Genomic DNA, 108,014 nt, shown 5'->3' on the forward strand with positions numbered 1-108,014 from the left:
CGTACCACCCACGATTGAGTTTAGTATGTGCTATTCTGGGTGGGCGTTCTCCCCATAACTGATCTGTCATTACCGCTGTCACTTTCCGGAAATAGGAAGGCGGTATTAAGACTGGGGTATTTTCCAGTACATATAAGAGGCGTGGTAGTGCCATCATTTTAAATAATGCCGCACGTCCCAGCAGTGTAAGAGGTAGGGCTTTCCAGTGTCTCACATCCGCCCTCAGGCGAGTGAGTGGGGGCATCAAGTTCTGATCATAGAACACATCCGCATCACAAGCGACGTGTATACCTAAGTATTTAAATTAGGTGTCGGCTATCATCAATGGGCAGTTATCAGGAAGAATTGGTGCAGGACCTTTCAGTACATAAATGACTGATTTTGTCCAGTTGATTGTGTATCCGGAGTTCAGACCATGTGCGTCACATATTGCCAACAACTTTGGAATGCCCGCCTCCGGGTCGGATAGGTAGATTAGCATGTCGTCAGCATACAGGGAAACTCTATCCTCCCAGTCATCTCCCCATTGCAGTCCCTTTAATAATGGAGTGGTCCTAATGATAGTAGCCAGCAGTTCCAGTACCAGTGCGAACAGTAGGGGGGATAGTGGGCACCCCTGACGTGTCCCCCTAGCCAGGGGGATCGCTCGGGAGATGTGGCCATTGGCTGCTACATGCGCTACAGGGTCCGTGTACAGCAGTTTAATCCAGGAAATAAACTTGGGGCCAAAGCCCATACGGGCCAATACTGCAAACAGGCACTGCCACTCCACCATGTCAAACGCCATTCTGGCATCTAATGATAGTATGGCCGCCGGTTCCGACAGCAAGGGGGCTCGCGCCAGTGCTCCGTGCACACGCCGGCGGTTCAGTGCCGTGCTTCTATGTGGCATGAAGCCTGACTGATCCAGGTGAATTAAGTGTGTTAAGTGCGGGGTCAGTCTGTTTGCTATCAGTTTTGCCAGAATCTTTGCCTCGGCGTTAAGCAGTGAGATCGGGCGGTACGACGTACAGTCTATGGGTGATTTACCTGGTTTTGGGATGGCTACTATGGTCGCCACCCGCTGATCCAGGGGCAGAGTCCCCACCTCCCGACACTCCGTGAACATGGCCAACAGGGGTGAGCTCAGGGTGTCTGCCATAGTCTGGAACCACTCAATCGGGATCCCGTTGGGGCCCAGCGCTTTGCCCGTGCGCAACGCACTAATCGCTGTCTGAATCTCATCCTCCGTCAGGTCTGCCTCCAGTTCAGTCACCGCCTCCGGTGGTAGAGTCTCGACCTGCGCATCCTGAAGCGCCGATATCGCCGTTTCTGCCGTAACTACATCTCTTGGGGTATAGACATCCTGGAAGTGGTCAGCTAAGATTTCTATAATCTCAGAGGGACGGGAATGAGATATCCCTTCCGAGTCGTTCAGTTGTAAAATGTGTCTGCTGCCCTCTCTTTTTTTATCTAGCCATGCCAATAATTTACTGGCTTTGTCCCCTATATCATAGACCCTTTGCGCGGTCGCCTCAATATTTTATACTGTCCGTCGCCTGAGGAGGTCGTCATGTAGCTGCTGGCAAAGGTGGAGTGAGTGAAGTGTATCTTCTGACGGGTGTGCCATATGGGCCGCGTTTGCTTGTTCCAGCTTTAGTTCCAGATTTAACAGTTCCTGTCTTTGCTTACGCTTGTGTCCTGCTATTGTCGCAATCGCCTGCCCCCTTAACACTGTTTTGTATGCTTCCCATAAGGTCGTCGGGGATGACACTGAGTCAGAATTCTCTGCAAAATAGTATCTAGTTGCTTTCTTTAAGTCTTTACGGATGTGAGGTACCTTGAGATACCCCAGGTAAAGTGGGTAGATTCTTTTACGGGCTATTGCCGAGCATGATAGGCTCATTGTCAAGGGGGAGTGATCCGAGATACCTCGGGGTCTTATCTTTACATCGTTTATCGTGAGTCGGCCGTCCCCCAGTGTAAGGAAATAGTCAATACGGGACAGGCAGTTGTGAGTAGCTGAGTAGTAAGAGTATTGCTGATCCTCGGGGTGTAGGCACCGCCATATGTCTACAAGTCCCTGTGCCTCTATGAACTCACTGAATCGGGACGGGCCAGGTGTCTGCGCCCAAACCGGGAACCTATCCCGTGTAGTATAGGCTACCGCATTAAAGTCTCCTCCCACCACTAGATCTCCTTCTGGGAGCTCTAACAGGAACCTTCCTAGGTCTGGAAGTGCAGTCGCATGCAGTGCCGGTGGGATATATACAGACACTACGTTGAGGGACGTTCCTTCCCACTGCCCACATGCTGCTGCAAAGCGGCCATGACTATCAGTCTTAGTAGTCTGTAGAATGAATCGGGATGCTTTCTTCATTAAAATACCCGTCCCCCGGAATCCTGAAGTGAAGTCTGAGTGTGTTATCATGTGGTATCCTCGTCTATCCAGAGCCTTACTGGCCGTACCCACTAGATGCGTTTCCTGAAGGAGGATCAGATCGTGATTCATCCTTCTAATACTCTGGAGCACCAACCCTCTCTTTACCTTGTCTCCTAGACCCCTGACATTCCATGATACTAATTGCAATGGCGGCACCGGCCCCGTGTCGGGACTGTCTACTACGTTACCCAACTGTAACATTTGTGCCATTATGTGCCTGTAAATATGGACATGGGTCCTGTAGGGTGTAATGTCAGTGTATCTGATCTGCACCCACCCCCATGGACGCACTCATTCGTATGCAGTGATGGACCGATTGTCCCCGGGTTATCACCGGCTTGCCCGGCGTGTAGTCTCCGGCTTACTGTGACTATTGCGGTTCTTCGTGTAATCTTTAGAGTCAAACATTTCAAACAATTAAACATTGCTATCCCCCCTATCCCCTGAACTCCCCCCTCCTTGCTCCCCTGCTACACAGACTTAGTTCTGCCCGCCACCCCAATTTAGCAGAGTGTCTGACCCCACCCAAATAGAAACACAGAGTTACTTGCTCGTTGGGGGTGAAGAGTACTCCAGAGCCAGCGACACCTCTTACCCTCTGCGGAGGTCCTTAGCCCAGTGTCCATGGCAGCCCACGCGGCAGTCCCACTATCAAGAAATGTCTCGTACCTGCCGGGTTGCTAATCCTCCACCTCCAAATCTCCACTAACATTGTCTCTCATTGGTGAGGTTCTCTCTGCCTCTGGTCCTTCCGCTCGGATGTCTTCACGGTCTCCTACACGCTGTTCCTTTTTAGTCCATCCCATGCGGCGGGCTTGAGAGGTTGGTCGACAGCCATCCAACCAGTCCCGGGCTATTTCTGGATTGTCAAAAAACCACGCCTCCTTTGGAGCCCTTTCCAGCCATGACGTCTACCAATGTTCCGCTGGTTGTCAACACAGCCCCTGTAGCACTTTAGGCAGTCAGCCAGTTCAATGTAGATAATGGTCTGCACCCGACTTATTCCGGACCTCAATGGAGCTGCAGCCTCCGTGTTCATGTCCAGCACGGTGATCTGTCCCTTCTGGCTGCACCCCTAGCACATTCCCCTTATCTCAGGGTCGCAGCTGCATTATTGTGTGGAGCCGTACTGCGCCCCCGAACTGCAACAGACGGCGCCCCGCCTTAGTTGGGGACACTGGTGCCCCTCGTCGCCTTTATTGTCTTATGTGTGTGCCGATGTCGTGTGGCGCAGCGCTGCACCAAAGTTCCACAGTCATGGGGTCAGACAACGATTGGTCGGCCTCTCGGTTGACCCCTGCAGTGCCCGTGTTGTGTACCACTGCCCCCTTGGCCCGTTTCGTACTGCCGCCTCCAGGCGCCACTCAGGTGCGGTGCTCAGCCAGCTCTGGTGAGGGGGAGGGGGGGAGAACTCTCCAGGCCGCCCGCTACCCCTGTGGATCTTTCCCGCACCGCCGATTTCTAGTCTCAGCACCTCACCTCCCCGCCGCATTCAGCTCCGGGCGGTGCTTCGGCAGTGGTTACCTCCTCTGTCACTCCAGCAGCGTTTTGGCCTTCGGATCGATTAACCGCCGCATCCAGGGATAATATTTTATGCTGGCTTGTCGCTTCCGACCCTGCTCCTCGATCCCCGGTCACTTCCGTTCCACCTCTGCCAGCTTGGTCGCACTTCCGGTCGGCACCTCCAGCTACTGGGCTCCCTGGATTCCGGCCCGTGCTCAGGTCTCGCAGATACTCGGCCGTACCTCAGCCGGCCGGTGTTCAATTTACGCCCGGGTACTTGCCGCTCGTGCCGCCCGGTCCAGGGCCTTCGGTCCCTCCGTCCGAGGTCTGATTCAGCCACGGATTGTGGTACGGATTGTCGGAGAGGCCGCTTCTCTTCCGGAGCTAGTCCTCTAGGCTGCCGCCATGCTCGGCTGCTAGCCACGCCCCCTATAAATCTTTCTTACTATCCCCACAGCACATGGACAGTGGGACATTAAAAGTTCAGAAATGGACTGGGATTTTACAATGATGCTATGCCATCTTTAAAGTTAACCTGAAACAGAATACAACCTGTGAATAAAGATGCCTGTGCTTCTGTGTACATACATGAGAATGGCGAATGTGCTTGAGGAAAAATTCACACAGTTGTATCTTGACAAAATACAAAATGAGCCAGTACGACATACTGTGTGGGAATCCAAGGTTCCTCTGGGTGTGCTAAAAGTATTAAAAAAATGCAGGACACAAAATATTCAGACAAAAAACTTTATTACACGTCGAAAAGGGTCAGAATTGAAATATTATCATGTAACACCATGGGTTTGAGCGCCTTTGTGCCTATCTCCAAGCCCAGCTGCTGAAGGGGGTATGATTAGTGTAGGTAGTGACTAGGCCTGGGCGGTAAATTCTGTTCCGCTTGCGGAATTTGTGGAAAAATTTGCAGCTTTGCGGAATTTTAGCTTGTTCGCGTTCTCAAAATGCGCGCTTGCGAGATGTTTCTCCCCGAGCACACAAACAGCCATCGCGAACAGGGAAAAAGCATCGCGAACAAGCAATTCCGCGTGTTCCCTGAATTTCTGCGTGTTCGCTGAGATTTTTTACAGTTTCGCAGAATTTTACGTAGCGCGACTATGCAAATTCCGCCCACCCCTAGTAGTGACGTCCCTTTCCCATATAAGCAAAACCTATGACTTTAGAAACAGTCCTAACTGTTTGGGATTCACTAATTAAGACAGGTACGGTTGTACTCCTACATTTTTTCTTTTTTGAGTACACGTAAGTGATACTTGTTTAGACCTCCTTTCTCCTCTCACTTTATTTTTTTTTTCAACCATGACCTTTCTTCCTCTAACTCCTTCCTGTAATTATTTATGCGGCTGGTACTCCTCTCCATGTTTTCTGAAATTGTTATGGCTGAACCTTCCGTTGTTATGTAGAAATGGAGATACCTGTGCTAAATGCATTTAAACTATGCAAGCCCAATTTACAAAGACAATTTACTGACTTATTACTAATTATTGAAATACGCACTAATTATTGAAATACTGGGGTCCGTTGCCGACCCCCAGCTCCGAAGACCACCACCTCCCAGGGGCTACCTACATGTTAGGAGGGGGGCCTCCTTGGGGCTAAATACATGTTGGGAGGGGGGCCATGAAGCAAAGCAGAATTGCTTTTGGTCAAGGGGTGCTGCATGTCAGCAGCTCCCCTTGTCCAAAAGCAATGCCGGCTCCCGCAGAATGCAGGGAGCTGGTTGGGACCACAGGGATATTTGGGCTCCCCCCACAGTCCCAAACAAGTGGCCAGGCCCCAGGGGATTGGGTCCCATGCCAAAAGGGGCCCAGGGAAGGGGGACACGAGGCCCCCCTCCCATAATTAAATTATATTTTTCTTTTTAAATCAAGAGGCAAAACCCCGGGGGTGGTTTCCCGGGGCCAAAAATGGCCTCAGGAGGGTGACTGCATGAAAACCCTCCTTTAAAATGAATAAATAAATAAATAAATGGCCCCTTTTATGTTTTTTTAATTGATGGTGTTCCCAGGGCCCAGAAAATATTACGAGCCCCCTTCTAACAATAATTTAGAAATAGGTAAAAGCCGGCATTTCGCCGTAGTCCCCGTCCCCTCCCTGCACCACTGTGCACTGCAAACGCACCTCCTGGTGAGTTCTGAATTGGGGGATTATGTCCCCTTGAATCCTAAAAGTCCTTAGGGGCCAACTAATGTAAATGTAAATGTAAATGTACAGGAATTTAGATAGCGCAAATCACCGAGCGGTTTCTAAGCGCTTGCTTAGGGAACCCGTCCTGGTATTCCCCTGTGAGATAACCCCGGCAGGGTATCCGCAAGGTGAAAGCCAGGCATCCCACCGCGAGGGGCCGTTGTGGAGATTAAGCAAGCTATTGCCCAGAGTCGCAGAGTGTGAACCCATGAAAGGAGTAGGCACCGGAGCGAGAATTGTCGAGTCCATGAACATTTTAGGACTCAAGACCCCGCCGAGCCGGGAATTGAACCCTGGTCCCGGGCTGACCTCTGCTTCCAGGTCTGCCTCCTCTAACCAGTGAGCCACACTTCTCCTCCACAACTAGCCCACCAGGTACCTCCAGAAAGCCCCACACAATGAGATGGCTGAGAGGTGGTCTGAGGCCACACCCCTTTTTACACAACTCTGCAAAAGCACCTCTTGGCTCATTGCTGGTTGGGTGATGAGGTCCTCTTGTTTCCTGAGGTCCTCAGGACTAAAGTGGACTTCATCCCCTAAGAAGCAGTGCGCCAGGAGGTGTATTTGCAAAGTGGTGCAAAGGGGGCGTGGCCTGTGTCCATATCTCAGCAATCCTACTAGCTGGAGCTTACAGGAGGTTTCAGGTAGTCTAGTTGGCCCCTAATGACCTCCACACGCGAAGGGGTTTTCAATACCCATACAAGAGTGTGCCAGGACCTGCGTTTCCATATTGGTGGGCAAAGTGGGCTTGGCCTGCTAGGAGAACTTAGCAATCCTGCTCTGTGGGACTTACTGGAGGTAAAAGGAGGGGTATTTGGCCTCCAAAGATGTCCTTGGGGGCTGATTACCCCTGCTGTTACCTCCAAGAATTCCCACACAGTGGGATTGCTAAGAGGTCTTCGGGGCCCAATCACCCCTTTCTTCACCACTCTGCAAATGCGCCTCCTGGCACACTACAGGTTGGGGGATGAAGTCCACTCCTGGTACCGCCTGTAAGTCCTACAAAGCAGAATTCCTGACAGCTGATCGGAAGCCCTGCACCCTTTCTCCACCACTCAGCAAATGCGTCTATAAGCATTTGCAATGTAATAGATTTAGCATTTGCAAGAGTTAGAGATATTGGCATTGTAAATGTAAAAGTATTTTACTAATGTTTTTGGAGTGGAATAGATGTACGTTGTGTGTATTGGAAATATGTGGTATGTAGTGCAGTGAAATTAGTGGATAGAAAGTATGTGATATTTAGTGTATAGGAATTATGTAGCGTGGGATTAAGTATTATGGAGAGTAATTATGTGGTATGGTAGTCTGTGTTATGGAGTGGTAACCTTAGGTTGTCCTCCTCGTCTCTAAAGAAGCTGAACATGAAATCAATGAGACAAAAAAAGAAGAAATCACCTAGGAGCACTTCTGGACCCAGTCAGAGGTATGAGCAGGGCCACTGGAATTATGCAACTATTTTGCTGCACCAGTTTTGCACAATTGTATATTTTCCGAATTAGCCACATAATCCATCATCAATGGTCACCTGTTACTTATTGCTAAATGTGGGTGTTAAATTGGTACAAATGGTGTCCAAGTCACTCTTGCTTCTCCCTGCATTTCTATTGCTTCTTTCTGCACATTTCTTTCTTTTTCTGCACTTCTCTTGCCGCTTTCTGCACATCTGTTCTAATTTCTGCATCTCTTTCGCCTCTTGCTGCACCTCTGTTGTACCCTTCTGCACCTGACTTGCTTCTTTGTGCACCCCTCTTGCCTCTTTATGCACCCCTCTTGCCTCTTTATACACCCCTCTTCCCTTTTTCTGCACTTCTGTTGCTTCTTTCCGCACTTCCCTTACTTTTTTCAGCATATCTGTCCCTTCTTTCTGCATCCATTGTGCCTCTTCCTACACCCCTCTTCCCTCTTTCTGCACCCCCTTGCCTCTTTCTGCACCTCTATCTCTTCTTTCTGCTCATCTTTAGTTTCTTTCTTCAACTCTCTTGCTTCTTCTGCACCCCTCGCGCCTCTTTCACACGCCCCTTCCCTCTTTCTGCAACCCTCTTGCCTCTTTCTGCACCTCTGTTACTTCTTTCTATGCTTTTTTGTTTCTTTCTGCACCTCCCTTGTTTCTTTCAGTATCCCTCTTGCCTCTTTCTCCACCCAACTTCCCCTTTCTGCATCGTTGTTTCTTATTTCTGCACTTTTCTTGCTTCTTTCTGCATCACTTTTGCTTCTTTCTGCACCCCTTGTGCCTCTTTCTGCAACCCTCTTCCCTCTTTCTGCACTCCCCTTGCCTCTTTTTGCACCTCTGCTGCTTCTTTCTGCACTTCTTTTGTTTCTTTCTACACCCTTCTTGCCTCTTTCTGCACCTCTGTTCCTTCTTTCTGAACTTCATGTCTTTCTTTCTGTACCTCTCGTTTCTTTCTGCATCCCTTTTGCCTCTTTCTGTACCCCTCTTGCCTCTTTCTGCACCTCTGTTCCTTTTTTTGTACTTTGTTTGTTTCTTTCTTCACCTCTCTTGCTTCTTACTTCACCCCTTTTACCTCTTTCTGCAGGAGCGGGATCTACACAATGGCTGCAACTTCTTCTTGTGTTCAGCTACATACGGTTTCTTCTCCTTGTCTTGAATTGCCTTGCGGTTCAGGAGGGTGCACTTAACATATGTATTAAGGTTGTGTCATGGAGTCGTGTTCCACTAACGGCACCAAAGACAGTCCTCATGCAGATCTGTGAAGGACATATGCTTTCTGCAGTTGTGGCACAGCTCAAATCTTTTTCTGTTGGGACACCATTCCATAGCACATTGTGAAAAGTTTGGATGTCATCTGAAAGACCCACAATTTGAAAGCGAAGATGCTGATCTGCATCAGTAGGCACAGACAGAAAGGAAACAAGCCGATGAAGTGTGGTGTCACTTATATGCAGCTCCACTCCCTCACTTCTAAGGCAGTATAGAGCCAGTGTGGAGCTTCACCACACCACTTAGCAGCATCCAGGAGCCCTGCAACTAAAGTCTTTGGATTCAGTCTGGGGAATATTCTCAAATGAGGAATTCACAGTTAGATGTATCCATCAAAATGAGGATATCTACAACACAAACAATCGCAAAAGTCACAATTTTGACACCAATGTCTTAAAGTGAATAGTTTCACTACATTCATGAAGCTGCAAAGTTTTAATAGAATTTCGTAACAATATAAAACAAATTGCCATCGCTACCTGTTAGAAATGGGGTCTCTACTTGGCAAGGGTTTGCACCTTTGTCCAAGAAGGGACCCTTCGTCCTTGTCAGCGTAAGGGGAAAAACTCCTAAAATAACCCCTGATCACCCCCTTGGTAGCTTGGCACGAGCAGACAGGCTTATCTCAGAGGAAGTGTGTAAAGCATTTGTGAACACATACAGGAACACAGTGAAAACCCTACAAATGGACACCACAACAGTTTCGAAAAATAAGTAATCGTTATCTAAACCAAACAAGACCAAAATGACAAAAATCCACAATACAGTAATAAAAATATGACTCTCAAATGGTAGAAATAGTTCGGTTCAAAGCAAATTTCAGATGCAACGCTTTTCACACAAAGTACCTAGGAAGCATTGCGCACACAACCAAAAAGGGCCGCAGGGTAGATGATGCGTTGGTTCCTTACACTCAAAGAAGCTGATGCGTTGGTTCCTTGCTCTAGAGGAAGTGATGCATCGGTTCCTTACTGCTGCGCTGGGGAGGTGATACGTTGGTTCCTTACTGGAGAGGAGGTGATGCGTTGGTTTCTTACTGCGTGGGGAGGTGATGCGTCGATTTCTTACTGCGTCCGCCAATGATGCGACAGACTTGATGCCTCGATGCGATGTGACAATCCAAGACAATGTGTGGGTTCTTGCAGCTGCACAGCAGGTCTTGCATCGGAATCAGTGCGGTAAACTCGGACTTCGGAGACCTGTGCACTCAATGCGGCATGCAGCGATTTCTTGAGGCGCAGCAGGTACTGTATCGGTTTCTTTGGCGGTACATCAGAAACAGTCAGGGATGCGTCACGCTTCTCGTTGTGTTGCTTTACCAGCTCCCAATAGCCAGAACAACCTGCAGAGGCCCAGAAAAGCAACTGGAACTCTTAGCAGGTCAGAACTCCCAGCAAGGAAGTTCAGGGGAGTATTTGTGTCCCTGAGACTTCAAAACAGGAGTCAAGCTCTTTTTCAAGCCCTTGGAGATCTTTTTTAAGCAGGGGACACAGCAATTAGCAAAGTACTTTTCCCGTTCCTGGCAGAAAGTAGCCACTTCAGGTCAACACTAGATAGCATAAGCACAAGGGCAGTACTCCTCTCCAGTTTCTCCAACTCTTCTCCTTGGCAAATGTTCCTCTTGATTTCCCAGAAGTGATCTAAAAGTCTGAGGTCTGGGCCCCTCTTTTTATACAGCAAAAACATTTGTTCTCTGGTGGCAGAGAAGTCCAGTGCTCAAAACCAGTTCTGTCCTCTGTGGTGCAGCTTCCTAGCAAGAGGTGGAGACAGCATTGTGTAAGGCAGACCAGACCCATTCAGGTGAAAAAGATCTCCTCCCCCTTCTCTAAATGCAGCCCAGGTCCATTCAGCCAAGCGCTGACTCATCCAGACTCTCTGGAGCCACTGCACCTCCGGAGCCCCTGTCATCCCAAAGCCAGACAGTTAATACACATCCTAGCAGGGGCACACTGGATGGCTAAGCAAGAAAATACCTACTTTCTAAAAGTGGTATTTTCAAACACAGAATGCAAAAATCACCCTCACTAAAAGATGCATTTTAACATTCTTATTTCAGGCATACTAAACTTTATTTTCCCACCTTGTTCCCAGGGAAAGGTATGTTTATAAGATGTTATAAGCAAACTCCCCATGTTATCCTATGAGAACAGGTAGCCTTGCAATAGTGATAAACGAAATTGCCAGTATTTCACTATCAGGACATGCCACACATACCAAGGCCTATCCTACCTTTCACATACACTGCATCCTGCCCATAGGGGTACCTTGGGCCTACCTTAAGGGGTGACTAACATGTAAGAAAAGGGAAGGTTAGGACCTGACAAGTGGGTGCACTTGCCAATTCGACATGGCAGTACCAGACTGCACACAGACTCTGACATTGGAGGCCTGAGACCTGCTTGTATACGTGGCACAACTAGTGCTATAAGCATACTAGCAGCATTTGATTTACAGGCCATGGACACACACAGTGCAATGTACTAGGGACTGACTAGTAAGTCAAATATGGCAATCATGGAACCACCAATCCATAACATTAATTTAAAAAAGGAGCACTTGAGCTTTGGTACTGAACGCCAGTGGCAAAGTGCCCAAAGCATCTAGAACGGCAAAACAAAGTCCAACACACAGCAACAACACTGGAGGCAAGCGCAAAAATACAGGGGAAACCCACACCAATAATGCCAGGTCTAACCCTACCCTAGGACCCCTGAAAGTATCATGCCATACAATCACCCAGTGCTACATGCAGCTGATACATTATACGCAGCCCCAGGATACCTTTTGGTTTCCAGGCAAACCCTAAATATGAGTGAGTGGACTTTCTTCGACTGTGCTAGTGTTCAAAGGTGAGCACGTTTATCAGTCACAGAAAAGGAACAACCACTAGATAGTGAGTGGATAATTTGTGTGAAGGTCACTGATATTATTTCTCCAGATAGACTTAATAGTAATAGATGATAAAATAAATCAATACTTCACAACTTGGCGGACTGTACAAATAATGCCGACTCTTATGTTTGTTGGACAAGCTTCCATCACATGTTTATTCTAAGGCTCTATATATAGAAGGCTGCTGGGACACAGCTTTGTCTTCCTGCTGTCTCACGTTGCCGTACAAGAAAATCCCTTGAAGATGAAGACTCTGGTAAGTACAGCAGGCTCCCTTACCCTGCCTCATCCCATAGTATCTAGCTAGGTGATTGCATTATCCGTTGATCAGTATGTGCTCACTTGCCACATGACTGGCTCAGCCCTGCTGACCTTACTGTCATGCATCAGTTTGTATGAAGTTTTTCCAGTTGATACGTGTTCACTCTGTGTTACAAGTATTTAACAGTCAAGCCTTACCTGGCAGCACTGGGATTTCAGACATAAGCCAACAGCATGACTGACTCTATCAAGGGGGACACAAAACCGAAATTAGCTCTAGCAACAATGTTCAAAGCAGTCCCACACTGCTGGTGGCAGCAGCTAGAATGGGCCTCTCACCCCAGTGGCATAAAGGAACTTGAAACCCCCCCTGCAAAGTATACAGAGAAGGTCCCTGTACTGCAGAGCCAGTCAGAGCTCTCTGCCCCCGCCTATGCGCAGTGCCGGAGGGGACCCCTGGAGCTCAGGCCTGCCCCTGCCCCTGCACTGCAGGGGCTGCGGGGGCTATTGTTGCCCTACTATCTAACCCATGTGGGCTTTAATGAGACCTGGCTACCATCGAGCCCTAAAAGCAGCTGTCTGGCCTGCAGTCGACTTTGAAAATAGCAGGGCGGAAGGATGGTCTGTGCGGTACTGACGTGCCCTTTCTCTCTGGCCTCTCAAAGATGAGCCTACAATGTGACTGACTGCCACGGGCCTGTTGAGAAATGATGTGACCTTCTGGTAAACTATCCTGGGTCTGAAAGATCTGGCTATTTCCTGAGTAACAAAAAGTGTGTGATTCAAAGCTTTGCCTTAATTTGCATCAAAGGGGGCCTTCTATCAGTGGTGCCTGAGTGTTTCGTGTTGATGCGAATCCCTGTCTCAAAACATTAGTAAAGAGAGATTTGCGCCAAAAACCTCTGCTTCCTCGATGCAGGTCTAAAGAGAATAAATGTTTTTTATTTCTCCTAGTTTTTCCAGCTTTGCACATACACTGCATTGTATAGCACACATAAGAAGGGGGCAACGCCTTAGAACACAATTTTTGTACTGGAAGACACCCCTTCAAGTACGAAACCTATGGTTCAGAGAATGCACACACCCTTGCACTATAGTGCTAGGGTGTCTGCATTAGTGCATGGCTGCTAAAAACTTGTTAGCCTGAGAGAGAGAAAAAATTTGCCATATCTTTTTTTTATGACTCCTCCATCCTGCGGTATGACCACCATGGGGACCAGAACTTCTCCTATTTCCGTGGGCACCCTCTAACCAGGAAAATAGTTTTTCCGCCAACATGCACCAGTCTATGTCATTTTCCCACTTCTCCTTGGTCGGCGAGCCTCGTGCAAACCCACTTACATGCTATGTTTCTCTTGGCCACTGATAAACCTAGTGATAGCCAGAGTCTGTTATACCTGGACGGCGGGTCATCCCCTCATATGTGTTTGAGACAGGTTTGGGTCGAATCCGGTATTATGATCCCCTTTCTGTAGTGCTAACCAGAAGGGCCGTATCACAGGGCAGGGCCATAGGATGTGATAGAATGTGCCCCTCTTCCCACATCTCCATAGACAGAGGTTGTTTGGGCTGTGGCCCATGGCGTGTATGCCGGTGTGGGAATAATATGAGCAATGTAAAATACATAAGTGAACAAGATGAAAGCCCGACTTGATAGCCACCTCCTTAAAGGTCCTCACGGCTTCCTCCCACTCGCCATCCCCAACGTCTCCCATATCAGCTTCCCATTTAGAACTCAGAGGGATAAGGGTGTCCAGAGAATTGTTCATACGTTTTTTATAGATGAGCGAGATGGTCTTTTTCGCCAAAGGTTCTGTGAGGGCATGGTCCTCCAGGAGTGAGACATCTGCAATGAAGGTATGTTTAGGTATATGTGCTGACAATGTGTGTCGGAGCTCAAAGTATTTGAAAGGCTGAACATAGACCCCCTTCCATACGTCCCCAAGCGTGGATGTGCCAATAAGGTTCCATTTTGAGAACCCACTCAGTTTCACCACTACTGGACCATAGGTGGGTCATCTCCATTGGTTTTACACCCACACCACAGTTAGAGTTTGAGGCAAAAATGAGCCATATCTTAGTAGATGTGATGCTGTTTTTTTCTCTCCATTTGATACAATGCATTGCAGCAACTTTGGTACGGTATTGCCTTTCACCCAAAAATACTTAATCTTGGCCTTTGTGTTTATTCCATGCCCAGTATCACTCAGGACCATTCCAGCTTGATTACACTTCAGGAAACTGAGGCCCAAAATACACATTGGTGTGCTCAAGATACAGAGAATCATTGACAGAGTTATTTCCACAATTGCCCGAACATTGATCTTGAGTAGCTAACCACCAGAGTGCACGGGTTACTACAATAGCTCACATGTATAACTTTTTTATTTTAGGTCCTGGTCATTGCTCTTTTGGGAGTATTCCAGACAGAGGCAGCCCCAAATAAGGTAAGTCATATCATAAATAAGTCGTTTGTGGGCAGTGCCGATCTCACGTTAGACACATTCGGTGATCGTAGAATGGGCAACACCAAATCCAGTGTAAAGGATTTCAGAGGCCCAGGTAAATTCACATTTTGCCATTTGGGTGCTCCCTTCCCTCTTCTAACAAAGACTTTTTGAGGCATTTTTGGGAATCTAGCTTCCTTTTCTGGTTATCTGTGTAGCTTCAATGAGGCAGTTGCCAGCAGTGGCCTTAAATAGCGGAGCCCACAGCACCATGACCTGACTCTGTCCCTCTTTTCTGTAATACTACACTTCTCTCTCTCTCACTCTCTCTCTGCATCCCTCTCTCTCTATTGTTCTCTCAGGCTTGGCTCAGTGACATAGCAAAAGGGCCCTGCCAGGGTCAGGCTGAAAGAGAAATGTCATCTGTTGTGTAAAATCCAATTTAAGATTTTTGTGGGTCTCATTAGGAGTGACACATAGACTCATCTGTTGGCGGAGGAGCGTCGCCTCACTGTTCAGAGCCAGCAGATGATAAATAAAAGGATAGTAAAACATTGTTATTATAATTTTATTTATCACTGTCTGACTGATCACTGAAGCCAATGGAGTAGTTGAGGCCGAGGCTATTCATGGTTGTGCATGGGTGAATATATAAATACATAAGGGGCCTATTCACAAAAGTAAATCTACACGTACATATTTACTCATATATGTAATTATTACTAGACCTATGACTAACTCCACACTTTCTTGCTGTTCACCATTTCTGAATTCAACGCAATTCCTAGGTGTAGACTTACATGTCCTCACCCCTTCAAATCCCGGGGTGGAGCCTCCTAAAACAGGATCTGTGAGTGTAAAGTCACTATTAGCCTTGGAGATTGACCTACAGGAAAGTATAGGTGAAATTATTATTATTTATTATTTAAAAAATGTTTTTAATATTTTAAGATACAGTCTAAATGTCAGATAATGTTAAATATTTATTACCCTAGAACTAAGAAAATAAAATATAGCATCACATTATCTTATCAGATTAAATGAGAACTAAAACTTAATTAATTTAATATAATATATATGTTAAACTATGTATGGCAATTTTGTTTTCTTTTTTGCAAACACTTGCTCTCCCGAAACACGTAGATGTATCTTGTCATAAGAATAAAAAGGACTTTTGAAATCTACCCTGGAGTGCCGGATGATTTATTATTTTTTAAATAAGTCTTATATCTAATATATATATATATAGATATATATATGCCACAAATCTTCCTTCATTCAGAGAGAAGCGAGGGACTCAGCGGGGCTCATGAAGACCATTATTTGGAAAAGCAAACGGCATGACCGGTTTCGGCATGGAGCCTTTTTCAAATGCCACTATATATATATTGCAACACGCTCCAACTTTGTGTCGTCAGAAAAACGGCAAGCACACAGGTAATCCGATGTGTAGAAATGCTTTATTGAAAACCCCCTCACCCAAGACAGAAGTGTTTCGCTATCAAATCTTCGTCAGTGTCAGTTTGTGTTTGTGATCAGTTGCCATTTTAAAGCCCACCTGACCTGAATTAATTCATCAACATAAAAGAAAGTTCATACATTAAAAAGGCGGTGGCCATCTTTGAATGCAGATATATACATACATTTGCAGTTACTTTGAATGGCAAATCAATAAAGTGCTTAAAGTGCGCAATTTAAAACCCATTAACAACAACAAACATTTATAATTTATGTACATACTTTCATTTCATTAGTCAGGTACTGATTTGTATAGCCACTTATTAATCAGATGTTCTGTTCTTGCCTATGTTATACTAGTTTATCACGGGGTGAATCCCCAAGTATAATCTTTTTGTAAGTGACATCAACAATTCTTGTCCTGACTTTTTTGTTCTTTGTGTAGCCCTGTATGGGCAAATTAAATCTTTTCTTAGAAATGCTATAGTGCTGCAGCGTAACCTCGGACATAGGGGGTTAGAGACTTTATTGCCTGTTTCTGTTCACTCAATGTGTTCTCAATATCTACATCTAAGACAGATCCGTGGTACACATGATCCCATGTGTGCATTTACAGATGCACCCACATCTCCTCATCATTAATCAGACCCCAAGGTATCATGGTCTTCAAGTCAATGATGTATCTTGACTCTAAAATTCGGAGTGCCTTCTCTCTATCCCCCCCTCGTTCTGACCTGGATACTTGGTCAATACAATAAAAACTGAGGAGAACCCTATTGCTCTGGTGGTGTTCAACAAAATGGCGAGCAACTGGGTAGCTTTTATCCTTATTTGCGATCGCTCACATGTGCTCTAGGATCCTGAGTTTTGTGGCATTGATGGTGGTCCCAATGTATCTTTTCTTACATGGGCACTCAAGGCAATAAAAAGTATATTCTGAGATACAATTGAGGAGATGTTTTATTTTTCTGTTCGGTCTGTCTTCACCTGTTCTTCCTAGGAACTCTGAAACTTTTTTGCTAGTTTTGCAGGCCTTGCACCTTAGGCAGGGAAAAAACCCCTTGGTATTGGTTAGAGTCCTAGGTTGGGGTTTGGAAGTGAAGTGACTGCGGACTAAATAGTCTGATAACGATTGACAGCGCCAATAGGTTATTAAGGGCTTGTTAGTAAGATGCTTTCTCAAAACGTTATCAGTGGTCAGAATATGCCCCTAAAAAAAATAAAAATAATATATATATATATATATATATATATACATACACACACACACACACATACATATATGTATATATATATATATATATGCACACACACACACACACATATATAAATATATATATATATATATATGTGTGTGTGTGTGTGTGTGTATATATATATATATATTTTTTTTTTTTTGGGGGGGCATATTTATATATATATACACATATATATATATATATATATATATATATATATATATATATATATATATATATATATATATATATATATATATATATATATATATACATACAGATAAGATTCACCACACCTAGCAACTCGAGGTGGTTTGGCTAAGCCAATGGTTCTGGCTTATAACTGGAAATGTCAGCCATACCTATTGGTTTTGCAAAGCCTTGCTTTCAATTGAGTGCTACATGTAGTGAGGACTGAACACTGTTAAAAAAGCTTCAAAAATGTATCACAATCCAAATTAATCATTCCCGTAGGAACAACCATGAAAGAGAAACTAAAAGGTGCCCGATTTGATAAAAGAACATGGGGTGTGTTAGGTATGGTCTTTAAAGAAGACCATGCACTAAGAGAAGGTAAGATATTTTCAGTAAATGACACATTGCATAAAGGCCAAGTCAGCGCCAGAGAAAACTTCAATCACTAACACAGAAGAGGCAAAGCACAGGGGTATCCCATGAAGCCTCAGACACAAAAGTAACAATCACATCAAAGACAGCAGCTGACGCTTTTATTAGGGGGACCTCCCAACACTGGCTAGCAAGGATACAATTATTACCCCCGCTACCTGTTGCACCATATGACACATTCACAAAGATCTGTGTGAACTGCTGTAACTATCACATGTACCGACCTGAAGGTATCACTTTGGCATGGAGAGGTCGCGTCTGTGTATTTTTCTCCTGATGCAATGCAAGGGTATTTCCCCTGCGGACATTGACAAAAAATATTCTGTCCACAGGCTATTAGAATCACCAACCCTTCATGGACTGTTGACAAAGAGAACAATGTCGTTAGCGTCAGCCACAACCTCGGATGGCAGTCGTGGGACGCTGTCCTGGACTACAAGACGGTACGTGTGTCAGATTGTGCTGCATGGGGATCTGCCAGAGGATGATTGACCATAACATACATGATAATATCCCCGACTTGGAGGGCGATGCATGCTTTTTTAAGCCAGCTACAACTCAAGCATTCCTCCTGTTCACTGCAAGTAGTGTGGGAACTTAAACTCCCCCACTTTTTCTGAATTTGCCCGTTATCTGTTCCTAAATGTGGGAGTATAGGCTATACAGGAATGTGTATATTCCCTAAAGGCCACTTTCTCTCAGAAAGGCTAGTGTGATGTAATTTGTGTGTTTTTGCTTTCCAGGGCTTTATCGCCACCAGAATCTTCTCCAGGAAGGCCTGCGTTGTGACCCCGCTGAACAAAGAAGAATTCCCAAGTGCAGAGCTGTTCCCCGAGCAGGTAAGGAAAGGTCGAACTTGGGTGGTTGTACGAGCAGCTTCTACAGGTGGCTTTTAGGATTGGCCGTACGCATCATCAGAGTTGTCCTTAGCCACAGTGGTGGCTGGTACTATAAATAATTGGTAGGGCAAGCACATCAGTTATTGGAGCCATAAACATAATATGTATATTTATAAAACACACATTCACCCAGAAGGGCCTCTTGGTGCTAAATACCAGATGTTTATTGACCCACTGTCCAGCAATGCCTTTAAGGTCAACACTAAAGCTCACAATCGTGGCTAATTATAAACAGTGCTCATAATTAACCACGACTGAAAGCTCTGGCATTGAGGGTGAAGGCAGTGCGAGTTACTTACATTGGTTGCCAGTGGGTAATAAATATAAAAATAAAATATGTACTTACCCACTGCAATGCACTGGCTCCCCTCCTCCGGTCCTCGTGCGTCCAGTCCGTCAGCACTGGTTGAACCAATTTCACTAACCAATCCAGACGTTGCTCTCATGCTGCTGATGTAAAGCAGCATGAGAAACACCAGGATTGGTCGAAGCGGGCTGGCCAAATGCTCCCTCAGGCACTGAGGGCCTGTGCCTGCTCTCCACTCAGCTGTCTAACACAGCTCAGATTGGAGAAGTTTAAAGTGTTTATGTCAGAGTGGCCGTCTTAAGACAGACAGCCAAAGTGACGTGCCCACTCTAAACTGGAGTGAGCACGACTTCCCGGCTGCCAGTTAGCAGTTGTGGCCCCACCCTGCCCTTAAACATGGGTCAGGCTGGGAGCAGTGAAAAATAAAATGGTAGTACATTCATTGTATTACCATTTTATTTTTAACCTTTTCTGCACTTTCAGCAGGGGGAGTGACACTCCTCCGCCCTAATGGAAGGGCCACTGCTGCTTAGTTATAACATTCTGGCACGGTCAGGTCAAAATATGGTTTTCTTTTATTCTTTCACTCTAGCCAAGAAGTTGTCAGTCTTAACCAGGACTCCAATTTAGTTCAAAATAAAAGTAAATGTCGAGAAATAAATACATGTGTGGCTTTTATTTCGGTCAAATAACCCATTGGTCTGTGGGTAGATGGCATTGTCATGTTGGTCACCTCAGTACGAGGAGACTGGCACATTGACTTTTATTTTGAGCTTTCTTGAAGCCCTGATTAAGCTCAGTGCCTTATTGACTGCTGCAAAGAAACTCGAGCCAATAGAGTATTTAAAATAATAAAAAGATCGTAAGAACTGCATATCATGTCAATTGACATCCCTGGGGAATGGGGTCCACGGGGCCAGGCCCTATGGCCAACTGTCTGCCATGCACAGCCAAAGGCCCTGTGCAGTGTGGGGTTGGATGCCTTTGTGGGTGTTCGCCAAAGACCATGCCTTGTAACCAGCCCAGCACCACGCACAGCCTACAGGCCCTGTGGACTACACCTCCCAACATGCAAGACTGAAGGCCCAGCGTAGCGTAGGGTTGGCTGCATGAGGGGGTTTGGCTGGGTGGGGAGTTGGATTGATGTATGGTAATTAAATATTACATTAAGTTAAAAAAAACTCGAAATTCACTGGGAAAAAAACAAAGGTAAAAGTATTGGTATAGTTAGGTGAATTTGTAAGAGGATTTAACGTGTTGAACTAAAAAAAACAGACGTTCACCAGTTATAGCCAGTGAGCTAACTATAACTTGCGCCCCACCCTGCACTGCTTATGACTTCACATATTACATCATTGATGACATGTTCTATGACATCATTGGTGACATCTCAAATAACATTATTGATGACAAAGATTTGTGAAACGATGCCAAAGTTATTAGCGAAACAAAAAGCACTTGATCTATGGAAAGACTGTCCTAACTATAAATATACTTTGGTGACTGCCTCTGTGTAATAAATATAAATATATGTATATATATATATTCACTGAAAAAAACCATAGGTTTCACACCAGTTATAGTTAGGTGGAAATGTTACTCGCATAAAACCATTGAAATTCCCACGTTATAGTTAGTTGGACTCACTATAACTTGCGCGTGCAATGCACTGCTGATGACGTCACATATTACATCACTCATGACATGGTCAGTGACATCACTCATGACATCACTGATATGCTATAACTCCATTTTAAAATCACAAGCTCCTGATCACATGGTCCGATACTTCCATAACAATGGAAGACAGACTCTGCAACACTCCGTGATTAAGCCGACCATAACAGACATACCGTGTTGGTGGTTGTACAATCATCCTAAATTACTTTTTTTGCACTGGTGAATCATTGCAGAACTTTTCCAATAAGTATCAGTAATTTGGAGTCTTACATTTCCTGTATATTCAATGTACAGTCAATGATCAAAATTGTCTCACTCCTCGATTTCCATTCGGGCTGAGAATTTTGGCAAGTGCCAAATTCATCCTTCCGCTTGCAATCAAGCCAACTATTTTAAGTATAGTGGGTCTAGAATCCTACATTCTACATACACATCGTATAAATAATTAAAATGTGCATACTAAATGTAAACTATCATTAAATGTTCCAATATTAAAAACATCAAAATTCATATTAAAATCATACATATTTAACCGCTTAACCGCGGCGGAATTTCCGCCTCAGTGCAGCGGTTTTATTAGGTAGGCGGGGCCACGTCGGCCAACGGACGTGCGCAGCACTACATAGGTAGTGCTCGCGACGGCCGTTGGCCGGCGGCCGCATGGAAAGGGCTAAAATCAAATCATACAATGCTAAAAACAACTAAAAAGGTTCCAAAAACTTTCTCCAGGTGGGTCAACTCGGATAAAGTGCAAGTGCATTGTAAACCAACATCATGATTCTCATATTGTCCATATGATTATAAATAAATAAATAATGTCAACTTCGCGGCCAATCTATCAGAAGTAGTATATGGCAAAGTGCAAGGGCTTTTTTCAATGTGTACTATAAGGTGCAAGTGCAGACATATAGTCAGTACAGTACATGAAATTATAAAGTGCAAGTGCTTTGCCAACAATTGATCCATTATTTGCCACCTACTAGACCATATTTCACCATGGAACAATATGTAAAGTGCTAATGCATTTTAAAATATACCTTCACTATGACCTCCTTTTATAATCTCCAATGACCCCCACCTTGGAGTTAAAAAATATATGTATATATAAATCAATACATTTGATTACAATATTATTCCAACATATTACCATCCTGACTCCAAATGCTAAAATCATTTAATTTCATCAAACTATTGTGCAACTTTCTCTCAACACGTCTAACGCATTTGTCAATCTTGTTATGGATTAAGGAGCTTGTTGTTAAAATGAGCCATCTGACCTGGATACTACTAGTGGCCTAAGTATTCGTGTAGATCCCCGTCTGTATTCAATCCTGACGGGATTCTGGTTTTAAACAACATTATCTATTTTGATTCCAACTGTCGCAATTTTCCCTCTCTCTTTTGCCTCCTCTTCTCATTTTGGCCACCTGGTCAACTGCAAAATAAGTTAGATCTTCTAGTTTGCCCTTACGCATCTCATTTATGTTGCATACCACAGAATAAGTTTTATCATTGTTTCTGACTGCCCGCATATGTTGGAGTATAAGAACATGGACCATGTGGATTGTGCTTTCTACATATAACTTTGGGCAGGAGCACTGTAGTATGTAAACTACATGGCCACTCTAGCAGTTTAAAAAGCATCTAATTTTCCATGGGGTCGCCATTAATGGGGACATGACTGATTTGGCATTTTTGGCCAATATTACAGGCTCTACACTTTTGGCATTCATAAAAACGTGGATTTCCCAACAGTCAACTCTCCGGCTTTGTTAGTTCTGGACTGCTGTAGACCAGCTCTTGCCTCATAAATTTAGCTCTTTTGAATTTCACCTGTGGCCTGTGTTTTACCACTGTACTGAGCATTGGGTCACTTCTTATCAGGTGCCAGTGCCTACTCACACAGTCTCTCACCCTTGTGTGGTAGGCACTGTAGCCAAGTGATCAACATCATTTCCTCATTGTCCTGCCTTTTTGTTCCCTCCTTTCTTTCTTTTGGTCTAAGTAGGACATCTCTTTTGATACCACTGACCCTCTGTAGTGCTTGATTAAGAACATGATCTTAGTAACCCTTTTCCAAGAATCTCTTGGTCAAACTGTTCTGAGCATCCTCTGGTGCCTGCCTCTCACTACAATTTTGTTTCATCCTAAAGTGCTCAGCATAAGGGATGCTCATTCTTAATCTAGTCTGATGAAAACTATTCGCATGTAAAATTGAATTACCTGCCGATGATTTTTATGAATGTGCGTGTATGTAGTATGTTGTCTCTTACATATACTTCTAGATCTAGAAATGTTATTTAAGACCTGCTAATGGTATCTGTAAATTTCAAATTTAATGTGTTGTTGTTAAGTTGACTAACAAAACATTTTGCAGATTCCACCGATCCTTCCCAGACCACAAAAAGGTCATCAATAAACCTTTTCCACAAAATCACATTCTCATTACACTCCTTGGCGTACTCAACACTGAGCACCTGCTCCTCCCACCAGTCCATACGCAAATTAGCATAGCTGGGGGCGAAGCAGGTGCCCATGGCCGTTCCGCAAACTTGTTCGTAAGTTTCATTCCCAAACATGAAACAGTTATTCTCTAGACACAATCTGCCCATTTCAATCAGCATTCTTGAATGCTGGTGAAAGGAGATATGCCATGTGTCTAAGAAATGGCGCGCGGCATTCAATGCTGCCTCATGCTCAATGCTCATATATAACGATGTAACTTCGAGCGTAGTTAATAGAAAAGTGTCTTTCCAGGCTAGACTTTCAATTTTACTTAAAAATCTTGTGTATCTTGAATATGCGCAGGAAGTTTTGTAACAAACTCCTGCAGGAAATGATTCAAATATCTAGAGGTTGTTTTGAAAAGGCTCCCAATGGTGGAAATGATGGGCCTACCAGGTGGTGTTTCCTTATTTTTGTGGATTTTGGGGATCAAGTATAAAATCAGTGTCACAGGATTGTCAACCTTTAAATATAAATATTCACCTTGGGATAACATCCCAAGCTCAGTTCAGCGTGCGAGGTCTTTGTGGAAATTATTTTTCACCTCTAAGAGGTTACTGTGTGGGACCTTCACATAAGAACTGTTGTCTTTAAGTGGTAGTTTTGCTTCCAAATTGTACATTTCTAGTGGCCCCCTTTATATGATTCCTGTACCACTATATCCTTGTTCTTTTTGATTTTTTCCATGACCTGATTATATTTTCTGTCATGGAAACTATTTCCTTTTTCAAAATCCTTACTAGATGTCAGAGCTAGATCTTTTAAATCTTTAATCACAGCCCTGGAGAAGAAATCAATCAAATCTTTTGGCACGTTAGGTACAAAAGTAGATAATGATCTGAAGTTTGTCTTAACGCCTTTATGAATATCAAGTCCTAAGACTCCTGCTGTTTCTCTTGGTGTCCCTTGAGGCTGCAGTCCCTCACACTCTCTTTCAAGTTCATGAAGTTCATGCAGGATATTGAAATCTCCCACCTCCAAATGAGATGTTTCTCCTGGGGTGTTTTGTATGTTTTCCAGATTTGTTTCTTAGGTAAAAGAATTTTCTCAATGTTAGTTTCCTTATGAACTTGAAAAAGTCATTGCGGGTCTGGCTGTGGTCAAAGTTAGTTCTCTTGCAGAATGACAAACACAAGGCTAATATGTTATTTTCTTCTTCTGAGAGCACCATATTTGTCAAATTAATTACTGTGGCTGGATTACATCTTACTTCCATTTGTATATTTCCTTGGTCTTTGTTCCAGATGCGCCTTCTTGCAGATGTTTTCCTTTTTGATATTACGGCCTCTTTCTGTTGTTTTGGGTCCAATCTATAACTAAAAAAAGTAACTCATCAACTACAGTCTGAGTTGCCTCAGCGCTCTGGGAGGTGCCTGCGCCATCTTCTTCAGAGCCCGTTTCCACATCAGAGCTCATTTGTGAACTTCTTTTGTAGGCCCTTTCGTTCCATTGTTTCGGACCCCTTGTCTTCTACCTATCGTTACACGCCCGGAAACTTTCTGCCTCCTAATTCTATCAAATCGACGGGCAAAGGTGTATATATTCCCTCTTTGGTAGTCCAGCCTGTCTCTCAGGAATTTAGTAGCTTTTCTATCCCTTATGGTCTGTTCATGTTTCTTCAATCTTGCTTGTAATTCCGTTAGAAATTTGGACAGATTTTCTGCTTTCATTATTTGTGACAATTCAGCTTCCACAATCTTAATTTCTTCCAATATTATTCCTCTATCCTTACGTGCATATTTGATTAGTATCTTCATCATATTGCAATAGGAGTCCGCATTGCTAGCGGTCCACTCCTTCAACATCTCGGGGTCTGGATCCTCGAATGTAGGGGCCACAAGAATTCTTAGTCCCTGCGGGACCCTCCCGCCTTCCATGTATCTTTCAAGGGACTTGACCTCTCACCATTTGGAAACCGTTCCACATTTTGATGTTTCTAGTTTTCACATGAGGTTCTGCTCATTGGCTTCATGGGTAGCGGCCTGTGACCCTTCTTTGCGACTTTCAAATATCACTTTATTTTCATCAAACACAGAGTTTGCTGCCTCCTCACGTTCTTGTAGCCACGTATCCATGATGGCTATTACACTTTTCTACAAATGCTTATTTCTTCACCATTAATGACTTTGCGAGATTTTATACTTGTTTGAAATCCGAGTCCCACCGGGTAACCTCCCCGGCTTCTCTCCCCATTACTGCTATTGAGAGATAACCGTACTCTGAGGCACGGGACTCACCCGACCACAAGCGTCCTCTGATCCACTGTTAACGGCTCGTTCCTTCCTCGCTGTGGTTCCCCCGATTGCACTCCAGTAATACTGGAGGCTTCCAGTTATGCACCATATTTCACTTCCATTGCCAGACTCCAGGAAGCACCCAATCAAGGGCATGTCAGTTACTGCCGCTTTCCAGCAACGCGGCTCCTACACGAACACCAACTCCAGTTTCCCTCCTGAACCTGGATACCGACACAGGGACTCCGATTTCGAGTTAAAAACTCTTGTTTATTTCTTGGCAACGCGTTTTGCCTGTCTCAGTAGGCTTGCTCACACAATAAACGCCATTCCCATAACTCCATTTTAAAATCACAAGCTCCCGATCACGTGGTCCGCTACTTCTATTACAATGGAAGACAGACTCTGCAACACTCCGTGGTTAAACCAACCATAACAGACATACCGTGTTGGTGGTTGTACAGTAATCCTGAATTAATTTTTTGCACTTGTGAATCATTGCAGAACTTTTCCAATAATTATCAGTAATTTGGAGTCTTACATTTCCTGTATATTCAATGTACAGTCAATGATCAAAATTGTCTCACTCCTCGATTTCCATTTGGGCCGAGAACTTTGGCAAGTGCCTAATTCATCCTTCCGCTTTCATCAAGCCAATTATTTTATGTATAGTGGGTCTAGAATCCTACATTCTACATACACATCGTATAAAGAATTAAAATGTGAATACTAAATGTAAAATATAATTCAATGTTCCAATACTAAAAACATCAAAATACATATTAAAATCATACATATTTCAAATGTTTCAAACACTAAAAACATCCAAAAAGGTTCCAAAAAGGTTCTCCAGGCGGAACAACTCGGATAAAGTGCAAGTGCATTGTAAACAAACATCACCATTCTCATATTGTCCATATGGATAATAAATAAATAAATAATGGCAGTTTCCGACCCAATCTATCAGAAGTAGTATATGGCAAAGTGCAAGTGCTTCTTTCAATGTCTACTATAAGGTGCAAGTGCAGACATATAGTCAGTACAGTACATGAAATTATGTATATATATATATATATATATATATATATATATCGCTACACGCTCACTCGTATCCAAGAAAGCAGACAGCACTCAGAGCTGGATGTTTTCTTCAGTTTAATGACAGACCCCCGTCACCCCATCGAAAGACAAACGCGTTTCGCCGTGAAACGGCTTCCTCAGTGTCAATTGTGAATTGTAAAAAATCGCCATTTAAACTCCAACTCTAACACCAATAGAAAGAGGACTAAGCCAAACATTACGTGAAAAATAGCGTCAGACATATTGTAAAGTGCAATTGCTTACTGCTTCTCTGTGCAACATAGGAGAAATGGCGATCAATAAAGTGCTCGTGCGTTTTAAAAAAAACAAGAGGGCAAAAACTTCCCTCGTAATGTGTTTAAACATTCTTAGGCTCACAAACAACTTAAAGAGATAACGTTTTCGACCAGTTTAAATCATAATATGTACAGTAATACATGAAATCATTACAAATGTATATGTATTGTGATACTTTTGAATTTGATAATGAATATCATTGGGTGTCCCCCGCGAGATGATCAAATAAGGGCAGACATTTAATTCATTGAAGGGAAATATAAGTGTAATTCAGCCTTCTTTTGCACAATCATATATCAAAGTGCATCGTGTACATATGGTCTTTCTCTTTTGTGTTACTTAATACATGTAAGTGAGTCCTAAAGTTGCTATAACGCCCTGAATGGGCATGTTTGTTTTTTGTTTTTGTACATCTAGCCCTGTATGGGCAAGTGACTCCCTGATAAAAGTATATTATTGACATATATACTATGTGCAGGGATGAAAGCGGCAGAAGATGTTATCATATATTGTTTACAGAGGTTGCCGATATTACTTGAACAAAATTACCCCATTTACTCAATCCAAGTGAACCCAAAGTTCCTCATCATTGTTAAGACCTGTCGGTTTCATTGTTTGGAGGTCTATGATGTATTTGGATTCCATAGCCCTGAGGGTTCTGATCTTGTCACCACCTCTCTCTTGTCTCCCAAGTTGATCTATTAAATAGAATGACAAGAGATCCCTGTTGCTGTTATGGTGGGTCTCGAAGTGGTGTGCCACCGGATAGTTCTTATCCCTGTTTGCGATGGCACGCATGTGCTCCAAGATACGCTTCTTCGCTGGATTGATGGTACTACCAACGTATCTCTTGGAGCACGGACAAACCAGTATATATACAACGAATTCCGAATTACAATTCAGGAATTTCGTGATATTCCTTGTTGGTCGTGGATCTTTCGGTCTGCCCTCGTACTTGGTCTTCTTTTGGCTATACTTGCACGCTTTGCAGTGCATGCAAGGATAAAAACCTTGTATGGGTTTAGATCTTGGCGCTACAGGGGGCTCAGTGTAGTGACTCCTAGTCAAATGATCACCGAGTGACTGACAACGTCTGTATGTGATCAGTGGTCTGGGCGATATTCTGTTCTTCAAGATGTTGTCTGTAGTCAGAATATGCCAGTTGTTATTAAAGATTTGGACCAATTCATTCGATCTCATATTGTAAGTTGTTATCATCCTCGTTGTAGATTCTGTCTCTACCTGTTTGCTCTTGGTTACCAGGAGGTCTTTTCTGTCTTTTTGTTCCACTTTCTTTGAGGCTGCTACTAAAGATGATTTGGAGTAGCCCCGTTATTGAAATCTAGATATCGCTGCCTTTTGTGCATCTAGGAAATCGCTGGTTTCAGAGCAATTCCGTTTGATGCGCAATAGTTCGCCATATGGGATGTTTTTCACCATTGATTTAGGGTGGTGACTGGCAGCGTGAAGTACAGCATTTCCTGCCGTGGGTTTGCGGTAGAGTTTATTTTGTATACTACCCCCTGCCGCAAATACCTCTAGATCTAGATAGTGGACTGACCTCTCACTTATTTCGCTGGTAAACCTCAGGTTTAGACTGTTGTTGTTGAGTGTTGCCACAAACCTCTCAGCCGAGGGTCTGTCGCCCCGCCACACAACAAACAGGTCATCTATGTACCTTGTCCAGACCATAATATGGTCAAGGCAGTACTCGTTGGTCCCCCCCCAGGCCACGTGCTTCTCCCACCAGCCCACGAATAGGTTCGCGTAGCTGGGAGCGAAGCACGTGCCCATGGCGGTCCCCCTGATTTGGCGGTATAATGTACCTGCAAACAGAAAGATATTGTTAAAGAGACAGAATTCAGTCATTCTCAGTAACATGCGATTATGTTGGTGAAATTGCATGTTCTTCTTTTTTAGAAACCATTCGGAAAAAAAAAATATATATATATATATATATATACACACACATACATATATATATGAGATAAAGGCAACAGCAGTAGTTTAAATGCAACAGATTGCCAGTATCTGAATAAATGACGGTGATACACCATATGGTGTTGATGCATTTCTTGAAGTTTCTCTTCAGTGAAGAGAATGTTGATGTAATTTATGGGGTGTCAGTGGACCTCAACGAGCTTTCACCACCTTCGATCAGGCTCGCCGTGACAACTCACTTTATATATATATATAAACTACTGGTGGGTGCCACTGGGAAGTTATAGTTAGGAAATAGATTTTTGGATATACTAATCATTTTGGTGCTGTTTGATGAATATTCCTGAAAACGTTTTTTTTAAAAGTCTCATCCACCTTAGCTGATTTCTGGAAAGTTTCTCTGTCATCCATCAAGCAGGGGTCGAATAAAAAAGGTGGGGGCACAAAACACATTTTCCCCAAGCAATTTTCTACGGAAAATTGAATAGCGATACTGCAACAACAGCTGAACAAAACTCCACTTTTGAATCAGAAAACTTGTTTTTTGCGATTTGGTGTACATATGTTCAGTACTTTTTGAGACATAAAGGTTCAAATGGTATGTACATATAGGATCCACAGACTTGACAGATCAAAAGACAAGATCTGATTGGCTGCCACAACATCAACAAAGCTGTTGCAGTAGCCTTTTTAGGACTCAGGACTCAGTCCTCTATCATAGCGAACAGTTAAAAAAGGGATACGAGTTATTATTACTTTAGGGCACAAGTTATACTTACTTATAGTTACTAATCATTACGGATGAATTTCAGCGGTTTTGTTAGTTTAAAATGTTATGTTTTAACTGACAATTTCACCCAACAGTAACTCAACATTGGTATATAAATATATATATATATATATATATATATATATATATATATATATATATATATATATATATATATATATATATATATATATATATATATATATATATATATATATATATATATATATATATATATATATATATATATATATATATGTGACAGGAGAGATTCAGGTGCAGACCTCTTGCGAACTTCTTGGAATTACGGACCAACGCACAAATTTAAAGTGCAAGCAGAATGGTAAATTTATTTGCCATAAAAAGACAAGTGCCTATCCATGACTCGTTTCACTCCACGAAGGAGCTTGGTCACATATATATATATATTAATTAAAAATGTAACAAAAACAGATAAATTTGAAATGAACAATATCAGTCTATGTTTTGAATACAGGCATATGAGATAAATCAACCGATTCTGACTAAACTGTAGATACAATGTGTCACTATAAGCTTAGGTCATTTCAGTGATGGTATTTTTGTTCTTTTTATCACTTTTTACATTTTAGTGATATGATGCCATTTTTAAGTATTTATTTATATATTTCTAAATACTTATCCATTCTGTTCCGTACTTGATGAATTTAAATGAAATGATTGTGTATTTATTCAGTGATTTTAGGCACAGGATGTGAAGACAGACTATGATCAAAATGTTTGTTTATGTCTATGATTGCCTGGCAACTCAGTCATGTGATCGGCACTTCCACTTTAAAATGGTGAAAGCACTCCACATGCGCGTCATGTGATCAAGGCCTCCTGTAGGCCGTAACGCGTAATGGCGGTGGTGCAGGGCGTTTTCAAATAAATATAATTGCACCAAATTCCGGTTTTGTTGCATTTGTCTATTTCAAGCATCCTGAATGGTGGCGAAGTAAGGAGAACATATATATATATATATATATATATATATATATATATATATATATATATATATATATATATATATATATATATATATATTACCTACTGGCGGTCGCCAGTAGGTAGTTATAGTTAGGATTTTTTTCAATGTTAAATCTGAAAATTCTATTTGGAATAACTTTGGCGCCGGTTGACGAATCTGCCTGAAAATTTCCTCAAAATGGCCTCGCGGCGTTCCGGTCCTTCCCTGAAAGTTTGGGGGGGATTCGTCAAGCGGGGGCCGAGATAAAAGGGGGGTCCCAAAACGCGTTTTCCCCATGTTAATTTCCATAGGGCGGTCGATTTCACTTTTAGCCCGAACGGCTGAATGGATTTCCACCAAACTTGGCAAAATTGTAGGGACTGGTAGCCCGATGTGCCTTTGCTATGTCTCAAGATATGTGCTCCAGTGGATTTTGAGTAATTAAGGTTCAAAAAAATATATATATCTATAGCCGCGCTCCGGTACGCGCACCGGTACGCGCACCGGGCGCTTACCGCGACTTGCGCGCAGAAAGCTGATTGGCTCTGGGGTGTCTGTAAACATTCTAAACAGTCCGGAGCGGCCGCCATCTTGTGTCTCGGTAGGATCGAGACACGAGAGGTGGCCAAAACAAAGAGGGAAATGACCATAAGGGGGCAGAGTAGACCCCCCTTGACCCCCTAGGTTTGATGTGGGGGCCATAAAAGGGCCCCGCGGAGCAAAAAAAAAATAAAACATTTTTTTGATTTTCGCGGGGTGAGCGCACGGTACGCGCACCGGTACGCGCACCGGTAAGCGTACCGGGGAGAGTACCATGGGGAAAAAGAATGACAGTTTTAAAAGTAGCTGTTTAAAAAAAAAATGTTTTGTTGTTTTTTTTTATACATACACATACATATATATATAAATGCATATGCATATATATATATGCATATATGTGTATATGTGTGCGTGTAGAGAGAGGTAGAGAGGTAGAGGTGTAGAGGTAGAGAGGTAGAGAGGTAGCGGTAGAGAGGTAGAGATTAGTAGAGAGAGAAGAAGAGAGAGGTAGAGAGGTAGAGAGTAGAGAGTGAGTAATAGAGAGTAGAGAGTGAGTAGTAGAGAGTAGTAGAGAGCAGTAGAGAGAGTAGCAGAGAGTGAGTAGTAGTGAGTAGTAGAGTGAATAGTAGAGTGAGTAGTAGAGAGTAGTAGAGAGTGAGTAGTAGAGAGTGAGTAGTAGACAGTAGTAGAGAGTAATTAGTAGAGGGAGTAGTACAGAGCAGTAGAAAGTGAGTAGTAGAGAGTAGTAAAGAGTGAGTAGTAGAGAGTGAATAGTAGAGAGTGAGTAGTAGAGAGTAGTAGAGAATGAGTAGCAGAGAGAATAGTAGTGAGTAGTAGAGAGTGAGTAGTAGAGTGAGTAGTAGAGACTAGTAGAGAGAGAGTAGTAGAGAGTGAGTAGTAGACAGTAGTAGAGAGTGAGAAGTAGAGAGTGAGTAGTAGAGAGTAGTAGTGAGTAGTAAAGAGTGAGTAGTAGAGAGAGAGTAGTAGAGAGTGAGTAGTAGAGAGTAGTAGATAGTGAGTAGTAGGGAGTAGTGAGTAGCGAGTAGTAGGGAGTGAGTAGTAGAGAGAGAGTAGTAGAGAGTAGTAGAGTAGTAGAGAATGAGTAGTAGACAGTGAGTATTTGAGAGTAGTGGAGTAGGAGAGAGTAAGTAGTAGAGAGTAGTGGAGAATATTCCAAAGTTTGGCACAGCACCACTTTCACAATGAGTCCAATCAAATCATATCACTTAGAGTCCTTATTGAAGCGCTGAATCTTGGTGTATATTCAAATGCTTTTATTTTCCTTAAGTTTATGTACCACAGCCAGCCGAAAGGTTTCGTTCTGTACAACAGAACTTCTTCAGGGCGTTCTTATTTCCTTCAAGTTATGTCGGTATCCAGTTGTCATATAACTAGATATTTCTTCCAAATGTTAGACGAGACATAAGTATATTCTTATTCAAAGTGACTAGGTATCAATTTTACCCACACAATTCGGGCAGACTTGAGTAATTTATAGCATCCTCAAAGTCAGTCCTTCAAAAATTCCAAAGTATAGGACATGATAATCCAAATCCAAATGTTTCTCAAGAAAAGTAATTTACAATCGTTCGGAATATCGGTGTTTGGGCAGATATGATCCAGGGACCCCCAGTATGCAAGGGGAATTAGTCCCCCCTCTACAAACGCGCCAGTGGCGTGCATTGCAGAGAGGTGTAACAAGGGTGTGGCCTCATTACACTTCTCTGCAATGCAGCTCCCTCGCGCATACTGGAGGCTCCTGGTGGACCAGTTGACCCCAGGGACCCCCAGTATGCAAGGGGAATTAGTTCCCCCTCTGCAAACGCGGCAGTGGGCTGCGTTGCAGAGAGGTGTAACAAGGGGCATAGTCTCATTACACCTCTGCAATGCAGCCCCTGGCGCATACTGGAGGTTCCAGGTGGGCTAATTGGCCCCCAGGGGCCCCCAGTATGCAAGGGGAATTAGTTCCCCCTCTTCAAACATGCACGGGGGCTGCGTTGCAGAGAGGTGTAAAAAGGGTTGTGGCTTCATTACACCTCTCTGCAATGCAGTCCCCTGGCGCATACTGGAGATTCCTGGTGGGCTTTCAGGTGTTATATAGTTAGGAATTAGCATTAAAAAAACCTTTGAAATTCACTGAAAAAACCATAGGTTTCACACCAGTTATAGTTAGGAATTAGCATTTAAAAAACCTTTGAAATTCACTGAAAAAACCATAGGTTTCACACCAGTTATAGTTAGGAATTAGCATTTAAAAAACCTATTAAATTCACTGACAAAACCATAGATTTCACACCATTTATAGTTAGCTGGAAATTTTACTGACATAAAACCATTGAAATTCCCACGTTATAGTTAGTTGGACTCACTATAACTTGCGCGCCTGTAATGCACTGCTGATGACGTCACATATTACATCACTCATGACATGGTCAGTGACATCACTCATGACATCACTGATGACACCATCCTTGTGACAGAGTGACAGACCTAATTTCAGTGTAATGTAACGCTTGAAACACATATTCAAAAATAGAAACAAACATTTTGAAAAAAATGGAGATACCCAAACCAGTAACAACAACCAATTCAGTAATTCCACCATCTATATACACATCCACTCATTCACCAACAGTTCTATATAGTCACTCATATATATACTCACTCATCATATGTAGTGATACACCTATACATCCTGTTACACATCAGCAGTCATCCAAAAGTTACTCACACACATACTCACACATGCAAATAAACTATTGAACATCCATTTATTTGCATATACATTTATACACACACTACCACCTTACTTCTAAGGAAACTTACCCATACTTACTCTCTTAAACAATCACTTATAGAAACACATACTTATTTAAACAGGAACTCCTACAATCTCTCACTATATATACTATACTCACTTATATACATCAATACTCACATATACTAGATTAAAACATATGTCGTTACTAATGAAGACACTAGTGAGACAGTCATTCACTCACTAACACACACATATACACACTCATCCACCCATACAGTCCTGCACATATGCTGTCTTCAAAACACATACAAACAGTGAGTCAGTCACCAACCCCTGCAGCCACTTATACACAAAGAGAAACACTGATACAAACATTTAAATATTTAAACAATACTCGCTAATATATGTATTCACTAAGATACACGTAATAAGCCAGTTACCCAACCAATTTTTTTTTTAAAAAACATCCATTTACACACTTATTTAAACATTTATTCTTCCATCGACCTTTACAAATACATATATAAAACAAATTTATTTTTCAGAAAGACACACATTCACTGGATGGTGTCATCAGTGATGTCATGAGTGATGTCACTGACCATGTCATGAGTGATGTAATATGTGACGTCATCAGCAGTGCATTACAGGCGCGCAAGTTATAGTGAGTCCAACTAACTATAACGTGGGAATTTCAATGGTTTTATGTCAGTAAAATTTCCAGCTAACTATAAATGGTGTGAAATCTATGGTTTTGTCAGTGAATTTAATAGGTTTTTTAAATGCTAATTCCTAACCATAACTGGTGTGAAACCTATGGTTTTTTCAGTGAATATATATATATATATATATATATATATATATATATATATATATATATATATATATATACATATACATATACAAATACAAATATATGAGGTGCACTTCAGGCTGCATGCGGCCGGAGCATCGGAAGGTGCTTGTGACTGCAGGCGCAAGTCTGTCATGGTAATTGGAGCGATCGGTAGACGGGCTTACAGCATACAGCTGAGTAGAAAGGATTGCCAGTACCACTGAAAGCTTTTCCCGTACATTGTCAGACAATTTTAAAGAACGGATGAATATGTAATAAGAGATTGAGGACATTGAATCTGTGACGTGAGGGGAGGCATGATTGTCACATGCTGCCCGACAATGATCTGGGCACCCCCCACCCCCAGACAAAGATATGTCACATCAACATTACGAAATCATGAACAAAACAATTCGCCTGATGTCGCACAAATACAACACCTAACATACATGTGTGGTCAGAAAAAGGAGAACCATACATCCATCTTAGAATCCCCAAATAAGTTGTTCTATCCAGAATAAACACAAAATAACTATTTTGAAGAGTTATGGCGGGTCTTCTAAGGACAAACTGTTAGTCACAGCCTGCAAGACAAAATTCTAGATACAAAGGTGTGTCATGGTCTCATCAAAGTACAGAGATAGAGAGAAAAAGAGAGAGAGAAAGTGAGAGAGCGAGGGAGAGAAAGAGAGAGAGAGCGAGAGAAAGAGAGGGAGGGAGAGAGATATAGAAAGGAAAGAGAGAGAAAGAGAGAGATTGTACAAGGAGCGCAAGGCCAATCGGGCTCTTGGCTCATACATGCCAACTATTGTGTGTACCGCTATTGGTGTACACTAAGTCTAAGGCCTGGCATCAATTGCAAAACGAAGGCCACATCACATTTCTAAAATGCAAGCAGTAGTCATACTAACATTAGGTATGAAAGCTCCAAGGCGGAAGTACATCTGAACTTCCGACCTTGGTCTTGAATGCAGCTGGCACCCCCTGCGAGAGATACCATACCAGATCTTGACGACTCCCACACCACGAACTGCGCTAATGAAATTCCAATGTGTCCACATCCCACACACAGTTGTCCCTGCTTGAGGTACACCTGCATGGGATGCCCATGACAAATAAGTAAAAAACAACCAATAGGTCCAAATGTTGTACACAAATACGACTCATTGCTCCGAGCTGTGGCATATCATCCACATAACTGCCGCCGGTCAGAAGAGTGCCGGTGCTACGAGAACAACAAACGCAATGGCCGGCAATCCCGGGCACATGCACAACCCCTGTCACGTGGAATTGTACCGTGCATGAATGCTGTATCTGTTGAGATCACTGCCACTGGCAATGATGCGCATCAGTTACCGTCTGAGTTTCCGTCTTGTGTACGTCACCTGCGTCTAGCCCCGGTTCCCCTGTCAATAATGCACATTCGAGTGGCCCATGGAGGTCTGCCTATCCAAAACAACTGTAGCTGAACTGGATTATGACTTGTGTGTAAGCCCCCTGTTGGCCCACGAACAGGAGTGCAACTGGGATACCCGTGCATGGGATGCCTTGATCTTTAGCATGTGCTGGCAGTTATGCATGGAAGATTGCACAACTCCTCGTGTGCAGTGACCACATAGAGGCGCTCCCCTATTAGGCTATGTTGCGAATTGGTGAAATGGCGTAGATGGAGCACAGCTGCCAGGACCAGTTAATGGATTGGCTCTCCCTCGTGTGCCTTGAACTCGACAACGACGTACTCTTGGAACAGATTGTCCATGAAGCTGCGCTCTCATTCATGGATGAGTAACTACATTCCTGCAGCCACAACTGATTGTCACCCACATCTTACTCCTCAGATATGTCTTCTGTGTCCGGTGTGTCAGGTGAGTGTGGTGGTGTTATGGCTGCATCTCTGTGTGTCACTGACACATCAGGGGGAGAAGGTGGTAGGGCTGCATCACTGTGTGCCAATAACACATGAGGGGGCGGAGATGTGTGTGTCGAGGTTCCTGCAGCAGTTATCTGGTACAGGCTCTGTGGCAGCAACAGCAAGATGAGGATCTGCAAGGCATGGAAGATCCCAGCTACAGCTCACTGGTGTTCAGCCGTGGCTGCCATACTTCCAGCCTGCATTGGCTCCATGGTCTCCATTGTCCTCCGCATCTGTGCCAACTCTGTGCTGTCATCGCTGGAGCCCGTCTAACTAGACCATTCTTGTTCCCGAGTAATGGCCCCAGCAATGTCAGCCAAGGATTGTTGGGGAGCATGGTGCGGACAGTGGGTGTCTGATAGGGGCTGTAAGGGGTCTCTGATGGGACTCAGACACCCACGTATGGCATTGCGTTTGGCTGCCATGAGGTCGAACCCCACCCGCAGCTGATCAGCAATCTTCTCCTGGCACCCTAACACACGGCGTTGGAATTCCATGTGTTGGTCATGGGGGGCCTGGGAGACAGCTGTGGTGGTGTATGCTTCCTGCTGTGTGGTCTGTGCAGGGGATGGGGTCACCTCAATGCAGCTGGGCTGCCCTACTCCTGGGGTTGGGGTGCAGAGGCTGTCCATTAGCCATTGGAAGGTGTCTGAGCAAATGTGCAGGGTGTCCTCTTCATCATCACTGAATAAATGTGTGGTCTGCTCTGCAGGAGGTGTTGATTGTCCCTCCGCAATGTAAAGGGGAGATGCAGGTTAACAGTGTGTCCCATGTATGTTGTTGCATTGTAGATGTTTACAAACAGACCGCATGACAATGTACTTTGTGACTGTTATGGTGAAGCTGGCTATTTGATGGGAGACAGTTGGCATTTCGACCACATGACGGATGTGAGGTTGTACGCGTACAATATCATCTCACAGTGTCATGCAATGCCAGATGTGATTGGCCAGTTTCTACGCACATGCAGCACAAGTTGTATCCTCTGTCCTGTGGTGTACGTGTTGCACTTTGTACCACATTGTCGTCAATGTTGATGTGTTGTGATTGCTGTGTGTGTGCAGCATTGTTGGTGAGTCACCCCTGCAGCTCTGATTTAGCGGTCCCTTACCCCTTAGAGGCGGTGTGCCTCTGACTTGTGTGCTTTTCGGGTGCTGGGATGCTTGCAACTTGGGTCATTTATGCTCTTGGACAGATTTTTTACTTTTTTGCATTGTTTGTCTGCAGATGTGTTTTTAACGTCATGGGTTGTAGGTGCACGTGGATGTGTCAGAGTGTGACCTGCTCCTTTACAGATGTGGTCCACACTCAGCCACCTCAATGTCGTGTCATGCACCATGTCATGTATGTTGACTGCAGCCATTCTATCCGTCGTGCAGTGTCACTTGCATTGTCAGTGTGGCTCATGGAGCCGCTGTTTTTCTGGATTCGGCACATGTGCATGGGTAGGTTGTGGGATTAGTGATAGGGAGGGGGGACCCTTTGTGCTCATTGTGGATGGGGGCCCACTTGGTGTTCTATGTGTGCTACAGTGTGCCAAGGGTATCAGGGACATCTTCAACAATCATTGTGCGAGTGCAGTGTGCTACACATGATTTTGCATGTGTGCCATTGTGCCCATCTTCCTCTGTACCCCAGTCCTTGGTCGTTACTCACACTGTTGATGTTGGGTCAGGTCATTTGGAGCTGTGTCCTGGGCCTCAACTCCTTGCACCGTCTCCACACTGATGAATGTGGCCACCATTTCCTCCAGCTCATCCAGCTCCTCCTGTTGCCCAGGACTCCCACCTCCAGTCGCCTTTGCTGCCTTCCTGTTGGAAGTGAGTTTCTGTTAGGTTTCGCTTTGCACATCATGCTAGCGCCTCTTGACCTCCTCGACACTCTGACTGCATTCACGTTGTTCACGATGGATTGCCATATTTCCGTTTGTATTGCCAATGACGCAGTGGAGGTGAAGAACAGTTGTTGGTAGTGTCCTATCACCTCCGTGGCAATGATCCGGTCTTCCTGCAGACTGAACCCCGTCTTCCTCATCCTCTTCTTGCCTCTCCCCAACCATGGGGTTCCTGGCTGGTCCTCCGTGGGGCCTGTGGGGTTCAGGTTGTCCTCTGCACTCGGTCCTTGTGCATCCATGGTACTACAATGTTTGATTTGGTATTGGTGTGCTTTTTTGTTGCTTTTATAATGCATTTTCCAGCATGACGTGTGGGAATTGCAGGCCTTTCGCTGGTTGTTGCAGATTTTTGTTTCACGATTTGGGACATCGCAACTTTTTTCATGTTCATGTTTTGCATTTTTTCTGCATCACGTTGATTTTTATGCGGTCATTTGGCGCGCTATCTGCTACAATCGCATGGTGCCGCCGGGTTGGGAATACAACGTTAACAGAGTGTTTTTTTGTCGCAATAGACTGCGATGCGAAGAGTTGCGTTAAGCCAATTTTGCGATGGTTATCACACGTTCTTGAGAATATCCCCAAAAGTGTTCAGTCATTAGTAGTACTGCATATATTCGATGCAGTAAGTGTGGTATTAAAATCTCTGCAGGGTCGGCATGGACAATGGTAATGAAATGATACAGACGCATTTTAAAGGACAGCTGCATTCGCAGCGTTCTTTCATTTCCATGCATTACGTTCTATGTTCTGACATCATGTAAGGGGAGCTCTATATGGCACCCAGTTTGTATGAAAAGGGTGGTGCCTCTGCCAAAACGCGTCACATTGGCTTAAGTATTGGAATAAACTGTGATTTAAAGAAATTATATCCTGTGCTGTGTCAGAGCCTGTTTTACCCATAAACAGGTCGTGGTAGATAGATAGATAAATAGATACTAGTCATACCCCCACAGTATATGTACCTTGACACTATAAATATGTTCAATATCTTCAAGGTACATCGAAAGTGGAGTTATGAATAGTAAATTTATACTAACCTATATACATATGGCTTCATGACAGTTTGGTAGTCAATATTCTGGCTGAAATATTTTTTTAGTATAATATTTGGCACACAACAGTGTCTGACTATTTCAATAGTGAAAGAGTTTTGAACTTCAATAGGTTGATTCAATGTGCCTGGTGGTCCTTTACAGCAGCAATATCTGTTCATCTGTTTCCCTCTGGCCAGCCTATTTCCCAGAACCTGAAATACTCTGTCTGGCAAACCCCTGTCAAGAATCTGGCCATTTTTGGGAAGAATATTGAAGCTTTGTGCAACGGAATCCAGACATTCCTGGCAGTGGAGACCGGAGGTGAGTTTGGTTTCAGTTTTTTACCGCTTGTGGGCTTAAGGACTTTGTTTATTCCTTTACGATTTTTTGAGGCTTTGTCTAGGAATGGTTGGGGATATATAGAGGCAGTGTTGTCAGGCTGTATTACCTTTGTGCACAAGATATAGTAGAATCCATGTTCCTTTCCGCCTCTCATCACCCCCACCAGTAGCCACATACACCTGGATACAAAAGCCAGTGGCACAAGTGGGAAAGGGGAATGGGATAAGAGGCAAAACAAAGACACATGACTCCACCACTCTGCCTCATCATTTGTGATGGTCAAGGAGGACTGCAGAATGTAATTGATCTGCAAGACAAGAAATATCTAAAATAACTTGTTAAGAATGCTAAGTTAAACTGTAATTGTGAATGAATATATTTTATCAATATCTTGGTGTAAACAATTCATTGTACTTTAATATGAAACTGGTCATTATTGAAAACTAAACACATGAAAATTAGGTATCTCAAATATATGTGACTTAGAGTACTTCTTCTTATATTTTGAATAGGTACCTCAAGATTCTTCACTGTACGCTCTATTGCGATAGATGAGTTATATTTTATACGTGACATCTTTTGCTATGGCATTCCTATATAATTTCTACATGACATTCATATATAGATATGTATATAGTCAATTTTAAGAACACTTCTTTCTTCTTCACAGGCACCCCGTAGCAAAATATGCAACCCTTAGTCGTAAGAGTTCAGTTAAATGTTCAAGAAAATAGCTTAAGTACATTTTCAATGTTATACTATAAAAGCCAAGATGGCTTCCCTCTCCATAGCACATGTAAGAGTTTGTGGCTTGCTGGGAATCAGTCCATTGCTACCCTATTGCCATAGAGCAGTTCCACCTTGCGCGCTGTCTCAGCCCAGAAAAAGGAACCTAGCGTGAGCGGGCTTCCAGGCCCGTTAGTACCTCTAGTCCTGCTTCCTGACAATTACTTGAGTCAGTCATGCAGCTGGAGGTGGTTCAGTGCAGCGTGAAAATCGATTAAGTTCTAGCAAAGTCCAGCTCACTCTGCCATAGTTTCGAGCACATGATTGCAAGTGTGACAGAAATCAGGGACAGGTGATTCTTTTGAGAAATTTGGAATCGTTTTCTTTGCAGTGCAATACTGACTGGTAGTCACCATGTGTAAAAAATGCCCTATTATTTTATTTGCCTGCTAAACCTAAAACAAGGGATGTCATTGTCTTTTTGACTTTAATATTTATAGTCATTGGTTTTAATGTAGAGCTTACACCTTTCAGCACTTTTTAATTGTTGTATAAGGCCCTTTCCAATGCAACATACATTTTTTAAATTAATTTTCAGGAAATTCTGAAAGGATCTTTAAGTGCTAGGCAATTACATTTTGGGCAAGTAAAGTCTGAGCAATTTATGTCCTGGCATGATACTTTTAACTTTTACGAGACAGGTTAAGGTTTATTTTGGCTAGTTATGCCCAACACATATTGCTGGTCCATTGGTGACCCTGGTATCATTCCAATGTTGTAAATGATGAAGATGCATTAATTATATTTATTAACTCCACTCCTTTGATAATCACAAACCGATGCAACATTCTCAGAGCACTTGCATGCAAATGATAAAATTAAAGCCATTAACATAAGCAAAAATAGACCTCCTTGTCTACTTTGCATCATTTATAACGTTGAACATCTATAATATGCTCACATAAAATGTAAATAAGGTAGGCTAGATAAACTTGAGCCCCTAAAAAGTAAAAAAACGCTACTTACGAAGGTGTTTTTGCAGCTCTATGGTTCGCTAAATAATGTGGTAGCCTGTAATAAAGAGGCTAAAGACCTTGATATCAAGACTATAGTGCTCTATATCAAGACTACAGTGCTCGATATCAAGAAGCATCCGTTTAGAGATCTGAGACTCAGGTTAAGTCACAGCCTTCCTTATCCCGCTCAGCAGTCATTGAGACCATGGCTCATGGGCTGCTCATTGTCTGTCTCAAACATGTGTAAGGAGTGAGTGGTAAGGCTCCAGAGAAGATCATATTATTTTTAACATATCACCAGCAACAGATCCATCTAGGTCAAGACATGTAAACAGTGCAAAGGATACCCCTGGCATCAGTCTTGACACCAGTCCTATTTAATACGTGTATGGTCCACCTGGTGGGAGTTCTTGTGGCTCATGGTCTGAGGTACATCTACATGGAACACCTTCAGGCTCCACCCAGTGGCACAGCATATTTCAAATGCCAATTTTTCACTTCTTCAATCTTTTCATTATTTCATTTTCATTTCTATTCATTGTTTTTCCACATTCATCACTCTTTACATCCACATGCCAGGAAACGCAATTTTCCAAGTTTCTTATGTTAATGCAGGGCCATATGAACCTCTTAGCAAAAACACGCGCTGAAGCCAAAATCCGTAAAAAGCAGTTTTATTGTAACCCAATGCATTTCAGGCCTCTCGGGGCCTTTCTTAAGTGGTGACTGCAAGTACAAAATACATAAATTAGCCCACTATCCGTCACTCATCAGGCGCAGTGGCATATACATCAATATTATTCCCAATGTTGACATTGTTAATAAAGTTTTCAGAAGGCTATAAGCATATTATGCACAAAAGTTACCCTTCGCATGCCAGTAATTTATAAGTTATATCGCCGTCAGTTACATCCCAATAGCTTTTAAAACTGTATTGTGGATTCTTGTATAACCAGCCCTCCCACCGGAATTTTAAACTGCACATTGTTGCCCACTTCTTAAACATTCGAGCCCTTTTGCCAGCTTACCTGCTCTCTATACAAACAAACTCCCTCCCACCATGAGCGATACATACTGATAACACTCAGATCCTCTTTGCTGTTTAGGAATACCAATTTGGTCTATATCCCTGTTAAAACCCCGCTCCCTGGCCTCCCCCCACCAGCTCCCTGGGAACTTAAAGCCCTGGCTGCTGCTTCAAAGCGGGAAAGCAGGATTCCTCTTACCGACAGAACGGCCGATGTGGGCGTCCTGAGTCCATTCCCGACACAGATCGGACCCCATTGCTGCTCATCTCTTCTGTGGTCCTCGGAGCAGTCTACTAGTCTGAGCTCGGCCTTCCCAGAACGAGCCCCCAGCGTAACATCAGGAGTGATAACCCGGCGTATGTGGCAGTGGTTTTCTCGCATTTTTGGCGAGCCAATCAACGATTACCGCCTGACTCTAAAATAACGGCTGGCCACGGCAGTTCGGGCCGAGAATCTTCACCCTAACATTGGATACCCCAACACTTGCGGTGCAGATCGGCATGGAGAGGTGAGCTAAAGGGAGGCTCTGCCCGGGCGATCCACAATCTGCGCAAATTGGGGCCTGAGGGAATTCTTGTAATCATTTGAACCCGACTGGCCAGGCACAAAATGGCGGCCGCGCCGGACAAGCAGACCAATCGATGCTGAGGCGGACGAGCTATAAGTTGATCGCCTCGGGAGCTCTAGACGGCCAGCTCTGCCCACTCTGCTGCAAGCTTTGAACACAGAGCCTTTCTGTTTTTGTTTTCACCACCCCCACTCATTAGCCACCACGTAGCCCACCTACTGCTGACCTTATGAAGACGCCCCCAGCCCCTTGGCTCTACTCTCTGCTGGGCAGTTAAGGGGGCATTCTACATCCTACTCCTATATCGGCCATTTTGGAGTGGCTGTTACTTGGACCTGAACACCTACCCGCAGCTGCTGACATTTTACACCGCCTCCTGACTTGAGCTCCCCTGTGCCTGCCCTTCCACCGGAGGTGAGCCGGCCACTAGCGCAAATAACAACGGGCGCTCTCTGCTTTTCCACGCGGCAATGCACCCGACGGCGCTGCCTCACGGACGCCGTGCCTGACCTCAAGAAGGCGGCGGACCCCGAACTTTGGCCCAATTTAACTCCTGCTGGCTGCCCGGCAACCTTGAGCGGCATTGTATTCACCCGCGGGGATTGCTTGTGCCCGAGTCCTGCCTGAGCCCTGCCGTTGCACTGCCTGCCCCCCGTCCATCCTGCTTCCTCTCACCGGTCAAGATGTGGAGGACCTCCTGCAATGGACAGACCACACTTGCGCGAGGAGCGCCGCAGCGCGACACCGGTAATTCAGGACGGCCCCCTCCCACTCGGCTCTGGATCGCTGGATGTGACATCCCCAGAGGAGGCTGAGCAGGGGACATGGTGATCTCCAGAGTCCACTGAGGATCGCGGAACGAGCTCCGGAGCTTCTTTCTGTTGTATCCTGACCCTAAGATGGCGGCCATAATAAACACACTCGTTATAGAGACATTTGTGCATATTCACCCAGCGTTTTAACTATCTGCAGACAGTTATGATCGCTTCACTCTCAATCCGCTGTGCCCCCCACCTCCCATGTGATTGGGAGCTCATCCTGCATTGCCGGTCCTTGGGCAAATCCTCCTGCGTCTTTCCTGACTTTTTCTCCCTCCCCCTTCACCTTACCCCCTACCGCTCTACTCTTCTCTTCCTTCCAGCTAATGGCCCCTGCCCTCACCTGTCCCTGCTTATAGTTACCACCATATGTATCCACTGGACTTCCTTATGTGGACGCTCCCTCCTCAGCTGAGACCTAGCTATTTTGACTGATGACGGATGGAGCTACTTTGTTTAGCTATAGAGGTGACGGGCTGGGGACTCCCTCCTCGGACGTCACCTACCAAGTCGGTCTTTTGGGCAGACTTCCCTTTGTCTCTCCCGCCTTCCTTTCCCTCCCTCCCCCTGTCACACTCCTAATTCCTATATTTTTTTCGCTCTTGGAACAAATGTAACTTATAACCTGTAACTCTGATCCTCATGTAAATACTGCTGGTACCTGCCTAAAATGACGTCCGCAACAAACCCTCCTGAGTCTCTTCTGACCTTATCTCCCTCTACCCCCTACCCGCTCTTCTCTTCTCCACTTTCCTGCTTCTGACCTTTGCCCTCACCTGTCCTGGCCCTTTAGTCCCCCCCGTTCTATCTGTGAATTTTTCCCTCGTCATTTGAGATCTAGCTATTTTGTCCGACGCCCGATGGAGCTACCTGGTTTAGCTATAGGGGAGACAGGCCGGGGATTCACTCCCTGGACGTCACCTACCCAGTCAGTCTTTTGACAGACTTCATTTCATCTCTCTTGTCGTCTCCTCTCGCTCCCTCCCTCTTTTTATTTCTCTCCTTCTCTCCTCTCTCAATGTATTGAGACTTACCTATTCTGTCTGATGCCCAATGGAGCTACCTGGTTTAGCTATCGGGGAGATGGGCCGTGGATTACCTCCTTTGGTCGTCACCTACTCAGTTGATCTTTAGACAGACTTCCTTTCGTCTCTACTGTTGTCTCTTTCCTTATCCTCACTTTCTCACCTCCCCTACCCCCCACTACTTCTCTCTCTCCTTTCTCTCCTCTCCTATTGTTTTGCTGATTGTTTGATATAATGTGTAATGGTTGATCTTTTTCTGTTATATTGTTGAACCAGATTGTTGCACTTCCTTTCATCTCACCTGTCTTCTCTTCCTGCATCCTCCCTATATTAATGTCTCTCCTTCTCTTTTCTCTCAATGTATTGAGACTGAACTATTCTGTCTGATGCCCGATGGAGCTACCTGTTTTAGCTGTAGGGGAGATGGGCCATGGATTCTCTCCTTGGCTGTCACCTACCCAGTCAGGCTTTAGACAGACTTCCTTTCGTCTCTCCGTGTTGTCTCTGACCTTATCCTCCCTCTCTCACCTCCCCTGCTCCCTCCACCACTTTTATCTCTCCTTTCCCACCTCTCCTAATTGTATTGCCTATTTTTTGATGTATTGTGTAATTGCTGATCTTTTTCTGTTACATTGTTGATTCTCTTGTAAAGCGCTCTGACACCTTCGGGTCTAGCCAGCGCTATATAAAACTCTTTAAATAAATAAATAAATAAAATAAAATCATATCTTGCCTTGATTACCATCCATAAAAATCAGAATGTAAAGAAATATATATATATATATATATATATATATATATATATATATATATATATATATATATTTATATATATATATATATATATATATATGGAAGAAAAGGTTGCCACCTAGGTGGGAATGCACTTACAGGTAGGAATTAATGCCAGCGCTAGGGCGCGAGCTGCGAACAGAGTCCCTTTCCTGCCAGACGCGTTTCGGGCCAACGCCCTCTTCAGTGGCAGCACATGTGACATGACGGCAGCTGCAGGCACCAGTAAATACCCTCAGTGATTATGCACAGGTGTGAAACCTGAAGCAATGCTTTCTGGGACTGGTGGTTCGATAAAACCCAAGTGGGTCGCCGCCGCCATTCGCATGCAAAAAAAGTTTTAAAGGGATTGCCAATGTCCCCGCAAGCACCCCGCAAGTAAAAGCACCTCCTGTACCACAAAAAGCTGCCCAAATGAGGCAGCCGTGGACCCGCAGTTTGTCCGCGGATGTGCAAACCCGCGACCGTGGCCGGCCGCTAACAAATGGAAGAAAAGGTTGCCACCTAGGTGGGAATGCACTTACAGGTAGGAATTAATGCCAGCGCTAGGGCGTGACCTGCGAACAGAGTCCCTTTCCTGCCAGACGCGTTTCGGGCCAACGCCCTCTTCAGTGGCAGCACATGTGACATGACAGCAGCTGCAGGCACCAGTAAATACCCTCAGTGATTATGCACAGGTGTGAAACCTGAAGCAATGCTTTCTGGGACTGGTGGTTTGATAAAACCCAAGTGGGTCGCCGCCGCCATTCGCATGCAAAAAAAGTTTTAAAGGGATTGCCAATGTCCCCGCAAGCACCCCGCAAGTAAAGGCAACTCCTGTACCACAAAAACCTGCCCAAATGAGGCAGCCGTGGACCCGCAGTTTGTCCGCGGATGTGCAAACCCGCGACCGTGGCCGGCCGCTAACAAATGGAAGAAAAGGTTGCCACCTAGGTGGGAATGCACTTACAGGTAGGAATTAATGCCAGCGCTAGGGCGCGAGCTGCGAACAGAGTCCCTTTCCTGCCAGACGCGTTTCGGGCCAACGCCCTCTTCAGTGGCAGCACATGTGACATGACGGCAGCTGCAGGCACCAGTAAATACCCTCAGTGATTATGCACAGGTGTGAAACGTGAAGCAATGCTTTCTGGGACTGGTGGTTCGATAAAACCCAAGTGGGTCGCCGCCGCCATTCGCATGCAAAAAAAGTTTTAAAGGGATTGCCAATGTCCCCGCAAGCACCCCGCAAGTAAAGGCACCTCCTGTACCACAAAAAGCTGCCCAAATGAGGCAGCCGTGGACCCGCAGTTTGTCCGCGGATGTGCAAACCCGCGACCGTGGCCGGCCGCTAACAAATGGAAGAAAAGGTTGCCACCTAGGTGGGAATGCACTTACAGGTAGGAATTAATGCCAGCGCTAGGGCGCAAGCTGCGAACAGAGTCCCTTTCCTGCCAGACGCGTTTCGGGCCAACGCCCTCTTCAGTGGCAGCACATGTGACACGACGGCAGCTGCAGGCACCAGTAAATACCCTCAGTGATTATGCACAGGTGTGAAACCTGAAGCAATGCTTTCTGGGACTGGTGGTTCGATAAAACCCAAGTGGGTCGCCGCCGCCATTCGCATGCAAAAAAAGTTTTAAAGGGATTGCCAATGTCCCCGCAAGCACCCCGCAAGTAAAGGCACCTCCTGTACCACAAAAAGCTGCCCAAATGAGGCAGCCGTGGACCCGCAGTTTGTCCGCGGATGTGCAAACCCGCGACCGTGGCCGGCCGCTAACAAATGGAAGAAAAGGTTGCCACCTAGGTGGGAATGCACTTACAGGTAGGAATTAATGCCAGCGCTAGGGCGCGAGCTGCGAACAGAGTCCCTTTCCTGCCAGACGCGTTTCGGGCCAACGCCCTCTTCAGTGGCAGCACATGTGACATGACGGCAGCTGCAGGCACCAGTAAATACCCTCAGTGATTATGCACAGGTGTGAAACCTGAAGCAATGCTTTCTGGGACTGGTGGTTCGATAAAACCCAAGTGGGTCGCCGCCGCCATTCGCATGCAAAAAAAGTTTTAAAGGGATTGCCAATGTCCCCGCAAGCACCCCGCAAGTAAAGGCACCTCCTGTACCACAAAAAGCTGCCCAAATGAGGCAGCCGTGGACCCGCAGTTTGTCCGCGGATGTGCAAACCCGCGACCGTGGCCGGCCGCTAACAAATGGAAGAAAAGGTTGCCACCTAGGTGGGAATGCACTTACAGGTAGGAATTAATGCCAGCGCTAGGGCGCGAGCTGCGAACAGAGTCCCTTTCCTGCCAGACGCGTTTCGGGCCAACGCCCTCTTCAGTGGCAGCACATGTGACATGACGGCAGCTGCAGGCACCAGTAAATACCCTCAGTGATTATGCACAGGTGTGAAACCTGAAGCAATGCTTTCTGGGACTGGTGGTTCGATAAAACCCAAGTAGGTCGCCGCCGCCATTCGCATGCAAAAAAAGTTTTAAAGGGATTGCCAATGTCCCCGCAAGCACCCCGCAAGTAAAAGCACCTCCTGTACCACAAAAAGCTGCCCAAATGAGGCAGCCGTGGACCCGCAGTTTGTCCGCGGATGTGCAAACCCGCGACCGTGGCCGGCCGCTAACAAATGGAAGAAAAGGTTGCCACCTAGGTGGGAATGCACTTACAGGTAGGAATTAATGCCAGCGCTAGGGCGTGACCTGCGAACAGAGTCCCTTTCCTGCCAGACGCGTTTCGGGCCAACGCCCTCTTCAGTGGCAGCACATGTGACATGACAGCAGCTGCAGGCACCAGTAAATACCCTCAGTGATTATGCACAGGTGTGAAACCTGAAGCAATGCTTTCTGGGACTGGTGGTTTGATAAAACCCAAGTGGGTCGCCGCCGCCATTCGCATGCAAAAAAAGTTTTAAAGGGATTGCCAATGTCCCCGCAAGCACCCCGCAAGTAAAGGCAACTCCTGTACCACAAAAACCTGCCCAAATGAGGCAGCCGTGGACCCGCAGTTTGTCCGCGGATGTGCAAACCCGCGACCGTGGCCGGCCACTAACAAATGGAAGAAAAGGTTGCCACCTAGGTGGGAATGCACTTACAGGTAGGAATTAATGCCAGCGCTAGGGCGCGAGCTGCGAACAGAGTCCCTTTCCTGCCAGACGCGTTTCGGGCCAACGCCCTCTTCAGTGGCAGCACATGTGACATGACGGCAGCTGCAGGCACCAGTAAATACCCTCAGTGATTATGCACAGGTGTGAAACGTGAAGCAATGCTTTCTGGGACTGGTGGTTCGATAAAACCCAAGTGGGTCGCCGCCGCCATTCGCATGCAAAAAAAGTTTTAAAGGGATTGCCAATGTCCCCGCAAGCACCCCGCAAGTAAAGGCACCTCCTGTACCACAAAAAGCTGCCCAAATGAGGCAGCCGTGGACCCGCAGTTTGTCCGCGGATGTGCAAACCCGCGACCGTGGCCGGCCGCTAACAAATGGAAGAAAAGGTTGCCACCTAGGTGGGAATGCACTTACAGGTAGGAATTAATGCCAGCGCTAGGGCGCAAGCTGCGAACAGAGTCCCTTTCCTGCCAGACGCGTTTCGGGCCAACGCCCTCTTCAGTGGCAGCACATGTGACACGACGGCAGCTGCAGGCACCAGTAAATACCCTCAGTGATTATGCACAGGTGTGAAACCTGAAGCAATGCTTTCTGGGACTGGTGGTTCGATAAAACCCAAGTGGGTCGCCGCCGCCATTCGCATGCAAAAAAAGTTTTAAAGGGATTGCCAATGTCCCCGCAAGCACCCCGCAAGTAAAGGCACCTCCTGTACCACAAAAAGCTGCCCAAATGAGGCAGCCGTGGACCCGCAGTTTGTCCGCGGATGTGCAAACCCGCGACCGTGGCCGGCCGCTAACAAATGGAAGAAAAGGTTGCCACCTAGGTGGGAATGCACTTACAGGTAGGAATTAATGCCAGCGCTAGGGCGCGAGCTGCGAACAGAGTCCCTTTCCTGCCAGACGCGTTTCGGGCCAACGCCCTCTTCAGTGGCAGCACATGTGACATGACGGCAGCTGCAGGCACCAGTAAATACCCTCAGTGATTATGCACAGGTGTGAAACCTGAAGCAATGCTTTCTGGGACTGGTGGTTCGATAAAACCCAAGTGGGTCGCCGCCGCCATTCGCATGCAAAAAAAGTTTTAAAGGGATTGCCAATGTCCCCGCAAGCACCCCGCAAGTAAAGGCACCTCCTGTACCACAAAAAGCTGCCCAAATGAGGCAGCCGTGGACCCGCAGTTTGTCCGCGGATGTGCAAACCCGCGACCGTGGCCGGCCGCTAACAAATGGAAGAAAAGGTTGCCACCTAGGTGGGAATGCACTTACAGGTAGGAATTAATGCCAGCGCTAGGGCGCGAGCTGCGAACAGAGTCCCTTTCCTGCCAGACGCGTTTCGGGCCAACGCCCTCTTCAGTGGCAGCACATGTGACACGACGGCAGCTGCAGGCACCAGTAAATACCCTCAGTGATTATGCACAGGTGTGAAACCTGAAGCAATGCTTTCTGGGACTGGTGGTTCGATAAAACCCAAGTGGGTCGCCGCCGCCATTCGCATGCAAAAAAAGTTTTAAAGGGATTGCCAATGTCCCCGCAAGCACCCCGCAAGTAAAAGCACCTCCTGTACCACAAAAAGCTGCCCAAATGAGGCAGCCGTGGACCCGCAGTTTGTCCGCGGATGTGCAAACCCGCGACCGTGGCCGGCCGCTAACAAATGGAAGAAAAGGTTGCCACCTAGGTGGGAATGCACTTACAGGTAGGAATTAATGCCAGCGCTAGGGCGTGACCTGCGAACAGAGTCCCTTTCCTGCCAGACGCGTTTCGGGCCAACGCCCTCTTCAGTGGCAGCACATGTGACATGACAGCAGCTGCAGGCACCAGTAAATACCCTCAGTGATTATGCACAGGTGTGAAACCTGAAGCAATGCTTTCTGGGACTGGTGGTTTGATAAAACCCAAGTGGGTCGCCGCCGCCATTCGCATGCAAAAAAAGTTTTAAAGGGATTGCCAATGTCCCCGCAAGCACCCCGCAAGTAAAAGCACCTCCTGTACCACAAAAAGCTGCCCAAATGAGGCAGCCGTGGACCCGCAGTTTGTCCGCGGATGTGCAAACCCGCGACCGTGGCCGGCCGCTAACAAATGGAAGAAAAGGTTGCCACCTAGGTGGGAATGCACTTACAGGTAGGAATTAATGCCAGCGCTAGGGCGTGACCTGCGAACAGAGTCCCTTTCCTGCCAGACGCGTTTCGGGCCAACGCCCTCTTCAGTGGCAGCACATGTGACATGACAGCAGCTGCAGGCACCAGTAAATACCCTCAGTGATTATGCACAGGTGTGAAACCTGAAGCAATGCTTTCTGGGACTGGTGGTTTGATAAAACCCAAGTGGGTCGCCGCCGCCATTCGCATGCAAAAAAAGTTTTAAAGGGATTGCCAATGTCCCCGCAAGCACCCCGCAAGTAAAGGCAACTCCTGTACCACAAAAACCTGCCCAAATGAGGCAGCCGTGGACCCGCAGTTTGTCCGCGGATGTGCAAACCCGCGACCGTGGCCGGCCGCTAACAAATGGAAGAAAAGGTTGCCACCTAGGTGGGAATGCACTTACAGGTAGGAATTAATGCCAGCGCTAGGGCGCGAGCTGCGAACAGAGTCCCTTTCCTGCCAGACGCGTTTCGGGCCAACGCCCTCTTCAGTGGCAGCACATGTGACATGACGGCAGCTGCAGGCACCAGTAAATACCCTCAGTGATTATGCACAGGTGTGAAACGTGAAGCAATGCTTTCTGGGACTGGTGGTTCGATAACACCCAAGTGGGTCGCCGCCGCCATTCGCATGCAAAAAAAGTTTTAAAGGGATTGCCAATGTCCCCGCAAGCACCCCGCAAGTAAAGGCACCTCCTGTACCACAAAAAGCTGCCCAAATGAGGCAGCCGTGGACCCGCAGTTTGTCCGCGGATGTGCAAACCCGCGACCGTGGCCGGCCGCTAACAAATGGAAGAAAAGGTTGCCACCTAGGTGGGAATGCACTTACAGGTAGGAATTAATGCCAGCGCTAGGGCGCAAGCTGCGAACAGAGTCCCTTTCCTGCCAGACGCGTTTCGGGCCAACGCCCTCTTCAGTGGCAGCACATGTGACACGACGGCAGCTGCAGGCACCAGTAAATACCCTCAGTGATTATGCACAGGTGTGAAACCTGAAGCAATGCTTTCTGGGACTGGTGGTTCGATAAAACCCAAGTGGGTCGCCGCCGCCATTCGCATGCAAAAAAAGTTTTAAAGGGATTGCCAATGTCCCCGCAAGCACCCCGCAAGTAAAGGCACCTCCTGTACCACAAAAAGCTGCCCAAATGAGGCAGCCGTGGACCCGCAGTTTGTCCGCGGATGTGCAAACCCGCGACCGTGGCCGGCCGCTAACAAATGGAAGAAAAGGTTGCCACCTAGGTGGGAATGCACTTACAGGTAGGAATTAATGCCAGCGCTAGGGCGCGAGCTGCGAACAGAGTCCCTTTCCTGCCAGACGCGTTTCGGGCCAACGCCCTCTTCAGTGGCAGCACATGTGACATGACGGCAGCTGCAGGCACCAGTAAATACCCTCAGTGATTATGCACAGGTGTGAAACCTGAAGCAATGCTTTCTGGGACTGGTGGTTCGATAAAACCCAAGTGGGTCGCCGCCGCCATTCGCATGCAAAAAAAGTTTTAAAGGGATTGCCAATGTCCCCGCAAGCACCCCGCAAGTAAAGGCACCTCCTGTACCACAAAAAGCTGCCCAAATGAGGCAGCCGTGGACCCGCAGTTTGTCCGCGGATGTGCAAACCCGCGACCGTGGCCGGCCGCTAACAAATGGAAGAAAAGGTTGCCACCTAGGTGGGAATGCACTTACAGGTAGGAATTAATGCCAGCGCTAGGGCGCGAGCTGCGAACAGAGTCCCTTTCCTGCCAGACGCGTTTCGGGCCAACGCCCTCTTCAGTGGCAGCACATGTGACACGACGGCAGCTGCAGGCACCAGTAAATACCCTCAGTGATTATGCACAGGTGTGAAACCTGAAGCAATGCTTTCTGGGACTGGTGGTTCGATAAAACCCAAGTGGGTCGCCGCCGCCATTCGCATGCAAAAAAAGTTTTAAAGGGATTGCCAATGTCCCCGCAAGCACCCCGCAAGTAAAGGCACCTCCTGTACCACAAAAAGCTGCCCAAATGAGGCAGCCGTGGACCCGCAGTTTGTCCGCGGATGTGCAAACCCGCGACCGTGGCCGGCCGCTAACAAATGGAAGAAAAGGTTGCCACCTAGGTGGGAATGCACTTACAGGTAGGAATTAATGCCAGCGCTAGGGCGCGAGCTGCGAACAGAGTCCCTTTCCTGCCAGACGCGTTTCGGGCCAACGCCCTCTTCAGTGGCAGCACATGTGACATGACGGCAGCTGCAGGCACCAGTAAATACCCTCAGTGATTATGCACAGGTGTGAAACCTGAAGCAATGCTTTCTGGGACTGGTGGTTCGATAAAACCCAAGTGGGTCGCCGCCGCCATTCGCATGCAAAAAAAGTTTTAAAGGGATTGCCAATGTCCCCGCAAGCACCCCGCAAGTAAAGGCACCTCCTGTACCACAAAAAGCTGCCCAAATGAGGCAGCCGTGGACCCACAGTTTGTCCGCGGATGTGCAAACCCGCGACCGTGGCCGGCCGCTAACAAATGGAAGAAAATGTTGCCACCTAGGAGGGAATGCACTTACAGGTAGGAATTAATGCCAGCGCTAGGGCGCGAGCTGCGAACAGAGTCCCTTTCCTGCCAGACGCGTTTCGGGCCAACGCCCTCTTCAGTGGCAGCACATGTGACATGACGGCAGCTGCAGGCACCAGTAAATACCCTCAGTGATTATGCACAGGTGTGAAACCTGAAGCAATGCTTTCTGGGACTGGTGGTTCGATAAAACCCAAGTGGGTCGCCGCCGCCATTCGCATGCAAAAAAAGTTTTAAAGGGATTGCCAATGTCCCCGCAAGCACCCCGCAAGTAAAGGCACCTCCTGTACCACAAAAAGCTGCCCAAATGAGGCAGCCGTGGACCCGCAGTTTGTCCGCGGATGTGCAAACCCGCGACCGTGGCCGGCCGCTAACAAATGGAAGAAAAGGTTGCCACCTAGGTGGGAATGCACTTACAGGTAGGAATTAATGCCAGCGCTAGGGCGCGAGCTGCGAACAGAGTCCCTTTCCTGCCAGACGCGTTTCGGGCCAACGCCCTCTTCAGTGGCAGCACATGTGACATGACGGCAGCTGCAGGCACCAGTAAATACCCTCAGTGATTATGCACAGGTGTGAAACCTGAAGCAATGCTTTCTGGGACTGGTGGTTCGATAAAACCCAAGTGGGTCGCCGCCGCCATTCGCATGCAAAAAAAGTTTTAAAGGGATTGCCAATGTCCCCGCAAGCACCCCGCAAGTAAAGGCACCTCCTGTACCACAAAAAGCTGCCCAAATGAGGCAGCTGTGGACCAGCAGTTTGTCCGCGGATGTGCAAACCCGCGACCGTGGCCGGCCGCTAACAAATGGAAGAAAAGGTTGCCACCTAGGTGGGAATGCACTTACAGGTAGGAATTAATGCCAGCAATAGGGCGCGAGCTGTTGTGGTACAGGAGGTGCCTTTACTTGCGGGGTGCTTGCGGGGACATTGGCAATCCCTTTAAAACTTTTTTTGCATGCGAATGGCGGCGGCGACCCACTTGGGTTTTATCGAACCACCAGTCCCAGAAAGCATTGCTTCAGGTTTTACACCTGTGCATAATCACTGAGGGTATTTACTGGTGCCTGCAGCTGCCGTCATGTCACATGTGCTGCCACTGAAGAGGGCGTTGGCCCGAAACGCGTCTGGCAGGAAAGGGACTCTGTTCGCAGCTCGCGCCCTTGCGCTGGCATTAATTCCTACCTGTAAGTGCATTCCCACCTAGGTGGCAACCTTTTCTTCCATATATATATATATATATATGTTGAGAATAATACCCTTGCGATCAAGTTGTACAGGAAGTATACTGCCGGCAACCCGGTCTTACACGCTGCCAGCCATCATCCGGCTCATGTGATCCGGAGATGCTTCGGATCAGAAGGATTTGTAGCACAGATTCCGAATGTGCGGCAGCTCAGGAGGACAGTAGGAAACGCTTCCTAGTTAGAGGGTATTCCAACCAAATTCTTGCCAATGCCATTAAACGCACTCAGACCATCACTAGGCAGGAGGCCATGAGTCTAAAGACAAGGGTAGATCAAGCTAGAGGTCAGGATTCCAATATTCCATCACGTATTATATTAACATATAATCGTCAACATGGGGAGCTTAGAAAGATCCTCTATAAGAATTGGAACCTAGTAAAAAGTGACCCAGTCATCGGACATAAAGTAGTCAATAAACCGCTACTCACCCTGAGGAGATCACCTTCTATGGCTAAGGCTTTAGTCAGGAATTTGTTGGAACCTCAATTATCCACCACATGGCTGTCTCTAAGCAAGGGATTTAAAACATGTCCCCAATGCAAAGCCTGCCGTTACGGCAGCAATAGGATACATTACATCAGTCCTTTCAGGCAGGAACCAATCGCCATCACTAAGAGGTTAACATGCAGGACTGACTATGCAGTGTATGTGTTGGAGTGTCCGTGTGGGTTGAGGTATGTTGGTAGTACCAGGTTACCCGCCCACAAACGGATACTCCAACACATCCGTGCTATTGTAGGGCATTACCAGACTTACCCGGTTGCCAGGCATTTCGAACTGAAACATACAGGTAATCCAGGTCAACTCCAATATTATGTCATTGACACAGTAGTGGCATCTAGGAGAGGAGGAGATCGAGAGGCCAAGCTCCGTCTCCTCGAGACGAGATATATATTGGAGTTAGACAGCAAAAATCCAAATGGATTAAACGATAGGGAGGACCTGCACACATGTATTTAAAGACTAACCAGTAAGATTTTGCCTGTCCGGGGGATTTGACTCTATGAAATTATTTATTGTGATTTAAGTTAATTACAGGTTGATGCTGAGCGATGCATAGTTACTTGAGATATAAATGTTTTTACGATCTGTTTGTCTTTTGCACTATTAGCGTATTTTGCACAATTTCATTCGCACTTTGCACTTTAAATCATTGGGCAGACGTGTACCATAGCCATTGCCCACTAGGGCTGTATGAAACCGGATGGTATTTTGGACAGTTGTTATCCTTAATTTTGGAATTGGGCAATATTTGAAACAGAGGTACATAATCTTTAGCGGCATTATGTAATTGGGCCCGGAGGTATTGGGGTTATTCTGTTTTTTTGGGCCCCAAAAAAAACAATGTGTACGACGGAATGAGAGTTTCTATCTCACTGTTGCCCCCATGTTTATCATGGAAAATATGAATTTTTTACACATGTTTTTAACCATGGATATTTCCAAATGTGCCCCATAATGCTGCTACCTCGACGCTTTTGATATATGGAACAATATTTATTTATTTATTCCATTGCGTTCTTTTGCACAGTATTTTGTCTATGTTTATAACTTGACTATTAGCGTGATTGCACTGTCACTTTAAAAGTCTGTCTTTCCAGCATGCAGTATGTCATGTGATCAAGCTTCTTCCCGAGGCGAAACGCGTCACGGCGGACGCGCTGGCACAAATAAACGAATCACTTTGCACCAGGAACTTAAGGGTCAGCTCTTCGTCATTTTGGATTTGAAGCAAGAGCTCTGTTTTTGACGACTGTCTGGATATATATATATATCTCCTTGCTCCAAACACTCCTTTTTCGGCAGCGCACTTCCTGGACGGGTGCTCTTAAACGCTGCGGTGCATGTCGCGTTAATATCTTCGCTCCCTTCCACACCAATACAGGTATTAGAAAAGCACTCACGGGGCCAACGGCAAATCTTCTGTGTTAATTTCATATGCGGAAAAGCATGAAAAACAGACTCGTTTCGGTGATGCCTTAGTCTTGTGTTTCTCAAATGCATCACCAAAACGCGTCTGTTTTTCATGCTTTTCTGCATATATATATATATATATATATATTAGCTTGAATTTCACAAAAACTTAAACTGGGTTTAATTCCAGTACTGAAAGCATTTGATCCAGAATCTGTTTTATTGATACTTTATTGGCTCAGATTGGGTTTGGCCTGTGAGAATAAGCCCACGTGTCTACCTCACACTAGCAACTAGGCTGTCTAATAGGGGAAACCCAGGCCATGCTAAACGATATATGTGTAATGTGGAAGTCTTTTAAGTCTTCTTATGGGTGGGTACTTTGTTATTTGACCACCTGCTCCATTTTCAATAAACCACAGAGAATCTTGATATTAACAGATGATCGTAACCTTCAACGTGTTATTCTTCTAAGGTTGTAGGAAATACATTGAGGAGCAGACGCTGTGATATGGATTAAGCTACCTACCTTGCCACATGTTATACCTTTATTCAGCGATTTCAAGTGGGATTTGAAGAAACGCTCTTTAACGGTATTGGAAAATGATTCAGTTGTGTGATCTATTAAATCATCCCATTCTACTAATTAGCTTTATTACTATTACAGTGGTGCCTTAGTCCATTAAGATTGCAATAGTGGCCACTCTTTGCAGGATTACAAACATTGACCATGTAACACTTTCAAAGGTGCACCAATGCCATAACTTGTGTTTTCATTATATAATACCTCTACATGATTAATGAAATAATATGTATCGGAGTAAGTGCCCTCTGGCACAAATGACTTATTATCAGCAATATGTATCCCCAACTAAGCAGGAACTATCATTTAAATATCAGCTTTAAATATGTCTGGCAAATAAGATCATTGTGACTTAAAATATCAGCATATTCATTAGTGAAACTGCATTTTTTTCTATCACATACACATTTTCATTTTGCGTGGCAAACCAAAATCCCTCCACCCCTTTCAAAAGACAATCATGTCAATTAAAAAAAAAAACATTTTTTCTCCCCCAAAAACATTCAGACACATCTTTGATAGAGTGAGAGGAAAGACATGGTCATCTTGCAGGCCCCATAGGAAATCTCCATACACATTCAATAGAGTGAAAGATGGTTATATTGCTGGCCCCACTGGCCACCAAAGTGAGTGTTAGTGTGAGAGTATGTGACCCAACCTTTGGCTTAGCTGATTGCCTTTCCATGGTTTTGGAAATAAGCACCACTATTAAGATAATTTTTTGCACCTCAAAAAATTGAAATGTTAAGAGGCGATTGTGGCATGTTTAGCAGGATCTGACACTCAAATAACAGGTCGTGTTTTCAAATTCAAGTTGCTATTTTTTTAGGAAAAAATAATCACATGAAGTTTGTTCTTTTATATCTAGATGCCCTGTATGTTGCTACAGAATTTCTGGTCATATCTGACAATGGAGAAGTGTGGCTCACTGGTTAGAGCAGGCTGACCCTGAAGCAGAGGTCAGACCTGGGACCAGGGTTCGATTCCCGACGCGGCAGGGTGTTGAGCTCAAATGTCCACGGACTTGATAATTCTCGCTTCGGTGCCTGACCTAATCATGGGTTCACACTCTGCACTCTGGGCATTAAGCTTGCTTAATCTCCACAACAGCCCCCCCCCCCCCCCCGCGGCGGGATGCCTGGCTTTCACCTTGGGGATGCCCTGTAGGGGCTATCTCACAGGGAAAAACCAGGACGGGTTCCCAAGGCAAGCACGGAGATGCCCCTTCGGGGGTCGATTCTGGCGCTATATAAGAAATACAATAATAATAATTTCAAAAAATCTTTCAACAACCTAGACTGGTCTTATCCTCATTCATTAATGATGGAGAGGATGGGACTGGGACCTATATTTGTTTTGTGGCCCGACTTCTCTATACTCATCCCACAGCGAGAATTAAAACAGGTGGGGTGTTTCTGGGCGCCTATCGAGTAGAGCGAGAAACCCAGCAGGGCTGCCCGTTACCCCTACTACTATTTGCCATACTGGTGGTACCTTTGGCATGTAGGGCATGAATGAGAACCCACTACAAGGGGGAGTAGTTGCGAAGTTTATCATCATATTGCATTATATGCATATGATATGCTGCTCTTCATAACAATAAACAATAGCATCAGAAATGCAGGGTGGGCACCAGTCGTGTATCCGAGCCGGACGCTAAAACCGACCAAGCAAAGATACTCCCAATAGAGCGAGAGGACATTGCGATTCATTGGGGATGCCATTACTTCTACATATACTTATACGGACAACCTTTAATTATGTTCTTGGATCACAAATCATTGATCCTGAAGTAATTACGCTGAGACAAGTAGGTAATGAGACTTCATGTTTAATGACCGTTTGCCTCTACAGCTCCCAGGAACTAACAGGCTCCTGGCATTCAAACATGTACATTCTATTGTTATGACAGTGACATCACAGATGCCACTAAAGATAGAAGAGATCACTACAACATCTCCTCTCTTTCCAATAACAACATAGCTAAGTGCAAAAGGAAGTAAAAAACAGGCAAAGAAGAAGACAAAAAGAAAAGATCAGCTAGGAAGAAAACTTGAGAGAAATAGATAACGCGATAAAGAGGAATGTAAATAGAGATAATATGATACCAACAATTTGAAGTAAAATACTTGGAAAGAGCATACAGTTTACAAATCCATGTGATTAGGCAGAAGACTAATCCTACCACTTCCACGTGGCGGAATATATTTCATAGACAATTCAGCCAAATCAGAATTCGCTTTCTGAGTTTGTTTGAACGGCATTGTTACAGTATCTGCGACATCTCCTGGCTCAAGGTCTTGTTGCAAGACTAACTTTTACCTTGCAAGTGCTCATCGCCAAATTGAAGTAAATACGCTGAGACAAGTAGGTAAGAATACTTCGTGTTTAATGACTGTTTGCCTCCACAGCTCCCAGGAACTAACAGGCTCCTGGCATTCAGACATGTACATTCTATTGTCATCACAGTGGCATCACAGATGCCACTAAAGATAGAAGAGATTACTACAGATCCCTTTGTTTCTGGGGTCCCTTTCCTAGCCACCCCCAGTGATTGAAAAATGGATTCTATAGTTGCAGGAATTCAGCTTCACAGTTGAGTACCGGCCAGGCACATGCAACCTTGTGGACTTCTTGTCACGCCATGCCCGCTCAGTGAACCCCTTCTGAAGCAAGGGAAGCACAAGAAGACATTGAGGAGTATGTCCGCCTTGTAGTTGACAGTCCAAGTCCATCCCCATGTCCATCTCAGAAGTAATGGAAGCCATTGGGCATGATGACTGCCTACAAATTGCCATCCAGGCATTACTGACAGGAAACTGGCAGCCCCACTGATGCCCTTCTGCACATCACACTGAAGAGATCAAGTCAACACTCCAATGATTGCTCCACATACGAAAAGAACTATCCATCACGGTGAAAGGCTGCCTCATGCGAGGACCATGAATAGTCCTCCCCAGCAGTCTGAGACAGCAGACTGACCTCCTAGCTCATGGAGCTCCTCAAGGGGTAGTCAAATCCAAAAACAGGCTGCAGAGCAAGGTCTGGTTTCCTGTCCTTGATCAGTGAGTGAAAGAAGTAGTTTGAGACTGTCCTGCCTATCAAGGGACAGGACAGGCTGAGCCTCCGGCACCCTTCATCACTGAAGAAGGACCTACTGCTCTATCACAATGAGTCAGTGTCGATTTTGGGAGTCCTGTCGATTGACTTTTCCTGATATACTGAAGTTGAAATACTGCTGACAACCTCTGTGTCGGAAGTCATCCCTAAAGTCACAAAAATGATGGCCACTCATGACTTTTTTTGGAGAAAGTCACACTGACAATAGCCTACATTTCAGCAGTTATGGGTGGGCAGGATATCTATGCTACAGAAACATCATACACTGCCGCATAAGGAAATGATAGCCCCAGGCCAACAAGGAAGTGTAATGTTTTGTGAACACATTGGCAAAAGTAATCTGAATTATTGTGACTGAAGGCAAGAATATAGAAAAAGGCAACTACGATTTCCTATGTGAATATTGGCTTATGGCTCAGCTTATCCATGTTATTGCCCCAAGCAAGTTGTGTTTTGGGCAGACTTTACCAGACACCATTACCTATCATACCCATGTGGGCCGAGCTTTCAAATCCTCCGAACCTGAAGGGCCAGCAACAACCAGTATGCTTCAAACTGACGGCACACCAAATACCACATTCTCTGGATTGGAGCTATATTCTTGGTCCAAGCTCAACACCCAGGTGAAAAGTTCTGCCTACCTTTTGAAGCTGCCCCATGGACAATCATAGACATAAAAGGCACAATAGTTACTGGCAGGAGAGGGGCTGAGACTGTCACCTGGAACGTATCTCAATTCAAAAGAGCACCTTGGCTACATGATAGAGTAGCATCAGAAGGTGACACTCTGGACTACACACCCGTGAGAAGTCAGTCCAGTTCAGGTGAGGCTGCTGATAGTGACACCAATTGCCCCCCCAATTCTGACAGGTCACCTCTGACCCTGCCAACATTGGCACCTCCAACCGGAGTACCGTCTCCAAGAGAGCAGAGCCTGGAGGTGATCAGACTCACAGAGACCAATGAGGCCACCCAAGAATTTTACCCAAAGGTGCGGCAGAGATCGGTATCTCCTGAATTCCAACCCCGATCCCTCACAATGTTATGCAGACTTTTTGGTTGACTGAAAAGTATGAGTCAGTGCTGCAAATCCAGGATCTGTATGCATGCCTATGACTGTCTTGCATTTCTAGATCTTCAAGCCTACTGACTGTGTTATGTATATTCTATTTTGTTTCATTTAATTGGTTTCAATCCTTTGGTGAAGGAGGGATGTAGTGTTGTGTCAGTAGGCAAGCAACACCATGATGGATGCCGAGGAAGGGGATTGGAAGCATTCCATTGCGATTGCGCTATTGATGGTTAGTCCTAATGTCAGCATAAGGAAGGTAATAAAAGATACCTGCAAATGCAGGTGTGGTCAGTTCGGCGGCCATGAGTTTCCAGTCATTCTGTGTCCATGTCTGATTATTTAGTACACCATCCAAAACACCACAGTTTTATCCTAGCATTTCCCATGGATTACAAAAAAAGTAGACACAAATAATGAAACACACATATTTTCAAGCACTTCTATGTTGGGGGCCTAGTTAACAGAGTGAAATGTGGAATAATATTTTAGAATTCTGGGCGACAGATCAGTCAGATTATTATACTATTTTGCCCCTTAGGTGGATAATTGCTTTTGCATCACATTTTCTCCCCAAAGGGGCATTACCTTATGTATTACAATGTCACAAGAACAAGATGAAAATGCAAGAATGTAATTATATAGCTTTTTTTATTAACCCTGTGAATTCATTTGACGTTTGGTGAAAAATTTGTAAGTAATACTCTCTAGTGGTAATAACTACCAATTGGTCCAATTAAATCTATGCTGTCATTGTATAATCCTGTGAACTGAAGTGTGAACTGCACAAACCAAATCACCATTGTGTCTTACAGTCTTGCACTAGCTGTCGTATTCTATAACAACTTCTTCTTTCCTTTCTCTCCGTGTGGTAAACCAGATATCGCGCTGTTCGGAGAGTGTGCCAACTCTATCATTATCACCATCCTGGGAATTCATATCTGCTTCTAGAGAAGAGAGTGTGTGGCACCTGCAGAGTCTTGTCCACCTTCGTATTGCAGTGATATCCATCACATGACTGTATTTGTTTCCTCAACCCTTAGAATTCTTCTTTGATTTGCCTACATTCTTAATGCATTTGCAATAAAAGATTTTAAAGAATGTTGAAAAATATCTTGGTTTCTTTTGAATTGCTGTTGACAGGCACAATCAGTAGCGGTCCGTGCAGATAAGCACCCTGGGGCGGTGAGGCAGTGCAAGGGTGGGAGTGTGAAAGGGGCAATCAATCAATCAATCAATCATTGGATTTGTAAAGCGTACTACTTACCCGTGAGGGTCTCAAGGCGCTGAGGGGAGGGGGTGCTGCTACTGCTCGAAGAGCCAGGTCTTGAGGAGCTTCCTGAAGGTGAGCAGGTCCTGGGTCTGCCGCAGATGGGTGGGGAGGGTGTTCCAGGTCTTGGCGGCGAGGAAGGAGAAGGATCTGCCACCAGAGGTTGTTCGTTGGATGCGTGGGACAGCGGCGAGGGCGAGGCTAGGGGAGCGGAGTTGGCGTGCGGGGTGTGGAAGTTGAGTCTGTTGTTCAGGTAGGCTGGTCCGGTGTTGTGGAGTGTTTTGTGTGCGTGGGTGAGGAACTTGAAGGTGATCCTCTTGTTGACGGGGAGCCAGTGCAGGTCTCTTAGGTGGGAGGTGATGCGGCTGCGTCGAGGGATGTTGAGGATCAGGCGGGCGGAGGCGTTCTGGATGCCGACGAGATAGGGAATGTAAAAAAATTAAAGCCACTTACCTTTGCGTTCGTTGCATAAATGAAGAAAGAAAGAAAGTGGTTTTATTTATTTATTTATTTTACATTCTCTATCCCGTCATTGATCACTTTGACCCCTCCGCATCCCCGCCCCAACCTCGCCCCCACCGCGATTGCCTGCATGGGCCACAATATTCTACCAGAAAATTCCAGAAACAATACAAGCACTAGATCGATGCTCTTCTAAATTAGAGGTTTAGAATCGCAGCCCAGCTCACCAGCAGTTGGTGGTAAGGCTGCATTCTTCCAACTCCAATACATAGAAGCATGGCCATCAAATAAAACAAAGCTTATAATTCTTGAGGAACTCACACAGCACCTAAATCACTTTGAGCTGATGATTGGCGATTGAATGTATGACAAGAACAAAATAAAATGTGGAAGGATTAAGAAATTATGATTCGTGGATGGGATTAGATTTGGGGATGACTCCTGTGAAGCGTCCCTGGGTAACTTATATGTAACATACATGTTATAATAAGTGTAGACAACGTAGAGGGTTAAAGAAATGAGAGAAGGAAAGGGAGAGGAGGGAAGAGGGTGTGGGAGAGTCCTGTGAGCCAATGAAGAATTTATTTTGTCATAGCAATAAACAGGGTTATGGTCAAATGATAGGGATTGGTAGATCACCCATTATGAGGATAAGCTGCAAGTAAATACATAGAGCATTTCCCATTTGCATTGCGGTATTATAAGATAGCCTTTATTGAGGGATTGAGTTATATATGTGCTCCTCAATTGGTTAACCCAAGCTCACCAAATATGATAAAATACATTGTTGAGGGATTTCCAATCAATTGAAATTACTTTCATGGCACTAGTGAGTAGAAGTTCAAGTACGGTGAGGTCTGAGTCTGGGAGATCAATTGGAGGATCTGCTAATTATGGGCCCAGGATTATAAGTGGAAAGGAAAGTGGGATGGTGGTCTTGAAAAGTTTGTGTAGCTGGGTAGAGATGTCGCACCAAAAAGAAGACGGGTATGGACAGTAGAAGAACATCTGTTCTTCATCCCCAAAGGATGAATTGCAGGCCCAACATGTGTCTGAGTCTTTGAGTTTTGGTCTGAATAGTTTAGCGGGATTCCAGTAGAGAAAGGGTGCAGTATAGAATTTGTTTTGGGTTTATGAAAGGATTGCTTTGGAGTACCTGACCATGCCCCCTCGTTAGGAACTGTGGACTTTTTGGAAGAGCAAAATGAAGACCAGTTGTATGGAAGTGGGAGATGACGTGGAATCCTTACATTGGTAAATAGCTTGTAAAATCTAGATGCTGCAAGACCGCCCAATAATATAAGTTGCAATTTTTTCAGGAGAGATGAGTTGTGGAGGGGCCCAGCTTGGACAATTTCACTTTGATCTGTAGGAATTCATAGAAATCCATGTTTGAAATGTGAATGAGAGTGGTTCAGTATTCGTGTGAAGGTCAAGCAGCAAAATGTTCTAGTGGAGGCATGGGCTGTTAAATTAAATTGCTGATGAACATGGATCACATTATAAAAGATTATAAAGCATTGTAAAGGATAGCATAGGTTGCATTCTAAAGTTCGAGACATACATTTTGAGACATTTTATAAAATTCAAGACATGTGGCTGAAGAATAGGAAGTAACCAGGTAAGTTTAGCAGTATTTGACAATGGAACATGATACAGTTTAACAAAGCAAAAGTAACCTGACTCGTTGGGCTACAGGGTATCAGTCATGGCTACTCCACAGTGTTGTCCAAGAAAGCTCTTAATTCAGTGGGTTCTATGAATACATGAGTCTTGCCTTGATAGTTGATCTTGAATTTGTCTGGGCCTATAAAAGAATGTTTGATCACTTCGTCAATCAGTGATTTCTTAAGAGCTAAATAGCCCTTCCTTTAGCAACAGTGTTTCTGATGTAGTCTTGGTAGATGGAGATCCTTGTGCCCTGCCAGGAATTTTATTTGTCCTTCTTCATGTGCGATAGAATGAGTTCTGCATGCTGATAGCATAGGGTTCTGAATATGATTGCACGTGGAATAGATGTGTTCTTTAGTCTACAGGAAGGCACTCTGTGGGCTCACTCAGGTTCAAAAGCTTTAGTAAATGTGATTCCAAGTGTCGACAGGATCCAAGCTCCAGGAAAGGTGATTATAGAAGGGGCTTTGTCTTCTGTTCCTTCTGCTAACCCAAATATTCTGAGATTGCCCCTCCTGTTGCGGTCTTCTAATTCAGTAATTTCGCATTCGAGCGATGGGAGTGCATTGTTATTTTTGAGTAGATATTTAGATTGTGCCATGAGAGGATCCTCCATTTACTTATTCAGCTTTCAGCGTTCCAGTCTCTTAAATTTTGTTCTTTAAGGTCCCTTCTGATTTCAACTAATACCACTTGTAATATATCAGTATTTGTTTTAGTACTCTGAGAAATGTCATGAACATTTAAGGATCGCTTTCAGAGAGGAATGGTTCTTGTGTTTGTCTATGATAGCTGATCAGGAATTGAGGATTCATGTTTAGAACTCTGCAGGGCACTTTTGCTTTCCTTATCTTTGAAGGTTTTATGTTTGTTTTGGCCTGCCCTGATCACAGCATGTCAAAATGAGTATAGAAAGAGCAATTGGATAAAGCTTCAGGGCAGGAATTATACACCAGCAGGGAATTCGAGGAGACATGAACCAAGAGCTCAACTGATTTACACTTAAACACTGGAGTACTTACACAAAATGAAAGTGCCCATGCACTGTGGGAGCATTGTGGGTCCTCTGTAATGGACATTGATACCCAATTGGATAGTTATACAAGATGTAGAGCGATGAGGTGCATACCTATTTATCCACAAGTGGAGATGTCATGTAGGTGACTGTGGTTAGTTGCTGCCCTGGGTCAGATGAGGAGTCAAAGTGGTGAAATCAAGCAGATTAGAGTCATGAGACTGGATAGGTGCTTTACCAGACCGTCAGGCGGTAGAGCTGTCTGGCCCAACAGGCTTTGATGACTATGTGAGATGCCGCTGTAAAAGCACAGTGCAGTTACCCCACATTAGAACTGCAGTTCAGATGCAGTTTAAGTGCAGATTGCACAGTTTTAAATTTGGCTGATATTCCTTCTGCTGGTGGTAGTATTTGAATTAAGTCACGTATCCATTAGTAAAAGCTTGAATATTGCAGCAAAGGAGCAGTTGATTTCCAGATTGAGCTCACCATGTACCATGTGTAGATTGATCTCAATGATCATGGGCCCAGTAGGCACAATTTTGAAATTGAGATCTAGGAGGCTGTAAGGACCAAATTAATTAGTGGATGGGGATGTGCAGGGAGCACTGGTGGAGCCCGTTGTGACAAACATTTTTGGCACCTCTACACACCATGACCCCTTCCACAGATTCTCTGTCACCGGTCGAAACTACCCCTCCTCTCTCCAATCATAAGTTATTGCTAAACAAAGTGACCTCCCTGAGGTCAGCGCCCCGCCACAGGTCAGCAGCTAGTGCAGTCACACCAGCGCACTGTCTAAAAGCCAGCCATGGGGATGAGTATTGCAGAATGAGCACTGTGTAAATAAAGTCTCACCGGATACCATTACACACTTTGTGGGCACAGAGGGCCATAAGCAGATGCACGCTGCTGTAAGGAGCCGATATGTCGGTCCAGGAGCAGGAGCAATTTCTGTGTACTTTCTCCAAGTAGAGCGATGAGTACTGCCCTCTTGTTCTGATGCAAATCACAGCACAGGTAAGTCAGGCTGTCTCCTGGAGTCCCTAAGGGCTGGAGAAGCCCTAGAAGTGGGGCATTGGTTTGTTGGGGTGAAGATCCTCGCGAGAGAGCGGTGATATGACGTGCAGGCCAAGAAGCGATGTTGGCAATGCGGCAAGCTCGGTGGAGCTTAACAGGGAACGACCATCTTGTGCAGACACTAGCCACAACACTCTCATTATTCTCTGGCAGTACCTTTGCTGTCATAAGCTGTTTCTGACCTTTATTAGAAAACCTCTAGATGCTAAAGTAACAGTATTACATTCACAGGGCATTACTGTACTATTGACCACAAATGGGAGCATTAGGATTTATATTAGACAATTTCACCATCAGAGTTAATGGCCTGTTATTGTGATGATAATTTTGGTTCAGTTAAAATATCCACCAGAAGTACTCTGGCAGACAATGTGGCAATAGAATAAGAGTGCCAGTGAATGCAGGCAGGAAAATATTTGGACCAATATCATATCTGTTCAGCAAAAGTACAATTGTTCACAAGGAACTCATTTGAACAAAGCAAAAGTGAAAATTGCGGAAGGTTTACAAGTTCCTTGCATCCAAATTAGAGTTATAGTGAGAGCGGCAAATTATATCCTTCTAACATTACTATTTCATTGGTTCGGATAATGAATCAATCAAGATTAAATTAAGCCCACATACAACAGAATTTCTGTCATGCCCACTTCAGCAGAACATGGGCATATATTTTATTTGCAAAGGATAATCAAACGAAAAGGAAGTAAAATAATTACAGTGTATTCACACTATATACAAGATAAAAAGTGACTCAAATGACTTATGTGCCCCAGTGTAGTAACCATAACCAACAGTCAAGTATTATACAGTGACCAGTAAAAAGAAGCAATTGGTTATTAGAGTGTTCAGGGAGGTCCTTTGTGGAATAAAGTTCAATTCACTCAGTAGACATTATTTTTAATGCTCTAGGACTCTCCCTCTTTTTTCTAGCTGACGACGTTTCGACCCTCTTGTGTTATGGGGTCTCTTCAGAACAGGGGTTTCTGGGGACCTAGGCACTCAATAGTGGCCGAAGGTGTCTTCCTAAAGTAGCTAGTCAAGGAGACCAATCCTATTATGGTCCTCGTGGGCTCTGTCAAGGAAGCTGTTATGAATAGAAGTGTTGTCTGGGCCTATAAAAGAATGTTTGATCACTTTGTCAATCAGTGATTTCTGAAGAGCTAGATAGCCATTCCTTTAGCGACAGTGTTTCTGACATAGTCATGGTAGATGGAGATCCTTGCACCCTGCCAGGAAATTGATTCGGCCTTCTTCATGTGCGAAAGAATGAGTTCTGCATGCTGATAGCAGAAGGTTCTGAATATGATTGCACATGGAATAGATGTGTTCTTTAGTCTACAGGAACGCACTCTGTGGCCTCACTCATGCTCAAAAGCTTTGGTATATGTGATTCCATGTGTCCACAGGATCCAAGCTCCAAGAAAGGTGATCATAGAAGGGGCTTTGTCTTCTGTTACTTCTGGTAACCTAAATATTCTGAGATTGACCCTACTGTTGCGATCTTCTAATTCAGTAATTCCACATTCGAGAGATGGGATTGCATTGTTATTTTTGAGTAGATATTTAGATTGTGCCATGAGATGATCCTCCATCTTACTTATTCAGCTTTCGGCGTTCCATTCTCTTAAATTTAATTCTTTAAGGTCCCTTCTGATTGCAGATAATTCCACATGTAATATATCAGTATTTGTTTTAGTACTCTGAGAAATGTCATGAACATCATTTATTTTTTTAAGGATCGCTTTCAGAGAGGAATGGTTCTCGTGTTTGTCTATGATAGCTGATTCAGGAATTGAGGATTCATGTTTAGAACTCTGCAGGGCACTTTTGCTTTCCTTATCTTTGAAGGTTTTATGTTCTTTTAGGTCTGCCATGATCACAGCATGTCAAAATGAGTATGGAAAGAGCAATTGGATAAAGCTTCAGGTCAGGAAATATACACTAGCAGGTATTTGAGGAGACACAAACCAAAAGCTCGACTGATTTACACTTAAGCACTGGAGTACTTACACAAAATGAAAGTACCCATGCACTGTGGGAGCATTGTGGGTCCACTGTAATGGACATAGATACCCAATTGGATAGTTATACAAGTTGTAGAGCAATAGGGTGCATACCTATTTATCCACAAGTGGAGATGTCATGTAGTTGACTGTGGTTAGTTTCTGCCCTGGGTCAGATGAGGAGTCGAAGTGGTGAAATCAAGCAGATTAGAGTGGTGAGACTGGATAGGTCGCTTTACCAGACAGACAGGCGGTAGAGCTGTCTGGCCCAACAGGCTTTGATGACTATGTGAGATGCCGCTATAAAAGCACAGCACAGTTACCCCACATCAGAACTGCAGTTCAGATGCAGATTCAGTGCAGATTGCACAGTTTTAAATTTGGCTGATAGTACTGCTGCTAGTGGTAGTATTTGAATTAAGTCACATATCTATTAGTCAAAATTTGAATACTGCAGCAAAGGAGCCGTTGATTTCCAGATTGAGCGCACTGTGTACCATGTGTAGATTGATCTCAATGATCATAGGCCCAGTAGGTAGAATCTTGAAATTGAGATAATGGAGGCTGAAAGGGCCAAATTAATGGGTGGATGGGGATGAGCATGGAGCACTGGTGGAGCCCGTTGTAAAAACATTTTTGGCACCTCTACACACCATGACCCCTTCCACAGATTCTCTATCACCGGTCGAAACTACCCCTCCTCTCTCGAATCATAAGTTATTGCTAAACATAGTGACCTCCCTGAGGTCAGCGCCCCCTCCACAGGTCAGCACCTAGTACTGTCACACCAGCGCACTGTCTAAAAGCCAGCCATGGGGATGAGTATTGCAGAAAGAGCACTGTGTAAATAAAGTCTCACCGGATACCATTACACACTTTGTGGGACAGCGGGCCATAAGCTGATGCACGATGCTGCAAGGAGCCGATATGCCGGTCCAGGAGCAGGAGCACTTACAATTTCTTTGCACTTTCTCCAAGTAGCGCGATGAATGCCGCCCTTTTGTTCCGATGCAAATCCCAACACAGGTAAGTCAGGCTGTCTACTGGAGTCCCTAAGGGCTGGAGAAGTCCTAGAAGTGGTGCACTGGTATGTTGGGGTGACGATCCTCGTGAGAGAGCTGTGATCAGACCTGCAGGCCCAGAAGCGATGTTGGCGATGTGGCAAACTCGGCAGAGCTTAACAGGGAACCACCATCTTGTGCAGACACTAGCCACACCCCTCTCATTATTCTCTGGCCGTATCTTTGCTGTCACAAGCTATTTCTGACCTTTATTACAAAACCTCTAGATGCTAAAGTAACAGTATTACATTCACAGCGCTTTACTGTACTACTGACCACAAATGGGAACATTAGGATTTATATTAGACAATTTCACCATCAGAGTTAATGGCCTGTTATTGTGATGATAATTTTGGTTCAGTTAAAATATCCACCAGAATTACTCTGGCAGACAATATGGCAATAGAATAAAAGTGCCAGTGAATGCAGGCAGGAAAATATTTGGACCAATATCATACCTGTTCAGCAAAAGTACAATTGTTCACAAGGAACTCATTTGAACAAAGCAAAAGTGAAAATTGTGCAATGTGTGCAAGTTCCTTGCATCCAAATTAGAGTTATACTTAGAGCGGCAATTTATATCCTTCTAACATTACTATTTCATTCGTTGGGATAATGAATCAATCAAGATTAAATTGAAGCCAACATACAACAGAATTTCTGTAATGCCCACTTCAGCAGAACATGGGCGTAATTTATATTTGCAAAGGATAATCATACGAAAAAGAAGTAAAATAATTACAGTGTATTCACACTATATACAAGATAAAAAAAAGTAACTCAAATGACTTATGTGCCCCAGTGTAGTGACCAGAACCAACAGTGAAGTATTATACAGTGACCAGTAAAAAGAAGCAGTTGGCTGTTGGAGTATCCAGGGAAGTCATATGTGGAATAACGTTCAATTCACTCAGTAGACATTATTTTTAATGCTCTAGGACTCTCTCTCTCTTTTTTTCTAGCTAAAGACGTTTCCACCCTCTTGTGTTACGCGGTCTCTTCAGGACAGGGGTTTCTGGGGACCTAGGCACTCAATACTGGCCAAAAGGGTCTTCCTGAAGTAGGTAGTCAAGGGGAGCAATCCTATTATGTTCCTCATGGGCTCTGTCAAGGAAGCTGTAATGAATAGAAGTCTTGATCTTGAATTTGTCTGGGCCTATAAAAGAATGTTTGATCACTTTGTCAATCAGTGATTTCTTAAGAGCTAGATAGCCCTTCCTTTAGCGACAGTGTTTCTGACGTAGTCTTGGTAGATGGAGATCCTTGTGCCCTGCCAGGAAATTGATTTGTCCTTCTTCATGTGCGATAGAATAAGTTCTGCATGCTGATAGCATATGGTTCTGAATATGATTGCACATGGAATAGATGTGTTCTTTAGTCAACAGGAAGGCACTCTGTGGGCTCACTCAGGCTCAGAAGCTTTGGTAAATGTGATTTAAAGTGTCGACAGGATCCAAGCTCCAAGAAAGGTGATAATAGAAGGGGCTTTGTCTTCCGTTCCTTCTGGTAACCCAAATATTCTGAGATTGCCCCTCCTGTTGCGGTCTTCTAATTCAGTAATTTCGCATTCGAGAGATGGGAGTGCATTGTTATTTTTTAATTGATATTTCGATTGTGCCATGAGATGATCCTCCATCTTGCTTATTCAGCTTTCGGCGTTCCATTCTCTTAAATGTAATTCTTTATGGTCCCTTCTGATTGCAGATAATTCCAATTGTAATATATAAGAATTTGTTTTAGTACTCTGAGAAATGTCATGAACATTGTTTATTTTTTTAAGGATCGCTTCCAAAGTGGAATGGTTCTTTTGTTTGTCTATGATAGCGATAGCTGATTCAGGAATTGAAGATTCATGTTTAGAACTCTCCAGGGCACTTTTGCTTTCCTTATCTTTGAAGGTTGTATGTTCTTTTTGGTCTGACATGATCACAGCATGTCACAATAAGGATGGAAAGAGCAATTGGATAAAGCTTCAGGTCAGGATATAGACAGCAGCAGGTATTCGAGGAGACATGAATCAATAGCTCGACTGATTTACACTTAAGCACTGGAGTACTTACACAAAGTAAAAGTACCCATGCACTGTGGGATCATTCTGGGTCCACTGTAATGGACATAGATACCCATTTGGATAGTTATACAAGTTGTAGAGCGATAGGGTGCATACCTATTTATCCACAAGTGGAGATGTCATGTAGTTGACTGTGGTTAGTTTCTGCCCTGGGTCAGATGAGGAGTCGAAGTGGTGAAATCAAGCAGATTAGAGTGGTGAGACTGGATAGGTCGCTTTACCAGACAGACAGGCGGTAGAGCTGTCTGGCCCAACAGGCTTTGATGACTATGTGAGATGCCGCTATAAAAGCACAGCACAGTTACCCCACATCAGAACTGCAGTTCAGATGCAGATTCAGTGCAGATTGCACAGTTTTAAATTTGGCTGATAGTACTGCTGCAGAATTTCTGTCATGCCCACTTCAGCAGAACATGGGCGTAATTTTTATATGCAAAGGATAATCAAAGAAGTAAAATATTTACAGTGTATTTACACTATATACAAGATTAAAAAGTAACTCAAATGACTTAAGTGCCCTAGTGTAGTGACCATACCCAACAGTGAAGTATTATACAGTGATCAGTAAAAAGAAGCAGTTGGTTATTGGAGTGTTCAGGGAGGTACTTTGTGGAATAAAGTTCAATTCACTCAGTAGACATTATTTTTAATGCTCTAGGACTCTCCCTCTTTTTCTAGCTGACGACGTTTCGACCCTCTTGTGTTACGGGGTCTCTTCAGGACAGGGGTTTCTGGGAGCCTAGGCACTCAATAGTGGCTGAAGGTGTCTTCCTAAAGTAGGTAGTCAAGGGGAGGAATCCTATTATGGTCCTCGTGGGCTCTGTCAAGGAAGCTGTAATGAATAGAAGTCTTGATATTGAATTTCTCTGGGCCTATAAAAGAATGTTTGATCACTTCGTCAATCAGTGATTTCTTAGGAGCTAGAAAGCTCTTCCTTTAGCGACTGTGTTTCTGACGTAGTCTTGGTAGATGGAGATCCTTGCACCCTGCCAGGAAATTTATTTGGCCTCCTTCATGTGCTATAGAATGAGTTCTGCATGCTGATAGCATAAGGTTCTGAATATGATTGCACATGGAATAGATGTGTTCTTAAGTCTACAGGAAGGCACTCTGTGGGTCACTCAGGCTCAAAAGCTTTGGTAAATGTGATTCCATGTGTCGACAGGATCCAAGCTCCAAGAAAGGTTATCATAGGTTATCATAGGGGCTTTGTCTTCTGTTCCTTTTGTTAACTCAAATATTCTAAGATTATCCCTCATGTTGCGGTCTTCTAATTCAGTAATTTCGCATTCGAGAGATGAGAGTGCATTGTTATTTTTGAGTAGATATTTAGATTGTGCCATGAGATTATCCTCCATCTTACTTATTCAGCTTTCGGCGTTCCATTCTCTTAAATTTAATTCTTTAAGGTCCCTTCTGATTGCAGATAATTCCACCTATAATATATTAGTATTTGTTTTAGTAATCTGAGCAATGTCATGAACATCGTTTATTTTTTGAAGGATCGCTTCCGGAGTGGAATGGTTCTTGTGTTTGTCTATGATAGCTGATACAGGAATTGAAGATTCATGTTTAGAACTCTGCAGGGCACTTTTGCTTTCCTTATCTTTGAAGGTTTTATGTTCCTTTTGGTCTGCCATGATCACAGCATGTCAAAATGAGTATGGAAAGAGCAATTGGATAAAGCTTCAGGTCAGGAAATATACACCAGCAGGTATTCGAGGAGACACGAACCAAGAGCTCGACTGATTTACACTTAAGCACTGGAGTACTTACACAAACTAAAAGTACCCATGCACTGTGGGCGCATTGTGGGTACACTGTAATGGACATAGATGCTCAATTGGATAGTTATACAAGTTGTAGAGCGATAGGGTGCATACCTATTTATCCACAAGATGTCATGTAGTTGACTGTGGTTAGTTGCTGCCCTGGGTCAGATGAGGATTCGAAGTGGTGAAATCAAGCATATAAGAGTGCTGAGACTGGATAAGTTGCTTTACCAGACCGTCAGGCGTTAGAGCTGTCTGGCCCAACAGGCTTTGATGACTATGTGAGATGCCGCTGTGAAAGCACAGCGCAGTTACCCCACATCACAACTGCAGTTCAGATGCAGTTTAAGTGCAGATTGCACAGTTTTATATTTGGCTGTCACAAGCTATTTCTGACCTTTATTACAAAACCTCTAGATGCTAAAGTAACAGTATTACATTCACAGGGCATTACTGTACTTTTGACCTCAAATGGGAACATTAGGGTTTATATTAGACAATTTCACCATCAGAGTTATTGGCCTGTTATTGTGATGATAATTTTGGTTCAGTTAAAATATCCACCAAAATTACTCTGGCAGACAATATGGCAATAGAATAGGTGTGCCAATGAATGCAGGTAGGAAAATATTTGGAGCAATATCATATCTGTTCAGCTAAAGTACAATTGTTCACAAGGAACTCATTTGAACAAAGCAAAAGTAAAAATTGCGCAAAGTGTAGAAGTTCCTTGCATCCAAATTAGAGTTATAGTTAGAGCGGTAAATTATATTCTTCTAACATTACTATTTCATTGATTAGGATAATGAATCAATCAAGATTAAATTGAAGCCCACATACAACAGAATTTCTGTCATGCCCACTTCAGCAGAACATGGGCGTAATTTTTATTTGCAAAGGATAATCATACGAAAAAGAAGTAAAATAATTACATAGTATTAACACTATATACAAGATAAAAAAGTGACTCAAATGACTTATGTGCCCCAGTGTAGTGACCATAACCAACAGTGAAGTATTATACAGTGACCGGTAAAAAGAAGCAGTTGGTTATTGGAGTGTTCAGGGAGGTCCTTTGTGGAATGAAGGTCGATTCACCAGTAGTCATTATTTTTTATGTTCTAGGGCTCTGCCACTTTTTTCTAGCTGACGACGTTTCGACCCTCTTGTGTTACTGGGCCACTTCGGGACAGGGTTTCTGGGGACCTAGGCTCTCAATAGTAGCCGAAGGTGTCTTCCTAAAGTAGGTAGTCAGGGGGAGCAATCCTATTATGGTCCTCGCGTGCTTTGTCAATGTAGCTGTAATGAATAGAAGTCTTGTATCCAGAGGTACCAGGAATCAGGAAAGATTGATTTGATTTGATTTAAAGACTTGTAGAGCGCCTGAATGCCCTGGGGTGTCTTGGCGCTGGGTCAAATGTACAGAGGCTATGCCTGCCAAGCTGGAAAAACGCCTAGGCCGAGAAGAGCCAGGTTTTTACGGCTTTCCTGAACGCTGGAAGTGAAGGTCTATTATTTACTGAAAGAGGCAACAGATTCCAGGCCATGGCTGGTGCAGCATGAAACCTCTCCCCCCCCCCCACTATCCCCCCACCCCTGCATCTAAGTAGTTTAAATCTTGGGTTTTGATTAATTTCGCCTTGCTAGATCTGAGGTTCCTTATTGGTTCATATTGTTATGAGTTCTGTTTTAGAAAGTGGGAACCAATCCCATGAGGGGCCTTATAGGCCAGGCAGGATGATTTGAAACACACCCTTTTCTCAACTGTAAGCCAGTGCAGACTCCTAAGTCTGTGGGCTACTGGTTCATACTTGCGGATGTCCAGAATCAGTCTGGCGGCTGCATTTTGTAGTTGTTGTAGTTTTAGCATTAATTGCTTCTGCATCCCTGCAAATAAGGCGTTTCCATAATCCAGCCTTGAAAGGGCTAGCATGGTTACCAAGGTTTTGCGGGTGTCTAAGGGGATGAACGGTAATAGCTTTTTTTATCAGCTTCAGGGTGTACCACACCGAGGAAGTCAGTTTATGTGTCTGGGCTAGGAATGTCAGTTTATCGTCAAGCATGAAACCCAGATTCTTGACTTTATCCACTGGTAATGGGCAAGCCCCAAGACTGTCCGGCCATCATTTCTGTGTCCAGATGTTGGGTTTTATACCAAATAGCATTACCTCTGATTTATCGCCGTTTAATTTCAGACCGTTTTTTTACATCCATGCGTTTCCTGAACCTCTCCGCCGTTTCGTCAAAGTTGTTAGAGATGGACAACACTATTTTGTGTGTCGTCGGCGTAGGAGAATGGAAGGAACCCACAGTTTCTGATGATAGAGGCTGAAGGAGCTAGGTATATTTTAAAAAGAGTGGGACTTAAGGAGGAGTCCTGTGGCAACCCCGTGGGGATTTAAAGGATTTAGAAGTACATTCCCTTGTTTTAACAGTGAAGGTTCTATCTTTAAGGAATGATGCCATCAGAGCAAGGGCAGAACCGTGGACCCCCAAATCAGCGAGGCGAGCCAAGAGTGTATCGTAGTTGACGGGGTTGAAGGCTGCCGATAGATCTAACAGAATCAAGGCAGGCTTCCCGCCTGCATCCAGTACACTCCTGAGCTCTTCCACTGCCATGATCAGTGCTGTTTTGGTCCTGTGTTCTTCCCTAAACCAGGACTGTGAATGGTCTAGAGCGTGGGCGGACCTAAGGAACCCTGTCAGCTGTGAGTTTAGAGTCTTTTCTAGTACTTTTGCTGGGAATGGTATTTTTGATATTGGCCTATAATTGGCTGGGTCTAGGGAATCCAGATTAGGCTTTTTCAATAGTGGTGTAACAGATGCCGTTTTCCAGCCATGAGGGAAGACGCTTGACTGTACTAATTTCTCAAAAAGTATTTCGAATTGTTTGCTTAGTAGGTATGGGAACAGACAAAAGATCTTAGGTGGACATGGGTCTGTGATACCTCCGGACCTAGTTTTCAGAATTATTTGATGTATTTGTTCTACTGATGGGGTCGTAAATCTGAACCCTGAATCTCCGGTTTCTCTAAATCCACAGAGGTTGGGATGAGCCCCTGCTTGTGAAGTGATGTTGTGATTGGTGGAGCTACCTGAATCATATACTGACTTTTCTTTGTTAATGAAGAATTGTCCCAATGTGTTGCAAAATACGGCACTCTGCTCCATTTGGACATTAGCCTCAGGGTTAGTCAGCTTCGTAACTGTAAAGAATAGTTCTTTACTGGAGTTTTTGGCCTCAATGATTTTCTTTACATAATAGGACATTTTTTCTTCCAGAATCAATTTTTTATGGGAGGCCAGAGTCCTTCGATAAGTTTCTTTAGCCCCATCTTCATAGTTGGCTCTCCATTTCCGTTCGGCCCTCCTACAGGTCTGTTTTAATAGTCTTACTTTTTCCGAGAACCAAGGTTCTGAGGCTTTATTTCTTCTAGATCTTGCCTTTTTATAGGGGCAGCTTTTAGGACTGCGGATTTGATCCAGGTATTTAATTGCTCGTTAGCTATGCTACAGACAGGGTTTATTTCGGGGGTTGTCCGTTCCAATTGTTCCTGTAACTTGGGTACATTCAAATTGGCCCAGTCATCGTATGTATAGTGTCTTGTTTGCATAGGCCTTGATCTTATGGCTTGCTTAATTGCCAGGGAAAACATGATGACTTTGTGGTCTGACCAAGGCCATGGAATAATTTCCCTAATCGTTGAATTGGTGTTGGAGGAAAATACTCTGTCCAGTCTGTGTCCGGCAGAGTGGGTGCCCTGTTGGACCATTTGTATCAGTGAGCAGCTGGCCATGGCTTGTGTGATGAGCAGGGTATCTCTGTATGTGTTTTTTTCTAAATGAAGATTAAAATCCCCCAGTATGGTATAGTCTGCCTCTTTTAGGCTAGATTCTGAGAAAGGATCGAGAAGGTGTATCAGGGCGGTTTAGCTTTTGGGGGTCTGTATGGCGGGAAACCTTTAAAGGCGTAGTTTTTTGTGATAGCAATATTAAAGGATAGAATCTCACAGTCCGGGTTACTACCTGTGGCCAATCCTCTAGCTTGTATCTCATCTTTATAAATGATGGCTAGCCTGCCCCCTCTTTTACCTATCCTGTCTGCCTGAACTATAGAATAACCCCCAGGGAGAGCCAGTGCCAGATCTATGCCAGAGGCTTCGTCCGCCCAAGTTTCCATGATGAATAGTATATCTAGCGCGTGAGACTCAATTAAGTTGTCCGTGTCTGAGTTGTGTTTCACCAGGGACCCGCTTTGAGCAAGGCAGCTTTTATAACTTTGTCTTTCTTTCTACTGTCCTTAGGGGGTTGCTGTGATGCAGCGCCGCTCTGGGTGAAGTTAAAGGGGAGAAAACAATTTGGGCAGATTTTAGTTTCGGTCAACATATTTAGGATTGGGCAATGTAAAGAGGGTCGAAGTTTCAATAGTTAATTACTATTGTACCTTATTTTGGCATCCTTATTCCTGGTTTGGGCAGGGGGTCTGGCCCTAGGCACGGGCCAGACACGGATGGGCGCAGACGAGCTTGCCTTTGGTGCGCCTTCGGCGCGCCCACTGCGCGTGTCCATTCTATCATGGTTTAAATAGGGGTTTGGAGCGCGGCCTGAGCTTCTAGACCGCTCAGCCGTAAATGCCCCTGCACCGGAAGTTGCTTCTATTTGATCCCCGCCTCACCCTCCGTACAACCGGCACTTGCGGTGACGGACCGGGGTGACTGGGGAGAGCTGTGGACTTCGTGCAATGTGCAAGGTAAGTGACTGACAGGTTACACAATAAAGTCTGTTTCCTTTTTTTTTTTTTTAAATGATTCCCGATTTCAGCCTCTTTGCAGTAGTCAGTCACGAGGTGAATGAGTAGCAATCTACACAAATTAAAACCACTTGATTTCTTGAAAAATTATCACTGTTTCCAGCCTCTACTGCTATTGTCAGTCACAGCGTCTAAAGTGTTGTAAAATTTTGGCAGAACTGCGGCAGTCATAAAATATTCAACCAAGATGGTAAGGGGCACTGGTCACCCTGTCAATTGTAATCCTCACCCTGTGGACAATCAAGTAGGAGAGGGAATTACCACCCTAGAATTTGTAATTGAATTTTCTCTTGCTGATATCGGCCTGGACTAGGTCAAGAGTTAGGAAGGAAGGTAAGGGGCACTGGTCACCCTGTAAGTATAATAATGAAACATTAAGTAGAGAGGGCACTGGTCTCCCAGGAATTTATAAATCCATCCCACCTCAGAAGAAATGGCTATAAGACTGAAGTTGAGGAGGTAACTGGAAATGACTACGTAAATATCTTAGAGAAACACTGAGAGATGGCTAGGAGGGTGCACAAAACAATAATGGTGCAGTGGATTAATCTTGTTTATACATCTTTTCCCCCTCTAGACTCTAGAACATTTTATTCCTATTAGTGTAGCATTGTCCCCAGACCTGGAGCATTCACATTTTATTACATTTGTAGAGCGCTAATCACCAAAAGGTCTCTAAGTGCTGTGTCATAGAGCGGCCGTCCGCGTTCTGTTGTGCCCCTGAAGCCTGACGATGTACCTAATAGACCTATTCAAATGCTTCTAAAAACAGCATTGTCTTAAGCCTTTTCCTAAATGGAACCAGCCTATCTTCCTTGTGCATGTCCTCTGGTAGCTCATTCCACATCTGGAGGACACAGACTGAAAGGGTTCTGCCATCAAAAGTCGCCATACTAACACGGGGACTGGTAAGGAGACTAGCCTGTGATGAACGAAGCTGACGGGCCGGTACATAAGGCTTCAAACGGTCCTTGATGTATTTAGGAACTGCACCAAACAGGGATTTGTGTGCAATACACAAACCCTTGAAACTGATCCTGTGTTTAATAGGCAACCAATGCAGTTGATGCAGCAATTAAGTGGCATGTGCTCTGCCGGGCAGTTTGAATATCAACCTGGCAGCGTCATTCATCACCACCTGGAGCGTCCTCAGAAGAGTGCCAGGCAGACTGATGTAGACTGCATTGCCATAATCCAGACGAGATAGAATTAGACCAGTCACCACTGACTGCATAGTGGTGGAGGACAGCAAAATGGATAATTTCCGGAGCTGGCGCATCAACCCGATGCAGCTTCCCACAACAGCTGACACCTGGGTCTTCATAGTCAAGCCACAGTCCAATTTAATGCCCAAGCTTTTCACCACTGGCACTGGCGTTGGAGTAGTGCCAAGCTCTCGGGCCAGAAAAGACTGGACCAGGGAGCGGAGGCTGGGGAGAGTACCAGAACTTCTGTCTTATCAGGGTTCACCTTTAAGGAATTGGAGGTCATCCAATTCATGGTGAACCGAAGGATATTCTGGATGTTCCTCTGTGAGTCACCGGAGTTGTTGAGTAGGGCAATTAGCTGAGTATCATCGGTGTAGTTAAACACCTTTGCAGTCTGCCTTTGCCAGGGCCTCAATCAAGGGTTGGAGATAAATGTTAAAGAGCCGAGGTTACAGTGCGGAGCCCTGCGGAACCCCCCAGCGAAGGCTACTCTGTTTAGACATATTGGGCCAGATGTTGGAGCCGAAATACCGGTCGGTAACGTCCGATTTCGGCCGTTACCGACCAGTATTTAGTAATTGGCATGTAGGGGGCATATATTGCCAATTCGGTAAATTTACCGAATCGGTAAAATACCGAATCGGTATTTTTACCGATTCGGTAATTTTGAGATGTAGGTGGGACTCTTCTGAGTCCCACAGGCCTTACCGAATCGGTATTTTACCACCCATTCCAATTGGGGGGTAAAATACCGATTCCAGGTGTGCATGCACATGTGTGCATGCACACTTATGGCATGTGACAGACAGATATGCCCTTAGAGCATGTCTGTGTGCCACATGTCACACATGCCTGAAATCGGGGTGCTAGAGGATGTCAAAGTGACACCCCCTGCACCCTTGCAACATTCGGTATTTACTGAATCGGTAAATACCCATTGATTCCTATGGGCTTCAATGCCCATAGGAATCAATGGGCATTACCGAATCGGTATTTACCGATTCGGTAAATACCGGTTCTTACAGAATCGGTAATTCAATTACCGATTCTTCCTAAATCTCCCCCCTTCTATTTTACTGATTCATAAATACCGAATCGGTAAAATTCATTATTTATGAATCGGTAAAATATACTTACCTACATCTGGCCCAAAATCTCCTAATTGCACCTTTTGCCGACGATCCTCCAAAAAAGAGGTGAACCACTGAAGGGCCATCCCGGTGACTCCCAGCGCCGCAGGCGAGCTAATAGCTGTCCGTGGTTCACCGTATCAAAGGCGGCTGAGAGATCAAGTAGGATTAAGGCTGAGTGGGAATTCTTGTCAGCTGCCAGTCGAAGATCATCCAAGACTGAGAGCATAACTAACTCTGTGCTGTTGTGTGCCCTGAACCCAGCTTGCCGATGGTGCAGCAGGTTATGTTGTTCAGTGTATAGCGCGAGGGCTCTCAGGACATGCTGTTCAAGTACCTTAGAAAGAAACGGTAGTTGGGAAATGGGGCAATAGTTTTTCAGGTTCCTAGTATCTGCCCCCACTTTTTTCACCAGTGGGAGAACTATCGCGTCCTTAAATTTCTTGGGCACTGTTCCTGAAGTCAGAGATGAATTCAAGACAGTCAACACTTCAGCCTCAACCAGGGGAATGATCTTCTTGAACACCTTAGGAGGACACAAATCCTCAGGTGACCCAGATTTCACTTTAGCCACTAAGGGGGCCAGGCCATGTGATTCAAGCACAGGAAGTTGAGATAGAGAGAAGCCCAAGCAGTCATAAGGCTCCTCTTCCGCCGAGAATAGACAGGGCAGGGATAGGCAAGGGGAGATGTGCATATTATTGATAGCTGTAACGACGTCTTCGACTTTGGCTAGGAAGAAGCTCTGTATATTATCACAGTCAGCTTGTTTGAAGGCTGGTTTTTGCACCGTTGGCCTACTCAGTTCTCTGAGTACAGTGAAAGTCTCTTTTTGCATGTCACTTGCCTCACTGATCCTAGCTTCGTAATGGGCAGCCTTAGTTCTAATAAGGGAGGCTTTATAATGAGCCAGGTTGGCTTTGAAACTCTCCTTAGCTTCTAGGTTAGAATTTTCCGCCATAAACGCTCGGCTTGACGGAGAACTTGCTTCTCCCTTCTCAGCCCAGGTGTATACCATGGGGCCCCAGAAGAGCCATGCATGATCCTGGCCCTACGTAGGGGGGTAACTTCATCAATCGCTAATCTAAGACGATGTGAAAAAGCTTCATACTCTGAATCTAGGTCCTCAGACACAGGACTGGGAATGGATGTCCTACTCAAAGCGTCCATCAAATTGGTAGCCTCTAATTTGTGCCAATTCCGAAGTGTCTTCCACCCATCCGCCACCTGTTTGATGCGACTGTAAATCGGGAGGAGGAAACTGATCAATGAATGATCAGATCAGCTACACGGCGTACAGTTGGCCTGGAGGTTAGTCGTGGAAGTAGTGAAATAGAATATGCCACATGGGAGCTGTAGTCAAATGCTCCTTTATTCCACCACAAACACTCACACATTGCACATTATGTCATACTCAACACATATGACATAGTTCCTGTTCAGAGTCCACCCCAGAAACACGAGGGTCATCATGCATATAACATCAATATGCTACATCTCCCCTTTGTTATATAAAAAGTGGTGAGCAACACGCAAATCACATTTCTTCAATCAATCGGTGAGGTGTTCGCACTTGTTGCCGGACCAGGTGATCTGACATGATCGAAGTCCACCCAGATCGACCGAGGGTGACATAGGCTCAGGTTCTTGAACTGGACCTGCTGGCAGAGCTCCTTCACGCAGTTTCAGGACTCGACAAGTGCTGTGGTAGGTGTCTGAAATATGATGTGACCCAAGTAATGGATTGTCGGGGGTGAAGTGCTGTTATCAAATGTCCCATGCACGCTGCTACCTTCAGAGGATCATTGGCAAAATGAGTGTCTTTTTTGCTTTTTTGTCTCTGCTTAACCAGTATCCAGTCTCCTTTGTCAAAGGCTGTCTCTCAGGCATGGCGACACCTCGGTGCATATGTTTTCATTTTTTCTTTCTGCGTCACGTCGGTGTCTTGAACCTTGTCATTGTTCACTGGTTGATCTAGGTCCAAATGGTTTAGGTTTAGGTTTGTTTATTGTACAGTTAATAAAAACTCACAATGTTAAAAAAACTTATATTTATAAGAAAGACCTTATTTACATTTATAGTATAAAGAAAAGAAGGTGGTCACACTCTATAAAATCATGAAAGTCTCTATTACATTTTGGTATTGACCGTTTAAGGAAAAATTGTGGGGTCGATGTACTCCAAGTGTTCTGGCATAGTGGTGGTGCTTTAGATGAGCCATATGGCTTTCTCGTGAGTCTTCTAACCGGTATATCAAATAATTTCGTTAATCTGCAATTTAACTGAGTCTCTTCAGGATTAAAACACAGCATCAGCCTGCCTGCAACTAGGTATGCCCTTTTGGATCCATAAAACTCGAAGTAAGGAGTGCCTTATGTCCATGAGGTTTGGGCAAATACAGATAATGTGTATTAAATCCTCTTTACCTGCTCTGCAGAGTCGGCAACGAAGTTCTGCACCTTCCCTTTTCCAAGGTGCCAGATGGGGTAGTATTGGTATGATGCCGAGGCGCAGGTTTAAAAATTATTTTTCTGTCATCTGCGTAAGGCCCATTTTTAGGTATTCAGAGCATTATAATCTTTCAGCACTGTCCATCCATGAGCCCTCTTGGCCAGGGTTTCTTTGTCCTCTATAGATGATATCATTTTGGTTACTTTTGTTACCACTTTTTTGAAGCTTTTGATGTCTGTGGATGACTCCCAGAGATTTGTTAGTACCAAGGTCTCCAGTGATTCTTTTAGGTACTTCCTAGCGGGTGATTTCTCTCAGGTAGAGAGTTCAGTCCAGAGTTGGGCATTTAATGATCCTTGGTCAGCGTTTCTGATTTTTCGCCAGCTTTTTATGTAAGCATCTCTTCTCTCCACCGTTTATCTCTGTAGACCAAATTTGAGGCGGATTTGGGCAGGCGAGACTTAAGTAGGTAGATGGAAAATTGCCCTGTTTGCTCGACTGATGGCTTTGTCTAGTGTTGTGGCGTTTTATCCTTGCATGGGTTTGCTGCCGTATGTGAGGATGGGCTGTAAGCGTGCTCTAATCACCTGCAGAAGGGGGTCCAGTGACCGGTCAGGGAGAGCTTTCTTTAAAGGCTTTATTGAAAGATAGAATGTTGTGCCCTTCCGATGGATAGCCTCTAGTTGGTTTTTAAATTAACCTCTAATATCTAAAAGTATGCCTAAATATTTGTAAGTGGCTACCTGGTCTAGCCTCTGTCCATCCAGAAACCATGCAAGTTTCTTTGTTTTCTTATAGTTCACTGACATGACTTTTGATTTGTTTAAATTGATCTTTAGTGCATTGTTTATGGAAAATGTGTTGGTGGTGTCCAGAAGATGTTGAAGTCCAATAGAGGACCGACTGATTAGGACCAGGTCGTCTGCGTATAAGAGATTTGAAATTGAGGTATCGCCCAGCCGCGGAGCATGTGATTTGGTTTTCTCCAATTCCCTGGGGAGATTTGCGAGAAAGAGGTTAAATAGCATGGTGGATAGGCCGCAACCTTGCTTCAAGCCTTTAGTGGTTTTGATTTGCCTTGACAGGTGCGTTCCAGAGCCCAGTTTGATCTTGACCCAGGTGTTGGTGTGTAATAATATCAGCTGCTGTAGGAGTGGCCCGGGGATCCCCAATTTTTTCAACTTCTGCCAAAGTTTACTCCGGTCTACATGGTCAAACGCAGCGCTATAATCTATAAAACAGAAATAGCGAGCTCTTGGCAGTTTTTACCGCATCTATCAGGAGAGTTAGCGCCATGATGTTGGTCATTGTGCCCTGGCCTCTACAGAATCTGGTTTGGTTAACTGGGATGACGTGCTTTAGGGTTTCCCAGGATGTTAGTTCCTCTAGGATAAGGCCTGCGTAATACTTTGCCTCTGTATTGATTAGGGCAATAAGTCGATAGCTGCTTGGATTGCTCCTTTCTTCCTGTTTGTAGATCAGACTTATTATAGAGCCTCTCAAGGATGTTGGACTTGTTGCTGTTTCCCTAATTTCCTGAAAGACCGGCGCCAGTATGTCGCTCCAAAAGCTGGGGTCTTGTTTGTACATTATTGTCGGGATTCCATTGGGGCCGGGGGCACCCTCTGGTTTGCCTTTTGAAATTTGTGACCTGATCCTAGCAGCTATTACTGCGTGTGTAGTCCAAATGGGTAGTATTGTTCTGATGGTTCTCCCAAAAACAAGGAAGCTGGTCTTTTACCAGTTGTGGAGTGAGGGATCGATCGATAGGCCCAGAAGGCTTGACACAGGCCTTGGTTAAGATTGATTCCCTCCATTGACGCTCGTTGAATGACCCTCTTGAGGGTGCCTATGAATCATTCAACTACACAATTAGCCTGGGGCCAGGAGGGTGTATTCTTTTAGGGCTTAATGTTGAGTTGAGCAACATATTCTTTAAACTCTTTGCTGTTAAAGGGCGGGCCTTTATCCATTTTGGGTATTTCGGAGATACCCCACATTGCAAAGATGTCATCAAGCTGTCGAAGGTATTTCTTCCACCAAAGGAACTGTGAGTGAGTACTGTGAGTACTCATCTATGATTACCATGAGATGATATCCATTTCCTGAAGGTCCAAAAAAAGTCAATTGGAAACCTCTCCCAAACATGAGAAGTAAGGTCAGGCATTCTCACTGGGTGCTGCGTCTCCTTGGAATGAAATGAAAAGATCATTTGTAAAGCACGGTAGCTACCCTAAGGCGTCCTAGCGCTATGGACAGGCGTGTGAAGGAACAACTGGCAGGTAATCTGATTTATTAAAGAGCAAGGTTTTTAGCTGTTTGCAGAAGGAAAGTAGATTGGGTTCTGATCGCAGATGGAGGGGAAGGGAGTTCCAGAGTATCGCCGAGTTATAGTAGGATGAGAATTTATAAGGAATGTGCTTGTTTAGTAATAAAAAAGTATAATTTTAAAGTTATTAATAAATATATATTTATGATTATTTTTCACAGATACTGTTTATTACCAGAGAAAAAAGAAGAAGAAAAGCTCAGAAGTAAGATATTTACTTGAAAAAGAGTCAACCACAAGTATTGGACGACCAACATAATGTGGCTAAAAAGAGAAAACTTTCTGGTAAGACCACAAAGGACTTCATAAAAAATATTACTAGATTGAGAAGTAAAAATGCAAATGTGCAAAGCAGTGAAAATGTTCCAAGTACAAACAAAAAGTGCAAACAATAGGAAAGGAAAAAAAGGCAATGTAAAAACAAAGGATACAACTTATAGTAAAAGAAAAGAAAATGAATATAAAGAAATCCGCAAAAAATATTTTACAACACCTACACTTCCCATTCACTACTGCAGTACCGTACTCCCTAAAACACTACTCCAGCACGACCGCCTACACTACTCAAACACCATTGCACTACCCTAAACCTTAAATCTACCCCAGCACAACCTCCTACACTACCCAAACACCACTGTACTTTCCTAGAAAACTACCCTACCACGACCCCCTACACTACACAAACACCACTACACTACCTTAACCCCTTAGCCACTATCCCTAGCATGACACTGTACATTACATAAACACCACTGCACTATGCTAGAACACTATCCCAGCATGACTCCCTACACTATCTAAACACCATTTCACTACCCTAAAGCTTAAATCTATCACAGCAGTACCCCTTACACTACCCAAACACCACTATACTACCCTAGTACTGCATTTATAAGAAATATTGCTATTTGTCTAGAATCACACTGTGAGTCAGTGTCCATTTGGGGAAATTGAGAGATAATGATTTGGTTGGGTTATGTGTTTGCACACATATAAATACATGTAGTCTTGCAGTGACACTATCCCTAGCACGATTCCCTACACTACACAAACACAAGTGCGCTACTGACCATGTCATGAATGATGTAATATGTGACATCATCAGCAGTGGATTGCGGGCACGCGTGTTATAGTTAGTACAACTAACTATAACGGGAAATTTCAATGGTTTATATGAGTGAAATGTCTAGCTAACTATAACACCACTAAAACCTATGTTTTTTCCAGTGATTTTCTAAGGTTTTTTAAATACTAATTCCTAACTATAACTTGTCTGAAACCTATGTTTTTTTCAGTGAATTTCTAAGGTTTTTTAAATGCTAATTCCTAACTATAACTTGTCTGAAACCTATGGTTTTTTTCAGTGAATATATATATATACACACATAGAAGGCCTTCATGCCAGCCCTCTTCTGCCATTGTTCTGTCTGAGTGCCATTTACATTTTCTGTAACCCATCACAGTCTACTGCATGGGATAATGGTTCAGTCCAAATTAGTCATTGGCTTTTTTTTCTTGTGAATGATGCCATTTTCTGATCATGTGCACTTCAACTTTAAAATGAGAAAGCTTCACTGACAGAGTTGGTTGGGCAGTCCTTTTAGTTTTCCTTTTATATTTCTCCATTCATTTCCTTACTTTTCCTATTTTTATTTTTATTTTCCTTAAAAGGATACAGCAACTCTGTGAGCAGTGCTAATGGAATTCTTTCCTGATGAGTATTTCATTTGCAGTGCGTCGCATTGCATATGGCCACTTCCTTTAAACCAGGTGACCATTATGGAATGCTGTGTTCAATCATTGTTTTACCATTCCAAGATGGTCAACTCATTCATTCTAAATGTGGCGGCCATGCTAGAACTTGAAAACACTGACAGACAATGTACAATACCACTTCAAGACAGACATTCACTGCTATGATAAATTTGGTTATTGCAAGCATATGCCCACCAAGTTCAGACTGCACCATGATTTATTTTTACTACTTGCTTTCTTTTAATTTGTCTTGCATATGATGTCACGTTTGTGCATCTTTTATTATAGTTGTTCAGAGATTGAATGCAAAAATGAGTCAGTGTAAGGATCAATAGAGGCATGATTGCAAAGCGAGTGATAGACTGCATGTATGCATTATTGAGTGCCTAAACACCATCAACGGCGCAAAGGGAACTTTAATTAATAAGCTAAAGCTATAAGCATTTACAATACTTGTTCTTATGTTTGGGCAGCTCTGGGGAGGGGAGTCATTACTAGAGTGGGTTGAGTGGATGGCAGCACACAAATGCTTCCAAGGGCACCAACTATTTTGTGTGGCTCCTACATTACTCGTCACACCCTGCATTTTTAATCTTAGCAGAGTAGCAGGATTTTGGGGAGACACATACAACATCAAATTTGGATGGGTAGTAAATATAGAATTTTCCACCGAGGCCTGACAACAAGTAGCCTGGAGAGGTATTCTCAACTGGGATGTCATTCTGCTCTATTATAGCTGGCTTGTTGTTGCCACCCCTGAATTTCCCAGATGTGCAATAAGTGGATCCAGTTTTCCTGGAAAGAAAATAGCATTTGGCTCGGGCTGCATGATAAGCCCTGCCCCAGCACCTGGATGCACACCCTTTTAAGGCACGGTGGACCATGGAACTCTCCATCCCTGCCAGCCTGTAGCCTGACTTGCCCTCTGAAAGGCGAGAGGCATCCTTCCCCAGCCCAACCCTCCCCAGTGACCCCTTGGTCCTGCTTACCACCTGCTGCACCAGGTCTATAATTTCATATATCATTCTATACTATATAAATTATACGATATTATTCTATACTAGATAAATGTTTATGCATTTTGGAATTATTATTAAAACGAGGTCTTGTCTATTGCCTCAATCATTCAAGGTTTATCATTTATAGACCAGCAGGATTGGAAACATGAATATAGGGGTTATATATAGATACACGTATTTATAATATATATGGTAACACTTCATCTTTGACTTGAAAATAGAGGACACTCTTACTAATGAAACATCACTTCCACTCCTTTTGATGACACACCGCAACTTTGTTAATTATTTCCCTCTTTATATTCTTTAGGCTTATGCGTGAGTGGTCCAGCCAATCTATAGCCACCTGATAATGATACATTATTTGGATAGGTCTTATAAACTGTCCCCTCTTGTACTGATGTTTTTATTCACTCATCTTATGACTGAAATTATGAGGTTTAATTAATTGATGTGGCTGATTATACATGCAAAAACAACAATTGATGGACAGAATGCAGAGCAATGTCATATATTCACCCCAGTACAGAGATATGGGCCTAAACCCAACATTTCTTTTTCTCACCATGTCATTCCAGCTTGGACCCAACCATATGCAAATCAGTCTAAACCCTGCACCCAATGGGAACAGTCCAGTCCGAAATGCCAGTCCAGGTCCTCCCTGGACTGGAAACAAGCATCCTAGGACCGGTTTTGGGGTTTCACCCCTCATTGCCAGAATAGCTTAACTCCAGTGGCATGGAGAGCAAAGGTCCCAGGTCTGGGCATACCCGTCTCACTTGGGGTGACAAATGCAAAAACAACAATTGATGGACAAAATACAGAACAATGTCATACATTCACCCCAGTTAAGAGATCTGGGTCTAAATCCATCGTTTTTTTGCTTGCCATTCCAGCTTGGACCCAGCCTTATGTGGGAAGGGTATGGTCAGACATGGGTCTCGTGCTCACTACACCACTGGATTCAAGCTAGCCTGGCTGATGAACGGTGATGCTGTAAAACCGGTTCTAGGATGCTTGTTTCCGGTTCAGGGAGGTCCTGCCTTGGCAGTTTGGGCTGGAGTGTTCCCACAAGGAACAGGGTCAAGACTGATTTGCATATGGCTGGGTCCAAACTGGGGTGGTGTGGTGAGCAAAATAATGATGAATTTAACCCAGGTCCTTGTGACTGGGGGTGAATGTTTGCATTGTCCAGCACTCAGTCCATCAATTGTTTCTTTTGCAATTGCCGGTTGTCACAGCATCTATTGGGAGTGTACTTAATTTGTACTATGGGGGTCACTCGGTGAAGCCAGTTGTAAAATGTCAGTAATCCAGGATTATATTCTCAAACAGGAGGTGGATATCCAGTTTTTTGGCAGGCCATTTTTTGCTAGCATCAGGCTCCTACCCATCCATCCTTTTCCAAGGCTTGCCACCCTAAGACTATACTGGCACATAATCGAGTAAGATGACTGGCTTGAGGGAATGAATGTCAAGAGAGGATGTCAACTGAATTATTTTCCTAATTCCATCTAGCAGCATGAAAGTTGTGTGAAGTCCACAAACATGTGCACTAGAGTGGCCTCTGGACAGTTGGATCTCTAGCTGTTATCTTTTTCTGTAAGATCTAGTTTGATATGTTTGCTGGATGTCCAATAAAAACTCATTCAATTTTATTTGTGGGTATGAAATGTTTGTACATTAATTTTAGCTTTCTAAATCGATGACAAGTATTCATACCAAACAGTTGGAGGGATGGTACAGTTAATGCTCTTTCTAAGTCGCCAGATCACAATTTCATCCCTTTTCTTACTGCATCAATTTTTATAATTCCTTTGGTATAGTGCCACTTGCAGCTGGGAGCTATTTCATGGAACATGAGAATGTAGCGTTGCCAGTTTAGAATATGTACAGACGACCTCCATACTGAGTAGGGTCTCTCACCTGTTCTCGAAGGGTGGGAGTTGTCTGGTTCTACCCAATGATTGACACATGGTCCCGTCTTGCCACGCTGTGCCCTGCCACTCTGCACAGCCAATGCTCCCGAGATAATTCTGTGACACTGGGGGGTGGCTGGGGTTCAGATATAGGCAACAGGCGAGTTCTTGGTAAAGAAGGTTTTATTGCAGAAAACCAGTGATCTGTACTACTCTTCCTTATCGGGTTGATTCTCCGCGGGGATCTACTCCTGCTGCGCCGTCGTCGGGTGATCTTCTCCTTTTCTCGGACCCCTTCCGGGCTTCGAGGGGGGGATTCGTCCTCGTCGGAGTCCGTCGCTGCGAATGCCGGGTTCTCGCTCCCCAGAAGGCAAAAAGAGAACAAGGGAGGTATCAGCTCACTGTAGAATAACTCGAGGTCAGGGTAGGGGAGTGAGGGAAACCACCGGTGCTCGTAATTACAAAGGTGCACTAATGTGAATGGGAGGGGCGTGTGCACAGGATAGGGGTCCCGGGAGGTTAGGTTTCCCGTGGTCTGGTACCTAAGGTACCTCTAAGATCTACCCAGCCCCGCAATCGGTCACGCACCTGTGAAAGCCACGCACCTCCCCTGGGTGAGTGGCTGGGCGACTCGCAGGAACGGTGGCCTCCTGGCTTCCCTCCGTCCGTAGCAGGCGCCGACTCTGCTTCTGGTTGGTGACTCGCCGCTTCTCCCCCGGCCTCTGATGTTCCACGCCGTCTTCGTCCTCCTTCTCTCTTACTCTCCGCTTTCTCCTCCGCTGTCCTTCTTCTCTCGCCGTCCTCTCCTCCGGTCTCCGTATTCTCCTCTTCGCACTCCGTCCGCTCCTCTCCTTCCTCCTCCGTCCTCCGGGTGATCAAGCACACCTGGGCCTCGGGGTGGAGTCCTTTTGTCGGAAATGAGTAATAGGCCGACTCCTCCCAGTCCGCCTCCGTCCAAGAGTTAAAGGGCCAGTCCTCTACAGCATGAACGTCCGTATTGGCTTCCGGGTCCTGGGAGGAGAGAGAGACAGGGGAGTATGGTGAAGGTATATTGCAGTCCTCATCCCCGGAGTCCCCCTTGGTACAATGCATTCTGGTAGTTGTAGGAGGTGGGGTCAGTCCGTTGACTGGGGACCTCGTGTACACCCCGTTACACACCTCCCCCCTAGGATGCTCCCGATCGGGGAGCGGATGTCGAGAGAGGTAGTCCGCACTTACATTCTCCGTACCTTTGGTGTGTCTGACGGTAAATGAGTAGGGCTGCAACGCCAGAAACCACCTCATTACCCGTGCATTGTTCGATTTATTACGGGCCATCCACAAAAGGGGAGCATGGTCTGTGTACAGATCGAACGGGTGCCCCTCCAAGTAATAGGCAAGCTTCTCAACTGCCCACCTAACCGCTAAACACTCCTTTTCAATTGTCGCATATTTTAACTCTCTTGGGAACAGTTTACGACTCACATAAACAATGGGGTGCTCTAGACCATCCGCCCCTTTTTGTGACAACACCGCCCCAATCCCATACTCCGAGGCATCGGTATGAAGAATAAAGGGCACTGAGAAATCGGGGGATGTTAACACCGGAGTGGAGGTGATGAGGCGTTTCAAATGCCGAAAGGCAGCGTACATGAGGTCAGTAGGGCGTATGAGGGCACCTGATTTCCCTGGGTTCCTTAAGGCGTCCGTAAGGGGGGCTGCTATGTCCGCAAACGAAGGTATAAACCTACGGTAATACCCGACCAAGCCCAGGAATGCCCTCATTTCTTTTCGGGTGGTCGGGAAGGGGGTTTCGGCAATGGCCCTTACCTTCTCAATTTGAGGCTCTATCACACCGTGGCCCAGCATATACCCCAGGTATTTCACTTTCTGGAAAGCGATCTTGGATTTTTTTGCATTGACCCGGAGCCCTGCATTCTCCAAAGCCAAAAAGACCCGGTGTAGATGCTGTAGGTGGTCTTCCCACGTTTTACTGTGTACCACAATGTCATCCAAATAGGCTGCTGCGATGGAAGAGACAGGGGCCAGAACAGTGTTCATGAGTCTCTGAAATGTAGCCGGGGCCCCATGCAGCCCAAACGGTAGGACAGTAAACTCATAGTGCCCGGTATCTGTACTGAAGGCGGTTTTCTCTTTGTCTTCTTCCCTCAAGGGCACCTGCCAATAACCCTTGGTTAAGTCCAGGGTCGTTATATATCTTGCTTCTCCCAGTTTTTCTACCATTTCGTCGACGCGCGGAATGGGGTATGCATCGAACTCCGAGATCTCATTAAGCGCCCTGAAATCCATACAAAATCGTCGACTTCCGTCTGGTTTGGGGATCATCACGATGGGACTTGACCACTGGCTGGTAGAAGGTCTGATTACCCCAAGGTCCAACATGTCTTTCACTTCCTTCTGGATGGCGGCTCTCCTTGCTTCCGGGACCCTGTAGGGTTTGATCTGTATGATTTGTCCAGGACGGGTCTTGATACAGTGTTCAGCCATCGTCGTTCGTCCCGGTTGATCTGAGAATAAGTTCTCGTGTCGTTGTAGGAGTTGTTTTAGGTCGTTGGTTTGTGTTTGTGTTAGGTCTTCATTTACATTCAGCTGCTCTTTGGTGGTGTTGTTATCCCCAGGCGTACTGAGGGCTACCTGTACATTAGTGGGGGGTCGTCCGAGCCATTTCTTAAGCATATTTATGTGATAGGTTTGGGTCTTCCTTGTGCCGGTCTGTAAGGAGTAGGTGGTTTTACCTATCGTCCCCACCACTTCGTAGGGTCCGACCCAGGAAGCCTTAAACTTTTGGGTTGAGGAGGGCAGGAGTACTAGAGCCCAGTCTCCCTTCTTCAGCTGTCTCCACTTCTTTCCTTTGTCGTAGGCTTTCTTTTGTCTGTGTTGACTGTCCTCTAGATGGGTGTAGGCCAAATCTCTCAGTTTTCCCAACTTGCTTTTGAGACTGTGGGCATATTCCAGGGTGGAAGAGGTTTCCTCGGGTATCTCATTTTCCCAGGCGTCTTTTGTCATTTCCATCAGCGACCTGGGCTGTCGTCCATACAAAAGTTCAAAGGAGGATACTCCTAGGCTACTTTGCCTTTGTCCCCTGATGACATAGAGAGCTAGAGGAAGTAGTTGATCCCACTCGTTGCCGTTGACTTCCATCATTTTGCGTAAGGTGGTCTTTATGGTACGGTTATATCTCTCCACCAACCCATCCGTTTGTGGGTGGTATACGGAGGTTCTGATTTGATGGACGTCCAGATTTTTACAGACTTCTTTCATCAATCGGGATACAAAGGGGGTTCCCTGATCGGTCAAGATTTCTTTGGGGAACCCCACTCTGCTAAACAATTCTATCATTTTGTCGGCAACCTGTCGGGTAGTGGTGGCGGTTAGGGGGAAGGCCTCCGGAAACCTGGTGGCGTAATCCACCACTACCAACACGTACTGGAATCCTTTCTTGGTTTTGGGTAACGGGCCGATGATATCCATTCCTACTCTCTCGAATGGTTTGCCGATGATGGGAAGAGGCTGTAAAGGCACTGCTGGGGGTCGGGTCATGTTCTTCCTCTGACACACGCTACATTCCTGGCAGTATCTGCTAGCGTCCTTATAGATTCCGGGCCAATAGAAATATCGCAGTATGCTCTGCGTCGTCTTTTCTGATCCTATGTGTCCGGCCACCAGGTGACTATGGGCGAAGAAGAGTATTTGTTCCCTGAAGGAGAGGGGAACCAGGAGTTGACCTTCATCTTCTTCTTTACCCTGTCGGTACAGTAGGTCCTGACGGATGATAAAACGGGGATACCTAGGTTGGGGGTTGTCACCATCCTGGTGTGCCTGTTCCCAGGCGTTGAAGAGGGAGGGATCGTTGCTCTGGGCAAACTTAAAACTCCTGTCTAGTACCCAGGGCTCGGGTGCCAAAAGAGCTGGTTTGGGGGACCTAGAGGGGATCTCGAGTTTTTGTAAACTATGTCTGAACCAATGGAGGAACCGGGGGTTGTCTGTCCCTATGATTAAATCCTCAGGAAGGGTGTTGAGGACCCCCACCCGTATCAACTGCTGGGGGCCTTTGGGGGGGTGAATAGGGACCTGAGCCAGAGGATAGGTTTTGACATCCCCGTGGACACAACGGATGGCTACTACTTGCTGGGGTAAGTATTGGCAGTTAGCTACGTGTTTCGTTCGTATTACCGACTGCCTACAACCTGAATCTAGCAGTGCCTGGATGGAGGACCCGTTCACCTGTACACTTACCCTGTAGGTGCTCCCCATCTCCGCGGAATACAGAACAGCCCGGGGCAAGTATCCCACTTCCATAGGCTCCTCGGGAGGTCTTTTGGTGGGGCAATACCGGGCAATGTGCCCCCAGTTACCACATTCGAAACATTGCGGTCCGGCAGAGGTGGGGGTCTCAGGTTTCCAGACTCGGAGTTTAGGGGGATCCACAGGGCGGGATGGAGGGGGTCGCCGGTCTGTCTTTACCGGTGGTTTGTGACCTCGATCTGGCTCCCAGCCGGATGAGCGTGGCTGGGCCCTGGTGAAGTTGGTCGCCATGTCTACTGCTTCAGTAGTAGTCAGGTTGGGATGTTGCCTGAGCCACCTCTGTGTAGCGAAAGGCAGCGCTTCGAGATACTGTTCGAGATATATTCTATCCATTATCTCCTCCTTAGTGCTTGTGGCAGGGGTCAACCATTTGTCTGCAGCCATTTTTAATCGAACAAATAGCGTCTTAGGGTTCTCCCCTGGAGCACCTCGTTCCTTCCTAAACCGGAGTCTATAGGCTTCATGGTCCAATCCTAAATGGTCTAGGATGATTTTCTTTACATCCGCATAGGGAGTATCTCCGTTTGGGTTGGCAACCTGGTAGGCTGCTTGGGCTTCGCCAGACAGGAGCGGAGCCAAAAAGAAAGGCCATTTGCTGATGGGCCACCCACAGGCTCTAGCAGCCCTCTCGAAATTGAGCATGAAGGAATCCGGGTCATCCCCTTGATGGTATTTCTGGAGGGATACTGCCGAGGTGCCGTGTGGTATAGACTGCGTCTCCCTGATGGTCCCGGTAGTCCCCGGATTCACCCATACTTGCTGGGTTTCCTCTTTTGAGGCTAGGGCTTTCTTCAAGATCTCTCGGTCGGCCTGGGCCGAGGTTAGCTGTTGCTCGGCCACCCATCCCAGCTTCTCCTGTCCTTTAATTAGTTGCTGAATGAGGGTCTCCATCTCTGTATCGAGGGTTAACTTGCCTGCATTCTCCACCACTGTGACACTGGGGGGTGGCTGGGGTTCAGATATAGGCAACAGGCGAGTTCTTGGTAAAGAAGGTTTTATTGCAGAAAACCAGTGATCTGTACTACTCTTCCTTATCGGGTTGATTCTCCGCGGGGATCTACTCCTGCTGCGCCGTCGTCGGGTGATCTTCTCCTTTTCTCGGACCCCTTCCGGGCTTCGAGGGGGGGATTCGTCCTCGTCGGAGTCCGTCGCTGCGAATGCCGGGTTCTCGCTCCCCAGAAGGCAAAAAGAGAACAAGGGAGGTATCAGCTCACTGTAGAATAACTCGAGGTCAGGGTAGGGGAGTGAGGGAAACCACCGGTGCTCGTAATTACAAAGGTGCACTAATGTGAATGGGAGGGGCGTGTGCACAGGATAGGGGTCCCGGGAGGTTAGGTTTCCCGTGGTCTGGTACCTAAGGTACCTCTAAGATCTACCCAGCCCCGCAATCGGTCACGCACCTGTGAAAGCCACGCACCTCCCCTGGGTGAGTGGCTGGGCGACTCGCAGGAACGGTGGCCTCCTGGCTTCCCTCCGTCCGTAGCAGGCGCCGACTCTGCTTCTGGTTGGTGACTCGCCGCTTCTCCCCCGGCCTCTGATGTTCCACGCCGTCTTCGTCCTCCTTCTCTCTTACTCTCCGCTTTCTCCTCCGCTGTCCTTCTTCTCTCGCCGTCCTCTCCTCCGGTCTCCGTATTCTCCTCTTCGCACTCCGTCCGCTCCTCTCCTTCCTCCTCCGTCCTCCGGGTGATCAAGCACACCTGGGCCTCAGGGTGGAGTCCTTTTGTCGGAAATGAGTAATAGGCCGACTCCTCCCAGTCCGCCTCCGTCCAAGAGTTAAAGGGCCAGTCCTCTACAGCATGAACGTCCGTATTGGCTTCCGGGTCCTGGGAGGAGAGAGAGACAGGGGAGTATGGTGAAGGTATATTGCAGTCCTCATCCCCGGAGTCCCCCTTGGTACAATGCATTCTGGTAGTTGTAGGAGGTGGGGTCAGTCCGTTGACTGGGGACCTCGTGTACACCCCGTTACAAATTCCTAGCCTCCACTTCAGATAGTGCGCTTGGCATCTGAGCAGAGGTCTGGTTTGCGCAGCAGTGGGCACCAGGGGCAAGGCAAGTATGCCACCCACTTCCAAGAATTTGAACAACCAGACTTGTACTTCACGAAACATTATCATTATAGCCCCCCTGTTACCTGTGCTACCCTTCGCCTTAAAACCGGCACGCCCATGTTGACGTCATGTGGCTTTAGGTCATCTCATGTGCAACACAAGTAATTTCAAGAATTTCGGATAATGTTAAATTCTGGAAATTTGCATACCTCACTAGTGTAATTAAAATTCTACCCGGGCTTATTTTTCTCTTTCCTCTCTGGTAGACAGGTTAACGCATAAAAAGGCAAAGCCCAACCCTCTGCTAAGCCAGCTCCATTTGGGGATCAAGAGAGATATCATGTCACACTACACTCACATTGGAACGTCTTGCACTCTACACTCTCATGCCTCACCCTGACCACTTCAAATTCTCTACCACGCATGAACATGCAACTATGTTTAGAAAAGCACATGCAGAATACCGACTATCCCTGCAGTAGCAGATGCCTAGTAGGTTCTACCTATGGAGGGCAAGAACAGGTGGTGATAGGTTTCCTTCCCAGTCAACTAGGCTCTTGAATGACGTGACTTGGCAGAGTTGCTGCTCTTCATGGATGAGCATGTAGCCCTCTCAAAAGCACTGAATACCTTTATGTTTATAGCCTGCCCCCGGACTCGATACCACTCTAACTTTGCCCAAGGCACTTGATTTTGCAAGGGTTTGAACACTACATAAATAACCAGGATGATGATGTCCACCAAAATGTCTACTCTGCTCCTCTCCATCTCACTACCACACTTCCCAGATAGGCTCAGGCTTCCAACCCATCAGCAACAAAGTGGCACTCAGCGGTTAACATAGAGATAATCCCCATCCTTACCTCAGTCTCGAGCACCACCTGAAAAAGTAATTTCCTGGGGACAGGTTTTCGAGCCTACCAGGACCACTTAGACAATACCCATGTAGTTACAAAGACTCCAGAGTAAGGGTGGCTGCTTACTCTAGTGTATTTATTTATTTTATTTATGGAATTTTTAATGCGCAGCTACTACCCAAGGGTGTCTAGGCGCAGTATGATACTTTAAGATACAGTGGTAAGCACAAACCTATTGGTTGAAGAGCCAGGTCTTCAATGCCCTACGAAAACAGATGAGAGTAGGAGCTGTTTTGATATGTGAGGGTAGAGAGTTCCACAATCTAGGAGTTGCTACCAAGAAGCGTCTGTCTCCCCAGGTGGCGGTTCTTGTTCGGGGAACAGCTAGTAGACAACTGGCTGCTGATCTTAGGTTCCTTATAGGGGTGTATGGCTGAAATGCCTCTCTTAGAAATTTCGGGCCGGTATGATGTATGGCCTTATAGGCAATACATAATGCCTTAAATTTAATCCTGCTCTCTACTCTTAGCCAATGAAGATGGCGTATAGCTGCCGAGGTGGACTGGCGCCTTGGAATGTTGAGGAGGACTCTGGCTGCCATATTTTGAACGGATTGAAGCTTGTTCAGAATATATTTGTGCGTGTTAAAAAAGAGGGCATTTCCGCAATCAAGCTTGGAAAACACCAAGGTGGTAATCAGTGTTTTTCCAGCTGATGCTGGCAAGTACGGTAGCAGCTTTTTTATCTTTTTCAACGTGAAAAAGGCACCTGAAACAACCTTATTTACATGATGTTTGAAGGACAGATGTTTATCAAAGATCACTCCAAGATTCCTGACCTTTGCAACTGGGACCGGAGGCGGACCCATCTGAGTAGGCCACCAAATCGGGGACCATTCAGGAAAGATGTTACCAAAGGTCATAACCTCAGTTTTCTCCGCATTCAGTTTTAGGCAATTGCTGTGCATCCAAGCTTGTACCTCCAATATCCCCTCTTGAAAATTAGCTGCCACCACTGGGCCGTTCTTATGCACCGCCAACACAAGTTGGGTGTCATCAGCGTAGGTAGTTAGGCGCATCCCGTGAGATTTTATGACCCTTGCCAAATCTGCAACATAAATGTTAAAAAGCGCAGGGCTTAACGACGATCCTTGGGGGACCCCGCATGGCAGTTTGGAAGTCGACGAATAATAATTGCCCAGTTTAACTGCCTGTATGCGGTTAGCTAAAAAAGAAGCTATAAGATCTTTGGCCAAATTGTTAATCCCCAGGGCTGTGACACGGTCGACCAAGATGGTATGGTCGACCGTGTCAAAGGCCGCCGAGAGATCCAACAGAATGAGCACTGCTGCTCCTCCCGAATCCAAGATGTGTCTGATTTCATCGGAGGCTTTTATCAGCGCTGTTTCGGTTCCGTGTCCCCTCCGGAAACCGAACTGTGTATCATCCAGAAGTTCATGTTGTTCAATGAACTCTGAGAGCTGCTGGGTCATAATGGCCTCTACGATTTTAGCGGGAAAGGGCAGGCAAGCAATGGGTCTGTAATTGGCCGTGACAGTGGGGTCTAAAGAAGGCTTTTTGAGCAGAGGTTTAACGATGGCCTTCTTCCAGATGTCCGGGTAGACGCCTGTTTTGAAGATGGCATTACAAATGGTGGTGAGCGGCTGAGAGATAGTATTGTGGAGTTGATTCATTATATCAGGGGGGCATGGATCAAGCGGAGAGCCTGATTTGATCTTGGCAGCAAGTATGCTGACCTGATCTTCTGTCACTGGCTTGAAACCAGAAAAAGAAGGATGGATCACAGCCAAGTGGGAGGATGGTTCAGTCCTGACTTCCGCCGGTAACTGAGGGAAAATTGAATAAATATCCATGACCTTGGTGGTGAAGAAATTGGCCAACGAGTTACAGAATTCCTGAGAAGGTTCAGTTGCAGAGCCAGTGGGAGGAGTAGAGAGAGAATTCACGACCTGGAATAACATCCTTGCTGAGTTCTGGGCTTGTTCAATTTGACCAGTAAAGAATGTGTTTTTTTGAGTGATGATAGCTTTCTTATAAATTGCCAGAGCATCTTTATAAGTTTGCTTAGCAGAGGGGCTGTAATGCTTTCTCCAGCGTCTTTCTAGACTTCTACAATATTGACGCTGGAGGCGCAGCTCCTCTGTGAACCACTGGGCCGATGGTGTAGCTCTATTTGGGCAGTAAGATTTCTCAGGTGCCACTTGATTAGCTGCATTTAGTAACCATTCCTGAAAGCTAGTGGACAGGGTTTCAGGATCATAAGAACTTTCTGGGACCGAAGTCCTAAGAAGGTTTGCGAGATGGAGAATATCGGCTGTTTTCCAGGCTCGTGTTCCCAGTGATGACCGGGCTTTGGTCTGGGGGGGTTAGATTGTACTGCTCGGATTCTGAAGATGATGGCTTGGTGATCAGACCATGCCAATGGTAGTACTGCTATCAGGTCAATACCTGGATTATTTGTGAACAGACCGTCTAGTGTGTGCCCCGCTTCATGTGTGGGACCTCTCACCAACTGTTGCAATCCTATTGCTTGCACGTCTGCAATAAGTTGGACTGTGTCCTTGGTTTCCATATCTTCCAAGGCTACAAGGTCACAATATTGACATAAAAATAAATACTATGCAAATACAAGAGCATAGCATGTCATATCATAATGCAAAATGTGTAAATGTACTGTTATAGGAAATCTAAGCAATGCAACATAACATTTAATATAACGTAAAGTAAGCTATATAAATGTCACATAGTAGTAACATAGATGGTAACATCGCATGTTAACCTTTACTGAAAAAGAAGAAATCCTTTCTTGCATTTGCCGAATTTCTGTCTGCCTTTAAGCCCGAGGTAAGATGGTGGAAATTCTACTGTGGAAGGTCCTTCTTCTTCATCTCTTTCATGGTGTTACCCCTTAAATCTATAGTCCCTTCTACCACATATGGTGTCTCTGTAACTCCTAAATGTATCACATTACACCTACATATTAGTTTACAATGATTACCCTTAGTATGGAGTACACTCTTTGAAGCTTGTTACATCACTTGTCTGTGGGCAGCCCACTTGCATGGTGGTACAGTTGCAGATTTCAAGAGGTTACAGAGTTAACCACAGTCAGAAAGTCTGGAGACTGGTGATACCAACTTTCCTTCACTCAATGCATTCTGCTCTAGCCTTCTCTCCAGCTGCTACTCAAGTTCTTAGCTTTACTCACCCTCAGTTTCAAAACTGATGTTCTCAACACTGTGGATTCCGCAACTGTCTCCACAACCTTCATATTGCATGAGGAATCTTGCACTGTTCCTTCACCAGAACAGGCAGAAATAAACCTTGGGGTGTGGCTCGACTCCATTGCTCCCTTTATTTCAGGTCTCCTATATAAAATAACTGATACCTGAGATTAAGCGGAACAAACCTATGCTTGCAAACAAGATTCAACCATAAAGTTCAAGGGGTGCTAAACAATTCGGGTCATGAGTATCTCACCTGTGGAACCAGGAGCCAGATGTATGACCGTTCCAATACATGCTGTTCATTGACAGCATGTATTAGTGAATCTACAGGTAAGTGATTAGATGTGTGTATACATCTATGAATCACTGAGTGGGTTTTTAGATACTTGTATTGCTGTAACAATGGATTCAAATATGATACTCTGTGTTTTACAAAGAGTGATGAAGGATTTTACTAGTGTATGAAAAGGTGTATGTGATTGTCACATGGATGATGTCATCAGTGATGTCGTTTGAGATGTCATCAGTGATGTCACTGACCATGTCATGAATGATCTAATATAAAACATCATCAGCAGTGCATTGCGGGTGTGCGAAATATAGTTAGTACAACTACTTATATAGAAGCAATTTCAATGGTTTTCTATGAGTGAAATGTCCAGCTAACTATAACACCCCTAAAACATTTTTTTGAGTGAATTTCAAAGGTTTTTTAAAAGCTAATTCCTAAAAAATACCCATGCTACCCAAATACCCCTAGCCAACCTAAACCCTACAAAATACCCTTACCACCCAAATACCCTTACCCACCCTTGACCATAAAAACACCTTTGCCACCCAAATACACTTACCCACGCTAAACTCTAAAAATGCCCTGGCTACCCAAATACCGCTTCACGCCCTAAACCATAAAAATACCCTTGCCACCTAAATATCCCTAATCACCCTAAGAATACCTTTGCCACCCAAAAACCCTTACCCATCCTAAACCCTAAAAATACATTTCCAACCTAAATACCTTACCCACCCTAAACCCTAAAAATACCCTTGCAACCCAAAGACCCCTCCTCACACTAAACCCTAAAAATACCCTTGCCACTCAAATACCCTCACCAACCTTAAGCCCTAAAAATACCTCAGCCACCAAATACCCTCACCCACCCCAGAACCCTTAAAACACCCTTGCCCTTCAATAAATATTCTACACTTAGCTGTGAAATACTTACATTTTAGTTGTAAACACATGCATGGTAAAGGCATATGTGTGGTAAAATTTTGCGTTGTAAAGACATACGTAGTAAAGGCAAATGTGTGGTAAAGGTATTGTTTGGTAACAGCCCTGTTTTAAAGGCTGCTTCCCTGAATAAGGCACTGTCTACCATTAGTAGCCCATATGGGGAGTCAAGCTTTGTCTCAGGAGAGATATCAAGCCAACTGACATTCTGTAAATCAAGATATAAGCCATCATCAGTGTAATGAGAGGGGCGCACTCCATCCCCCTACTATCAGCATCATCAACTTCCTAGGGTGCACCCTCCTCTGGAACTGGGTTAGAGTCAGACCCCAAAAGATAATGGAGTCTCTGCTCATAGGTTTAATGCAGCAGAGGCACAGGCAAGTCAGACTGCATGACAACGGGTTGTGTTTACCTAATTTTGCAGCGCAACATCAGTCAACCACTGGTCACCAACACCCGATTGGTATGATGTGCTGTAGATAGTGGGGCCACAATGGAAATCTGTAGCTGAGTTTCTACGGGTCTGGTAAAGGGTCATGGGGGGGGGGGGGGGGGGGGGGGGGCAGGAAATACGGATGTGGAACCCGACTGAGATATACTGACTAGAAAGCCTGCAGTTCTGTGAGAAATAAAGCCATCCCAGAGGGTGCCAAAAGGGTACTGAGTATTTATAACATGACCTCTTTGAAGGGCCGATCTGCTGCAAAAAAAATACTTGGGACACATTGGTATCAACTGAGGAATTGGATCAGTGACCTTTGACCTTGACAGAGTGTGACTTGTTTGGACTTGAACCTACCACAAGACTTGGAGCAGGAAGTTAAATGTTTGCAGGACCTTCCCCCTAACCAGGAACACGTTTGGGCCCATGACTTGGAGCAGGAGCGGGAACTACACAATGGGTACAACTTCTTCTTGTTTTCAACAACATACAGATTCTTCTCTCTGTCTTGAATTGCCTTGGGGTGCATGAGGTAGCACTTGTTACATGACTTAGAGCTGTGTCCCAAGACCAGGCACCAAAGACACACCTCATGCAGATCTGTGAAGGATATTTGCTTTCTGCAATCATGGAACAGCTTGAACCCTTTTCTTTCTGTTCACTAGTACACTTGAAAAGTTTGGAAGTCATGAGAAAGCCCGACAATTTGAGAGCAGCGCTCCGGATCGGCGTCAGCAGGCCCAGGCAGAAAGGAAACAAGCCAGCTCACAGGGGTTTCACTTATAAGCAGCTCCACTCCAGCACTTCTAGCATAGTACAGAGCCAGTGCAGTGTTGCACCACACCACTTAGCGGCACGCAAGAGCACTGCTACGAAAATCTATGGGTTCAGTCTGCCACCTTGGGGATATTCTCAGATGAGGAATCCGCAGTTAGATGTATCCATCAGAGTGAGGAAATTTGCAACATAAATGATTGCAAACATCCTAATTGTGACACCAAGTCTCAAAGTGAATAGCTTCACTAGAGTCATGAAGCTGCAACATTTTCAAAATATTTTTTAACCCGCGCCCTTGAAGGTCCTCTCTCTCAATGTTAAAGGGCTCAACTCACCCAACAAGCGGAATCAGGTCTGGCGCTATCTCCTGCATCACTCCCCTGACATTATCCTTCTCCAGGAGACACACCTTCTAAAGGGGGACACCAAGCGCATGGCGCACCCTAGATACCCCACACAATTTTGGGCCTCCTCTGACACCAAGACGGCAGGGGTGGCAATCCTTTGCAGGGCTGGCTTTAGGCGGGGGCCCACGAAACCCTTCAAGAGTGCTGACGGGCGCTTCCTCCGAGCCACGGTACAGATGGGTCATACTCAGTTCACCTTGGGATGTGTGTATGCGCCCAACCAGTCGCAGGACAAATACCTCCAGACCCTCCTGCGGGATCAGATCTCACCAGGCGACCCTAATGTGATCTTGGGCGGGGACTTTAATCTAGTGTGGGACCCCGAGATGGACCGCGCGGGGGCCTCCTTTAATGGCACGGGGGCCATGTCCTCCACCCTTAGATCGCAACTCACAGACCTGGGGCTCGTGGACGGGTGGCGATACCATAACCCGGGGTCCCGGGACTACTCATTCTATTCACACTCCCATAGGACGTACTCCCGTATTGACTATCTCTTCCTCTCCCTTGAATTGGCCCGAGACTCCTTGGCTGCCGCTATATCCGACATTTCCTTATCGGACCACGCCCATGTGGAACTTTTGTTACAGGATCCCCTGGCCCATGCCACTCGCGAGCGGAAATGGGTGCTCCCACCGAGTGTCCTTCGGGACCCGGAGGATGTTGCCAACATCCGTGACGCCATAGACTCGTACTTCGCTCTTAATGACACCCCTGACATGCCCTTCCATACGGTCTGGGATGCCTTCAAGGCCACCATTAGGGGCGACATTACCTCCCTGGCGGTGGCGCGGAGGAGGGCAGCGGCTAAGCTGGAAACCGACCTGGCCACTGAGCTCAAGCAAGCGGAGGCCCGGGACCGGGACTCCCCCTCACAGGCATCTAGGAGAACCCTCGCCAACCTCAGGGGGAAACTCCGCACTCTGCGCACCAACAAGGCAGAACACTCCCTATTGGCGCTTAAACAACGCTACTACGAGGGTGGGGACAAAGTTGGCCGCCTGCTGGCTGGCAAGTTGCGAGCGCGTGCAGCCAGGGCCCATATCGCCAACGTCAAGCGGCAGGATGGCACCTGCGCCTCTTCTGAGAAAGCCAAACAGGACGCCTTTGTCACCTACTACTCTTCCCTGTATGCCGAGGAGCCTACCTCTTCGGAGGCGCGGGAGGCCGTACTTGCTGATTTCGAGGGGTCTCCGCTCTCCCCGGCGTGTGCAGCCACACTAGAGGGTCCCCTGCAAGAAGAGGAGATAACAGAGGCTGTCAAGGACCTCCCCATTGGGAAAACTCCGGGTCCGGACGGCCTGCCGTTGACCTTCTACCGCCTCTTTTTGACTCAACTCCGCCCGCACCTGCTGCGGCTATATGGCTCTTTCTCGGACACCACTGGCCCGTCTCCCGACATGGGCCTGGCGGAAATTGCCCTGATCCCCAAGCCTGGGAAGGACCCTGCCCTGTGCGCCTCCTACCGCCCCATTGCCCTCTTGAATACTGATCTTAAGATCTACACCAAGATCCTGGCTAAACGACTTGACCCGTACATGCCGGGACTAGTAAACCCGGACCAGGTGGGTTTTATCGGGGACCGTCAGGGGGCCGACACCGTGCGCAGGCTGGCGCATCTAGTGGGGAAGGTACAGCATTGGGACATACCGGCCTGCCTCCTCTCGCTGGACGCAGAAAAGGCTTTCGACCGGGTCGACTGGGCCTTCTTGCGGGCAGTCCTCCAAAAACGAGGTCTTGGCCCTATCATGATCTCTAGATGCATGGCCCCGTATATCGGACCACAGGCCAGAATTCGGGTCAACGGCCAACTGACGTCGCCGCTTTCGATTAACAGGGGCACGAGACAGGGATGCCCGCTCTCGCCGCTCCTGTTTGCCCTAGCGGTGGAACCTCTGGCGGAACTGATTAGGCGTGCCCCTGACATCCATGGAATCCCCCACGGGGGACGCGCCAACAAGGTGGCGCTGTTTGCGGATGATCTGATTCTCACTCTCACACGCCCCCGGGACTCCCTTCCGGCGGTGCATGAAGCCCTCTCCCTATTTGAACAGGCGTCTGGCCTTAAGATCAACCACACCAAATCTTGGGCGCTCAACCTCACCATCCCTGCAGAGGAGGTCACCTTCCTGAAAGGGGTAACACCCTACCGCTGGGCGGAGGGCCACATCAGATACCTGGGCCTGGACCTAACGCCCCACCTAGACTCGTGGTCCGCACGAAACTGGGCCTCTTGCCGCAAGGAAGTCCTGACGGACCTGCGAAAATGGAAACCCTTGATGATTTCCTGGCTAGGGCGTCTCAACGCGGTCAAAATGTCGGTCCTCCCCCGTATTCTATATGTCTTCCAATGTCTACCCACCCCGATCCCGCTCCACTGCATAAGGAGTCTCCAACGCGAGCTCACGTCCCTCATTTGGGGTGGCAAGCGACCCCGGTTCTCGCAGAAAGTCCTAATGGAACCAAGGGACAGGGGCGTACTCGCCTGCCCGAATCTGCTTCACTACTACTGGGCGGCGCATCTTCGGTTCGTAATAGAATGGGGTGCACGCGAGAGCGATAAGCATTGGTTCCACATGGACCGGGTGGTCACGGGGCGCACCATCTGGGACCTGCCTTGGCTGCCGCGCGTGGCGCGTTCCAGGAGTGCATACATGGCGATCCCAACTAGGACAGTTCTTGACGTTTGGGACAGAGTGGCAGTGTCCAAGGGCCTGACCACGTTTCCCTCTCCGCACACACCCATCGCCGGCAACCCACACTTCCCCCCTGCGGCTCGGACCCGTGCTTTCGAGACCTGGACACAGGGGGACTGCAGAGTTGTAGGGGACCTCTTCCTCGGAGGGGCGCCTAAATCCTGGCCGGACTGCAGGGAAGAATTCGGTCTCCCCTCGACTGCCAGCCTACAGTATGCACAACTGCGCCATTGGACTATGGGAGACGATATGTATCGGGCGGCCACCAGGGCGTATACACCATTCGAGAAACTGGCCCGCTCCCTCGGGGGGCTAAAAAGACTTATCTCTCAGATCTATAACATCTTGCAACACCCCACCGCACCACCTGCCGCATCCCTACCAGAGACAATGGCAGTCGGCGATAGGCGCTGAAATCACGCCTTCTCAATGGGCCCGACAATGGGCTGACATCCCTAAAACCTACCGTAGCATCCCGCAGAGGGAAAACGCGTACAAGATGCTAACGCAATGGTACTATACCCCCCTGAGACTCAGCAAAATGTTCCCTGCTTCCTCACCGCTATGCTGGAGGTGTGCCACTGCGACTGGCGACTTTGTACACATCTGGTGGTCGTGCCCTACCCTAGCTGTCTTCTGGAAGGAGGTCCTCAGTCACATCAAGAGGGTGTTGGGTTTCCCTCTGCCTGAAGAGGTTTGCACGCTCCTGCTGGGTGTTCGCCCCCCTGCGCTTAGGGCCCTCATGCGCAGCGACTGGATTCTTACCCTTCACATGTTAGGCGCTGCTAAACAACTCATTGCCCTGTACTGGAAGCGGACTGAGGCGCCGCCGATCGCCTCCTGGTTTGTACGCCTCTGGCAGGTCCTGACTATGGAGTTGCTCACAGCGCGGATACAGATGCGAGGCGTGCGCTTCAAGGCAGTATGGGAACCCCTCGTGCGCCATCTGTGCTCCGTCAGCTACGCCCGCCACATGCCCCCCAGGCTTCGCGCTCTGCAGCTATTCGAGGACGCCCTCATCCCTGCTGACCCACACAGACTAGACCCTTAGCTGCTCCCCCCAGCGCAGACACTGACGCGCCCCAGCACCCCGCTCTCCCAGCTTGCGCTTTTTAGCCCCCGACCGGCGACTGCAGTTCCCCCCCCTAGCCTCTCCCCACCTCGCTATCGCTCACTCTCTTTCCGACTTTCTCTTCCTTCCTACTTGCCATCCTGGCTTCCGCCCCACTATGGGGCAGTTTGGGCCCCGTTGGGCCTTTGGAAAATGTGACACTACGGCTCTTACTTACTTGCGCACCTCCCCCTGCACAGCGATACTGCACCAGTACACGACCGCCTCTTGCTATTACTACCCCTAAGCCACGCGGCCGGCCCCTCCGGGGGGTTGTAGGCAGGGCGCTGTGTTAATACTTCATTCCCCCCCTGGTTTCCTGCGCCCACCAGCTCTACTTTGCGCGGCCGGCCCTGACACGGGGTTGTAGGCTTATCGCTGTGTTCACAATAAAAACAGATTTGAACAAAA

General features: G+C 45.6%; 1 protein-coding gene across 1 annotated transcript; it reads left to right on the plus strand.

Annotated features, from left to right (window-relative positions):
• The first annotated feature begins 11,874 nt into the window (after positions 1–11,874).
• LOC147679933 (gastrokine-1-like) lies at positions 11,875–62,561 on the plus strand. The gene is made up of 6 exons (XM_086944768.1): positions 11,875–11,997; positions 14,396–14,449; positions 18,105–18,215; positions 18,516–18,611; positions 39,649–39,772; positions 62,331–62,561. Exons 1-6 carry the CDS (start codon positions 11,986–11,988, stop codon positions 62,399–62,401), a joined length of 468 nt encoding a protein of 155 aa, XP_086800894.1. The 5' UTR covers positions 11,875–11,985; the 3' UTR covers positions 62,402–62,561.
• Positions 62,562–108,014: the final 45,453 nt, after the last annotated feature.

This window comes from Lissotriton vulgaris, chromosome 11 (genome assembly GCF_964263255.1).
Source record: "Lissotriton vulgaris chromosome 11, aLisVul1.2, whole genome shotgun sequence".
Taxonomy (NCBI): domain Eukaryota; kingdom Metazoa; phylum Chordata; class Amphibia; order Caudata; family Salamandridae; genus Lissotriton; species Lissotriton vulgaris.

Bases quoted from the DNA above. Each gene is read 5' to 3' on its own strand.
- LOC147679933 (XM_086944768.1), top strand. The intron at 18,216-18,515 runs GTACGTGTGTCA...TTTGCTTTCCAG, and splicing joins CTGTCCTGGACTACAAGACG to GGCTTTATCGCCACCAGAAT. The intron at 39,773-62,330 runs GTGAGTTTGGTT...GTGGTAAACCAG, and splicing joins CCTGGCAGTGGAGACCGGAG to ATATCGCGCTGTTCGGAGAG.